The sequence below is a fragment of the Lepeophtheirus salmonis genome, chromosome 14, assembly GCF_016086655.4.
Source record: "Lepeophtheirus salmonis chromosome 14, UVic_Lsal_1.4, whole genome shotgun sequence".
Classification (NCBI taxonomy): Eukaryota; Metazoa; Arthropoda; class Copepoda; order Siphonostomatoida; family Caligidae; genus Lepeophtheirus; species Lepeophtheirus salmonis.
The window spans coordinates 33,328,877-33,473,055 of NC_052144.2; the positions used below are offsets into that span (position 1 = coordinate 33,328,877).

The 144,179-nt window shown below is 31.7% G+C and overlaps 3 protein-coding genes and 4 long non-coding RNA genes across 9 annotated transcripts; 3 read left to right on the plus strand and 4 right to left on the minus strand.

Annotated features, from left to right (window-relative positions):
- Window positions 1–17,989: 17,989 nt before the first annotated feature.
- Window positions 17,990–20,284, minus strand: LOC139907160 (uncharacterized). The gene is made up of 2 exons (XR_011783575.1): window positions 18,518–20,284; window positions 17,990–18,459 (listed from the first exon to the last, which is right to left on the minus strand). It is a non-coding gene; the product is annotated as an uncharacterized lncRNA (long non-coding RNA).
- Window positions 20,285–21,989: 1,705 nt separating this feature from the next.
- LOC121129290 (uncharacterized) lies at window positions 21,990–27,324 on the minus strand. Its single transcript, XM_040724996.2, has 4 exons — window positions 26,983–27,324; window positions 26,354–26,489; window positions 26,135–26,279; window positions 21,990–22,609 (listed from the first exon to the last, which is right to left on the minus strand). Exons 1-4 carry the CDS (start codon window positions 27,135–27,137, stop codon window positions 22,206–22,208), a joined length of 840 nt encoding a protein of 279 aa, XP_040580930.1. The 5' UTR covers window positions 27,138–27,324; the 3' UTR covers window positions 21,990–22,205.
- Window positions 27,325–42,614: 15,290 nt separating this feature from the next.
- fusl (transmembrane protein fuseless) lies at window positions 42,615–67,136 on the plus strand. 3 transcript variants are annotated; one of them, XM_040725041.2, is made up of 9 exons: window positions 42,615–42,740; window positions 42,896–43,191; window positions 64,291–64,356; window positions 65,383–65,552; window positions 65,616–65,757; window positions 65,817–65,975; window positions 66,029–66,221; window positions 66,286–66,446; window positions 66,514–67,136. In XM_040725041.2, the coding sequence occupies exons 2-9, from the start codon at window positions 42,949–42,951 to the stop codon at window positions 66,571–66,573; spliced, it is 1,194 nt and encodes a 397-aa protein (XP_040580975.1). In that variant the 5' UTR covers window positions 42,615–42,740; window positions 42,896–42,948; the 3' UTR covers window positions 66,574–67,136. The 3 variants fall into 3 exon arrangements, with proteins under 3 accessions (XP_040580975.1, XP_040580976.1, XP_071749476.1); XM_040725042.1 differs by lacking the exon at window positions 42,615–42,740 and adding an exon at window positions 54,362–54,559 and having other exon boundaries at window positions 43,057–43,191; XM_071893375.1 differs by lacking the exons at window positions 42,615–42,740; window positions 42,896–43,191 and adding an exon at window positions 63,387–63,616.
- Window positions 67,137–81,418: 14,282 nt separating this feature from the next.
- LOC121129076 (uncharacterized) lies at window positions 81,419–82,082 on the minus strand. The gene is made up of 2 exons (XR_011783650.1): window positions 81,968–82,082; window positions 81,419–81,902 (listed from the first exon to the last, which is right to left on the minus strand). It is a non-coding gene; the product is annotated as an uncharacterized lncRNA (long non-coding RNA).
- A 4,061-nt stretch (window positions 82,083–86,143) lies between these two features.
- On the plus strand, window positions 86,144–86,908 carry LOC139907273 (uncharacterized). Its single transcript, XR_011783744.1, has 3 exons — window positions 86,144–86,234; window positions 86,289–86,428; window positions 86,491–86,908. It is a non-coding gene; the product is annotated as an uncharacterized lncRNA (long non-coding RNA).
- Window positions 86,909–105,215: 18,307 nt separating this feature from the next.
- Window positions 105,216–105,856, minus strand: LOC121129634 (uncharacterized). The gene is made up of 2 exons (XR_011783621.1): window positions 105,781–105,856; window positions 105,216–105,715 (listed from the first exon to the last, which is right to left on the minus strand). It is a non-coding gene; the product is annotated as an uncharacterized lncRNA (long non-coding RNA).
- A 27,125-nt stretch (window positions 105,857–132,981) lies between these two features.
- LOC121129184 (lactosylceramide 4-alpha-galactosyltransferase) lies at window positions 132,982–134,309 on the plus strand. Its single transcript, XM_040724862.2, has 3 exons — window positions 132,982–133,100; window positions 133,176–133,728; window positions 133,794–134,309. Exons 1-3 carry the CDS (start codon window positions 133,014–133,016, stop codon window positions 134,195–134,197), a joined length of 1,044 nt encoding a protein of 347 aa, XP_040580796.1. The 5' UTR covers window positions 132,982–133,013; the 3' UTR covers window positions 134,198–134,309.
- The last annotated feature ends 9,870 nt before the right edge of the window (window positions 134,310–144,179 follow it).

The following is a 144,179-nucleotide window of genomic DNA, read 5'->3' on the forward strand; positions in this document are numbered from 1 at the left end:
ACCAACAAAACATTTCTTTGGTCTTATAAGATTGGGAGATATTTATGATGGAAAAGGGTTTTTAGCCACACATTTTCTTACTTAATTGCTTTTTCAGCCAAGAGGGGTAACGAATGAGCTTTGTATAACACCAAGAAACTTTTTAGCTTTCACAAATTGGATAGGTATTGGCATGTATATTTTGTATCAGACCATTTTAAAAGATAATAAATTCGAAAGTCAAATTATGATAAAAAATGGGTTTTGAAACAATTTTTTACCAATATATCTGGATTTAAATAAAGATATGTTACCGGTAATATGTATAATCAGGCATTATATAGAATATCTAGGTGATATATATAATGCCTGAGTGTGTCAAGTAAACTATATAATAAATGAAATTTTTTTAATACTTTTCCTAGGGGATTCTATGTAACACCTAGGTATTATAATTAATGACCAGTAACTGTTTAGGCAAAGTATTAAATGTTGACAAGATGGGGTTAGAAAACTTTTTTATGAATTAGGCATTTGAAATAATAAACCTTAAAAATAGATATTATTTTCAGAAAAAAATGATTGCAAAACTGAGACTGAAAATGGAAAAGATGGAATGGAACTATTAGAATTAGTATTCGTAAAAAACTATACTGACACTCTGATCTTACTAACAATACATATTTCGATTAAAACAACTTGTTACAATCGGAGAAACTGGCTTATCCATTTATGTTACTTATTGCAGCATGAAAGAATAATAGATTTAATAACGTTCATTTTGAGCTGCACTAAACTTTCTTTTTTTACGCAAGGGCACCTATTATTTTGGCATTTTGTATTGCACATACATTTGGCAAATCCTTGCCCGCTTCCTGTAGATTGAGAAATAGCTACTGATTGAAGAGGTATTTCAAGGCCAGGGACATTTTTCATTTTCATCAAAAAAAAAATTGTGATTGGGCATATAGTTATTTTAAGATTCCTTCTGTAGTTCCAAGCATCTAAAATCCATCTGCTAATGATAATGATAAAATCTGATAATCTGCTAATGATAAAACTGTCCCCATAAAGTCCGGGAACATTATATTAAACTCCCTTTTTCATATTGTATTGGTATATTATACATATCAGGATGCACTAGTATAAATATGTATGCAATGCACCCGGTGACTTCTTTTCATACATGCAGACAATTTTTTTACTTGTTACTTTTTAAATACTTTTTCACAACAAATAACAATATTTTTTGCAGAAGAAAAGATGTTTGACTCAATTCAATCAAATTGTATCAACTCACTGAGTACTCAAATTTTATCTCATGGTCTCATAAAAAAATGACATCATTCCCTTAATGGAACATCCTTTTAGATTGAAGGATGCGAGAGTTGATGTTAGTATAAATACCCAGGCGTAAAACTTTGTTTTATTAATAAAGAGAAGATTAGTCCATAATTTAATATTTGTATGTATGTGAATAGGGATATAAATTATAAATTACTCAACATAATTTTGCCCATTTCTTCCGTATTTCACCATTAAGTTACTCACTATTAATATCAACTATGGGTTTTTGAATACCAAAATTATGTTGAATAACCTTTCAAAAGGAATAATAATTATCCGAGTACTTTAATTAAATTATTCGAACTATAAGACTTTATATGTAGAAGTCAAATAAAGTCATATACTACTTTTGAAGAATCAATAACAGAAAAAAGATGCCAAGCCGCTATTAAAATTTGTCTTCTTTTGTCAATATGTCGGTACAGACCGCAATATCAGACACAAGATCGAAATTTAATTAGTTTATTAATTTTTTCCGGCTCAATCTATGAACCAATTCTCTCCCCTTTCCTGATGTGTGAGTTGAAAAAATATGATTTATGTAACACATTTAAATTCATATGACATTACGGTGCTGATATTTACAATTTTTAAACACAAATGACGTCATCAACAATATAGAATCAGTATAGACTAAATTTTAAATATGGTTGTTTTTTTATAAGACCGATCCAGACTGAATTTTTCTTTGAGACCAGTTCTGAGTGAACTTCTTTGAAGTTCCAAATTATTTCGGTATACTAAAAACCATAGCGGTCTCAGGTCATTCTAGTATTTTCAAACCAAAATATTCAGTACATGTATGTGTTATGAACAAGTCCTTACTTGTATAAGCAAATTGTACAAGTTGTAACCACCAAATGAATCCATTTGAGTTAAAAATACTTTTATTCTTGATTAATGAGTAATTTCTAAGTTTAGTCTGTTGAGGAGTATATCATTTAAATATCATTTACTAAATTTTTAAATATTCGTTAATTGAGGTTCGATTGTATTCGAAGTTGATGTAACTTTTTTTCCTATTGCTTTTGGAAAATTTGTCTATGTTAAATATCCTTTGGAGAATTTTTGATTAGATAAAATATTTGTTTGTTTTTCGGTTGAAAAAAATTATTTACGATTAAAGAATTAAAGTTTTGTCTATGATTGGATGATCACATATAAAATTAGATTAAAATTTTGCAAAAAATGAATTAATTTTTATATGTGGATTATTGAGTTTTTTTTTTTTTTAATGTTTAAAAGTTAGCTTAAACCTATAAAAGAGTAAAAATTACTTACAAAATTCAAATGAAAATTCTCATAAACCAGATTTTATACGAAAAAAATAATTACAGATTTGTGATGCACTCGTCAATTACTACTAGTATTTAAAAGATTTTTTAGATCATTAGTGTTATCTACTTGGATGTTTTTTGATGAGGTGTGATTTAGGCAACGACTAATGCTAAATGTCATCCAAATATGGAATTTTTCAGCACAACATAAAATATGCCATCATTGAAGCTTATTCCAGGTTTAGAGCCAGAGTCGAGAGAATTTATCTTTAATAAACGTGCTTAAAATATATTCATTTCATTGTCTTTCAAATAAAATTGTAATACACTAAGTAAAAAAATAGTTATAAGTTATTAGTTTAGGTTAATTATCAGAGAAGACATTTTTGCATACAGATTCTGAACATACAATATGCCTGAGATTTGAGGGCACTCCGTTAGTTCCCCATCGTAAAAAGTGTTTGATCACTATAAATTTAGAAAAATTATCTAACACCGATGTTATTTGTAATAAAAGTGATTATTTGAAGAATTTTAAAATTTTGAATCAGAACAAGAAAAAATTATCAACATATTTAAAAAGTCAAGTTTCACAATATGAATTAATTATTCCATTATACATTCCACACACTGGTCCATTAATAATTTCAGTACTCTGTGCACTGGAATATCTATCTATATTAACATTACACTACAATTTTAATAATCTTAACACATATTTGGACCTCAGTCTTACTCCACATATTCTTTTCTTCTAAATTATTTTCCTTCTCTGCGTCCACGATGTACCTATATAATCCAGACCGATATGTATCGTTACAAAGTAAATTCTATAAATTTTTGCAAATTAATATTATAAATGATTGTATATACAGGAGGTATAACGCAATTTTAAACACTGCATACTTCCCATAACGAGTTATTCTAACTCCCCGTATAGTAGTGTATATTCTCCTGATATTGTGTTTTTTATATTGTGATAATAAATTATAAAAACAATATATTGAGATAAGCAAGATTTTTTGTAGTGCATAGGAGGGAATGTCTTGCAAGTATCGGATTTGATAACTAAACTTAAAAAATTTGGTTAACTTATTTATTCTACAAACTTGCAATTAAATAGGTTGCTGAATAAATATTGGTTAAGTTCCGATTATTATAATTCAACAGTATTGAAATGAACGGATTAAAAATCAAGTAAATACCCGATTAATATTAAATTATACTATTATTTTAAAAGTATTTCCTCTGACATATATTATTTTAAATAATTTATGATGAATAAAATCTTTTTATTGTCCTAACCATACTAAAAAAAGGAAAAATAGTAAAAAGTAGACTTTGAAAAATAATTTTCTCCATTTTAACGGGTTTTAGTAATAAAAAAAAAGTCCTCGTACAACGCAAATTTTATATAAGACGGATTTTCCTTGTCCCCAAAAACTGCAATATTTATTTTGAAGACATAAAAGCCCTACTCTAAAAAATTTAAATTATATAAATGATAATGGTATGCATATGGTAGAAAGATTTTAATCCAACCTACAAAATATGAAACGATATACATTGAAAAAAGAGTCTAATTGAAAACTTGCCAAAAAAATGCATTTGATGTAAATTATGTTTCTTCGATACTAACAATTCCCTTTGTTTCTCAAGTATATTATTGCTCTTGAGATTTTTGAGGGTTCTGAATGAAAAAAATAAGAAATAAATAGTAAATACCTCACAAACCAATTTAACTTATATAGAGCTCTCCACTTGAAGATGGAAAAAAAAACATTTAATTTATTACTTCTCTCCAATGGTTATAGTAAGAATTTGTAATGTGCAGAAAGTGACTTACTCTAACTAAATTCCTTTACATATCATAAATAATATTATCGACAAAAGAAACTATACAGAATTAAGTAAGAACTATGAAATATTGTAATCATCAACAAAGGAACACTATTAAACTACAGTGAATACTTTTTTTGACCAACTAAAGGCTATATTATTTAAAGTGGAATATTTATGAAATGAAAGAAGAAATTCCATTGAAACAATCACATTATGAATGTTTCAACAGATAAATAATTTTTTGGGGTTGATCAACTTAAAATATATTAAATTATCAGAATAATAATTAATATAAAAAAAATTTTATTGCATAAGAGTTCATTATATAATTTTTTAAACTTAATTATGCATTGCATTTGATAAATTTAAACGGATATTTAATAGTTTTGGTAGGAAGAGCAACCTATCACTTTTTTGCAAAAATGTACTCTTTTTTGTTTTGTGCCAAGGTAAGTTCACGAGATTTCCAGGCAGGCCATAAGCTATAAAGACCCGAAAAAATTATTAATAAATTATCATTCGGAAATTAATTTATCGATATTTTGTTCATAAATTGATTAATATTTTATTTTCTTTCTCCCCCTTTATTTTGTTCCTCTCACGGACCTTATCCCCCCCGGATATTTAAATACACAGAGGGTGCCCCAGCTTATTGATAAAAGACATTCGTCTTAATAGTATTTGTATGAAAATTACTGTCTGTTTAAGTAAAACTTAAGTTTGATCTTGTAGAAGAGCCTCACATTTGAGAAACTTGTTACTGTGACAGCGTTCATCTAATAAACAATCTTTTAATTTGCATGTGTGACCCGTCAAAACAAAAGCAAGCGAGAAGGATTTTTCTCAAAATTGAGTGTAAATTACAACTGTATTCTTAAACAAATCATTGTCTATTTATATTTCCGAATTATTCTGACTACCCTTTCTTACCTTTAAAGTAGCTAAAATCCCTCTTCACAACAAAAGAATGAGAAATCAGTAGATTTTATTCAAAAATGCACAATTGGGATCAAAATAAGTATTTTAAATCAAATAAAGGTTCTAAACTATAGCTATACTTATTAGGTATTTTAATCCATCCCTCAAATTTGAATACAAAGCCAATCATTGACTAAAATGTCTATGAAATTATTGAGCAGTATACATCTATGAAGCAATAAATGTACTTGGATTTTCTCCTTTTGTTAATTTTTGTTCAAGACTGTTTTTATGTTGAGGCAGCTCATGTATCAAATCAATAAGGACAATACAAAAACGACGTTCAATGAAATTTTCCGTTGTTTATTATTCTTGTTTCCAGTTCTGGCCCTTAAAAATCAACAGAAATCATGAAAAGTGGTCATTGTCTGCACAAACTCCATTTTTTGTAAGAGCGCGAGAGAAAGGTGGGAGCGACACATATGGTACTACTGAATAAAGGACCGTGTTGATATCAGCTTCGTGTTATGGGATTTTTGGGGAGATGATTAATTACTGTTACAAAAAAGAGAACATTCTACGTTTAAAATAGCAATAGTGTAGGAAAAATATATATAAATAATTTTTTTCCGCAAATATATATATTCTATTTTTTTTTTTTTTTCTAATTTTACAGCAAAGATAGTTAAGAATGCTTACTTCAGAGGGCGCAAGCGCAATAACCATTTTTCCTTTTCTAATCAATGCACTTAGTTTTTTCTTCCCTTCCTTAGTTATAATAAGTGTGAGTTTTTGTTGGACTCAGAATAGAATCATCAGAGTAATTTCTATCTATATATATAGTGATGAAAATCCTGTCTATTTTGGTCGTATTTTAAAAAAACCGAAAATGAACCTGGTAACCCTGACAATTTGAAGAATGTTCTTGCTTGTGGAGGAAAGCATCTTAGCCATTGCAAATATAAAAGGTGAGTTAACTTATGAATGCGGGAATATGAGATACTTATTAATACCTATCGTTTATTAGTTATCAGTAATAACTAAAATGTTAAAATATCACATGGATGGTCAATATTATGCAATTTCGTCAGATGATAGATGAAACATTTTACATTTCAAACAAGCGCTAAAAGTACTGTTTCGAGAATGAATACGGTTATTCGAGAATTGAATAATACATACTTAATGTTATTTATTTTTGTATTTCAAAACATACGTAGAAAAACAAAATTAAAAAATAGAAATTGTAGCATATACATAAAACTACAACTAAAAATAAACAAAAATATTTTTATCCAGTCCTAGACAAAAATTTATGATTTTTTTAATAAAAAAGATGCTATTATTATGTCCATAGAAATAATGGATTAAAAATTGCAAAGATGGTTAATGCAATTTCGTCAAATGATAGATGAAATATTTTTGATTTAGTCATTTATCTTTAAAAATAAAATATTTAAAAAAATAAAGTGAATTTTATACTTAATAGTAACCTTAAAAAATATCACCGTTATTTTGGGGAAACCCCCAAAAGCAGCACACCTATGAGCCATTTTGGACACCAATTTGAATTATTGAATTCTATTACAGATGGACTTCTTTTATAATATCTGGGCAATACAAAGTTAAATAAGTGAACAGATAATAGTAGTAAACATAAATGATAATTGCCACCACGATTTCTTCATTTAAAATTATACTACGTCATCATAACTCATATATACCTCATACATAAGGCTATTGTATTATTATAAAAGTATAAAGTATTGTATGCGCACTTCATGTTTTCTTTCCTTATAATAATAAATTTAATTGATTTACTCAGCCCAGAAATAGCGCATAGGAAATGCGGTGACGACAGTGTCCTTAAGCAATCTATGATCTTAGCTGCCATGACGTTTCATTGAATCAACTAAAATCAGGAGTGAGAAGGGAAGAGGGGATAAGAAAATATATTAGAAAATTGGTAATAATTACTACGATTTCGATTCCCGATTCTACTCTTAGTCCAACAAAGGCTAACAATTATAACTCCCCAACGAATCTTCAAGGTTACTCTCTGTCTTTTATATGCCTACATGAATGTTCAATCATTTTTTTGAATAGAATTGAATCTATCAAATAAAATAAATATCGTGAGAGTATAGCTCTTCTCCTCCAAATATTATTCAAATTGTCGGGTTTACCATGTTAATTTTTGGGTTTTTGTAATTTATTTTGACCGGTCCTAGAATTTACACTTAAATTTATTATTTGTATCAAAGCCATTATCAATTATTTATTTGCGTACTAATAAGTTTAAGAAAAGTATTATTTAAACTCAGCAAAAATTACAACTCCTGATACTTAGATTCAAATCAAATGAGTACTTTTTACGTCGTAGTCATTATATACAATGGAAGAGACCTTAATTCAGAGTGTTATATTGGAATCTATGAGAATTAGTTAAACATTTTATATCAACATAAAATGTAAGTATTATTTCTTTTATTACTTTGAAACATATAAAAGCTTTTAGAAGGTAAATAGGCTCTAATAAAAGTGGTTTTATTTTTTTGTATTTGTGGTCCTATTTTCAACCAGTTTTATTCCAACTTCTCGCTAGTTTTATTCCAATTTCCATATATTTAATTACTTGTCGAATATAAATTAATATTTACTTTTAATGAGTTAAAATAAATAAAGGTTCACATAAATACTGTAAAGTACTCAACATCCAAGGTTTGAAAATCGATAAAATATACATTTTGTTTTTACCTAGTAGAGTTGGATTCGATTACAAACTACTACTATAAGATACCGTTATTTTCATTCTATTCACAAATTTATTTTTGTATTATCTTAGTACTCATGTTCACTAGGAATGGTACGGTACGGGGTTGTACCGTGGTTCGGTTTGGTAAGTTTAAAATATCGAAAAAACTTGAAAAACTACGTCAAGTCTATTAAAAAATATTTAACAAAATATCCTACCGAACCACGTACCTTGAAGTGTCTACCGCTGTTCGTACTGAACCCTGGGTTTAGCGTGCAGTCCCAGCCTTAACGTCAACTACATATTTTGATGACAACAGTCATTTTACTGTTTTAGTTTGTTTTTGACAAATAAAAAGGTTAAACCTCTTTTAATGTTCTCTGTTATTATGTATTATTGAAAAAAAAAATGAAAGAAAAAATCAATTTACTTTGAAAACTTTTGAAAGATTGTTAATCCTTATAAAATAGTTATTTCTTACGAAAAGCTAAATTTTAAAGAATTAACAATCTTTCAAATGTTTTTAAAAAGTTTTCCCCTAAATTGATTTTGCCTCTCCATTTTCTTAAATAGTAGAAAATTAGGGAGCACAGCAAGAGGTGTTTAACTTTTTTATCTATAAAAAACAAACTTACAATGAGGACCCACATAATAAAAAATAAATTTGAGAATCAAATGAAAATTGAATTCGAAATTGGAAAAATAGGTGTTTTTTAACAGATCTCCTATATAAGATCTGATAAGGGATAGATAACAAAAAAGTTTTATAAAAAATAAGTAGATCAGCTGCTCTTTGACTTTTGTTTGATAAAAGTATATAATAATACTAACATAAGATATGGATGTCTATCCTCTAATAATAATAAAAATTGATATTGTTAATTCATTACTAGGCTCGGAATGCTACAAATTTACTATCTATTATATCCCAATTGAGATCAAAGCTTTGAAATAAAATCGCCAAACGCATATGTTAGCATGAGCAAATTAAGATGTGTCTGTATTAAATCTTTTTTCACTTTTTTATGATACCACAGATGATTTTACTATGTATATACATTGTCTGTCACTTTCTGTCATACTCTATGCAATTTGTGTATTGTCTTTGCAGAATTTACATTTTTAATTCAGTTATATGGGCGAATTCATTAGTTATAGAGGAATATTCAACGCTCCTAGCAGACAAAAAAAAGGGTTTCTAAGAACTTACTTTCTACATAATAACGCGGTGTTTATTTCCCCACTTGCTTATAGATTTGGGATAGTCTAAAGTTTTAAAACAAAGAAGCAAAACCTGCGTCTGTTTGTGTAAGTAGATTCATGATCCTTGTAATAAAAAAATCCCAAGCAAAGTGTCCCTTTTTATCATACTTCAGATGACGTCACTATATCATACAATATTTATGATAACTTTAGTCGAATTAGTGTATAACGATGAAGAAAATGTTCTAAAATGTTTATAAGGCCCATTATCATATTTAAGAGAAAATTAGAATCAATAGGTTTTTGTTTTAACACTTCAATTTGTGGGAACATTACCTAGGTAGAAATACATTTGTAAGTGGTTTCCAGCCATGACATTATAATATTCTTAAGAAGGTACAAGTACACTGGGGAGGTCAAATTGAGACTGTTGTCAAAAATGTGAGCCGGTAAGACATTCGCATCACTGGCAACCAAGGCAAACAAATTTATCTTGGACGGGAACTTGTTCATCATTACAGGAGGAACATCACCTCTGTCATTTACCAGACAGTGGTCATTCTTTGAGTTGTAGGTAGTGGTAAGTTTGACTCATTCCTGAATAGCTTTTTGATGCCTGGATTTGATTTACAAATTTGGCGGAGGTTCTTTCATCATTTTAACTTTATTTCCTTCATCTTCGTGGTAAGAAGGTGACGTCTTCCCCTGATGTAGGACTTGATGGCCCTGGCCACCGACTTCCTACTGAAAGACCTCCTCCGAGCATGTGCAGTCATTGAGATGCCAGGAATTTCATTGATGGATTTATTGATGCTAGCCAGGAAGTGTCCAGTTTGCTTTTTGGCTTTGTGTGAACCACATGAGGAATTACCCACTTTCAGTAGCTTGTAGACGTCATATTTGGTGCTCCTGGCGTATTGTGTGCCTTTTATGATTGCCTCAGCACCGTTGCTGGCCTCAAACAATTATCCAATGACTTTATGTGTGTCCTCTTGCTGTTTCATTCTGGAACTGAACAGATTAATTAGAAAAAAAGTTGTTGTCTATGGGCAGTTCTTTCAGGTGAAGTTAGAGCTTATTATAAATGAATATTACTGAATAACTATAGTTTATAAACATTTAGAAAATAACTATACGGATACTCAATATAAGCCTTAGATTATAAATAAGTTTCGTTCCCATCAATTATAATAATTTTTGTAGGCAGAGTCGGTACAAATTTTCCGACTACAACTCCACCAAAAATGGCACCGACTCCAACCCTGCTTTTAACATGTTTATAGACTCCATCACCCCTTTGCCACTGACTACATCCTTGGATTATGGCCAATATTCCTTCATATTTTTTTTTATAAGAAAAACCTCATGAACTGGGGATATAAAATTAATTTTGGAAAAACAACTCAGTTAAATATAGGTTTATAGAAATTTTATAATTATAATTCCTAGGTGTAATGACAAAGTTTTCATAGTTCCATAGATTGATTATATTGTGTGAATATTTTATCTCAAAAAATAATATGTTCATACCACAAACAAACATATTTATCTTTTTTCATTGATAAAAATATATTAAATAACTGCGTAAAGCATTTTTTTTTTAAATTTATTCTAACTTTTAATCAACTTTTTTTAGATAAACTATTGAATATCGATAATATATGTTATGTATATATATATGTATGTATGAACATGTGGAATAAACCAGTGGTACTAACAACGGATTATTTCATTTGATTAGTATTATAAGGAATCAAGAGCCATTTTCCTTTTGTACATATTTTAACTCAATTTATCTAATAAGTCATTTCTAGAATTATATCCAATTGAATAAATATTATAACTATTGGATAGTATTACACAACTTCAAATCCACCTTCTCTAAATATTTATAATTTAATTGATTTTTTTAAATTTTCTTCCAAAAAATATAATTTTTCTGAACAGTTGTGATTTTTTGAAATTTTTAGTCAACAGCTGGACATGCTGAAATATTTTTAATTTTCTGTGAATAGTTGTGATTTTTTTTTAAATTAATTTTTTTTGAGAACAACTATAGATTTTTGAATTTTTTACAAAAAATTTTTTCCTTCAAATATTTAATTTTTCTGAACGGTTGTGGATTTTTGAGATTTTTTGTCAATAGCTGGAGATGTTGGAAGTTTTTTTCCAAAAGTTTTAATATTATTAATTTTTTATGAAGAGATATAGAATTATGAAATTTTTTCCAAAAAATTCAATATTTGAAAAAAAAAATCCAAAAATTTAATTTTTCAATTTTTTTTTTAATTAATATTTTTCTGAACAGATGCGATTTTTAGAAACATTTCCCTGTGACCTAACACGACGTTACCTACATATATTTAAGTTTGCACTGTATTTCGTTGCCAACTGTCGATTTTTTTGCTTCTTTTCTCTTTTTCAGCATTTAGAAGGATCCTCGTTATAGCTATTGTTACCAGATTAGGATTAAATAATATGCATATCAAACCATTACCTTTATCTTATTAAACAACACACCACACTACATTTTTTTTCTATTCTTACCCCTGGAGCATATGCGACGACATAGCTGCCCCAAGGTCACGGAAACTCCAATTTAATACAGCAAACCGTGCGTGTAGCATTTATCCCCAGAAGTTGTGGTACATTTCATATGAAAGTGCAATCATCACAATGTTACAAATGAAATAAAATCCCGAAGGCAACACTTATGTAAAATACTTAAAACAAACATCCCCTCCAAACTGAAAATAAATGAAACATAAATATAGACACAGTACAATGAAAATAAGACTCTTAAAATAAAACTCAACTTTAAATAATGTCATTTCACAATAGTTTGGGATTACTCTCAAAATCACAAACTTCTATAAAAATATCTCAAAATCGACCAATGCTAATAATTAAATCAATAAAACTTAAAATGTATTTTTTATTCGATTGCAGATCTCAACTAAACCCCCATGTACTTCTTCTTACGCTTTGAAGGGCATCAGTTTTCCTTATTAGATGTACAGGAGATTCTGGTTCTTCTTCACACAACCTGCATGAGTCATCCTCCATCAAGAATCCCGTCCTCTTTAGATGTTTCTTTAAGGGGGGAATATGACCAGTCACAAAACTCAAAACCTTTTTAATTCATGTTTTTCTTCCCCTCTTTATATATTTTCCATCCCTCACAAAGACGAGGAAAAAAGTACTTTGTTTTCCGGCAACTTGGATCACGACGCCACTCGTTCAACTATACATAATTAATTTTTTTTCTTATTTCAGTTTTTACTGTGTCCAGTGGGACTTCCAATTTAGATTTTTCAACCATTTTACATCCCATTTTAGCTAGTCCTAAAATGGGAGATATTTGTTGTTCTATTGAAGATGATGCAGATAAATCTTTCCTTTTAGAAGGATTAAAACACATTGATGTTTAGGATATGGATATGCCCTTTGGATTCAAAGAGCACTAAATTGCCGTAGCAAATCCGAAATTTGGTATAAATCAAGCTGGATTTTATACAAAGTTTCCTATTGGTATAAGATGGTGGCTTGAAGATCTTAAAAAAAAGGGCACTCCTTTTAAAAACAAGGAGGGGATCTATGTAAATATCAAATAAAAAGGAATTGACAAAATTAATAACATTTTTCAAAAGAAGGGTCATCATCACAATGTTTAACACCTTTAAAAACCTTTATGGAGTTAAAGCAGTTGAATGGTTCAAAAAACTTGAGAAGTAGTTGGGTATTACCCAAAGAAGAATCCAGCCAATGAAGAGGCTGAGCTCAAATTCAAAGAATATAAAGATGTATGGAGAGACCTTGATTACGTTGTAGAAATTATTACTGACCCTGCCACCATACCACAGATAGTTTCATTGCAAGGATGCCTCATTAAGTTGAAATTTAAAGGAGCTAAATTGCATTGTTAATTTTTTTTTGGCCTTGGACATACAAAGCATGGTTAATCGTGCAAGAGTATGCTAATGTGCTAAAACAAACTATTGCATGAAATGATGCAAATCACTACCTATAAATCTCACCACCTATTCCTTAGGAAGAAGTTGCCTAAGAGGAGATTATTTCTGAGGCAACAGTTGGATTAGAATCAAGAGATGACTCGTCATGTCTCAAAAATCTAGTACAAATGGTTATTGAAAACTCTGATAAGTTCCCAGAAATGACATGCGAGGAAGATATTACTCCTTTACTTGAGGAAAATAACATTGTTCTCTCTGAGGTACCAAAAATGATATGCAAGGAAGATAATGGTGGAGAAACCAAGGAGGGGCCCAAAAAAGGATTAACTTATGAAGAAAATGGTTCCTTATTTGGTGAAAATAAAATGGTGCCCTCTGAGATAATGGTAGAGAATATTGCTTCCATTGATTCCTCCTCAGCGAAACCAATAGAAGAAATTATGGTACCTTCTTGTGTTCAAAAGGAAACGAAAGGAAAAATTCAAATAAAAATAATAAGGACTCATCAATCATTGCATGCAAGCCAAAAAAACCACAACTAAATCCTGATCTCAATTTACTACCTAGGACAAGGTCTGGTTCGGTTTTAAAAAGATCTTCTTAAACTTTTGGTCTCTCCTCACAGAAAGAACAAACTCCAAATAAGATTCCAAAAACTTAATAAATTATTTTCAAATAAATTGATAATGTGTTTTAAGAAGCAGACCAAAATTGATAATTTCTTCAGGCCGCCTATTTCTATGGATTAAAATATTAATATGGGAATCTGTAAAATACTGTCACTGAATACGAAGGGAGGAAGAATTCGAATTTCTTGACATTCTCTTATGAAAAGTCTACTCTATGGAAACCCGAATATTATCTACCTCCAAGATGTGAGGTCCCCTACTTCCAAGTCTTGCTCACTTTTGTATTCCAAAAAAACTATAATCGCTTTTTCACAGGAGATGGGACACAACTGGGAATACTTTCTTTGACCTCAAAGACTATCAGTAACCCCAAGTGAGAAAATGAATTATCTAGGAGGGGGCGACTGGCATAAGATATTTATTTCAACAGTAAGAGGTGGTTTCTATTTAGTCAACGTATATGGTCCGAATATTAAGTGCCTTGTCTTCTTTCAGGCAATCATTAACGTCTACAAGAATGATTTTTATCCTCTCTTGTCATTTAGTTATCTTAATATTGATTTATATAAGGGCCAAACTATCACTGACCCACTTGGAAATTTGAAGCTCTTCAATAGGCGCTTCCAAGAGCTTGTTGGGAATGAAAGAGCGAATTTTTCTCGTTCTAAGTAAGGAAAACATTCCATCTTGACGAAAAATGTTATATCAAAATACATTAAAAAGCATTTTAAGGACGGAAAAGCTTCTGGTCCAGATGGTATTATGGGAAGATTTTCACCCAATGCGTAGATGGAGAAGTCTATGGAAATTTGTGGGAAGCTTCCGCAGAAATGTAAGTCTACTGTTGAGATTGTACATAAAAAGGGAACTTTTGGTACAATTATAGCTGTGGACTTGAGGAAAGCATTTGATTCTGTCCTACACAGTCATATTTTAAAAGCAGTTCAAAGACTTCTTCCAAAAGAATACTTTAATCCCATTAAAGCTCTTCTCTTTAATGGTACGTCAACTAACCCGATGGGGGATGGAGAAAGCGACCCAATTACTTTAATAAGGAGTTTCCCTAAGGCTGTCCTTCAGCCCCCTATTTTTCGTGGCTACACTAAAAGATCTTGGAGATTCTATTATAAAGGAATTCAAGGGGTTTGAAGTGGCTTTTGAACCTTGAGACATAAAAATAGATATGTATACCAACGACGTCAAATTGATGTTAGAAGCTAAGTCTGAGTCTCAATTAACTAAAAGAATTGAAGTGATTCTAAATTACTTTAAGAGGTATGAAATGAGGTCCAGTTTGAAAATAAACAATAAAAAACCGTTGTTCTTCCTATTGTTAACGGATCCAAGTAAACATATTCAAATTACTAGTTGTTCCATTAAAGACACAGTAGAAATATTGGGAATTGTATGGGATACAAAAGGTGCCTCTTATTCAGATAGGACATTCCTAATAAAAGTGTGTTTGTTGTTCCATTTACCAATGGAGAAGTTTCAATCTTCAAAATAGGGTTGACCTCTATAATTTCCTAATTATTCCTAATGTACTATATAAGGCAACAGCTATTCCCTAGCTCGCTGAGAGGGCAATTGAAGAAGAAGAGTACTGGCTTAATAAGTTACTTCGTAGGTTCTATTTACCCTTAATCAAACGACTTATATCTCTTGCTGGAGGAGGATTATCTCTGCTCTCAAGAATAATGCCCAAAGTCTATCAAAAAAGTACTAATTGACGTTTCAAGACATTCAGAGACTCACATGACGCCCCTTCCATGGTATTTGAGAATGTATTTTGCATTAAATTATAAGGAGGAAGCTGACAAGATCTGCGATAAGTTCCTAAAAATATTGGACCTGACCATATCGTAGAAGAAGAGAATAATGGGTTCAATTTCTAAAGTAAAGGATGGAAAGCGATTTACTCATTTATTCAGTATGTATATTCTTCAATTTCAAAATGGAAAATTTAACACTGTTATTAAGTGCTCCTAAAAACTTGCACTCTGATTGCTATTCATTTAGTTAGCTTCCTCGAGTTGTAGCTTTCTCGAGTTGTAAGAGTTGGATAGCAGATAAGCGGACAGAGGGCAACCCTATCCGAAATGAAGAGTTAAGAGCTATTCTTATTTCGACAGCTGCGAGATACTCTATCTTTACCCTGTTTACAGAACATTTCAATCTGCAAATCTAAGCCAATATCCATTCTTGCTGTCTACTAAAAGTTCCTCTTTTCTTTATTTTTTTGACTGACAATTTATGGCAGCAACACTATCAGTATGAAAAACCACCGGACAACCTGATTGCTTTTCCATCTCAACAAGAGCTCGTAATACTTGAAAATTGCTTCCAACTTCGCCTGAATCACAGTGTTATACCAGTTTAAATTTCCATAGCTGTTAACAATAGATTCGTCCCCACACGAAATACACCAGCCATACCCAACCTTATCTTCATTTTTTGATACATCAGTGAACACATTTACATATCGAGGATTTGCAGATGTCCCTTCCATCATAGTCCTAAAAGAAGGACAGCTATAATGCTTATGAACTATTTTAGCTAAATGTGCATCAAATTTGTGGAGTATTTTATCTAAATCTAGTTGGAGAAGAGTTTGTCCTCTTTTTGTTCATGACTGTGCAATCCATGTAATTGAAACATCATCCATAATTCTTAATTTAGTTGTCATTACATGTCTTTTAATACTAAGATGTAAAGTTCATCTCGCTTACTCGCTTTTGAATTATATCAGCCATTGAAGTCAGATTTTCTCAGAGGAAATGTTTGATAGGTACAATAAAAGTAACAACATATTATATAAATGGAATATATGTCTAAAGTACTGTTTGATTTGTAATTTCAACATAGTTAAGGAATGACATTATAATGTTGCATATGAAAATAGCGAGAGTAAAAATCGAATAAAATCGTTCTCCAAGTATATTCTGCATGCACGAAAAAATATATATATATTAGTATGTGTGTTTAGTGTGTCTCTTGGAAATATTAGAGGCAGTCAGATACACAGTTTCAGAATTGTAATCAAGTCGAGTGAATGGCTCGTTTTTAAAGGCCCTAAGCGACTTGTACATTCATTTCTTCTCTAAAAGTTGATCAAAAGACTAGATTTTTCCAATTGTGTATATTGAATTACAAAGATAATTTTCATATATAAAATGATAGTTTATGCAAGATTTATGTCCTACAAGCAAATTTATCTATCCCAAAATGTGTTTTAAAGCATGCTACGTCTAAAATTCGACAAGATAAAGTTTTTAGATTGTGTATCTACTCATTATATAATATGAGATGTAGATAATACCGTATCGAGAGTTTAAAAGAAGTCTTGTAAAAGTCTTATAAATTGGGCTTCCTTACCTTGTTTATGAAGCAAATTATTATTTTTTTTTTTGTCAGAATATGTCTAGACAGGCTGTTTCAAAGGTAAAAAAATCCAGCCTAAATTAAAATCAAATTTTGACTCATACTGTCTGCAAGTACCAAAAAGGGCCCTGAGGCGAGTTGTGATCGATTTTGACTGAAGGGTGCTAAAATTGTGGTCAAATAGCAATCCAATATATATGTGGACAGACGTTCTAGAACACTATTGCTTATCTACATGACAACTCAAAAGGAGTTTTCCTCCTGATCATGCACTGCACAACTTTAAAAATATATATATACTTGTTTCTAGAGTTTATCTCAACATATACATCCATAGATCACCATCTCTACGCCCCAACTTCGCTCATATAAGAGAAATATATCACACAGAATAAACACTTATGTTAAACTGGCTCACAACCTTTCACATCATGGGGTTATATCCTACGACGATTGAGAATAAAAATGACAAACTCGCTACCATTAACCTTAAAACTCAAACCTTAACTTAACCTTTTTCTCCAATGTCCCACTTTTTAGTAAGCCAACTCTCCATTTCCCACTGCATCATCGGTCTTTGACAAAATGGAGTTTAATCCATTTTGTGGATTAAATGGATCCACAAAATCCATTTAATCAATGGATAAATAAGTAAGTGTTTAGTAAGTAAACATACACTTTGTCTTTTTCTGCCGTTTTACGTCCTTAATTTTTGATTACATATATTATATTTTTTAATACAGTTATCACATGGAATTAAAATACATTTTATAAATTTATGTGTAATATAAAAAACATAGAAGAACTACAATACTAGAGGCATAAAGGCATTTGTTTTGCCTTGACAAATGCCTCAATGTTCGGTGTTAAAATTGCATGGCACAAATCAAATTCAAGGTCAATCAGGCAGTTTCGCGATTTGCTTTTGATCTCAATCATGTTCGAAAACTCTGACACGCACAGGTACGTAGATGGCAATGCAACTAGTATTGTGAAAGCTTGCAACGTAAGGATATGTAAAAAACCATTCATAGTAGCCCCAAATGTGTTCAGGCTTTTCTCCGCAAAAATAGCCCTTGCCGCGGAGACATGTACCAAATCAAAAAACTGGTCTTGAAGGGATCCCTCATGAACTCCATCATCGGGTTATCGCTCTTGAATGTAATGTATTTGTATAAGTGATCTTTACACTATTCGTAATATAGGGGTTACCTGTGCATGATCCTTTTTCCTTTTAATTCCTCTTATGTCTCCCTTCGTGCTATTAAAACGGCTAATAAAATATTATAACGATCATCATGGTGTATCTCCTATAATAATTCCAATCCCTTGTTCCTCTATGCCGTGGGTAGTTGACGACAACTCTGAATATAATATTAATTACCTCTTCTTACCCATGTGCGTGTGTGCTATTGTTATAATTCACAACAATGAAGTCCAGAAAATAGTGCTGAAATTCGTCCGGTAGCCTGCAGTCTCGCTGATTCGCAAATCTTAACCATTTACTTACAATATAATCACAACATACACACACACACTAAATAAAATAACCATAAAAATATGTATGTTGCAGTTTAAGTAAGAAATCCATTAATAATATTCATAATAACTGAACTAGACTGTTAATCTGCATAATAACAATGTCAATAATAACTGAAAAAGATACTTAATGTGCAAAATTATTGCAATCATAAATTTCACATTATCTTCCAATCCCCTTTTCAGAGACACAAATAGGCTCATGGGATATACAGCATGTCCACAGGTTTAATTAAGAGTAAGCACAATTCGTCAATTCATTTATAACAATCAGGGACGCCATCCACTGTAACCCCATTTGATATCTCGGCCCACGGGTTGTGTTGCGTGCCAACACGGCTAACAAACGAGTTGTAATCCACCACCAATTCATGTAATATCTTCAGAGATGCAATCCACTAAGGACACGTTTGATATCCCGGCCCACGATTTGTTTTGTGTGCCAAGACAAATAACAAACGGGTTGTAACCCACTGCAAACTCATGTTATATCATCAGAAACGGCATCCACTATGGATGTAGCTGATATCTCGGCCCACGAGTTGTCTTGTGTGCCAACACGACTAACAAACGTGTTGTTATCCAAAGCCAATTCATGTAATTTCATCAGAGACTCCTTCCACTATAGACACGGTTGATATCCCAGCCCACGAATTGTGTTGTGTGCCAATGCAACTAACAAACGGGTTGTAACCCACTACAAACTCATATAATATCATCAGAAACTCCATCCATTGTAACCTCGGTTGCTATAACAGCCCACGGGTTGTCTTGCTTGCCAGCACGACTAACAGACGGGTTGTAAGTCCCTCTGACTTTTTCATTTTTGGGTGGATACACTCTGCCCTTTTGCGTGACTCTCCTGGTTACACAAAGGTTGATGTTGATATCTACCCTATTCAGTTACCAAACCTCGACACACTCCTTCGTATTAGTTCATCTTTCCCATTTGGATATCCAACCCACAGGCCTTCTGATTCTTTCTTCAACTTCATGTTCAGAGGATCTCGCCTTCGTTTACTTCACTCGACTAATCTTATCTCTTTAATTGGAAAGATTATTCATTGTGCTGATGCCCTTTACATCAAGGATTGGCATAGTGTCTTTTGACCTTCTTAATCAATACTTCTATTCCCAAGAATATGTAAATTGCCGGAGTTCTTTTTCGGAATCATAATCTGCTATAGTTCTAGAAGAACTAAGGAGCTCCATAAAAAGAAAGAATAATCAATGGAAATACTTAGTAAGGAACAGAGAGAGTTTTCATTCCTCATCCACATATCCTTGATTGAAATCGTTGAGTCCGTTCCTCCTTCAGTCAGCTCTGCCTCGTCTCCCACTCTGATAAATCTGTTTCATTGATAAGAATCCTTCTTGTCCCTTCATATATATAATGCAGATATCACCAACTCAATGGGATTTATATCATTTCCTTTATGTGGTGGATGTTGTGATGTACACTTTACAGTCTACATGGATAATTATATAACCTTAACGCTTCAGGCTTATAAATAAATTACGTGTGAGTCTTTTTTGTCATTAAAAAACAAGTGAAGACGATTTTACACTATTTAAAGATAATGTCACTCTTTTCTTGATATTATTGTCTACAAGCCACATTCTATTCTACTATTATATAATATCGTTACAGCAAATGTTAAATTATTGTGTCAAAAAATATATTCAAACGACTTCTTAACTTCTGTTCATTTCTATTGGAATTTCTGAATACCATTATAATTTCCAAATTAAAAATAATGTTCGAATCTTAGTCTGACGAAGATCTAGGATCTCAACTGAAATAAATTTTCTATCTTTCTGGTCATTCCCCACGAGTGCGGAATTCTCCACAGGTTAAGAACCACTTCTTAGTCTCATCTATTTTTCTAAAGCATTAAAATAAACATTAGATGTGCATATAGTTCCAAGGGGACTGAATATATTGAAAAATAAATCAAGATCCAGAAAAAAGTTATTGTATCTTTTTTAGGTCGGGAATTATTCAGACTACTCTTTTACCAATTAATCCCATTTCAAATGTAAATATGGTATCTCTGGGCTGGGTTCCTAAAATAATTTGCGATATTTTTAGAAAAATGGGGGAAGTGGATTAAGAGGTCTTAGAGAAGAAAAATTTCTAGTAACAAAGCTGTTGTTTATTCATCAATCATCATATTACTTATCCCCACTAAGTATATACATAGCAAAAACTAAAATTGTTGGCAGAAGCAGATTTGTCTGAATTCCTCCTGGAAATGAGAGAATTTAAATATGTTCTACCAGCTATGTTTCAATCGGATTTACTAGAAAAAAGATTCGTCTGGTATAGGCAATTGAGTGATGTAAACTATTTCATATGTATAAAATAAATTCTCGAGGACGTAAAAATATAGGTCTTATCACTGGTGAAATTTTCAAATATTTTATAAGCATGGATTTTACTCAAATTAAGGAGCTCCTTGATGACGAACATATCTCCAATTCTGCAATTATACTTACTGACTAGAAGCCTTACGAATTGGAGAAAAATAGATATTACAATTATACATCGTTATATAATGAAATATAACTGTTATATTAATTTGATCTTGTTATATGCATAATATTTTATTAGTTAGAATTATTCATTCCAAAAATAAGTAATTTTGGAATTGTAGGTACAATGAGTCTTTGAATAAATACACTTAAAAAAATTAAATTACCTATAATATATGCATTATACAAAAATAAAATAATTTCTTATTTTATCATTAAATACTGAGACAGACTAACATACAATCAATAAAATTAATAAATTTAGATTTTTAAATTGGACATAATTTTATTTTAATTTTTATCAAACTTCGGTAATATCCATCACAATTATTCATTCAAACAGTTTTGGTTGTCTTGTTTGGGCTCTTAATGATGACGATGAAAATGTTTTTTAACGTCCTACATAATATAGAATCCGATTCTAATCATGTCTACTGTAGTCCTAGTCTAATTATATGACTAATAGGTTTAGTAACTATCAATTTTAATGATCCGTGTTTTATATTTTTAATATTATTATTAATAATCTCCAATTCAGAGTTATTTTCCTATAAAATAAAGGAAATACCAAAACTATATCCTCCTTCATTACATAATTAACATTCTGTAATACTTTTTTTATCATTTTATTCTATGACAAACATTGAAGTAAAAAGACTTAATTAATAAACATTTCATTAAAAAATACTAGCAAAATATCATACATATAACAGATTACGAAAAATGTGCTCTAAGAAATATTTTTCAAAAAACAAAGAGTATTATGAAAAATCATTCATGTGCAATAACAAATATGAAAAATGCATTTACTAGAAGTATAAAGCCTTTACGTAGGAAGGCACTCTAAATTCACATGAGCACAATTAAAATTCTTATCAAGTACTTTCAACTTTGTACAAAATTGATGGTACCATCGATTACAATCGCAGCCTATCCATTCAGTCGTTGATTGATCGGCATTTGCTATATTTGGATCATATTCTTCACATATTGCACATATCCAAGTTTCTACATTCATCATATCATGGAATCCTGTTGGCTTTGTCGCTTCACTTTCACTAGAATTCGCCATCACCGAGGTACGAGTAAGTCCGCCAGTTCTTGTTGGGCGTCCTCTAGTGCGAGCTTGACCACGAATAATAACTTTAGTAGGTGGTAAACTATGTGTAGATGTATTATCTAAAGAGATCCTCCTTTTACAACTGATTCGAGGGGATGAAACAGATGTATCTAAAAATTTAAAAGAAACATTAGTTATTTCTAGTTCATAAGTACAAATATATGTTGACTACACTTAATGGACATAAAATTAGTTAATATTTTTCACTTTGTTAATAATGTACTTTAAAAAAGGTAAAACATCCCCTAAAAAATAAGTACTGATACTTATATTTAACAAATATATATTCTATTTCTATACATACAAGGTAGTTACGGGAAAATTCGGACCACCTTTAACTGAATCCTGATCAATAAGAGAAAAGAGTAGAGGTTTGAAATTTTATTTACAAGTTTCAATAATACCAAAGAAAAACTTCAATCTATGAGTGGCATCTTCGCTGATCATTCGCTCGATATCAGGTCTACAGGTCGCTCGATATCAGGTCTACAGGATTTACAGGACTTGACCACATCAGTGCGGATAATTTGTCCCACTACTTGATAATGGAGGCCTTCAAGGAGTCGATGCTGTTTTTGTGAATTGGCTGAGACCTTCTTCTCTAACTTAACCTAAAAGAAGTATTTCATGGGATTCATATCGGGGGAGTTAGAGGGCCAGGTCAGGGGTCAAAATGGCACCTTCTCTTCTTTCAACAAGTTTTGGGTCTTGCAAGCCTTGTGAGAAGGTGCAGAGTCTTGTTGAAACAGGAACTCAACACCATTGGCCTGAGTTTTCATCCAAGGAATCACTTTTGTCAGACATGAGTTCACACTACCTGTCGGTACCCATCCTCTTTTTTGGCTCAAAGAAGACGGACCTTTGCTCCCAATGACCCCAAGGGGCATGATGCTGGCCGAAAACTTGATTTTAAGCACGTTGTTCTGGATGTTGTGTGATCTATCGACAGTCCATTGTTTCTTATCCCAATAAAAGATAATTTGGTCACCATGGCAATTCAAATCGTTCAGATATTTTCTTCCGTGGGCAGCCCAGGTGGCCTTCATTTTGTCTGCAAGGATATGTATTTTGTAGAGGCAGTATGACTCAGGTATTCTCAGGTCAGTGTTAATGGCCCTGGAGACTGTTACACGGATTACTTGGCGCTTTTAGGGGAGAACGTTGATCACGTACAGTTTAAGGTCTACTAGGAATCTAAGTGTTTTTTTTTTATTAATCCGGGACTTGTGGATTTTTCTCTTATATACCCTTCCTCCTTCCAGCGGTTGTAGGCATATCTTTGGATACCCAAGCATCTTCTTGATGTGCACTGGGCTGTGTCCGCGCAAGCCGATTCGATGATGGTGTATCTCCAGGTCTCCTCTATCGGAAGTACCTTTTATAATTAAAAGTTGCGCAACATAAAGCTAGCGCTCAAACTCTCACTTTAGAATTGAAATAACCTATTTAAATATTTTTCTTATTGTTCAGGATGAAGTTAAAGAAGTTCCATATTTACCTGAACCACCCTCTATTACAAAATGAAAATGAGATCCCTTAACAAAAAAAAATTAATCAAAGAATTCTCTAACAAATTTGTTAAACTCATAGAAAAGATATTACTAAAATACTAATATATTTTTAAGGTCCTAACACATACGTATCTTTACAGCCCCTAAGAAAAACGCTGGAGTATGTGAAGTAAAAGTCTTTATCAGACCCCCACGACGTTGAATATGCATTAATGTTCAGCGATTTTCCTAGTTCTTTACCCATATACAAATATCTAAGGATTTTTTTTTAAATACATATTTTTAAGGATCCATGTCCATTATTTTCGAAGAACTACTTTTCTAAAAATCATTAAAATAATTGTAAGGGGATAGATCCAATTTCAAAATGACTTCGCGGAGCAGACTAACAAAGGAAATTTTGTTTTTTTTTTTTAAAGGTAACTTTTAATTTCCTGGATCGATTAAATAAATACAGACTATTTTAAAGCTTATTCTACCTAATTTTATTTATAAATTATTACTTAACTACTTAAAATAGGTAAAGTATTATTTTAGCTTCACTTATAATAATGTATGTGTATAATCAAGAACTTGCTTGGTTAATTCAAGAGGATAGTTTATAATACCAACAATCGGTGGAAAGGAGGACAAGGATATAAGGAAAGTCCATGATCCAAGGTGTGACAAGAAGTGGACCCCCCCTCCCCATATTTTTTATTGACCTAAAAAATTCACCAGGTCAAATCCTAGAATCATATCAGTATCTTGGCAAAAAAAAACGCAATCAGAGCAATTTAACTGTCTCCAAACCTATTAATTTCAAGAAAAAGAATAATTCTTACAATCGAGCATATCTTTACCAAAAATATAAAAGTCGCCAGTCACAAATGGTAAAGCATAATTCAACAAATGAAGTTCAATTGAGAAATAATAATTTTCTTCGGCAATTAGATAAACAAGACCGTTGACAGATATTGCAAATTATTGCTAGGTAGCTGAAGCAGGGTTGTAGACTTACAAGTTTACCCTGTTTTCTTAGGACTCATGACTAGTCTTAATTTAGAGAGAGTCCCGAGTCTATTTTTTTTCTTTTTTGACTCAAACTTTTGAATGTGGACCACTTTGCAGAGTATGAGAGTGTATTTCATCATTTTTCGTAGTGTTAATCAAGATTGATAGACAGATTGCAATATACATATACATATATATGAATTGCCAGATTCGGGACTCGGACTTGAAATTCCCGTTAGACTAGGGAATTGATCTTGAATTTCATGTCGAACCCAGCACTAGGTCATGAAGATCAAGTGAGACTTGGAGTTACCCTGAAATTTCAGGGAGTCCACACCTCTAAGCTCAAGTCGAAGATAATGGCTCTCACATGTTCAAAACAAAGTATCCAGCCTTCATCATGATCTTGGGAGAAGTGGCAGTGGTATAGCCTTTCATCTTTCCCACAAATATAATTGACCTGTAAATCTTTTTTTGCCTCGTATTGCGTGAATGATTGCTTCTGAAAGTGATGAAATTAAATAAATGTATAATTTTAGCCGTAATTCATTATTTCATTTTATAGTACTATTTGCTCTACACATTGTTTTAAATCAGTGTTTAAAATAGTGTACATTTAGTTGCTTTGATCTTGAAAAAATATATTGAGATGTCGAGACTGAGACAACACCAAGAATAATCTCGAGAATTGCATTAATATTATGTGTAGGAATATATAAAAATATGATTATATATCACAGCACCATACGTTTCGTCGCACAATAATAGGAGAAAAAACTCATTAATATATCCTATCTGGTATGCAAACCAACGCTGAATGTATATACATGGTACAAGACCATTAAGAGCTGTAATTGATAACATTTTAATATGAAGACTTTATGGACAATTAAAAATGAGAGCCTTTCAAACTACAAATTGAGCACTTTGGTCTACGATATAGGGCTTCAGAATATTTATATTTAATAAATTATCAATGAGAAATTAAATTATACAATATTGAATTTATATTGATATTAACAGCTAATAACTATATAGCTTACACGAATCTTGTTATGTATGAACAAAGTAATAAGTCATTAGGCCTTAATGAATAGTGAAATGATATGTCATTAAATACTACTAGGTTACCTTTTTTGGAGGGTCCTAAAGGGTTTTGTGGTTTCTGCAATGCATCTTCATTTAAATAAATCTTTACATTTTCAGGATCAATATGTAAAATATGAACCAATTGCTGAAGGTCCCATGTATTACTTTTAGATAACATCATCTCACCCTAAAAAAGAATTACATGTTTGAGCACATATAGGTTCACATACAAGTGACATGGAATGATGAAAGAATACAAACCGTATATATGAAATTCAATAGGATTTCCACAATTTCCTTTCGTATATTGGGTATAATTATCATATATTCACTCAGACCTTGAGGAAGACTCAGAAATAATTGGCTCATGAAGGAACTACAAGAGGCCAGGACCAGTCTGGAATAAAAAAATAATGAGTTAAAGGTGTCAAATGATTAGGAGTAGTTACTTATTATGGGTATGTTAACAACATAAAGAGGGCTTCAAATTTTTTGTCCTCTTGAAGGAGAGGGAAGTGTTTCTATAAATTTCAAGATTCAAATAATATTAGGTATAAATTTCCATCATTCTCATAATTATTTTACTTTTTTTTAAATTTTCTCACATACTTGAAGGATTTCAGTATCATTTCATGAAATTTCATGAAGCTGACATGAAGTATCTATGTGATATTGACTGTATGTCAAAAAATCATACTATAGAATTAAAGAAGAGGAGGAAATGAAGTAGTTACATCTGTTCAAAAATTCAAATTACTCCGTCGCTGTCGAATAAATATAGGAAATATTTGCATCACTGTAATAAGAAGAAAAGGCTAAATTTCCTCTTAAATTTCAGTTTTTGGAATCGTTGAACATACTTAGTTAGTTACTTTATACTTAGTAGTTACCTATGTGCAAAAACCTTTCCATTGGAGCATTGGAAGATGACATCCGTGAATTTTTCTTCATTGCGACAGGACCTTGCGATCTCAATGATGTGAGCATGGTGTCCAGAAAAATTAATGGATCGGTATTTAGTTGAGGAACGTCCTGGATTTGACATTTCCAATAGCAGATATTCTTTGTTGTCAAGTGAATTTTTTGACAGGGATTAAGTGCAACAGTTTATTCTTCACTAATAAGTAGTACCACTTCTACAGCTGTAACTCTTAATAAATATAAACATGAGATCTGTCGTTCAATCATGAGCGGTGTACGTCTAGCATCATGAAAAGTCTCTCTCTTACTCTTCTCCACTTACAAGCTGTGTGACGTCACAGTATAGAAAATACAAATAGGCTGTAGGGAAGACAGTACTAGATTGTATTTTTACAAAATCAGTGGGATATTTTAATGTCAAGTTTAATGAAATAATGGATCCATTATGTTTTAGAAGAGTCCAACGGCACTGAGATGCATTTACAAGTAGGGGGTGGGGAGGCAAATTATATAATGGTTTTGTCATCAGGGGCATCTGCAGTTTGGGGAAGTTTTTTTTTGACAATTTTGACAAAATGCTTACAAACTTTTTTGTTGAAATTTTTTTGAAGGGATACAATTAGAACAAATAACCTGATTATAACTTTTAGATGTTTATTTTTACTCTTTTGATGTTTACATGTTTTTAGCAATCGTTTGTAAAAATTGTTTTTGAATGTTATTGTTTTATGTATTATAGGAACACAAATGGAATGGTGGGCTCTAATTGAGGCGGGGGAAATTTAAAATAGAATGTTTATTATGGTATTTATTTTCCACTTTCTCTTTTTTTTTTATTATTTCATGATTTTAAGTATGTTTTGCAAATTATATTTTTGCTAATTATAGAGACCCACAAAAAAATAAAAAAGTTTATTTTTTTAAAAATGATAAATTTTTTTTTTTTTAAATGATAAATTTATTTTTTTGTTTCAAATTTCGACATTTTAAATTTTTTTAAGGGAATTTTTATTTCTTTTATAATCATAATAAAAAATTCTGCAAAAGTGGGCCAGGAGCCTATGGCCCTTGAAGTATAATTTTGAGGACCATGTCCTCAAGAGACAGTACAAATGTCTGTGTAATTCGTTAGGATTTGTCTCTTTCCAAAAAGTGATGTCCCCCTCAAAGAAAAAATCATAGTACCAGCCCTGCGTACTTCTCCGAAAACATCCTGCAAACGCACCTGATGACGGTACCATTATATATTTGCACCCCACTCTTGCAAAAACATTCCCATAACTTGCAAACTTCATAGTTTAATGGTCAATCATGTTATTGTTGTAAAACATATAACATAGGACGAGTACAATACTTTTAGCAATTCTATTCTCAATAGTGTTTTTATTTATATTCCAAAGCAGTTTCCATTATAATCTTATTCTCGAAGAGAGAGCATCAAAGTATAAAGTAATCACTAGTGCATGAAAGTAATAATGCTTATTTGTTGCAGAGTCGTATCCGTAAGTCTTTGTTGGACTCGGAGTATAATTAAGGATCGAGACCGTAGTCACTCTTACCTATATAAATGCTAGATATGGAGTGGTAAAAACTAAAAAGATTAGTTCAAGTCTCTTTACAGAGTGAGATTTGTGCCTATTTCTTGAATCTCATAGATGCTCGCAGATAATTTAATCAAATGTAATGACAGATAAACTGTTCTTTTACCAAACATTCTTCTAATAGAGCATTTTCACTGACGTCATAAATTATATCCTAATTGAAGGAGATGCCATTTTGGAGCCCAAAGTTTTTACTACATAAAATGGACAAATTTCTAATAAGTCTTCATGAAACTTCATCAAATACCTTAAAGAATAAAATATGACATTACATTTGAATTGAATACTACTTGATGAAAATGCTAAACACTGATATTTGAATTAAATCAAATTAATATGAACTAAAAATATGTTTTTTATTGATTGATTAGTGACGAAATTCGACAAAAGTATCTTATTCTTTCCATTGGAATACTTAATTTGTATGTAAAATATGGAAATAAGATTATATAACGATGTAATAACAAATTCTTAATACATTTTTAATGTCAAATATATAGTAAAACTAGGCAATGGACTGATAAAATACATTGAGATCTTGATCTTTTTATTCGTTTGTACCATTTTTGCATCTATTAGTTAACATATTCCTCAAAAATTATATAGAAAAGGTTTTCATCTTTATTATTACAAATTATTTGTTTCTTTGGGCTCCCAAAATGGTTTTACTTGAATAATGCTAACGGGGGACCACGTTAATTTAGTTTTTTTAAAACCAACTGGCAAGTTTTATTGTTTGAATGTATTTGAATCTATTCTATTTAAGGTATCTATGCTCATTGTTCACGGAAAACTCTAAACTTATTCTTCTAAAGTAAACTAAAAATAATGAATTATGGTTATATAATATATTATATCATCTGTTAGAATACGTTATTATTATTTAATTTCTATTCTAACTTTTTCATAGTATTTCTTCCTATTTTTTTTCTTCATTCGTATAGATCGGATTTAACTGTCTGTAACAATCATGTAAGTACCCTTGAAACATTTTATTTAAATGAAGGTGTGAGTTGTGACCAACTTGTTAGGAAATATTCCTTAATAAAGTACTAATAAACGGAGCTGTAGTAATCGAGTACGAACTTGAGTCTTTTATCCATGGGTACAGTAGCATATAAACTTAGAACTAACTTGGACTCGAAAACATAGAATTCAAAATTGCAGGCCACAGAATTACTTTTGAATAGCTCTCGTTTTAACAATTGTATTTTGTGTGAAATTTACAGTTGCTGGATTACAGTAGTTTTCCCATACATATATGCAAGGTTAGTGGTGGCAGAATCCAAGGGTTCATTAGTTTCTCTACTTTTGCGAAATTTTTATACTTAAATATAATTATAGTCTTATCTAAAAGAATTAAAATGTCAAAATAAATGTTATTTTCCTCTTACATTCTAGAAAAAGATACTTTCCAAAAAAAAAACAAAGAAAACCCCGGGTCACAACATTGCCCCCCTCCCCTACATTCCAGCCCCTTTGGACGCCCCTGTGTTGTGACATATTAGTTTGATTAGTACAAATTGGCACTATAAATAATAATTGCTGGAACGTTAAGGATATTCGCCATATTTAAGATTAGTTACTTTCTCGAATAACATAACTTATTATTAGTCTTAAGATTTGTAAGCTCACCTTGACCTTTTGAGAAAGTTTGCTCATTTTACTCTTTATTTTACTCTTTATAATGTCAAAATTGTTCATTTATCTAAACTGGTATCAAAAAAATAGAAAAAAAGGGATTCTAGTTAGACTACACAAATGCTTTTGATGATTCTTTAATAATATTTTTCGAGGGGTAATCCACCTGCAAATGCTTTTCTTCATTAAGTTCTCTTTTTGGAGGTAGAACTATGTATATGATACAATCAGGGTTATGATTACATGATCGGATACATAAGGGAGCTAGATTCTGACAACAAAGGATACATTTGGTGCAAAATTGACTGTTGAATATTCTCCTTTGAATCTTGCTACTAGGAGAAATACTTAAGCGCCAAATTTTGAAATCCTGATTTTCGGTTTATGTAAAAGTTTGGACGTATACTCAGTGATGGTGATAATAAGATGGCTCCATCTAACAAAACTCGTGAAAATATCGCCAACTTCAAATTTGCTCCAACTACTAATGAGGTCGTTGAACGGTGTTTTAGTACTTTAACGGTATAACGGAAGAAAATATTTCTAAAATCTTACTTTGTCGATATAATTTAGGAAAATGTATCAATAAATTATGATAAATATAAAGCAACACTAATTACTTTAAATTTTTCTTATAAAACTGTATCTTTCTTTGAATACAAATTGCTCAATTTTGATATTTTGGGCACTCATTTTTAAAAAATTTAGCGTTCTTTTTTTACTCATTTTGACCAAAAAATTAGATAAGAGTTCTTACGTTGTATTCAACGACATTAATTATTTAGAAAAATGAAATATTGTGATAACTTATTCCGGTCTCCCCTACCTACATTCCATAATTATATATTTTTTGTAAATATAATATATCGTATAAACTGGGATTTTTTGCCCTAATGTGTTTACCTCTTTTAATTGTTTGGAGAGTATTTTCCCCTATTTTATAATGATATTTGATGTGTTGAGACTTAAGTTTATCAAATTACTTAAACATTTAATAAAATGTATAAATCAAATGATGTAGTTTATATTCGTTATTTTAACTTTTAACGAATGGAAATAAGTATATTAATTTACTTTCGGGTATTATAAAATAAATTAACTGTTTTAATATAATGTGAACATTAAGTAAAATTGTCTATTAAATATTTTAAATTTTTCAATACATACTTACTTCTACAAAATCCAGTATAGTCCTGTTTTGAGTAATGAAAAGTCGATATGTTCCATATGTAAGCTTTCTGTGAAAGTAGGTCATTTCTCAAACGGAAATCGATTTAACATAATATATCTTTAGTGGAGAAAACACTGGTTTCATATAAGTAGTGTTTTTTACTGACTTGAAGGGAGAGAGTCTCAATTATTAAACGAAAATACATATAGTATTTTATAAAAAAATAACATTAATCATGGAACAAAGTATTCAATACATTTAAATATTACCATTCCTTGAGAATTGGTCTAAGACCAATATTTTCCCTAGTTCGCTTTTCTAGATGGATGGTCGAGACCGGACTCTCAGACCCTCATTTAATCGTTTTCTAATTGTCATAAATATTTATATTTAATTCTCAAAATGTTCGCTCCCAGCAGCGAGCATGCGTTCAAGGTGGGAGAATCTCCTGGGCCGAGTAAGCAACAAATCTGTCATTTTGTATGCTCCTGGAGATGTCAACAACAATAAACCTTTCATCACTGAGGACGTACATAATGCATGGATTCTTCTTCTGCCATGACAAGATTTTGTTCCTTTTCTTGATCATGGAATGCTTGGATACTGCAGAAAGTATTTACGTCCTTGTACAGTAAAATGATTGTAGTAAAAAAGTTGCAAACAAAATTTTTGGGGTAATATAGTTCATTGGTAAAATCGTGTTGAACATTATCATTGTGAGACAAAATTCTTCTGGGTAATATCATTGTAAAGCAAAATCTTTGAAAATAATATGATTGTGAGTAATTTCATTGCGAAACAATATTATCGTGTGCAATTTCATTGAAAATTATATTAGATTCGGGCAATCAAAATATTGAATGATTAAAAAAAAATCCACCGCAGCCGCTTCCCTGAATATTATGGACCCCTTCTAATAAATATTTTCCCTTAGCCATCAAGAATGTGATTCGTGTCAAGAACGATCTCTGATCTTGATAAAAGCTAATGCTAGAAGAGAAGAGAAAGAACCAAAACATTAATCTGGATCGAGTAGGGGATCCTAATATCATTCATAGATTGATATATATTTTACTTTTTATCCTGGAGTCGAATATATTCACTATCTTGCTAAAAAAATCTTGTATTACGAAAACATCATAATCTAATATATTTAAGAGATCCATCAATACATTGAGGCAGAATTTTAAACAATTTATGAAATACATTTTTTTAGCATGGAAGTTGAAAGAAGAATTATTGTTTTCCATTATTTTACCTAAAAACACATGTATGGGAATAACAATAAAATAATTTCTATTATTTTTAATTTTTCATAAAATATGGGTTATACTAAATCATATTCGTTCCCGGATCTCTATTAATAATCCATAGCCCACATACCTAGATGACTCAAGAGTGTGGTTTTCATCTCTACTGATGAAAATCTTGTGTATAATAGGTAAGTTAAAAAAAGAAACCAAAAATCAACATGGTAACCCTTACAATTTGAAGAATGATTGGGAGGAGATCAGCTACAATCAGCTGTGACAAGGTGGAAGAAGGAAATAAACAAGGAAATTGGCAAGAATTACTCCGATGGCGATCTCCAATTATATTCTGAGTCCAACTAGATTACTTTTCGTGTTTATGTATATACACGAATGTCAATCAGGTTTTGAATCTAATTAGAAAAGGAAGTTTACTTCACAGGAATGAAACAATAATGATAAATGCTAAGGATTCTTCAGATCACATGATATACATCGCTATTCATCTCCCTTCTTTACTCTGCTTAATCACTTTAACCATATAATACTAGAAACTAGATTAAGCAGAGTGGAGAATGGAGATGAATAGTGATTAGTGATGTAAATCGTCTGAAATGTTCTTTTCTTAGCAGTTCTCATTATTTCTTCATTCCTGAGAAGTGAACTTCCTTTCCTAAATAGATTTAATTTATATGTTCTTACCATGCGTATCTGGAGAATTCGCTTTGAATATGTTTATCTTGAACGTGACGCCTTGTACGTATTCGCATTCTCCCATTTTTGCCTTACACTGTTTTGACTTAGGACTTTTTTGTCAATATAAGTTATACCAACTCCTCCAGAAATTTATATAGCTAATAGAATAAAATAAGAGTCTGATGTGACATACATAAATATAATAATGTAAAACATTAAGTAATATCAGAACATGGATATTATACATGAACTCTATTCATCAAATTTAAATGTATTAAAAGTAACACCCTAAAACCTTTGAATTTAGTCAATTTGCTTAGCTTTAGCTTCATTTATTAAAGAAGGAAATAATTCTTTGTTCCTTAAGAATTTGTACAAGAGAAGAGTTCTGAGATACTTTATCATCAACAAGAGATGCTCGATTTTTGATATATATGGGGATGGTGATGGGATGAAAAAAATAATCTGTACAAGAGAAGAGTTCTAAGATACTTTATCATCAACAAGAGATGCTTGATTTTATATATATATGGGGATGGTGATGGGATGAAAAAAATTCCTAAGAAGAGAATCATACCAATCTATGCTTCATACGAGATTACAGTGGAGTTCTTCCTTGGGAAGGAATTTATCCATCTATATATGTATAACAATGAATATATTCTAGGGTTGAAACTATGACAGGATAAATTCACTTCCCTGGGAATTAGATATGAGCATCGAAACAATGAAGAGATCCATTCACAATGAGTAGAGAATTTTAATACTTCCAATATAATTATTCGATATTTTATTTGAATTTGTACAATGGATGGTATTACATATTATGATATTACTTATTTATTACAGGACGTGATGATATAAAATTGACATTAAAATCGTTAACAATAATGTTGCCTATAAAAATGAAATCACTTGAAAAATACAAATCGAACGAAAGTCTTTGGAGAAGCATATTTTTTGAATATATCTTTTTTTCAAATTTAACTTTGAATATTTTTTTATAATATAAGAATGGGTTTTAATATCAAATTTTGCTATAATTTCCTCTCTGTTTTTTTCGACATGTATTTGTCGTGTTGATGATAAATTTGATATATTCCATAAATCAAGGAGTAACTTGTACAGCAAGGTTCATGCCACTGCTACAGTGTTTGATTTAACAGAAAAAAGCAGCCATCACTCTAAATATTAATATTGTTGAATTATGTTTTTGTATACATTTAATACAAATATGTTTATATATTTTGTTGTTCAGGCATAAAAAAACAGTTTAATGAAGAGTAATATTATTTTTTTATAACTTAATTTCCAAGTATATTATAATTTAAATATATATATAATTATAATCGAGTTAAAGTTTGAAGGCTATTTAGAGCTTCGTTCACAATTTTAAATAAAATTATGTCTATAAATTAGTTAAAAGTAACTATTTTACAAAAAAAAAAATCGTAAGAAAAACATGCAACCACTCATCTATTATGATATCAATATAAAAAGCGAGATGGAAGTCAAACATCAGTCGTACATGTGTTATGGTATAAAATTTTATTTCTATTAACCTTGATAGCCCAGATGTCTTTGGATATTTGAATAGTAAATGATCATACCTCACCGAACGAAATTCAGAAATGGGTTTCTGATAGACTACTTGTGTACACCTTCAACAATACTTGTTTTATTCGACTTGGTGGTCAGTACAGCGTTTGTGATCCTTAATGTATTCAAAGTAGTTCGTTCGTCAAGAAATTATTTTTCTTCAAAATGGAAATCAAGGATTTTATTCTTCTATATCACTGTAGGAAATGAAATTTAATGAAACTTTTAAAATTCAGCATTATACCTGTAAAATTAAAACATCTCAATTTTTTACAAATGGATAAATTCAATTGAAAAAGTGTCATTTTCAAATGTCTAGATATGTCAGAAAAACGGTCTTTGAAGATTAATTTTTTTCAAATATATTTTTTTCCTCATTACTCAACAGAAAAATTTAGAATTATGGGTGTCCGACAACCATGTAAGTGATGTTTTAAATTTGATCACACAAAACTAAAGAATCTCGAAGAAAAAAAAATATTATATCCACAAGATCAAGTCTGGATCTAATCTGAAAAGAACTCAGTTAGAAACTCACCAGATGCAAAATAAAGTGGTTCAACCTAAAAAAAAATTAAGTAAAACTTAGTCTCGATATTCTTTTTAAATGCAAACTCTCTACAAAGTCTCAAACGAAAATTTGATCTGTTCCAACTATTGAAGTTCCTAGATATCCCTGATTGTATTCTGCGATGCTCGATGTAACTTAGAAAATAATTTTCTTTGACTGAATTGCTATTCATCTTCAATAAAATTTCCTAAAGTGTAGAATTTCGGTGCAAAGACAACAATAAGCAAATTTGTGTACACTCATATTCACATTGTAGGTCAATATTTATGTTCCTGAATATTTTTAGTTCAAAAATATTTTCCATAATATCAAGTAGTTCTACTGTAATAGAAGGAGATTTTAATGTCGAGTTTGGAGTCAATAGGGATTCAACTACGCGTACGCACAACTTGCACTTATTTATTCAATGCTTACCTTATGCAGATGACATGACTTTAATTTTTACTGGTACTCCACTAATAAGTTTAAAATCTATTAAAAATGAGCCACAAATCTTGAAAACATACTTTTTAAATTAATGTTGAAAAGACAGAAGTATTAAATCCATACAAAGAACTTTTTCAAAAATAATGCCCCATTTTTAAGATCACTAGAAAAATATAACTCCTTGGCTCATAGAAATGAATCAAAATGACATCTTATCTAAACTGTAAGTTTTTTTAATTAGTTTACTTTAAATATGTGGAATAAGGCAACAGTAGGGAATACCTATGGTATATTGTACGAAAAGCAATACGTCTTTTACGTATTATTCCTTTTCAAGCTGATATTTACGATCATTTATGGAGCATTCATCTCAATAGGTTTCTTATGAGACAAGTAATTCCTGCAATGTAGTGTCTAAAAATTTTGAAGACGCTCTCCACTTAATCTATAAAACTAGATGGATTTTGCAAAGGTTCAAAAGAAATTATCAAGTGTTATTAACAATCTTAAGAATGGGAGAGACCGATGAAGGAAGGGGATATATCCAATAGCGGTTAGATATATTGTATATCATTGCTGACGCTCCTTTATACCCATCTTTAGTGAACAAAATAGCATAACGACACTATTATTCTATATTTCTCAAGAAAATTGAAGTCCGACTACCTATTGTGCCATTCAGATTAGGGTTAGCTACGATTTCAGTATCATTGTTGAAAAAGTGTTCTGATTTCCAACACTGAACCTGAAACGAAGAAACATCAAAAGAAGCATACATGAAATTATCGGAGCTTGTAGTAGTAAACTTCTAACTTCGTCCTAAAAATGGTTTACTTACTGTAAATTATTCGATAAACTGAAAGTTGCAAATAAATTTTATAAAGACAAAAGTGGAGAATCTTCCTTTTTGCTAACTAATGTAGAATTGTAATAATTTCTTGTTGGAATGTCCTCTTTTAAATATAATATATATAGACATTCTTTCGGTTTTACATAACTCTTTTGGATGCAAGCTCCAAAATAATGACTTTATGACTTCTTTTTTTGACAGGACAGACAATCAAAAAGATAATGCTGTAAAAACAAAGTTACAGCATGTTTTGTAGTTTGTTCACCCTAAGGGCAATGAAAGAAAAAGACAGTGGAGAAGTTTTAAACATTATAAAGCTGCACGCGAATGTTTTAAAATATTTATTAATATCTAGTGCTTTTTCATATGGTTTTTATTATGACATAGGAGATAATGTATCTGCTTATTATTACATTAGTTTCATTAGTTGGTATTTCTGTTTTTTGTTTTTTATTAAAATACGGAAAATATATTAATGTCAAATTGAGGCCCAGAAATCAAACTAATAGATCATCCAAAATATGAAATACCCTAGTACACATGTTCAGATAATTATATAAAATCATGACTTTATTCTATTTTTATAGTATGTATTCACAAAAACAAAAATTAATAATTCAATTCGCTCTTTCAGAAGGAAGTTCATGTTTAATGAAACCAAAAATTAACTTGGTAATCCTGACAATTTGAAAAATGTTTTTGAGAAGAGCAGCTTAGCTGTTGCGACTTTTATTAGATTAGCTGTGGGTAGTCCTGACAGGGTTGGAATGGAAGTAAATACAAATCATTTTACGTATCTAGTAAAAAATTGGGTAGAATTACTTCGAAGTCAATCCAAAACTCTAGTCTTAGTCAAACAAGGACTTTTTATCTGAACCAAAATCGTAAACTACCCCAAAAATTGTTTTAAAGCCAAAAATGATGACAATATTAATCCATTATCTTATTCAGTTCTTATCAAGTTTGAATCAAGGACAAAAGTTTGAATAGGTTAACCTTTATTCTTTGTAAATATGGGAACTTCTATTGCTTTACTTATTCTATAACAGAATTATTGTTTTATAAATAAGTGTAGCTTTTAATGTGTCCATTAGGCCCATTGTCTATGTTTTTGTGCTTATAGATATGTATATTATAATATTAGCCTAAAGAAATGAAAAACCTACATTGCATTCAATATCTAATTTTAAAAAAATGTCTAACAGACTCAGTTGTTATATTAAGTGTTAAATCTGATATCTTATAAAGCTTCATTTTCGATAAACAGCAAAGGTATAAGTCCTTTAATTTGTCATTCCCATTTTGACATCCAAACACACGATAGGAGTGATTCACTATTTTCTTCATTTTAATAAAAAAAAGATATATTTACTACAGAAAATGTAAAATTCCCTATAAATCTTAATTAAACTTCATTTAATGGCAGTTAGAATAAAAAAGGCTTAACATATACATCGAGTACTCTAAATGCAAAAAATAAAGACTGATATTTGAATTCAATTTAAGTAATATGGGCTAAAAATCCTTAAAAATAGCAAAATGTCTTAATTTTTTGTATGTGATCTACTAAATATAATTCCTTATAGTGAGAAAAGGTTTTCCTTAACGTTCAGCTGAATTATTATTCCTTTATTCTGAAATATTCAGCTTCTCCATCGTTTAATATCTTTCTACATATGTAAATATAATTGATCTTTTCGAGAATGATAATATTAAGTCCTCTTCTTTTTATTTTCTACATAGATATTAACAACAACCCCATTTATTATGTATTAATATATACATATATTGATGTTGATGAAAAAAGCAAACAAATTATTCCGCTATTTAATGCTCATTGACAACTTGATATCATAAACAACATGAAAAACTAATACTTACAAAAAAAAAATGATATTCATACTTTTATTCATTTTTTTTATGTCATGGTTTCGTCAAGCTTATACAAATTTTTAGTAAGAGGCCAAAAGTTTGATTCTTTTTACTTTTTTGGATATCCTAGCCACACACCTATAGCCTTGAACTTGATGTTCAGGGATATCGTTCTTTTATGAAGACATGCCTTACTCGAGGGATCTCGCCTCCAATTATGGAAGGTAAGTTCATTTTATCATCATGGTATGTGACAATGACTTCTAACTTCGTGGAACATCGCTCAGTGCTCCATAAGAATTATGAATAACATAAGTCGGAGTCCAACCTCCATCCACAGTTCCTTAATTATATCTCAGAGTGATTCCTCCAACAGTCAATTTCACTTTGTTTCCTACTGTAATTAATATTTTATAGATTCGAGTCCTTTAGTGTCATTGACAAGCAAATTTATCATCTCCAGCACACTCATCTAATTGCGATTCCATTTATGATAATGAATTTGTCCTGTACACTCCGTACGAACTAATAGTTACTATACATCCTAGACTCTTCAAGCCTTACTCTCGAGTTCCTTATTACTTGTGAGTCGTTCATGCTACTGAACAATATGAATGTCATTCAAATTTTAATACTTAGTGAGACTGGATTACTAAACTGTTTATCACCTTATTGAAATGTTACCTTTGTCAACACCATGGATCTCCACACATATACATTTATTACAGATCTTAATAAATGTTTCCATGATATTTTTTTTTTAATTTTATTATTATATCCTATATCGTTCTAGTATTTCTTAACAAAAAAATTAACAATTAAGAAAATTCAAGATATTTTACCCTTTGAACATAAATTGTTTATTTCCAATTTATTCCCCATTAATTTTTTTTATTCTATGTGTTTGATTTTTTGATTTAATTTTACTGTTGCACTCTTCTTATTTTTATGTATATTATTATTAACCTCTGAATTTGCCCATGCAATTAAAAATTTTACTTCTAATAAGAGGTATGTACTAGAAAAGGTGATGATCATCATCAAATTATGATTCCAGAATGTCAAAAGACTAAAATCCGGGAGAAGATTACACGCAAGAAGACTGGAAAGGATAGTCGATTCCTCTTTCTTAATTTTACCTAGAAATGAGGATAGGATTCTTCTTCAGATTCCTCACACAAAAGAGGGATTTAAGGCTAGGAACAACAACACAAGAGTTTCCAAGGTCCAAAAAACATACACAATTCTATAACTAAAATATAATTTCACAGGAACAAAACATGAAACTTTATTTTCTTGGCTCTAGTCCTTTTCTTCTTGTGGCCCTTGTATATTGTTACTTGTATTTTGTCTCTTTGAGTCATTGAGGGATAAGAGGTTACGAGAGCCTCCCTATTCTTAGTTGTTTAGATATTATTGCGCTGTCATTAAATATTGGTTATTGAAACTGTAATTTTTAAATAGATTCAAACATTAGCATACATATAAAGGTATGTTGTGTTGAAATTGGACGCGTCTAAGTCAATCCAACTTGGAGTAATTGAGCCAATGACAAAAAGTGGTTCGTGAAAGTGTTTTTTTGCAGAGAAAAACACCGAGTACTATTTGGACGAGTAACAATGAGACTATGTTGGAAAATAAAAGTAAAATTTAGAAAAATGTCTTAAGTCCTTATTAGATCAAAAAACCTCGTATATACATATATGTACACTTATACGTGTGTAGGAACGATAAATGTCTTTTATAATAGTATTTTTTTTTTTTTTTTTTGCATCCCTGCCTAAAAGCATTTTTCCAAGCTTGAAAAGCCAGTGACCCGAACCTCATTTATTTCTAATTTAAAATATCCCCTATACAACTAATTGATGACGTCATTTTCGATTTGACAACTTATGAAAATTAAGCTGAAGCATGTACAAATATATTTCATAGATCGTATTTGTACGATTGATTTACATCCATTAAACATTTTAAATGTCAACCAAACTCCAAACCAAATTGAAAAATAGGCTTAAAAAGTCATAAAAACATTGAAATAAGTTTATCAATGTATAAACTTCAAGATAAATGACTTTTTATAAATGGTCGTCCGGAGGGAGGGGGCTAGAGCCCTCCATAAAATATATATATAATCCTGCGGATGCCCCTCTCGTGTCATACTTGACTTCATCCATTAGTTATTACATTCTGATGCTTTAAATATATTTAACTCTCATGAGTATATATTAGAATACTTTTATAGATTCTCATATTTTGGCCCGAAAGCCCAACAGTTGACCCGAAACCTCGTACCCCGACTTAGCCCAACCCCCTATAATTTCTAGCTCGATCCACCTCTACCTAGAACCCTAACCTATGGATTTAATTGATCAAATATTTACAAAATGAATCCCTACAGTAAATTATTTAGAGATATATAGGAACATAATTGGTGGGGATTACCCAACAGATAAAAAGAGGGCAATGATGATTGATGAACATGAAATGTCAACACATTTTTTGTCGACATTACACTCAATTAATCAATTTTTTTAAATACTGTATTAATTACACAATGTTACTAAAAAATATTGAATGTGTTAAATTTGTTTTTACGCACACTCAAAATTGATTAAGATTTGTATTGATTGATTTGAATGACATAGCGTTCAAACATAATTGACAGTATTTTTATAACAATTTTAATTATTAAATAACAAAGTTATAAAATCGCAAAGTACAAATCAAAATTGCATCCTAAAATATTTAAAAAGTATAATTACAGTTGAATAAGAAAAGTTTTTATTTTCGATTACTAATATTGACCTATTATTAGGGATGGGTCTCAATATCAAGTTCAATTTTAGTCATAGTTTTCTAATACAAGAGCATACTCACAGTACCCTGATTAAAATAAGAAAATTTGGAAGTATGGTCCCTCACGTCATTGCAATTTATAAAATATCGTCAATCTATCGGAAAAAGGGCGGGTACAGATTGCACTATTAAGGCGAGGGACTCATTTAATATTGTACAACCTATGCAATAAGCAGCATAAAGCTAATCACATCACGCATTCCTTTCCCAAAAGCATATTTCATTTATAATTATAATACTGTGAATAAAAGTCCAGAAAGGGGGAGATCATTGACAAGATCGAAATTGCTCTTCTGGAAATTCATAGGTTAAGATGAAGAGCAGTACTGACACATCTCACTAATACTGTGCAATATATTGCAGTTATGAATTTGGCACTAAAGGGTCGTATAGAAAAATTGTTCTCACCATCGAATGACAATTTTCTCTGCAGATAAGGAGCTGACAGGACAATATGTTACCCTTAGTACTACATTGCACTTTAAGGGACAATCTGATTTGGATGGTTGAACAAGATCTTAATAATTTGCCTTCAAATATCATGTCCTTGTTTGAGATTTTGTCATTTTTCTCAGAAGGGAAGCTCTCTAAATTGTTCCAAAATGTGTTGACTACTCTCAGAATCTTTCAGGTTACTGTTTCTGTGAGATTTAGCTTTGAAAAGCTAAATCTCACAGATACTTACATAAGGTCAATCATGTCACGATAACGACTGACTGTCAGTCACAGTTTACTAAGCAGGTTTCAAACGTAATCAATTACTTTGCATTCAGGAAGGCAAGGAGGGTCAGGCTATATATGGCAGTTATGTAATAAAATCAGTTGATGTACTTCTTGTTATAAGTTATTTAATGTATGCTATGGAGTGTTGGATCAGTCCTGAGACTGATTCTCAAATGACCCCCTCTTCATTCTTTTTATTTAAATCAGTCCGATCTTTTTTATCATTCAAAAAATTAATCACAATTGTAATGTAATAGTTATTCAAAGAATTATTTATCCACATATATAATGACTATAATTAAAATGATCATTTTATAAATTTTTTCATGAATCATAGTTTAGTCTACTGAGGCAAAGCAATAAACAAGTTTGAAATAATTATGTATTTGTGTTGCAAAAGTTAACGATGAGTTGTATTGTAAACAGAGGCTGCCCAAGGTCTAACCTATTCCATGAACGCTGTATAAGCGAGTGAGTCTATCTCTCTATATTTTTTATTTTCTATAGAAGAAGCGACTTGTACTCTTTAAACTATTAAAAACTCAAATCTATACTTTGAACACAACTTCTTCACACAATATAAATATATGTATATATACACTAAAAAGCATTAAACCTCGTTTTAGTTTTTTTTTACCAGTGAAGAGAGCAGAATTGTGTTTTTGTGAGTCTCGTAAAAATGAAATTTTTTGTGGACATAATCATTAAGGATGTCCTTTTTTCTCATGGGTTGGACTTAACACACTATTTGGAACAAGATGGTGTCAAGAGCAATAAAAGTTTACCTTACTGGTCCATTTTCTGGAGATATTTCATTGCGGATTTCTTGTTCAGTTACCTTATTGTGACAACAGCGGTTGTTGGAGTTTGGAGAGGAACTTGGGACTACAGCACATATTACTTGGATCAATTGGTATTTCAGGTAAGTCAGAAGGTGTTTATTTTTCATGATTTATCCAATCATTGGACTTGATTTACAAACCAAAGCTTCTCTTATGAAAGTCGTTATTTTGTTTGAAAAATTATAGTAATAGATGTATGCTATTGATTTCATGGCAATTTTTTGTATGTCCGAAATGAATGCTTACAACAAAATAGTAACTTCCTACAATGCCAATCTAAGGAAGAGATGTGGGCACATGCCCACTCTTCGATGATGGCCAATGCCGAAATATAGTTTCTAAAGTTATAAGGAAGAAGACATGTTTATAAAAGTGGAAAGAAAAAAAACATCCTTTAAAGAAGGAAATAAAATAATTACATTTTAAAAAAGAAACGAAAAAAAGTGCTAGAACATTTATCTTTAATCCAAGCTTGCTCACGGCTTTGTTTACCTGTTAGATTTAGATAAATAACCTGTGAAGGAAATCTTGTATAGTTTGGACATGTTAAACCCTAACAATTTGGAATAATGTTTAGGAGGAGAGAAATAGTAATGTTCATGACGTTTGATTAAATCAGCCATGAGGAGGGAGAAAAGGAAATATACAATAGCATTGACAAAAATTACTCCTTTCGATCCTCAATTATTCTTTGAGTCCAACCAAGGCTAAGAAGGTTAACTCTGCAACAAATCCTCAAGGTTGCTAATCTCCGTCTTTTATGAGCACGCACAAATGTTAAATCAGGCTTTAGATAAAATTGAATACAATAGGAAAGGAAGCTCACTACTCAGAAATTAAATTATAATGACAACTGCTCAGGAAAAGAAAATTTATTTTTCAGATTATAAAAAATTAAAAAAAAAAGAACCAGCTAAAAAATGGAAATGATTTACATCACTAAAAATAACAATAACATCATGATATCCATGTGACTTTAGATTGGTTTGGAAGATATTTAAATCAGTGGTCCTTGCCTATATTTGTGTCATGGACCTGTTTAAAATCATAAAATGTTTCCACTGACCGACCTTTAAGTTTTGCTAACTAAATACAATCTCCCCTTTGTTCCAGGATGTTCTAATTGATCATTTTCCTACATCATATAGTAAAAAAATTAGTTGACAAGTAACCATTTTGAACTTTGAGCTTGTGTTGTGTCAACTCAAGAAATTAGCAACTTGGTTAAACACGACTTGAGTCTGGACTAAAATTGTGAGTCATTTTTCAAATTTAAAAAACTCATTTTGTTTCAATACAAGTTTAAGTACTTAATATTTTGCTGAAAAATCCTAAAATCTTTAAGAATATTATTTTATACTGTTTCCAGCATTAAAATCTATTTAAAACATATTTTAAGCAATTTTATAAAATTTGGGGTGCAAAAAATCCCATTTCAATTACAAAGGGTTAGATTGAACTTCAATTATTGTTTTTAAATTGGAATATTTTACTTTTAATATATATACATATTTATCAAAAGTTCTATTGACCAAAATTCCTACACTATGGAAATGATTAAAGTTTGTAATACGAATGAAGTAAAATAATATACAGAGTGTCACCGACGAAAAAGGTTTCCCCCCAAAAAAAATTCGCAAATTCAATTGAAACTAAACGTAATACCTATTTAAAATACTTAAATAGTATTGTATCTGAAACCCTTGTCAAGCGTTGCTATTCATTTGCATATTATTACCGAAGGGTTCTATACATTAAGAAAAAAAGCATTGATAGTTGCCAATGTGATTTTCCGCTCCCTCCTTGCCCCAAGCAACACCGGGTAACCCTTTGCTACTACAGTATATTAATTATATATAAGTTAGCAAAATAACTTGTATAAACTAATTTTAATTGTTATTACATTGATATTGTGAAATTCCCCTTCTAATAGATACTTTTTTCACATAAATACATCAAGATTAATATAAATTGCATTTAAACATTACTGTGATGCGGATTGGAACTTTTTTTATTTTTTTATTAATCATAGCTTGCGTATCTGATATCCTCTTTCTACTCTGAATAGAACTCTCACTCAATTTGACTATAATATTCTCGCTCATAATATTGAAAAGCGTTGGGTGATTTAGATGAGGAGTAAGGGCAATTTTGTAATTTCGATCATACGCTAACTTCATAGTTACCAGGGGTCCATTAAAATCTGAACAATTACTAATTCAATAAATAATGAAGGTGGAGTAATTGAAATTGATTCATATTTTGATTTATTGAATCATAAACAATTAGTTACGAAACAAAACATACCTGAGCTCTCCAGCTTAATACTAGTTGAGAAAATTATATTTGAGTGTGATCTATGAATTTCTATTCGCGCACTCCAAACTGTTGGGTGTCTCCAGGACCACCTTCTACCCCGTCAGCATGTCCAAAAAGTGGTAGAAAAAGAAGGCTCAGTCAAAAAGGCCAACCGTCTGCAAGCTAAAATCGTTCGAGAGGAAGATCCTTCAAAAAGGCCAAACTGGATCCAGAGGAGTTAAAGAAAACCCCCCCAGGCCAATCCTCTCAAGTCTATGATGGTCCATGCAAGAGATCTTGGGATTTCACAACAGACTCTCGCCAGAGCTATCAAAAAAGTGGGTGGAAAAAGCCTTGTCAGGAGGGAGAGGCCACTTTTGACACCAATAACGAAAAAACTCATCTCCTACGTTGCAAGACTCTTTTGAGTCCTTTTTTGACACTTTTGCCCCCCCCCCTTACAGCCCTGATCCCAACCGCCTCGACTACACCTTTTGGGTGCATGTCGAGGAGAAGACTTGCAGTGTCCCTCATCCAAACGCCTAGGTCCTCAAAGCCACACTGTCAGCAACACTTGGACCTTATGACAAAGGACTACATCTGAAGTGTGTGCCAGGCCTTCCTCCGCCTGGTAAATGTTCATTGCGCTAAGGAAGGAAACAATAATGATTCAGAGAGCTCAGACTCCCATCTACTTATAGTATTAATTTTGTTGAAATTTTATTGTTAATTAATGAATTATATCTTATTGAATTTCAAAATTGACCCCTCTGTGCCTCTAAAACTATCTCTATAGCTCTCGTCCATTCTTTCAGTAAAAGTTATAACAAACAATACTCTTGGATTGAAAGAATTCATTAGATTGTCATTTCCTTCCTCACGATAAAATATAAAATCGGTTAACGAGGAGGCATAAACACATGTAAGAAATAGGACGATAACTCAGCTCTACTCATGATTTCAATTAACCTTCCCACTTCAATTTCCTCTTTGCCTGATTCCGCCTCAAACTTGATTATATTATCTGGAGGAGTATTTTTTAAGGCAAGATATCTTCTATAAGATGTACACCAGACCTTTTTCTGTAGAGAAAATGTAGTATATCCAGAAGAAAAGTATAGGACGCTGCTCTCTTCAGTATATGTAATTTTCAACAATTAGTAAGGCTTCCAACCACTAAATATGCTTTCAGAATTACACATGTTGTCGTCGCCAAGGAGTTTCCAAAAGGTATTCTGACAAATCTGCAACTCCAGATAATTTTTGCTTCTTTTCTATAAATGTTTCTTCTGTACGACCTCTTAATCCAATTTTCCCCATTCTTTTACAAATAACAAGCATAACAACCTTTGAAAAAGACTTCCTCCGGAATTTCCATCCTTTTATGTCCAAAATTCAGCGTCTTTATATTGAAGATATTCATATATTTTTTATTATTATTATTAAAGCATGCAACAGTACATATTTACCCACATTTATTATAGTTATTAAGGGCGTAGAACACAAAACTGACCATTAAAACCTTCAATTTCTACAGGTTTGGAATTTGAAGCTTTAAAAAAAAATCAAGTTTTTAAGGTATAGCTACGATGCAGTGCTATTTTTTGACATGAAAGAACTATATAGATAAAAATCAAAGTAAATAACAAATTGATATAAACATTCAGCATTTTAAAATTGAATTATTTATTGCTTTATCTTGATTACAATTAATAAAAAATGTATATAACCTCTAAAAAATGGAGTAAAATGAAGGACTTTACTTAGAAACGATTTTTTTTTCTTCAAGTGTTTTATATGTTAGCTGAAGTTATAGAATAGACCTTACATTTCATTTTTTTTAAATACCTTTAAATAAGGTTTGATTTTGATTGATTTTTGTTAATTTAGTTTTTAATTTTTATTAAGGAATTTTCAAAAAATAAGTTGGTTAAGTTGCATTGAATATAGATTACGATAATATTCCGGGGGAAAAAAATTGAACTCTTCATGAGTTTTTAATTAATAATATGTTCAACTGATTCAACAAATAGTATATTTTAAGACAAGAGATTTATGTGTTTAAATAGTTGCTGAAAAGGGGGGAGGGGTCCTCAATTATTATATTCATTTTAGTGATAGGACGATTCCAAAAAAAAAAAATGCCGATTCCGATGCAATTTTATTAAAAATTATCGATGGCGATTTCGATTCTTTAGCATTTTAAATAAAAATTTACGATTTGAGATTTAATTTTTTTTTCAAAAATCATCAACTATTTTGAAAAAAAAATTCAAAAACACATGGCTATTCTCAAAAAAATTAAATTTTTATTATAAAATTCTTTGAAATAAATTCAAATATGCATTCACAGAATTTTTTTTTTTTTTTTTTTTTTTTTTTTTTTTTTTTTTTTTTTTAAAAAAAAAAATTAATGAAATAAAATTTCAAATATTAAATTTTCTAGTAAAAAGCAAATATTCCTTAATTTGGGACTCAACACTACTAATAATTAAGTGTTTTGTAATTTGTCAAATTTATGCCGAATGTTATAAGTAATCAAATGATTAGGGAGTCTTACTAAGATATTAATTGTAACTAAAGATTCAAATATCACTGGTTTTTATTTCGGATCATTGAATATTGTCTTTCTTTCTTTATTTTTTTAAAAGATATTTGATGAAGTTACTTCAAGATCTTATTGCCAATTTGTCCATTTTATTTTATATATGTATCAATTTTATACCCATAAAAAATGTTGCTTCGGTTTAAAATGTGATATGAGACACTTGAACGCTCTATTAACACTTGAATCAATTTTATTTAATTAAATTGCAAATTTGCTAAGATACATTAAAAATTGATTAATGATGAGACTATTACGATTAAATAATTACGATTTAAGTAATTTAAAATACATTTTAATTCATAGATTTATGTTTGAAATATTTTTGAAAACCTCTATTAAGATATGATATTTATCTTTTCTTGAACTATAGCATAATTTGCAAATGTTGATACAAGATGTGTATGTAGATAAAATATATGTATTTATATATAAAAAGAGAGACAGATTGAACTTTACTCTATTTTTTCAATTACATTTGATTTTTCCTATAAATCAAATCTATATTTCTAGGAAATCTAGAAAAAATCGCCAAAAATGTTCTAATTTACTTCTGAGATTATAAAGTCTCCAACACCAGTTTACTGTATTAGTGATATTAATAAATATACTCGTATATGGAGAAAAAAAATAAGATCATGGAAGAGGGTGTTACTTTTTGTAGTAGCCACCTAAAGAGTTTTATTTTTCAAAGCTATTATCATAAGTATGTTATTCGTGAAGAGAGAACAAATAAGTATAAAGTAATCACTAGTACACAGATTTGAGGATTTTGCAGAGTTACTGGGGGGTCCATTGAAATCTGAACACCACTTACTAATTCAATAATTAATTAAGGTTCAGTGATTGAAATTAATTCGATATATTCAAGAATACACAATTAGTTGCAAACCAAAACAAAACTGAGCTCTCTAACATATGTACAAGTCAAGAAAATTGCACTTGAACGTGATCTACGAATTTCCATTCGCACACTCCAAGCAGTTGGGCGTCTCCAGGACCACCGTCTACCCTATCAGCAAGTCTAAAATGTTGGAGAGAAAGAAGGGCTCCGTCAAAAAAGGCCAAAATTGGATCCGAAGGAGTTAAAGAAAACAACTCAAGGCCATGAGTGTAGATGCAAGAGATCTAGGAATTTCTTACCAGACTGTCACCAGAGTTATCAAAAAGTGGGAGTTGAGAGTCCACTTTTGATACCAGTAACGAAGGAAACCCATCTCCTGCTTGGCAAAACTATTTCGCTTTCTTTTGAACTCTTTCCTGACACTTTTGGCTCCCTACAACCCTAATTCCCAACCCCTTCACTGTTTGAGTGTATTTCAACGGAAGACCTGCTGTGTTTGTCATCCCAACACCGAGGCCCTGAAAGCCGCTGTCAGCTACCACTGATACGCCATGACCAGAGGACTACATCTGAAGTGGGAGCCTGGCCTTCCACCATCGTCTGGAAGCCATCAATGCCACTATGAGGGTCTACATTAATGATTAAGATAGCTCAGACATACATATATTTAAAGTATTAATTGAAACTCTATTGTTAATTAATGAGTTATATCTTATTAAAATTCAAAGTGTTCAGATTTTTATAGACCACTCGAATACCCCCAATCTGTAGTCCCAGTTTCAGTATAACTCAATGCCGAATCCTGAGTACATATTCTCCGCTCTAGTTTTTCATCAATGAAAAGCAATCCATTATATTACAAATTTTCTATAACACTTTTTCCTAATTTCTTTAGAAAATATTGATTTTCATAAACATTAATGTGCATTTCTATAAATTTTTGTTGTTAACCCAAATAATACAGTTACAATATACAAAAGTGCTGTCTGTAGAGCATTCCAAGGAACTCATCTTTGCTCCCTTCGAATAAGAATCATCTCCCATATTGTAATTGGTGAGTGACATAAAGAATGAAAGATGACATCAACTAACAAATGATTTATTTGATGAGTTTCATGTCATGATATTTGAGGATCAGACTCGTCTCATTAAGTCAGCATTGTTTATGAAACTTTAACATTTTTTTAAATTAATTAACGAAAACTCGACTGAATTTGTAATCCAAATCATCTATTAATATGAATCTAATATTTATAACTAATCTACACATTTGATTAAAACAAGTAATAATTTTCTCAAAATGATGTATACGGTGTTTAGATCGTCTACAGAATGAAGATAGTGTCGTTTGAATCTCAATATAAAGATCACAAGTACGTTGATCATTTTATTAACATTTATTTTAATAAACATGATAATGGCACGATCGCTATGTTGACTGGAATATCAATGAGAGTTATCCAAAACATCAGGAAGGCCCTTTTAGACACTAATGACCGTCAAGGGGGGGGGAGTGATTGAGAGAAAGGAGAAGAACAAAGAGGAAGTCCCAGAGATCAGGTAGGCAGAGTTCTTAATACATTATTTTGTGAGGGTAACTTTTTTAAACTGCTTGGTTTTCTTGCCATAGCCTTAATCATCCCATGGTCCCGGGCTTCATTTTGAAGCATTTAAAGGGGCTTAATGCTTTTTGAATTGTTGGCTGTAGTTTTCAACCTACTTGGTGTGCCTGAAATAGTTTTTAACAAGGGCTCGGGGTTCCTTTTGAAGTATTCGGAGGGAGCCTAAATACTTTGTGAAGTGCCGGATGTGGTTTTTAAACTGGTTGGTAGCCCCAACCCAATAGCCCAGTATATTATTGTAAAATGGCGTGTTGGAATCGGACTCAAGGAGTCGATGACATTCAAAATGCTGGAGTCGGAGCCAGACATTTTATATTCTGACTCAGCAGCCCTGCTCGTAACTGAAGAACAACAGTACAAACAACCTTTCACTGCATGCAATAAATATTTACTTAGAAAACAAATAAGTAAATTTTTTTTTATGTTGTCAAAAGCTTATTAAAGCAATGTAATATTGAAATCAAACTTTATATACGTTTATATATTTTCTTATAGCTTTATTTGACACATATAAAATGTTTATTAGCAAAAACTTCCCTATCGCCTCCACTTCTAATAAGCAATGGCATATAAATAATTTTAAACCTGCAGTCACCAACTAATTCAATTCTATTTATAGGCCTTATCTTTAATAGTCCGTGAGTGAACAATCATTTACCTCAGGTATTTGAAAATGTTTCGTTAGGAATGAAAGAACCAAATAACTTAGAAACTAAATATAATTGAAAAAAGTCTAAATTCTTTGATTCAATGTGAAGTGTTTTTATCTAGTCATTCCGTAAGTTGTTCGAAGTAGATGAACTATTTTGATGTATATGAAATACGTTAATTTAATGTACATTCATGTACTGATTGCTGAAAATGTTTTTGTTTATACACAGGGATATCCTTCAAATGTTTTATTTTTTCCATTATATTCACTCTATATATGAGTATACTAGTCTAGATACAAACATGTGAATTTTGTATTATACAGTATACATTGCATTAAAATGAGGTTATTTTGACGCTAAGATATTTATATCTGTCTATGAAGTTCTATAAAAATGATTAATTATACATAAAACTGTATCATCGTTGAACTTTATTTAAAATGAATTCTACTATATTAACTGCTGTGATTGTGAAGAAGAGAGGAAGACAAATAATTGAGCGGATTATATTTTTGTCAAATTATCCTAATTTTGTCCATATACTTAATAAATAAAATAGAGTACATAAATATAGAGTAAAGCTCGGTTCACTGATGGGCGCAAAGAAGTTTGAGCTTCTCTTCCTTTGTTGCCTACGATTTTTCCTGTACCGATTTTTATATATATTTAACGCAACTTTTCAGCTGTTATTTAGTAAAATGAAGGAGGAAAAGAAAAATTGAAAAAATTAAAAATCCTTCTTAAGAAGAAGTGAAGGCGCGACTCTTACTTCTTCGGAAGGTTGCACTCCACTTCTAATTCTTAAAGATTTCTTGGTATTGTTCCGGTAATATGGGAAGAGTCATTCGAACTTATACCAATAAGAATCCAGGCATTATATGGTTACATTCAAGGTTAATAGAAATACAAGGGTATACTATAATTAAAGTTGATAATCCTGTAAAAAGAAAAACACGTACAAGGAGAAGGAAGGGGGGAAGAAAGACTTATGGTGTCACTGTTTAAATTACTGATGTGATTATCAGCTGCCTGCTTTATTATGGTTTTTGAGGGTATAACGAAAGTATTTATTAGCAAAATGGCTAATAAAGATATATTACGTATAATTGACTTCGACGTTTTTTATACGTTACAGTTGATTTGAAAAAGTCACACTCCATGAAGTTGTAATTCATTATGAACCATATTCGCAGAATAATAACTAATGAAATGAAAGTAGAGAATTTAAAAATATATTTGAAATCCCAAGTTTAAAAAAAGGCTTAAATTAAATATAATCTACATACTAAAAAATTAACTATCATACATTTATGTTAAATATACAAAATTAAACAATTAGAATCACATAACTAATAATAACAATAAATTATAAATAGAGAACATTGAAATAATAGATTGATCCAAATAATATTTTCTTGTTTTAACATCGGAATTCAGTTAAATATGTCATAGCTTTAGGTTGCAAAACACAAGCCAGAAGTGGAGTTTAATCCAAAAGATCATCACCCCTTTTTCCTCATGTGGAAGTTGCTATATACAATTGTGCACAGGATAGATACATCTCTACCGATGAGATCTAAATAATTGTTAATTATAAAGTAAATGTCAAAATTATAAAATTAAACAATAAATATACTAATAAAATAATAATGTTAGATTTAAATCCATATCTTCGTCCAATCTTAGTACGAACAGCTTTTAGAATCCTACTTTCATTTATTTCATGTTTATCTAAAAAAAAGTTAATCCATGCAGTTTAAACCTTAATTACTTATCTTAGATATAAAAATAAGAGCCTTTTATAACTGATAAGACAATTCAGGCAACCATTCTTGACTTAATGTAGTTTTCTATCATAACAATGTAAATATTTAGAGGCAAAGCTAATTATGTAGTAATGTCCGGCGATATTACTCCTTATTAAGAGCATCAAAAAAGATTTTTTCCCCGTTATTTATGCTTGCATAACAACATACAATTATCATGAAGGACACTATTGTTACTTATAATGATACACCCAATGCAACTACCCCCGTTGTTGTGACTATTTAAGCAGTTTTTTTTTTGCCATTTAATGAGTTGTGATATTTTTAGCTGAAATAGAATCATGTTTTATGATTAGATTTAAAAAAAAATTAATACTTACTGTTAGAGGGTACAAAATTCAGCGTTCCATTACAACAAAATTTATGATGTTCTTGGCATCAGCACTTTTAATGTCTATCACTTTGATGAGGTATGGACGACCCAAGAAATAGCCGTCCAAAGGACTAATCAATAAAACAGTTATTGATCGCTCCTGATTACCTTTTGTCTCATCGACAGCAACAAAAATATCCTTCCCTTCGACTTTTTCTTTGATTTTGGAGATGACATCCAACATTCTCAATTAATTTAATGATGGTTCCTCGGGAAGGGACGGATTTACTCGTGTGTTTCTCCATAAGTTTTTTTAACGTAGGATGATCAGTAATGGATAAGGGTATATTACAAGTAATAAGCACTTCTGTGAGATAAGAGTTAAAGTCTGACTTGATGTATTCATCATTAACTTCATTTTTTAGATGAATATCCATACTCTTGATATGAGATGAGGATAATGAGTGGCTTCTAATTCTAGACGGGGGGACTAAACGCACATTTATATCGACAAATCCGACAAGTCATCTGTTTCTCGTCCGGTAAGTATTTCCAAATTCCTGGGCCTCCATTTCCAGAAATCCAGACAGAAGGCGACGTTATTTATAATGCGTGAACGACTGATGTTTAACTTCCACCACACTTTTAATATTGACGTCATAGTAGATGAGTAGTTGCGTGTATTCTCAAATCTATTTTTCTTGAACCAGACTATGAATGGTTGCGTGTTTTGTCAAAATCTGTCTATTTTGCCCAGCAGTCGCGGTACGATATATCAAATTAAAATTTTTAGCAAGTCCGATTACATAATTGGTCTAACTTCGTATTTCTTTTAACCTTGGTTACATTAAAATAAGTAATAACCACATGAAATCACGAATTCAAATAATATAAACATTCAGTCATTCTATTTCACTTGAAAGAATGGAGAATCATTACATTTTTCTCTCAACAAGGATGTTACCTAAGAGGTATCTTCCCTTATTTAGGGAAGTTTGGGATTCATCCATAACATGTGTACGTTCATAATATCCTGGATGTGTGTTTGCTTTAGAATTCCTAATCTATTTATGTGTCTCGTATTTTTAGATTGTTTTAGCCTGTGGAAAATGAATAAAAGTGACATAAGATCCTTGTATGACAGTCCAATGATTGAAAACAGCTCGAAACTGAGGTGAAAGGGATAAACAGAGCTCAATGAAAAGTTCAGATCCAATTCTGTTTTCATTGAGGAGTTATGAAGATTCTTCAGTAAACGTCACTTATTCTACAATATATAGAATAAAGGTAACCTACATATTAAAACATTCCCTCAATACAATTTATAAAAACCTTCTAAAAAAATTGTAAATTACAATAATAATCTCTTGAGCAGTAGAATTGAATCTAAATCATTTATGTTTTTGGTAGTATATTTTCAATCATCTATAAACGAGTGATGCCTCACTTGTCGTACTCAATATTACATTAAAAAGATATAAATTTATATAGTTATAATTAAATATTAATATTCATAACTGAATTGCATGCCAATAACCTTCACTGTTGATATCTTCATTATATTCATTATTAATGAGAGATACGTGAAATTTGAGGAAGTACTACAAGTAAAATAAGATAGGTTAAGTATGGTTCAGTTAATCGTTAATTACCTTCTATGCACTATTTGCCTTCTTCAAAAGCTAAGGAAATTGAAGTACATACTAGTACTTAAATGAGGTTTTCTTGTTTATCCGGATTAAATGACTTAATATTATGGTAATGTGAAAGTTATTATTAGGGGTGTACGGTAACTTAGTATGAAAATTATTTGTATAAGGACCCGAAAACACCCCCTAACATTTGGGGTATAAAATGAAAATTACAAAATTATATGCCCCGTTTCCTCATTATTTTATACAAAATGTCCTTATACGAAGTTACTTATTACCATTATTAGGTCGATTTTTGGTGGACAATTCTACTTGATCTCTTTGCCTGATACTCTACCAAAAATCGACCCAAAACGTAAGAATAAGCAACACGTACAATTGGGAAGGTTCCATAGAGCAATAAAGCATATTTTTACTTTCTCTGTTGCTATTACAGTTTGTAAATATAAAATATAAGAAAATGAATGTTATCAATTTTAGTAATATTTTGAAATACTTTATATATAATATATTTAGTTGTTATAAAAGAAAGTAATTTAAACAAAATATATTAGAAAATCTATTTGATTTATTTAGGGGAAAGAGTTTATGAATCCCAAGTCCCTAGCTTAGAGAAGGTTATACTTTTGAATAATGAAGATGCGAACGGTGTTGGAACACCTATCCTCTCAAAACTTTATTTCTAGTTATAACTATTTAAATAGTAATTTAGACTTAAAAACCACAAGGCCCCCTATAAAAGAAACAGAGGCTCCAATATCTCTTCTCTCTGTGCCTTAATATGAAATGTTTTTTTTACACTACTGAAAATAATCTCACTCTCTCAAATGATTAACTATTAAACGCAATGAGTAACTCATACTGAAGAATGAAAATACCTATAAATGGTTAAACACTTTGAATATTCAATAACAAATTAAGAAATTAGGCAAAACCGGTTTCTGATACATATTATTTATATAACTCAATTTTTGTTATAACGAAATCCTACAATATTCTTATGAAAATCCAAGTAATAGGGAAATATGTCATTTCCACAATATTAGAATAATGTTGTCATATAGTTAATCTGAATTTTGTCAAAAATGACCAAAAATTATTTATACCTTCAATCATTTTTCTTGAGGCTAAATAGAACTGAAGGTGAATCTTGGGGGATCTTGTAACTGAAGGTATTCTATTTAAAGTTAATATACAAGCTTACATTCATGTCATTGCATAAGATATTAGTGTTCAATTTTTTTTTTTTAAATGTAGAACATTTCTATAAATGATAGGAAGGAAATGTTTTGAAAGATGTTGACGTTGCGTATGTAATGTATAATAATTAATATCAAATAGCAATTAGGAGTGGGAAAGTATCCTGAATGGTCTTCAGCACTCTTCAGTGAAAGTGATATTGGATCTTGACTTTTCATTGAACTCTGTTTATCACTTTCCTTGGAGCTTCGAGCTGTTCTCAATCATTGGACTGTCATGCAAGGACCTTATGTCGCTTTTATTCATTTCCCACATGCTAAAATAATCTAAAAATAGGAGAGACAAAAACAGATGAGTAATTCTAAAGATAATAAAAAATCACAATTAATTTTTTACTTTAATTTACGGTAATTTTTGATAACGTAATTATACTTTCTTCGCGAGTCGATGCTAGGATTCAATAATGAAGAGAACGTTTGAGCCGCTAATTTTCAATAAATCACCAATTTGGAAATCTTTACTCAACTTTTTTATATCATTTTCTGTTCGTAGTCGATATTAATGATGGAATCCCTTCACTTCAACTTCTCCTTAAGTAGTTGGATTACTATTGAGAGGAATATCGAATATGAGTTAAGATCTATGCCTCAAATTGTTTTTCGGAGGATGAGGAGGACAGTGATTCCTTAATTTTATGCATATAATAAGGGTTCATTGAAGCATCCGAAAGGATGTTTTTCTATTCATAATTCCTCAATGTCCTCAATTTTGGATCATTCATTATATTAGATTTTTATTTCTGACGGAAGGTGTGGGTTTTTTTTCACATCTGTAAGATATGAATTACTCATACTTGTCAACATTAAGGACGGAATTATCCCTTTGATGTGATGCGTTCTTTACTATAAACTCAATTAAATTAATATTACTTATGAGTCATCGATCTTTGCTTAATCAAAGAAGAAAATACAAAGTGTTCAAAGTGATTCAATGAACCTGTCCAATAAGATAAATTGTTCGGAATTTTGGTTTTGTCTCCATAACTTTTATCTGAATGTGTTGTACAAAAGTTTTAATTTTTAAACATTTAATACAGTTTTTTAAATAAAAAAAAACATTAAGATCGAGATAACAGTGATTCAACTATTTATTAATATTTTTGCTTATAAATTTTTTACATGAATGTTTTAAATGGTTGTTTATGGAAAACTTACACCATCTATATTTTCGTGCTTTTTTATTCACATATCATTTATGTAAGGAATGGCCAATACAATTTAAGCACCTTTCTTTAACTCTTGATGAAGATGAGATAGGACGAGGACTTGAGGAAGGACGCTGATTTAATATAGGAAGGCTTGAGGTATAAACCGAGTTGAAAATAAGAAATGGGCTTGAGGTAAGAACGGTTTTAAGGTTGAAAGAGGGTTCGAGGTAAAAAATGGATTTATGCAGTCAGAAACCCCCTTCCATAGTAGAATACAATGAATTTTGACTTATTCAGCCTATACTTTTATATTAAAAGAAGCCATATTTCTAATTGGAAGTAAATCGTTCTATATTAATCATTTGATGAAATATAATACTTTTGGGCATGATTCAATATGATTGGTTCCAGATTATTTATATTCAACTTTGGATGTCCAGTAGAAAGGTAATAGTATTAAAAAAAGTTGCCATTTTATTATTGTTAAAACTTCGTATCAGGATCACCATCAAAGACATTTTTAATTGTATTTAATGATGGCATTATTTCATCTAAGAAATCATACAATACATTTATGAACTTATTTTGGTTAGATATGATCAATCTTCAGATCATATCAAAATCTTCAAATCCTAAGACATATGCCCTCTGTCGATGAAATCATTTGGTTAGTTTAAGAAGAGCAGTTACTTTTACTATTATTTTTGAATTAATTAAAAGGCGAGAAGCTGGGAAATGTCTAGGATATCTCAAGGATTTATATTTTCAAATCAAGATAAAGTTCTTCCATTTTAGCTATTTCATTGATTGTATCAACGTTTGTGGATACTGCTGATCGTAGGAAAAATTATATTAAATAGGTCTCTAATACTACTACTTGATTAATTAAGAGATAATCGAATCCCTCATATGACAATACAAGTAAAACTTATTGGGTTACGCCTATATATATTTTGAGTAAAATATAAAGATGAAGGTACATAATCATGGCACAAGGGTAAACCCCAATACTAAATTATGTTCAAATTCATATAAATTCATTCATGATTTGTAGTTAAAAGCAGGACTAAAATATTGGTGATACAATAGTCAAAATGTTTTTGTCTGCTATAGTGTTGACTCATGGTGGTCGTCAGGAACGCGATATATATATATATATTTGAGCCTATGTCTACAGGGTGCCCCCGATAAATTGGAACTATCTTAAAATTCAACCTGCTTGATAAAAATGGAATTTGGAGTGTATTTGTTAATATGAAAAAGTTAGACATGATATTAAACAATAAATTTATTCAACATGTCCTCCCTCAGCAGCCACCATCTTCTCCATCCTCCCTCTAAAGGATTTGCATGCCCTGATGACTTCCGCGGAATCGACAGCATTCCATTCCCTCGTAATGGAGCCCTTCAGGGCTGCGATGCTCTTGTGACTGACCTTGCACACCTCCCTCTCCAACTTCCCCTACCAGTAGTAATCACACGGATTGAGGTCGGGTGAGTTGGAGGGCCAGGTGTTGCGATTCCAGAAAGTGATGTCGTGGGAGTTGAAGAGGTTAGTGGTCCTCATGGCGATATGTGCGGGCGCTGAGTCTTGTTTGAATATGAACTCCCTCCCAGCGGCCGTATCCTTAATCCAGGGGATGACAAACTCCTCCATAACTTCGCAGTACCTTATCGCGTTAACCCTTTCCTTGGGATTGAAGAAGAAAGGAGGCATCACTCACCGGTGCTGCAGATGACACCCAGGGTCATCACGGAGGCCGGGAACTTTGTAGTGAAGACCGCAGGGACCTTTTCTCTCTCCTTAGCAAGCCACCTGTCATTCTGGACGTTGTAGCTTCTGTCGACAGTCCAGTTCTTCTCGTCGGAGAAGAAGATGATTCTTCTTTATGGCTCTTCAGGTCATTGAGGAGACGCTTACTGTTGGTGAGCCTGGTGGCCTTCATGGATGCCGTGAGGATGTGTTGTTTGGCCATTCGGTATGACCTGTACCCGAGGTCCTCATTCACAGCCTTGGAGACCAGCTGCTTCCTCATTCCACGGTTCTTGGACAACCTGGACAAGGAAGTCCCTGGTGAAGCCTTGATGGACTTCCGGAGGCCTTCAAGGAAGCGGGGAGTGCGGATTCTGTCACTTTTCATGTTGTAAGCCTTGCAGCAGACCTTCCCCTCAACCTCCCAGGCATTGAAGACCCGGTACACCGTGGTCTTGGGGCAGTTAAGAAGCTTGTAGATAACAGAGGGCTTGTGTCGCGTGCGAGCCAATTCGAAGATGGTGTCTCTCCTTGCTTGTTCCATGATGACTATTGTTTGTTGTCAAAACAATTGTGGTGGAAGTTATAGTGTATTGTATATTAGTATGATTTAACCCTGAATATCCACATTATGGATCTGGATGAAGTTTAAAGTAGTTCCAATTTATCGTGGACACCCTGTAAGCCAAAAAATAATTTAGTTATAACAATTAACTATTTCAAAACGTTGTCGTTTAAAATATAAATTAAAAACAAGTGAGGTTTCATATCCCCTATGGGCCTGGCGGTGGTGTGGACCCTTTACTATAAATTGTATCTCGATTCATCCAACATATAAAAACTTGAAGAAAAAAAAATACAAAAATACAGTAAAATTGGATTAAATGAGTATTTATAAGAAAATTTTTTATTTTTGGGAAGGGGAGGGGGCTTGGCCGGAAATTAAAATTATTTTTCTGAAGTACTAAAAATATACTTTTCCATCCAATAAGTAGGGCTAAAATTGAATTTGATTTTACCAGGCACCTGTTTGAAGAACTGTTTGAATCCTCATTATCACTTTCCTGATGCGCTTCATCTTTCTAAATTATTTAATTGTATGAATAGTTTGGTAACTACAAATTATCTCAAATTTTTATATTAAAATAATATTCAAACAAGTATTCGAATAAACATATATCATCTAATTTAAAATTAGTCAATACCCATATATTATAAGATAAATAATTGCAATCCTACCCTTACCTCAATAAAAACAATTATATGCTAAATAAATAAATTTCATGTATGTACTAAATATTAACACTCTATTATTAAAAATTAAGAAAAATTGATAATTATGACTCAAGGGTGTCTAATTCAGAAATGCTTGGAAATTTACAACAAAACATCAATATTTCCCTACATTGCAGAAAAGATTAGAGGGCACTGATTAACTTAGTACATATATTTTTATAGAATGTTTGCAAATAAATTGTTGATAGATGTTATCGTTGCCTTTATTTAGGTGGTAGAACATAATTATTCCCAAAAGAAATAATTTTGTCTTTCCTCCAATCCAATCTTAATTCAAAACGATAAAAACTCTTCACTTTCTTCATTAATCGTTCTTTAGTCACAAAGAAAACCTATTCCAAGCTTTGCACTTCTTTTACATTAGAATCTAATTGAAGATGATGAGAGTCACTCGAACCCCATCTCGGAACTTTTTCCTAAGAAATAGGAAAACTGAGACTAGGAGACGAATAGAGAGATTATTCTTGCAGAAACGAACTTTCCTCATGAATACATGAGAAAGATTCCCAAATATGATGTCTTTTGGTCGAATAATATGTCAAATTAATACACATGGCTATAATCTGATAAAATCAAAGGGGTTTTTTAGCCACGTAGAAATATTAAATAGGATTGTTAATATCAATCTACGTGTTTCCAGAAAATGCGGGAACTCTCCTTGTACATAGTACATACTGGATGGATGTAACGAAGAGCAACAAAAATCTTCCTTTAAGTACCGGCAAATAATCATAATTAAATTTCCATCGTTCGGAGCATAGAGAAGCATCGGAGTAATCTGTAATATATTTGTTTTTCTATGACGTAACGGTGGTAATAGCCATATAAAGATATGGTTCGAACTTGTAAGTAAATCACACTGATTCAAACATTAAACTGATGAAACTTTTCCAATGTTATCCGTATCTTCTCTTTTATCTAATTTCTTTACGTTTTTCTTCTTTTTTTTTCTCGAAGGGGAAGAAATTGTGAGGAAATATTTGAATTTACAAGAAAAAATCATAAGATTATACTTGAATTTGTTGAAAAGCAGAGCTTTTGTCAAAAGGTCCTAAAAAAATAGATAGGAGCTATTGCGGGAAAAATGGACTTAGAAAAATTCAAAAACTCACTTAATTTTGAGTATGCACTTCAGTGAACGCATCTTAATAATGGTGTCTAATCGTATAATATGGGATAATGCAGTTATAAAGAACATTGCACGAGATAATATTGTTCCTCGTCAACTATTGCTAGATCTGATCAACTTGTTTGTTTTATTTTAATGATAACTTCGTTTTAATAAATATTAACAAATATCTGAGCCTATGATGCTTTTTCTTTCTTTCAATTATATGAACAAGGCCCAAGTATGACGTGTCAACTAGCAGTATAATTTTTTTTTATTAGCTTTCTTGCATCCTATTATATACAAAAGTTAATAACGGGCCCAATTAATTAATGGAAGGCTTTAAAGCCCTAGTATATGAAATTATAGCTAATATTCTGGAGTATCTCATACCATCCCTCAAATTTGAACATAAATCCCATAATATAAAAAAATATATATCTATTAACTATTTGCCCAGTAATATTTATTAATACAAAATAAAAGGGAAATTTCTCAATAACTTAATTTTTAATCAAGAGTCATTTCTAGTTGACTCACCACGAATGTAATGAATATTATTTTAAAACAAATATAACATTATCTATTGAATATTTCTTTAAAATTCCCCTTTTGTCGGGTGAATTCAGTAGATCAGATGTCTTGCTAAATCCTTATCTTCTCTCGTAAAGAAAATATTTCTTTTTTTTGTCTTTCAACCTTTTCTCAAAAATAAAAACAGATCCAAAATTATTTAGTACAGCGGTTCTGAAATGGGGGACGCGTACCCCTTAGGGTACTTCAGATTTTGAAAGAATATTTTACCAGTGGTACATAACTCAGGGGCAGAGCCGGAGAGGCTGTAGCCTCTCCGAATTGAGGAATTTTGGTTTTTAACTCCAAAATTAGATGTTCCATTATTTTTTTTTTGGAAAAAATTTAATTTAATTTATTCTACATAGCTGTGGATTTTTAAATTTTTCTCCAAAAATTTTTATAATTTAAATTGTTTTGTTAACAGTTCTGGATTTTGAATTTTTTCCCCAAATAAACTTCATTTTTTGAGAATATAAATTAATGTTGGAAGTTTTTTATGAATAGATATGGATGTTTGAAATTTTTTGAGAATAGATATTGATTTTTGAATTTTTTTCCCAAAATAATTATTTTTTTGTGAATAGCTGTGGATTTTCGATTTTTATCGAAAAAATTTAATATTTTGAATTCCAGAAACCAAGACCCCCTCCAAAATAAAAAACAGAATTCTGCGGGTGCTCCTGTCACTGAAGCTAAAAATACTTTTTGCTGGTAAGGGGGTACTTAGTTTAAATAAATATTTTACAAGTGGTACATCACTAAAAAAAAAAAAGGTTGAGAATCCCTGATATAGTAGACTCTAAGAGTTCGAATATTCACTTTTTTAATAATGCACAGATTATGTATATGTACTAGGCAGTAGTACCCAGCATTGCCCCAAGTAATTAGGTGTCGTCTAAGAGACCAGTTTTGATTTAATAATAAAAAAGATAACTCCACAAGAAATCCTGAGCGTTCCAATGTGTTTTTTGGCTGGCCCATTTATTTGTAATTGGTAGAATATAGAAGAAATTTAATCTTCTTAGCAGTTGTTATTATTATTTAATTCCTTTGTAGTAAACATCCTTTACTAAATAAATTCAATTATATTCATAATCTAATTGAACATTCATGTTTGATCATAAAAGACGGAGCATAACCCTGAATATTTCTGGCGGAGATTTAATTGTAAGTCTTTATTGGACTCAGAGTAGAATTGGGGATCGACATCTGAGTAATTCTAGGAAATGTAATTGTTTATCTCCTTTTTTCTTTCCTTTCTTATTACAGCTGATTGTAGCTGATCTAATAAAAACGTTATAAGCACTATTCGTTATCTCCTCCAAAACAATCTTCAAATTGTTATGGATACCATGTTGATTTTTGGTTTCTTTTTTTTAACATGTCCATTCCACACAGGATTGTCACCTTTGTCCATATTTCTACCCTTTCCTTGTTTCACACCCTCGATTATAGAATACAAGAAGAGGAGTTAGAAGAATCCCTTGTTGCTTCATCTTCTGGTGGTCTAATTGGCAGGAGCCCGGCCATCTTTAAAATGCATGCTCTCCGAGTAAACTATGACTAGAGTTGTTTGGAATATTAAATATATTTAATATTTTTTCTCCAAAAATTTAATATTTGAAATTTCATTAATTAATTTTTTTTTTTTTCTAAAAAGTATATTTTTTGGAGAATAACTGTAGATTTTGGAGAATTTATTCCCAAAAATTTAATTTTTTGTGAACAGTTGTATATTTTTTAAATTCTTTTTACGACAAATTTAATTTTTTATTTTTAATAGTTGTGTACTTAATTTTTTGCAAAATAATTCCAAAAACCAAGTACCCCTCCCTAAAATATAACCTGTGGACGCCCTTGATATTTTTTAACTGTTATTTAAGTTATTAAAGATCGAGAATTTTAATTAGAATCGCATTATCATCGGGATTTTTTTTATCGTCCATTTATGTTATGTTACAAACAATTTATTTGTAAAATCGGTCTAGACCCAATTTTCCTTTGGACCGATCTATACTAAATTTTTATATCAGTCCGGTCCAGACCGAGCTTTTTGTTGGACCAAATTTGTTCGGTCCAATAAAAAATATAACGGTTTCAAACCGAAACCCAACACTAGATAATATACACTCCTTAAATAAATAAGGTTTTGTGCATAAACTTATGATATTTCAATAATATGTAGTTTGTTTAGTTTTAATATATATCTTAAATCTATTTGAATAGGGTGAAAAATATAAGAGCCTCATCTTTGTATTCGTAATTGGTTTCGTCGGAATTCAATTTGTACAGGTAAAGTACGATATTTCTTTTAAAAAAAATAGGTCAATAAATTATGGAATTATTTCTTCATAAACTTTGAAATTAATAATTATATATTTTGTTAAATTGAATAAACGCTGTTATAAAAATCTAATTTGTTGATTTCAATGTAATGTACTATTACCGTCGTACCAAATGAACATTTCTTAATAATACCAAAATGAAAAAACTATTTTTTATGTTTTAATAGGTTTTAAAATGTGTCCATTTCAGGAGCTCAAACTTTAATTTTCCTTCCATCGTAATATGTAGTCAAAATAGTTTGTCCTAATCAAACCGGTGTTTTTTTTTCTTCATGTCAGCAAACATTTCATTGACAAACTCATATACCGATCATACTCGATAAAGATCAATGATTGTATTTTTTATGAGGTTTTATTCAAGGTTGAATAACCCTTGATTTTATTTTGTTTAAGAGCTAAATGAACTCTCAAAAATTTATTAGAGTTATATGGAACCTAATAGATTTACAAAAAAGTAAAATTTGTTGATTAGTGATTTTAATTAGACAAAAACTACAATAATAGTCTTCTATGAGGAAAAAATAGTTATATATGTTATTCAAATTTAGTGTAGTTAATTAATTATCGTAATATTTATGATAGACTAAATTAAATTAGTCATTTTTACTTAGAGTAACTTCGTTACTTAGCATTTTTAATTACTAATATTACTAGAAACAATATTATAGTAGTCTATTCCGATTTTGAGACTTACCAGACACCAAGATATAGATATTTTATTGCCACTTACTGTGTTGATAAGATGATACACTCTTTTAAAATAGGATTATAGAATGCGAGTAATAAGGGTAGTGACGATAGTCAGTATAATCTTTAAAACCTATAAAGATAAAATTAAAAATATGCATGTTACAATTTGAATGTTTATATATTAGTTAGCCACTCATTTTTTTTTTTTTTTTTTTTTTTTTTTTTTTTTTTTTTTTTTTAGAATTGAAAGTGTTAGTACATGTTTTGTTTTTTTCAATTTTAGACAAGTCATTTCATTTTCAAAAAATATACACTCAAACAGAAGTCAAAACTAAACTATCGATTCAATTCCAAACTATTTAGTCTATTTTGGGGTGTTATGGATATATATTTTTGGAGAGGAGTTTGGGAGACTATCGACTATGTATTTTTACCCTATACGATCAAGCCAATGTAATTATCAGTATAATTAACTAAAATTAAAAGAATATAAATATATATTTTTATCTTTATCAGTTTAGGATCTTTTACATTGCTCATTGGAGTCTTTGCTCTAACAATGACCAAGAGTTTTCGTTCATCCCTCTCTCTTCCAACAGGGATTACTTTAGATGATGAGTCCAATCGTGTATATGCTTACACCTATTACGAAACCAATGTGAGTTTTATTAGTCTTAAATTTAGTTGTGAATACATTCCTTGCTATAATTTCAATAGGCAGAGTCAAGTGTATTCTTAATTATAAAGGATTCTCTTGTGAGTACTATTTTAGAAGGATTTGTTGTGGCATCATGGCATGGTATTTGGGTCTTGACAGATGTTTTTAGCTACGATTACTTGGGATTATCCAATATAACAGTGGCATTGTCCTCCTACGTAATGTTTATGTCTATAATATATAAGTATTGTTGTTATTTTATTTCTTATAGAGCATGGGGCTAGGAATTGGAATAGTTTGCTTGTATGCTCAATTTCCATTCTACCATACAATTTGGGCCAACGATCAAAAATCGGCATTCAGCAAATATTTTACCAATTTCTTATTTACGCTCATCTCACTAGTCAGCACGGTCTGGACCTTCCGTGGAGTATGGTATTCCTATGATGCCTTCTTTCTAACAAGTATTGATTTAAACTTGTAGTTACAAACACAAAATCAAAATGTTAAATGACATTATTTCAATAGTTGATCGTAATTCAAGTCTCGTTTTGGCACAGCTCATCGGATTGCTTACATTGTTCAGTATCAATTGCGGGAGTTGTCTTCACGCAGGGATCATTAGGGATCTCGATGAAAAGGATGGACTTATAATCCCGTATCATTACTTTTCGTACTACTTCTTTAGAGTAATTATTATACAGTATATATTCTTAAAAGGATTTTGAAACTTACAGATTCAATGCTTTATTTTAGGAACTGACGGAAAAGGATGCAGAGAATGAACATTTGAATGATTCAAAATTTGTAAGTTGAAAGATAAAAGAAGGAATCATCCCAAAGATTAAAGAGAGGTATTGCTCAGCCCAAAGTGGAAAAAGCAAGAATACACATAATAATATGTACAATCAGTAATTAAATTTCTCTTGAATATTGGAATATTATAGATCTGAGTACCTATGTGAATACAAGAGTATTCATATCAATAATTCATTCATTTTTTTAAACATAAAAATAACTTAATCATTAATGAAGTACCATACAAATTGTAAATATACCTATTCCAATAGTTATATTATGTAATACATATAAGTAAATCCCTATAAATCAATTTAAGACATGACTTTGAAACGTGAAATGGATTACATATATTTTGATAAATATGAATCACTATTGATATTAGTTCATTTAATTGAGAGGACTTTTGAACTAGGAAAAATAAAATATAAAAGTTTTACTAATGAATAAGATAATTTCTTACTTTACATTATGGTGATGACATAAAATGATGTACATATTCAAAAATGACATAGTTTATAGATGTATCAATGATTATTCTTTAACGAATTTTGATATTAAACAAAAAAATAAACCAAAAACTTATTGCTTATTTCATTTAATTGAGTACCTGCGTGTTTTTATATTTAGGGTTTTTTTTTTTCAAAATAACTGCATTAATAAATACAGTTATTTTTTGTCGGTATAATAGGTAATATCAATAACATTGTTTATAAATAAGACTGGGAGATTGATCAGAAAATGAGAGTTGTTCATGATTTTCGTTCATTTTTGAGCATTTGAGCTCCGTAACAGAGAATTGGACGATTCACGAAAAAAATCTTTAAATGGCGTTCATATAGTCACAATTCTTTGCTCCTTTTAATTCTTCCCCAAATAAATTACCACAGGACCAATGCCAAAACAAGTGTTGAATCGATGACTACCTGATAAATTTGTGTCTAAATTTAATTGGCTACAAGAATGCTTTTTGGTCACTAGGAGTACTGAGGGTATTACGAATTACTCTGTAACTACAAACGCAACGTCCAAAGATAAACTGCCTATAATATTGCACGAGATCCAAGAACGATTTGACATCGGTAGACGATGTTAGAGTTGTGAAAAGAGGCACGGGATGGATCAGCTCCGTCTCTAGACAGATACCTATAGAATATTTTTTTAAACCAAGATAATTTAGTTGTCCCTCTAGCAAGAGACAATTCTTCTTCTTAAGGCGTGCGCCAGAAAAGATTCCAGTCATTTCTAATATCTTGAGAGTGGTTCTCTGCAGATTCGACTGCTCTTCCTGCCTGAATCACATCATCTATTTTGAGCATTCCCTTCTCGATTACCAGTTGGTGTAGTGTAGTCTACGATGTATTTTTAAGAATTGTGACAACAATCATTTTGTCCTCATACGAACGACCATACCCCTGACAATTAAATTTGCTCAACCCTTACTTGTGACTTAAGACGTGTCACGAAATCATCCGTGGGCTCTCCACGATTTTGAACGAGTTCCGATGGCCTATATCGCTAGAAAAGTACTGTCTCTGACCAAAAAAAAAAATCAATTTGTCAGGGTTGTTAAGTTGATTTCTGGTTTTTTTTAACATCCTTAAAGTACTAACAATTTTCACCACTGCTTATTAATATTTGAAACACTATAAAAATGGAAATAAGGTGGAGCAAATAAGTATTTGATGCCTCACCAATTTTACAATTTTGAAAACTGCTAAAGATTTTGTTGTGTTTGACGAAGTCACTTGACGCAAACTATCCAAAGAGGATCCAAAAACGACTGAGATAATAAAAAAAAGTTGCAGAGGAATGAGAATCTAATTCACAATTTTACATACATACAGGAATATCACACTACTCTACTAGTCTGAGAGCCTGCCATGGAAGATTTCACTTCATAAGTTACAGAAGGATTGACCCCCTGAAATTACTTATGTCACCTAGAACATTAATTTTTTTTGTTACCCCCCACACACACAAGGTACACCGAAAAACCGTAAAATTTACATTTCTTTTATACCACAAAAGTACATGGACAAAACTTTGTTCACTGTATAGTATAGAACATCATAAAAAAATCAAGACTGACAAAAAGAGGTCAAGCCCCCCCAAATTCACCTCAATGAACGTTAAATTTACGGTTTAACCCCATAAAGTACTAAGACAAAACTTGCATCAATCTATTGTACTATCTCAATGCCTCGTAAAACCAAGACTGACAACAAATTTCCGTTCTGGAAAATTAAGTCAGGTTGCAATAATTGAGGGTGGAGGATTTGTTGAGACTTGAGATACATCATATGTACTACTTTGGTTATTTTTTTTTTTTTTTGCATTAATTAGAGTCTTGGCTATTATTTAAAGTTGACTAAATTCAAAATTATCTTGAATCATGAGATGTGTGTAGGTGTTGGTAATGACCTACTAAATTTTTTTTATCTGTGCCATCAAAATTTGTTAGTCTACATCCGATCAAAGTTCCAGCGTTCTGGAAGTGAGGTCAAATTAAAAAAATAAAAAAATCTTATTACAATTAAGGCAAAAGAAAAGAAAAACTTATCCGATAATTTTTTTGAATCTGTTTGTGATTTTTTTTACTATAATCTCTAGTCGGTTTTGTAAGTGAAAACTCATGAACTCGAACGCAAACAAACATAGTTAAGTAATTATGGATTTCCTATTTATTCAGCTATTTATTTATTTCCATTTTTTCAAGAACAATATTCAAATGGCATACACATATATATCTTTTAGTTCTTTGAACAATCAGTAAATTAATTCATGAAATAGACCTTAAGCATGTGCTCGAGACTGCAGTTAAAATTATTACTAAATATTACAATTTTTGGAAAAAAAAATTATAAAGCCCCTAGCTATTTCTAAAAATTAAATTTTCTGGAAAAAAAATTTCTAAAATTTGTAGTTATTCACAAAAAAAAAAATCAAATTTCAGATATTAAATTTTTTGGAGAAAAATTTCAAAAAATTAATAGTTATTCAGAGAAAATTAATTTTTTGGAAAAAAAATGAAAAATGAAATTAAACTTCAATTATCAAAATTTTTGAATAATAAATTTTTTAGTAAAAAGCCAAAATTTCTATTATTATTTTTTTTTTCGGGGTGGGGGCTACAGCCCTCCAGTCCACCTGTGGAAATGCCCATCGATGTTCTTTACTCATACATTGTTTGCGTTTTGCAATTTCAATATCAATCAAGTCGATAAGGTATTTGACCTTCAATGATGATATCTTATCTCGTCAAATGGAACAAAAATATCCTTTTCTTTCAGTTCTTCTTTTATTCTATTTAAAACTCCTTGACATACTTCTCCAACAAAGATCTTAACGATACATCGACCTGAAGTAGTGTTTCCAGTATATTTTTCAGTCAACTTAGAGAAATTGATATGATCCCGAATATTTATAGGGATATTACAAGACACAAATAAATCCCAAAAATTTAATTTCAAATATAAAATTTTTCGGGGAAAAATTTCAAAAATCCATAATTACTCACAGATAATAAAATTATTTTTTTTTAAATCAAAAATTAGCAACTATTCAAAAAAAAAAATTTTATTTTGAAAAAAAATTTCCAAAATTAAATTTCAAATCTTACATTTTTTGGAAAAAATTTTTTAATAATCCACAACTGTTCCCAAAAAAATATTTTTTTTGGAAAAATAATTCCAAAACCCCTAGTTATTCCTAAAAAATTGAATTTTTAGAAAAAAAAAATTCAAAAATTTGTAGCTACTCACAAAAATTAAATTTTTTGGAAAAAAAAAAGAATTCAAATATTTCATTTCTAGCTATTCATATATAATTAAATTTTTATGGAAAAAAATTATAAAAATTAAATTAAATTTGAAATATCATCAAAAGTTGTTGAACGCTCATAATATAAAAAAAAATATTTGACAGTATATCTTATTTTCTGAGAATCTAACAAGCAAGTGTTAGTGAACCCTTTTTTCCAAAAAGTGTATAATTACAAACTGCTTCCCTGAGCATCAAGGCACACGTCACTCACGATTTGTGCGAAACACCTGCAGGTTCAAGAGGTGGATCATTACCCAACGTCACAGCTTCCTTGAGTATCAAAGAACCCTTTCAATATCCTATTATTCACCCCAGTTGGGTTGTACAAGTAAACCGTGGGTTGAAAAGGTGGATAATTGGCCACTGCTTCATTGAACATTAAGCACCTTTTCTAAATGTTAAATAATTGACCTCGGCCCACGAGTTGTGCAAGTCAACTTGTACATGGAAATCCCCATCCCTCACAATCACTGGAATCATATGAGAGAGCAAATTGATACATTCAAAAGATTCTTATGACTTGGCAACGTGACAACAAGACAAGTAATTTGGGTGATGTATAGAGGTTATTCAGTATGCCAAGAATCGCCGCTTTCATTCTGGTTTTGGGTGAACTTTATACCAAGCAATGTATGACCATCCGATAAAAGTCGGACTTGAGTACTTTCATTTATCCAAAGAGTGTGATATAATCAGGGAGTAACATCTATTAGAGATGAGCGGAAATATAGACCATTAAGGACTCGAAGTGGAGGACATAGAAAGGCCCCCAGATGATCACAAGAAATGGGTATTCTGTCAACAATCTTTATCTGGAAAACAAAATTGTTCCATCTGCGGTCTTAAATGCTACATTTCATAAACATTCCACGTTCCCATGGGGGAAAATGAAGATAATTGGACATATCTAAAGTGCTCACATTGACAATCTCCTCAGGACGGCAAGTGCAACAGAGAGGAGTTAATCACGAGCAAGAAGAACAAGCAAAGAGGATTATGCAACTCTTCTCAAGGCAATTTAAGGAAACTGATGTAGGACAGTGCGTCAAAGTTACAGTTATAGACCGTGGAAAAACATATCCCCAACGTTTTAAGTGAAAATATATAGGTAAAAATAAGGTATGTTTAAAAACATGATATTTTGAAATGATTACATTTGATGCTGAAAAGTATATTTAAATAATTTTTTTGATGTTTATATTGAAGAAACTAATAAAATTTATATGAAATATACAACTGTGTAGTTCAAATGTTATTAAATATAATCTAAATGGCTCTTTCAGGGATAGACAAGGCAACAAAGTGGTTGGAAGTTTATCCTTTACCAAATGCAAGTACTGAAAAAATTATTAACTAGCTTAAAAAGAACTGGTTTTGTGGATGTGGCTACCCTAAAATCCTTACAACTGACTGAGAAGGTCAGTTTGAGGTATTAGTTTGGGAGAAACTGATGAAATATTTTAATATCAAAAACCTAAAGATAACCCCATATCATCCCTAAGCCATTGATATAACATTGATGTCATGGCAGTAACAAAGAGGACCGTCAACTGAAAAGAACAGAGTTCTGATTTTTCTTTAGACAGACACTAGTCCCTAACAAGATCGTCCAACTATCCTTGGCTGATGAATTTAGGTTCTAAAGTTTTAACTTAAAACTTTAACTTTTCAAATTACTCCAAATCATTTTACCTGAAAATGACCATTGACCACTCTATTGGAAACTTTATAAATTGCTCTGGCATTTTGCACAAATGCCTGCTCTGCCTAATCTTTGAAAAATGCCCATTTTCCCACAATGCCCGTAACATATATATATTTATCAATAATGTCTTTTTCCCCAGGACATGAAAGAAACATTCAAGTGCGTGTATTTATTTATCAAATATTATTATTTTTTATTACAACGTGATGTTTCCTATGTTTGAACTTTTCTTTCATGTCCTGGAGTAGAAGATGTCTTTTTTTAAATATATATATCTATATAATAGATGTCGATGTTTGTGTCCTTTATAATGGGTGCTTATAACATTGGGAGTAGGAAGTTGAAATTTTAATGGGGGATCTTTTTTTTTTGGGGGGGGGGGAGAAGGGAATTACTCTATAACCGAAACACACAAATTATGGGCAAAAAAAAAATTAATCCGTAAAAATATCAGTTTGGATTTTTTTTAGATACAAAAAAAAGGATTTCTAATGGAATATTAGATTTTAGAGTAAATAAAATTTGTAGAAATTTGTCTGGAGAGTGTCTGAAGGGGATCTACAGCCCCTCCACCCCACTCCCTGAGGATGCCCCTAAATCCTCTTATGAACACTGAGTAGTTCATTATCAAAGGTCAATTCTGTTACGTATTGACAAAGGTTGCCAAGTTACGAATTATTTATCGAAAGGAGGGATCCATGACGAACGGGAGAAATGATGAGAAGGAAAGGCGTGGAGGAATAAGGGAAGGCTTGTTTATAGGAACATCTATATTCTTAGTAAAACAAAAACCTACTCTGGTATATACATAGATTACAAAACTATTTATACTAATAAAAAGGTAAAAACAGACACAAATACATTACAAATTAAACTGTATGTTGAGTGTTTAAGGTCCACTATGTTATCGTGGGTGAAAAGTCCCTGAGCATAAAAAGCAGAAAACATTGAATGGGATCTGTTGAAATCACCTTTATTCAGGACTCTAACTGAAAAAGATCATAATCCCATAATAGTTCATCCCCCTTTTTATTTAAAAACCCTGTATTTCCAGTGTTATTTTTCCTTTCTGCCTGAACCAAATTTCTGAAAAGTCCGTTTTTAAATATTACTGCAGATCAGAAAATTGACTCATCAAATTACCCCAGCAGACGGATTTCTCATGAATAAGACTTCCTAATCTCGATATCGGACCAATTTCATCAGCATTTAGTCAACAACAATAATATTTATGTTTTCTGCAGAGGACTCTAAACTATAAAATTATCCAGGGATTTTTGTTTTTTTAGTAGAAGAGCAAGATTGAGGAGATGTATTTTTGGTCGGTGGGCCCAATCCTGTCATCTTTGGGAGCCAACTGGGTGACCCGAAACTTACCAAGGCGGGAGCCAATTGGGAAGGCATCCAGACCAGAACCAGTAGTTGGAGACTGATCGGGAAACTGTCCCTATTTTGAGAGATCATCCTCTACAGCCCAAGTTACAAACATTCCTCAGATAGATGACAAATACTCCAGAGACTTTCAATATGATTGGTTCTTAGTAAGTTACGTGGCTAGAATATGACATGAGGAAAGGTACCCAAAAAGTCAGCCAAGTGTTTCGCCTGTTCCAAATTTTCCATTTCCAACCTTGGGAAATTTGAGTTCAAAAAATTGGAAAAACAGTTCCTCGTTGAAAGTTCATTCTAACAACAAAAACACAAACTGTCGATGGAAAAGTGGATCAGTTTCCTCACATCAAAGAGAAAGAATACCTCGGTTCTCGGCCATGTTCAGACTCAACATGCTGAGGAAGTTGTGAAGTGGTGAGCTTATTTGAGGTATCTTTTCCAAACTGTTGGGTTCCTCGCAAAGCAAGGATTTTTTTAGGGGCGATTCCGAAACAAGAGAAAAGTTGACGGAATCTAATGAAAACAATCGAGGAAACTTCTTGGAGCTTTTGTCCCTGCGTTCAAACGACAATCATATTCTCAAAGATAAACTGGAGGCTGAAGTCAAAAAATTTATTCAGCTGGGGAAAAGCATTTTGCCAAATGGACTTTGTTCTATGACATCCAAAATGAGCTGATAGAGATTATAGCCGGCGATGATGACTACTGGTTCTCTGTGATTGTTGATGAGACATCAGATATGTCAAACACGGAGCAGTTCAGTCTGTCACTGGGATATCTGATAAGTGAAGGCATCAAAAAGAGAGTTTATTTTTCCTCAAGTTTGTAGAAGACTTACCAGACTGACAGCAAATATTTGTTTGAGAAGCTTCACGAGGCTGTCAAGGATCTCGGCCTTAACCCCACCCGCACTGTCTCCCTGGCCGCGGACGGTGCCTCCAACATATCTGGCATAAAGAAGGGTCTTGCCGCCAGGTGGAAGGAAGCAGCCCCACTGTGTGTCTACATTCATTGCTACGCCCATGTCCTCAATCTTGTAGTCAAGGATATTCTCTCAGATATAACCCTGTTGAGAAATACAATGGGGACAGTACAAGTTTTATACAACTTCATTGAAGGGTCACCAAAGAGGTCAGCAATCTACAAGTCGGTGAAGATAACAAGTAAAGATGAGGAGCATGCCAAGGTGATGACCCTGAAGAACCAGTCTGCTACCCCCAGAGTCTCCACTACGATGCTGTACGCTGTATTTCTAGGGATGGTCAGAATCATGAAGATCCTCATAATAATGAGAAAAGATAAAGATACATTGTCGAATTCAACAACAACTTCTCTGCTCAACAGCATCTTTAGTCAGTCCGAATTTGTTTTCGGCATTGAACTGTTGAAGACACTTCAGACACACATCTAGCTTGGAAAAACAGTTCAGATGTTCAAGGCAGAAAGGTTGACCTAACAAAAACGGAAACACGTCAACCTAGTGATTGGACTCTTGAAGATCTTAAGAATGAGAAAATCAGTTTGAATCAATCTGGAAACTTGCTGAGTTGAAGTCGCTTCTGAGATGAAATCAGTATTTGACCAGAAGGACTCAATTGATTTGGAATTCAAACAAAGAATCCAAGGAAATAAAGTGGAAAGGAACAACTTAGCTTTCCTACTTCCGTGAAACACATTCTCAAAGATGTTGCAATCAATAAGATTGTATTAGAGCTTGAGAGTAGATTTGCCAACGACGATACTAACATCACAATGGATCTCATTGCAATCGTCAATGACAGTGAAGTGGAGACCTGTGTCATTGAGCGTGTCGCCAAGCACTACAGACTTAAACTCGAGCAGCTCCAGTCAGACCATGCAATCTTCCAGTAATTCAAGGTTAATATTACAATGTTTCATTTTGCATTATATGTTTAAAATTTATGTTTCTCTAGGCAGATATTGACACAGAAGACATGGTTTCGTCACAAATTGCTGCAAGAGTTAATAAGCTCAGGTGGAGTGTTCCGCCTGATGCCGGAGCTATACAAGGTGATCGTTATCCTGGCCTCAATGCCCCTCAGGTTGTACTAGTAAAGTGCTGGACCCCAAAGCCGTTTAAACTCCATCGCCGCCGCATTTCTAAGCACAAATGAACCTTTCTAAGAAAACTATAATACGCTCTGGCCCACAGGCTGTGCAAGTAAACTGCTGGCTCCAAAAACAAGTTAAATTTATCTACCTCTCCTTACATAAGCATCAAGGAACCCCTATAATATCCCGAAATACACCCCGGGGGGTGAAACGCTGGGCCTCAAGGCAGTTTAAACTCAACCGCCTCCTTGTTTCTCAGCACCAAGGAACCCTTCTAATATGCTATTATAAGCCCCATCCCACGAGTTATCCAAGACCAAATCTGTTTGATATCTTCATGCTTAAAGTTTTAATAAAAACCAAGGAAAACTTTGTAAGCTCGTTAGTAGTCCTACATAAAAACAAGATAAGTTAAATTATTTTCAAAACGGGAGTAAGCACAGAGCCTTAAATTGGAATACTTGGGATTTTAAAAAATAATGTAAATATTATTACAGTATGGGGCCAGTGTGTATTTGGGATACTACAAGGGTTCCTTGATGCTCAAAGAAGCAGCGGCAGATAAATGTAAATTGTTTGGGGGTCTAGTAGTTAATCTACGTAGCTCGTAGGCGAGTGTGACTTTTAGCATATAGTAAGGGTTCTATCCTGGCATGTTTCTTCATCATTCAATAGTTTTATCGTCCAAATATAATATAAATTGCAACGAAATTGCATTCGATAATATTGTCTTGTAATGAAATTACTCATAATCATATTGCTTCACGATGATATAACCTACCACAATTTTGTCTAACAATGATAATGTAAACAACTATGTATATTACTCCAACATTTTGTCCACAACCTTTTAACCACTATCATTTTACCGCACACCGTTTTTAATGGCACTCATGCTTAATAATATGAATGCATATTATGATTATATGTAAAAAAAATTAAAGTTTTGAGTCGGATAAGAAATTCCAACCGATGTTAAGTACTCCCACTAGACTTAAAAAATCAAAATCAGTTTATTTTTAAACGGACTGGGATTTAGAGTACACATTGCGGAAAAGTCAGTCTAGGAAGATTTACATGTTGTAATGGCCTCAAAAAAGAAAAACAAAGAATCCCAAATTTTTGACGAGTTCCGAGGTTTTGACAGGTTACAAGATTCTGCCCAATTCCAAACTTTTAACAAGTTACAAGTAACACTCAACTTTTTATGCCCACGAGCCGAGTTTTTTGTTCCTTTTTTATTCACTTCATAAAACTCGAGTACTTATTTATGAGTTTTGTTCGTGGCACATAATATCTACTACAATCAAATAAGTTATGTCTTATTCCTCTAATACCTCTCAATTAGGAACCAAAAAAATAAAAATACAGAATTTTGATTTATAGTGTGTTTGGACAATTCCTTTCTGGTATTATTTTCAATATTATGTACCTCAAATCTTTAAATGTGTACTATTATTATTAAACAAAAAATAAAGCTAGTCTGATTTATAAAATTTGTTTGATTGCATTTTAGAATAATAAAGTATGTTACCCCAACCTGAACTCATCACAAGTACTCATTTAAATTATATTATTTTGTGGGTCCTGTATATGTTGCTTATACTAATTACAAGTAGGGATGTACAGCCACTCCAGCCCATGGGTGGTAAAATACTAGTCAAGTTAGTGCAGGTTGGCGTTCATCTAGCCCGCTTGGCTATGTTAAGATACGTCTAATAGACATTGAAAACAAATATTATGGATGAATTACTCATAAAATGTACTTTTATAAGACAAATTTCTTATTATTTCACTTACTGTGTAGTTTCGAAATGTTTCTGGTTTTTCTTTTTAAACAGACATATCTAAGGGCTGAAGACACAATAAAATTCAATTCTAGTTCCAACCGATCTATTTTACATGTAAGTCGATTTTTTTGGATATCTATTAGCTTTGTATTTTCAATATATAATCTAAATTAACAGTAAATATAAACATGAGATATTAGAAAAACATTTATCAAACTTTTCACAATTCTCATTATTATTTTAAATAGTCACAATAAAAAAATCACAATATCGTCTTCTCTGAATTGACGGAGGATGACTAGCAAGCTGTTAAATGCTCTCAATACACAAAATTTGTATACTTAAGTGAAGAAATCTTAAAATTTGAAGAATATGAGTGATCTTCATTTCTCATAGTTTTTTCTCCCCTCTATGATATGTAAAGAAATAATGTACTACCTTAAGCCTCCTTCTACCTAACAAAGTGCATCAATTTCATGAATTCCCATAGATAAAGTAACAAATGGTTGTCTCTAAATTATACACAGTTACGTTAATATTCAAATAAAATTGAGAGTAACTTGAGAAAAATCCTTCAAATCAATTCCAGTTGTTAGTTTGTTTTGTTTGAAATTGGTTTATTAAAATAGGTAGGAATTATTTAGGGGGGGGGGAATTTCCGGGAATGGGACAAAACGAAGGGTTGTCCTTCAATTCTAAACTAATAAAACAATCTTTGTATATATATATGAAGTAAATAGGTAGCTTTTATTTATATTTGTATGAATACGGTTGTACTTTATATAGTTAGATATGAATAAAATCGTGATAAATTACAAGGCCCTCAAAAAACTTAACTTTACTGCATAACAAAAGCAATCCTATAATTCCTGTACTAGTCTAAAAATGAAACAATATTTGTAGTTTTCTGGGGTTGTAAAAAAATATACAAATTATGAGTAGAAATAAAATCCGTCTTTTTCCTATCATACTTCAAATTCCATGTACATATAATCCTCATTTTTCGTCATCTAAGTAATTTGTGTAGTTAAGAAAAGAAAATTAATATGTTCAATTTTTATAACGACCAATAACTTATCTTAAATAAATTGTACTTCAACATGTTGGAATCCATGGATCATACCCAATTCTTAGCCCAAAGAAACTGATGTTCGACTAACTATTCGCACGCCATTTGGAGGTAAGACTGCATTTGACACCATTTATACTGTTGTTCTTAACCATATTACTGTAGTTCTCTAACACCTTATCTCGGAGATAATGAATATATGCTAATCCTAAATTTGAAGAAGTATTTGTTTAATTAATTTTAGAATATTTAAATACATACATAATAACTTTCCCCAAGTCTTTACACGAAGAAACTGATGTTAGTCAAACTATTTGCACGTCATTTGGAGCTAAGAGTTCTTTTAGACCATTCATACAGTTGTTCATGACCATATTATTGTATTTATGAATAAATGTAATTTATTCTTACAAAGTTATTTAATAATAATTACTCGAACTAGTATAATATTTCAATATTCCATTTTATAATTAGCTAGTTCTTGACACTTTTTATTGATAAACAGGATCATATGTTACTATGAATGGCTCTCAATATGCTGAAAATCCTTTATAAATCACAATTTACAATAGATGTGTTTCTGTAAATTTTCTTCTCAGAATTTGCTAGGTCTTGCAAATCGTTGTACGCTGGATTTTTATCGAAAAATGTATTAAATTTTATAATATCGACGCGTAAATGTTCCAAATTCATTTTCTCCAATAATTTCATTCTAGGAGTAGGAAGACTTTTTTTTTCGGCATTTCACTTGTACAAACTCGAAGGTACTTGGCGAACAACAGATTCTATGAAGAGATGTTAGCAAAACAATAACTTATGAAAGTAGTAATTTCGGAAGGGTGGAGTTGTCCAGGGAATAAGTTCCCTAGAAACAAGGCTAGACGAAATCAGGGGCAATTATGTAGATTGTGGAGGGGGGCTAATGCCTACTACAGACGCCTCTTATATGAATAATCATTTACATGCAAATTAATCACTCGATAGAGTACACAATTATTATTTATGTCCTTTTCTCGCACTAATCAATTAATTTCTCTTGTACTCAATGAAACTCATTCTCACGCTCTTAATTGTTTTAAAAGTACTCTAAAAACTAAAATAAAAACAAAGACGCACACAACATTTTACGTATGGATTTAAAGTACTTCACTTCGAGTTATATGTATTATGTTTTGTGTTACTGGCTAGCTACGTATTTTTTCAATGTCGCCTACTTGTCATCGTTTAGTTCAAAATAATAATTATTTTTATGTACATAATCAAATAATAGAAGCAAAACTTGTTTTGTTAAGAGAAAATACGATACTAGCTTTAAATCTCTTAATATACATTGGCCAATATTATTATTAAACTATTTTGTCAACACTAATGAGTTGTGGCACTATTTACTACCAGGTAATATTTTTATCAATCTAAAACTTTTTCATCAATATGTATTCTAAATAAACTACTAATCTACATTTTTCGACTGCAGTATATCAGTGGAAGGTAGGGGGTTATTAGGTTTTAATCATCCGCCGTCTTTCGACTGCAGTATATAAGACGACACTTAATTACTCCATCTAATGCTGGGTGCTGCCAATAGTCTATTTTACTATGTGGGTTCAAGCAAAATCGGCTATATAGACTTCTAAATCCACTAATTTCAACATCAAAAGGCTAAAAAAATGGTACAATATATGTAATGGTCTATAGTAAGAGGAGTTTCATTTTTAGGACTACTTAATTTATCATTTTCAAAGCTTCAGTTGTATAATTGAGGCTGCTCACTTGAATATCATTCAATAAAAATTAAAAACTGACCCCCTTCATCAATAATGAAACTTAAAAAAATTGTTGTACCACACCTGATGTTGCCTACCCATTGTTGGGGATCAACTTTAAAAGCTTAAGTAATTAATGTATGATTAAATTGGTTCTACTACTGTAACATCCTCCTACGAATCATTTAAATATGGATTAGCATTTTACAAGCAAAAGAAAGATTGCTTACATCATGATTTACCAAAATGATATTTTTATTTTTCTATCACACCCGGTACATTTTTTTTTGTCTAAAATATTAGCTAAAATTTCATCCAGAAAGCACATTACAATATTATAAAAGCAACCATAATTTACACGATGACGATGAGTTGAATACTAAAATTATCCATTATAGAAGGGGTCCATCAATTGAAGCTGAATAACCTCTCAATCGAAGAGATAACTGAACATTATAGAAATCTTTATGTCATTAACAGATATGAATTCAATGGAACTAGAGTAGACTGATGTTCATATTCCGTCTACTCCACGAAAGAAGTCCATTAGATATGACGAATCTGACAAAACTTTGGAACAAATTTATTTCACTTACAAGTGTTATTATTTATTTTTATCACCTATGATGCTGTTTAAATCCAAAAAGTTTAGTGGTGGAACCAATCTCTCTTGCTAAGTAGTACAATTGTTGTTCCAATTAACTTTTTCGATATATATACTACATGTATAGTTAAACATCCTAGATTAGCTGTGTTAAGGGTGCACAGACTTCAAAGTATATGGTCATTTATAATTTTGACACAATGACCTTATTAACTTGGAAGCAAAGACAAGCTAAATTAAACTATCAGATTTCTAGATTATTTTACTTCCTACTGCCGAGCCATAGATCGGTCATATCTCAGTGTGGAATGAAGGCTTAAATCACGGGTTAGATGGGTCACGGGGTAGTGCTTCTAATTATGTTGGGGATCAACTTTAAAAGCTTTTAAAGTAATTAATGCATGACTAAATTACTACTGTAACATCCTCTCAACATAATTAGAAGCACTACCCCGTGACCCATCTAACCCGTGATTTAAGCCTTCATTCCACACTGAGATATGACGTGAACTATGGCTTGGCAGTAGGAAGTAAAATAATCAATGTAATAGCTAAGGCTAATTTGACTTAACAATTTAATAAAATACTGAAGTATGTTAATTCATGTGTAATAAAGAGAAAAAATAATTCAATTTCACCATATCTATTTATCAATGAAATTATAAGTAACATTTAGTAAATAAAGGAAATAAATGGCGTGAGCTAACAAATGAGTGTTAAATTGATTACAACATTTAGTGGATAGCATTCCTGGCGAGCTTGTCAGCTTCTTGCAACGAAAAATCGGTTCGACTAATCCTGTGTATCCGAACATTCATACCACTCTTGGCAGCATTGTACTCATTCCACCATCTATGGTTACCAGCGTTAGTCCTATTCTCACTTAAGACATCAGAGTCCGTAAATAAATTTACATTAGTTTCATGATGACGCTTTAATACTTTGATGGCTTTAGTGGCAGCTTGCACTTCGGCACAGTGGGAGGATTCGACTGGTTCTTGAGCTCTCTCACTCACATTGTTTATATTACGTTGACCAAAGAAAACTCCGATTCCACCAGAACGAGGGGGTTTGTGGGACCCATCCGTATATACTTTCACGTAGTTGTCTGCTGATCGTAAGAAACCTAATCAAAGAATCGAAAATGTTAGACAACCATTACTGAGATATAAAATTTCGAAAATACTTAACCCATTATGTTGATAGAATGAAAGTAAATGAGGTTTGAATTGAACTCGTATAAGTCTAATTTCACTTTTACTACAACTTTAGTTTATATACCCGAAGGTGCTTTGACGATACGCTAAGCGTACGCGCATTCACACAAAAGTACATCAACGATGTATTGATATCATACTTCATAGATAGAGGAGTAATGTTTCTAATGAAAAAACTACGAGTGAGTTCTACTATCTGGAAGGTTTAGTAAGTCAACCATGTGTAGGGGGAAGTGCAGTTTTATGATGATAATCCAATGGCATAGTATAATTTTTATTGTTATTTCATCAGCATCACAAAAATCTATGTAAAATCACGTGCTACAATTTATATCCCTTCCATAAAGACAACAGTTTTGAACTGAAATAAAAAGTTTTTACTAAAAAAAACTTTTGTATATTCTTAGATTTATAAAATAATATAAAACGGTTTGGTATATTTTTCCATTCCAGACACAATTCTTGTCGATAAATGATTTTTAATATCCATTTAACGTACTTTAGAACAATACTACTATTAAACCGGAATTTTTGATCACTAGTGAGTAGTGATGTCCAATGAATGCATAAAAATGGAACTAATTATGCATATAAATTACTTATAAAAAACTCAAAATGCAGAAAAAGGCCTAAATGCAAATAAATCTGGGAAAACAAATATATATTAAAATTTATCAATCAAGCAGGTCTTTTTTCTGATTATTTATCACCTACAGTGGCTAGGCATCGTCGACTTCTTAGAGTACTTCTTCATTATAGGACTCTTACATCAAATGAAGGTTCTTAACTACAGCTAAAATTCTTGGATATCTTAACTCGTCTCACAAGTTTGAATACAATTTTCCTAGTTAACTCAAATGATTGAATATAGGGGTAAATGAATATAATATATATGAAGTTAAAAAATTAATAAGGATTTCTTTCTTTTTCTAGTTTTTGTTATAAATTTGGGCTTTATCTCGGGATTAATTATTTTAACAAATTATTTTTCCCTTTACAACTCTCATAATTATTTTATTCATTTTTGAGGACCGAACAGATACTTTATACAGGTTTTATGCTCATGAAAAACAGTGATTAATCCTGAAATTTTTTTGGGAATCTATCTTCTATATTATTAAGGCAATGATTCTTTGGCAAGGGTCAACTATTTTTAGGATGTCCGGTAAAATGATTTTGATAAAAAGGTACCCGACAAAATGTCGGGGTAAAATTGTATTGTACATTATCATTATAAGACAAAATTGATGTGGGTAATATCAACGTGAAGCAATTTCATTGTTAGCTATATCATTGTGAGTAATTGCATTGCAAGACAATATTATCGTGTGCAATTTTATTGTTAGCAATATCATTGTGAGTAATTTCATTGCAAGATAATATTATGTTGGGGAATTTCATTGCAATTACGTATATTATACTATGATTTGTTGTAATCATATAGAATATTAGTAGGTTAAACTTCTCACAAAAAATTGGCGAAATTTATTGTGAAGACACTTTTTATATTTTGCAATAATGCTTTCACAACATTTTTTGCACATATGCCATTTTTATAAAATATGAATTGAACCTCATACTTTTAAAAGAGAAAAAAATGAAATCGGCTTATTTTAAATGGAGTAATGGCTTACTCAAGTTCGAAAGTTTTTCGAAGAGGGTCAAAATTTGAGGGTCTTCCGAACAGGCTCTCGGCCCTCCACAAGACTCGAATTTTATCAATATTGTTTCTTTGACGAGATAGGGATGATGGGAATAGCAGCAGGGTGTGTAAACTTGACATAGAATGTCCCAGATCAACTTTAACATTGACAATAAAATCGATCGTAATACAGTCTGCAAATGTTTTTTATAGGCAGTAAAACTGATTTTTTCATCACTTTTTTTATTCAGAGAAGTTATATATAAAAATATCTATATATAAATAAACATTCTATTTTAAAATTAATTCCCTAAACCATAGTCAACCATCTAAAAAAATTGCTATATATGATGTCAATTATCAATCCATTTCCAACAAAACGTTCCTCCTATAATATTTGACAATAAATAAACAAACAAAACAAAGCCACAAAATAGCTAAAAATCAATGGCAATATGCCTCAGGCCTTCAATACGAAAGGGTTTACTGTCTTCAAATAAAATAACGAATGTTTTCCTTTTAAATCTTTTATCCCAATCAATAAACTTTCCTTCATTTACAATTTTACCATGGATGTCTTGAGTACCTGGACAACAGAATAGAAAACGCGCGCTCCAAGGGGTGGCTTAGAAGAAGTTCACGAATATGTTATTTTTTTAATTATATTAATTAATACAATTTTTCAATAGAGATTATATGAGTTAAAATATAGAAATATTTATTAATAATAGGACAATTAGTAAGAATTCAACACTAAATAAGCTGCAATATATCACCAATATAATTTACACTAATTATTTCAAAAATAGATGCACACACCAGAAAAATTAATGTTCATAACTAAAAACATTGAAGTTTGGCAACTTTTCTAAATTTGAGATTGTTTTCAGATGATCTTCTTCTATCTTCCTCTGGGATGTTGTCATTGAGTTGAGAAACCAAATTTTTGCCCATCACGTTGAAGAGGATTTGTGAAATTTTGACAAGAATGCTTGCTCATTTGTGACCTTGATCACACACAGTATCAAATATTGCTTCTATTGTAGTTGCTTAGCTCTTTCTTGACTATGGTGGATTTCTTTGATATGATCAAAGTTTGGGTGTAATGATGATTTAACTCCTAGACGGTTCAGCGAAATGCTAAAGTATTCTTGCTTTTGGAATCAGTTATAAATACTTTTAAAATTGTTAACAGGGTCGAAGATGAGATGAACTTTTCTATTGATGTTGTGAGCTCACCACTACAAAGAAAATGAGTGTATTACTTCCTGTTGTCTGGGTGATTATCATCTAATACATCCACAACGATTAATCTGATTTGATTGAGGGTTTTGATAATTAGAGTATATTTACTGAAGAGGGATTCAGTGTTTAATTTGGCAACCAGTATAAGTGCTACCACATCCATGTAGTTTCCTCCAATGGATTTGGTCATAAATGTAAGATCTGTTGTAGTTGTTTGGATGTGCCCACATCCTAAGAACTTGCCACTAAAAACTAGACTATTTCTGCAGAGTATACTTCATCAATTATAAGATTGACATTACCCTCTCTGCTTTTAAGGTGTTTGATCCTTGTTCCAAGGTATTTAACTATAAATGAGGGTATTCCAGTCTCTACGGTAGCTAAGGTAGACAAAATTCTACGAAACTTAGGTCTAATAAGAGGCGGAGGAGAAGAAAGGTAGAGCGAAAGGTATGTCCACACTTCCCAGTCTTCTCCAACATGGATTCAAGTTCCAGAGGAACATTGAAACCAGAAAACTATCGTATATGATACTAGGATTCTTGGGCGTACCGTCGTTATCTTGACAACATTCGGGAGCACAGCACTTCCATCCCATCACCTTTTACTTAACAGTCACGATCAGAATCCTGAAGCTATAAGTATCTTTCACTACTGGAAACCATGACTAAGTGTGATAATTTTGGTAAGAATAGAAAAGCGTGCGAGGAGAAGAGAAGAAATACTTATGGCATCATTGATTATATAATATACATCTTCTTCTATCAATCATGAACGTTATCATTCCCGCCTTTATTATTCAATATTAATATAATAATATTAGATGGGGATAGTCGATAGAGAACTGAATAAAATGCAAAAAAAAACGTCGCCTTCTGTCTGGATTTCTGAAAATGGAGCCCCAGGAATTTGGGAAATGCTTACTGGATGAGAAACAGATGGTTTGTCGGATTTGTCGATATAAATGTGCCTTTAGTCCCTGTCTAGAATTACACGCCACTCATTATCCTCATCTCATAACTAGAGTATGGATATTCATCTATAAAATCAATTTAACGATGAATACATCAAGTCAAACTTTAACTCTGATCTCACAAGGATGCTTATTGTATGTAATATAACCTTATCCATTGCTAATCATCTACGTTCCAAAAATTTATGGAGAAATACAAGGATAAACATATCCCTTCCCGAGGAACCATGATTAAATTAATGGAGGTTGTTGTTACTGATGTCATTTATAGAAATACATATAAAAATGTTTTGAGGCATCCACACCAAATGACGATCAGGTTATCAGTAAAAAGTATTTACAAATATAGAAATGGAACTCTGAATTTTGTACTATCTCACAGTAAGTATTCAATTTTTTTTAAAAATCTAACGGTAAAATATGATTTTATTTTAGCTAAACATATCAAGAATTATGATACACAACTCAGTAAAGGGCAAAAACAACTGCTTAAATGGTCACAACAACGGGGGTAGTAGCTTTGGATGGTTTGCAACTAGTTTGTCTGAGACTACTTACTTCGCTTTAAGACTTGGGTATGATAATTAGGTTTTCCAATATTACATAGTCAATAAATATTACTTTTTTATCACTTAAGGCTTAGCTATGGTTGATGGGCTCCAAGAAATGGTGTTCAGAAAACTCATAAAAGGCAAACACAACTGTTTAAATGGTCACAACAACGAGGGTAGTTACATTTGGTGTTGCATTATAATTAACAATTGTGTATATCCTTAATGATAATAGTATGTTGTTATATAAGCATTCCTAAATAACGGGGGAAAATCTTTTTTTGATGCTCTTAATAGTGAGTAATATCGCCGGACATTACTACATAATTAGCTTTTGCACTAAATCTTTACGATGAATTTATTTCTAACATTTTTTTATTAATATATTTATTGTCTAATTTTATGATTTTGACATTTACTTTATTTTTAATAATTAGTTAGATCTCATCGGTAGAGATATATCTATCCTGTGCACAATTGTATATAGCAACTTCCACATGAAGAAGAGGTTTTTTTTTTTTAAACTCCACGTCTCGCTTGTGTATTGCAACCTAAAGTTATGACATATTTAACTGAATTCCGATGTTAGAACAAGAAAAAATTATCTGGATCAATCTATTATTTCAATATTCTGTATTTATAATTTATTATTATTAATAGTTATATGATTTTAATAGTTTAATTTTGTATATTTAACTTAAATGTTTAATGGTTTATTTTTTAAAATGTAGATTATATTTAATTAAAGCCTTCTTTTTTAAACTTTGAGCTTCAAATATATTTCAAATACTCTACTTTGTCGTTTCATTAGTTATTATTCTGAGAATAAGGTTCATAATGAATTACAATTTCATGGAGTGTGACGTTTTCAAATCTACTGTAACGGATAAAAAACGTCAAAGTCAATTATACGTAGTATAACTTCATTAAACATTTTGCTAATAAATACATTCGTTATACCCTCAAAAATCATAATAAAGCAGGCAGATGATAATCACATCAGTATTTTAAACAATGATACCATATGTCTTTTTTCCCCCCTTCTCCTTGCACGCGTTTTTCTCTACAAAATTATCAACTATAACAATGACTAATCAATTTAAAAAAATAGCCGTGTCTTGGAACCGGTGTGCTTTTTATTCTTTTGCCTGTAGTCCAGATAGCTCGAGATGTACATACACATACATAAAAATTGGGGTATTTTTAGTAGGTCTGTTAATTTGTAATTGGTAGTCTAAAGAAAAAAATTTAATTTTCTCGCAGTTGTGATTATTATTTAATTCCTTAGTAGTAATCATCCTTTACTAAATAAATTCAATTATATTCATAATCTAATTGAACATTCATGTGTGCACATAAAAGACGGAGCATAACCCGTAATATTTCTGGCGGAGATTTAATTGTAAGTCTTTATTGGACTCAGAGTAGAATTGGGGATCGACATCTGAGTAGTTCTAGGAAATGGTATTGTTTATCTCCTTTTTACTTCCCTTTCTTATTACAGCTGATTGTAGCTGATCTAATAAAAACGTCATAAGCACGATTCTTTATCTCCTCCAAAACAATCTTCAAATTGTTATGGATACCATGTTGATTTTTGGTTTCTTTTTTTAACATGCCCATTCCACACAGGATTGTCACCTTTGTCCATATTTCTACCCTTTCCTTGTTTCACACCCTCGATTATATAAAAAAAAAAGGAATAAAACACGTTGGTAACCTTTCATCTTCTAAACAACTTTTCCTCAGTATTGTACTGAATGTACTTTTTTTCCATGGGTTTCTAACAACGGAGGTACTGATGTGTGAAATTATGATTTGGACAATAAAAGTATATCTTGCTGTTTTTGCGTTTTCTCGTGCCCATCTCGTTCTTTATGGCAAGTAATCCGCCACTCCATAACCTCCCATCACATCAACAACAAAGTGTTCAATAAACACAAGATTCAAGGAGACGAAAGAGAATAAAATGGTTCATCATTCAATTTGGACGTAGAATAGTTATTTGTGTCGTGTAACATCCCTTTAAATGTTCTAGATCATCCCAATTTCTCCAAGTTTATTGAAAAATATACTGGAAAAACTTCTCCAGGTCTATGGGTCATTAACTGCTTGGTTATGCTCATGGATTACATAGAGTTGCAGATATGGTTCAATAAAAGTTTCCTCTAACGAACGAACTTATTTCCAATGTGAAGAGGATGTTTTTGAATTCTGGAAGAAGAAAGAGAGTATTTACTGCTTCGCACGAAATTCCCCTCTCTCCATCACCAATTATAACAAGATAGGGAACTTGGATAAAAGTAGTGGAGTACTACTACCGTTAATTTGACGTCTTTAGAGAATATTTAAACAGCCTTGATGAAGATTTGTGAGCAACCAGAAGATCACAAGAAGTAATTAATAATGAATCCTTAAGAGAAGAAGTCGTATGTATACAGGAAATTTTTTGTCAAATACCTTTGGCAATAACTGCGCTTGAGAAAAGATTGCCTCTTCTTACCAGCCTGACCATAGTAGAAAATCTGACTCAAGATTTGAAGGAAGAGCCATTCAAGACCAAGTTTAAAGAAATGCTTCAAAAGAATCCTGGCTACACAAAACTAAAGGAACTCTCAAGAAGAGAAAACCTCGTATACAAAAATATTGTCAATTGTGACGCTGATAGAGTCTCTAGTATGATGAATATCATGTATACGAAAAGGAGATCCAAACTAAGTACTAAGAAAGTGAGGGAATTATTGATCACCAAATGGAATGAATGTTTTGTTATCATTTCATTGTCAATGCGTAAATATTAACAATATTTTTTAACTAATTTTTTTACTTTATTGCCTCATTTCTATTCTTAAGATTTCGTGCCAAAGTTATCTATTCATCCTTTGGTGGTCACTAAGAAGTTATAAGTACACTTCCTGTAATGATGGGTTTGATGTTCTCTAACTAATAATATTATATTTTGTCTTGCATAAATTTACAGAATATAATATACATTGATAAAGTATTTATAGGGAAGTTATATATTAATAATATACAATAATCTCTCTTCCTTCATGTGTAAATAAATAAATAATTTAAGTTAAAGATATATTAAAGATTGAAGATAAGCAGTGGCCAATTACCCACCTTTTCAACCCACGGTTCACTTGTACAACCAAACTGGGGTGAATAATAGGATATTGAAAGGGGTCTTTGATGCTCAAGGATACTGTCAAATATTTTTCAATGTTTGTATATATTATGAGCGTTCAACGCGTTTTGACCCCACCTTAACATTCGACCGGCTGCAATGTTGCCTGCAATCCACAAGTTGGACATTCCTACACTAGATCGCCAAATTGTTTGTCATGAAATTGTATCTTAATCAAATCATTAATGAATTGTTTAATAATAAATTTATTACAATGAATAGTTTAGTAATCAAATTACTCCAAATCATTTTACCTGACAATGACCATTGACCATTTTGCACAAGTACCCGCTCTGCCTAATCTTTGAAAAATGCCCATTTTCCCACATGCCTGTAACATATATATATATATCAATAATGTCTTTTCCCCCAGGACATGAAAGAAACATTCAAGTGCGTGTATTTATTTATCAAATATTATTATTTTTTATTACAACATGATGTTTCCTATGTTTGAATTTTTCTTTCATGTCCTGGGGTAGAAGATGTCGTTTTTTAACTATATATATCTATATAATAGATGTCGATGTGTGTGTCCCTTATGATGGGTTCTTATAACATTGGGAGTAGGAAGTTGACATTTTACATGGGGGATCTTTTTTTTTTTTTGGGGGGGGAGAAGGGCATTACTCTATAACCGAAACACACAAATTATGGGCAAAAAAAAATTAATCTGTAAAAATATCAGTTTGGATTTTTTTAGGTACAAAAAAAGGATTTCTAATGGAATATTAGATTTTAGAGTAAATAAAATTTGTAGAAATTTGTCTGGAGAGTGTCTGAAGGGGGTCTACAGCCCCTCCACCCCACTTCCTGAGGATGCCCCTAAATCCTCTTATGTACACTGAGTAGTTCATTATGAAAGGCCAATTCTGTTGCGTATTGACAAAGGTTGCCAAGTTACGAATTATTTATCGAAAGGAGGGATCCATGACGAACGGGAGAAATGATGAGAAGGAAAGGCGTGGAGGAATAAGGGAAGGCTTGTTTATAGGAACATCTATATTCTTAGTAAAACAAAAACCTACTCTGGTATATACATAGATTACAAAACTATTTATACTAATAAAAAGGTAAAAACAGACACAAATACATTACAAATTCTACTGTGTATGTTGAGTGTTTAAGGTCCACTATGTTTCCGTGGGTGAAAGCAAAAGTCCCTGAGCCCAACGCGGGGTATTGTGCAAAAAGTTAGTATGGGATCTCGTTGAAATCACCTTTATTCAGGACTCTAACTGAAAAAGATCATAATCGCCATAATAGTTCATCCCCACTTTTTATTTAAAAACATATGTATTTCGGTGTTATTTTTCCTTTCTATCCTTTCTAACTTTTAAATATTCATGATCTTGTCATATGTGTATTTGTATCATATTCATATTTCATCATATTTATCAAAATATAATATTTTATGTTTTCAAATGATTAAAATATAAGTTTTGCTAAATGTATAAAATTATGTAAAGCGGATTTTTGTTTTTTTTAGTAGTACTCATTCCACTCTCGACTCGGCTACGTCTCTGTATTTTTGGTCTGTGGGTTGAATCCCATTATGGGACCCAGCGGTATCCGAAAACACCCCCAACATTTGGGGTACAATTGGGGGCTGTAAGGGGCTCTTAGTAGTTTCTTCAAGTATCGGGGGTGGGTTCAATCCCATTTTGGGACCCAGTGGTACCCGAAAACACACTCAACATTCGGGGTACAATTGTGAGGCTCTAAGGGGCTCTTAGTAGTTACTTAAATATCGCTGGTACCCAAAAATACCCCCAATATTCGGTGTATTAAATGATAATTCATAAAATATATGCTCTGTTTCCTCATAAATTTATACAAATTGTTTTTATACGAAATGTCCTTAGACGAAAATTTTTAAAACGAATTGTCCTTACGGAGTTACCGTACACCGTATTTTTGAACACTAAAAGATGCATCCAAGGTTTTGTCCGGTTCAGGTTCAGCAGTTCTATCGGTACCATTTCTTCTTTCAGCGGTTTTTGGCCTTGGTTTCGGTTCAGCTTATCGGTCTCGGTTCAATTTTTGGTCTTTGTTCCTTTTTATACCGGCTCAGTTTAGTAACAGGCACTTAAAACAAAGGGCGTCACTACAAAAGTCAGGCACAGAAAATAATATTAGATACAAAAAAGACCACAGCTACCTTATACGTCGAGTGAGTAGTGCTCCAAGTTCCAGAAAGGTCCCTGAAAACTAAGGTTTCGTAAGACAATGTTTTTCCAAGTGGCCGTAAGGGGAGGCTAGGGAGGGAAATCCTTTTTAATAAATATTATAGTTATCATATTTTAGGTGCCCATCAAACTTAGTAGTGGACCTGGATCCAGAATCTACCCCAGCCATTTTTCTGTTTCGTTTTGGAGGAAAGGTTGCGTGTATCATTTAACCATAATTTTGTACTTGCAATATTAAAAGGTTATAAAATAATCAAAAAAATACAACAAACGAAAATAAGCACAGGAACTGAAACTGAAGAGATATAAATTTTTCGGTTCCGGTTCTAGCAGTTCAAGAACCGAGACTGCTTGAACCGCTATAACTGCTACACCAATAAGAGCACAACCTTGAAAAATGCAAATATAAAAGACGGCCGGCACCCGGCTTTTTACAGATGTTACATGAATCAGGAAGAGTGCTCCCTGCCTGAATATATATTTTTGTTTACCAAAGCTGCAGGTAGAGCCCCAGACATTACTTATTTTCCCATTTACCCGGAGCATGAAAACTTGTATTCAGACCCAGAAAAACCTAGAGCTTGACTTGGACTTGATCTGAACACTGAAAAGGTGGACTCATATACAGCTTTGAATATTGTATCTCATGGATCTTTACTCTTTTCTTTAATTATATTTATAATTCAGATGTAAGTGATTATTAATGAAATATGAAGAGGATCTATAATGAAGATGAAAAATAATTAAGAAAAATTATGAATATATGTAGGTAGATACGAGTATGATATTTAAATTGTATCTTAATATTTGGTTTCTTATATTGATTTTATTATGTAGGTTTTATTGATGATAAACCTTGACAAAAATGTGCAGCGGCCTCATTCATCCGTGCACATTTAAGTTGTACATACAAATTTCCCTGTAACAAAGGTCTAATATGCTATGAATGAATAACGTTATCGCTGTTGATTTAAGGTTGTATCACTGTTTTAACCCTCAGATACAATTGAAGTACTCATCGTAGTAATCAATATATTTTTCGATCAATAGATTTAAGAAACAAAAATTTTATTTGGAAGATAATAGTGTTGGTATTTTTGAAGCAATTAGGACAGAGTGATGCTATTCTGTTCAGACCATGAGCCAGACAACTGACATGGAACATTATTGGAAAATGTTGCTTCAGATTTTTGATTACTTTTATACAATAAGCTCCACCATCGATAATAAACACCTTTAGTCTCTTGCAAAAGAAATCTAAGCCCAAAAGGTTGTTAAGACTTTTGACTTAAATACTTCAAATTGTTCTATTGTTAGCCTTCTTGCACCCTTCTAAATTTGTTAAATAATGGTAACCTATCAACAATACAGTCATGGATCGTAGTTTCGTCTAAAACGAGAAGATTATTATTTACTATTAGGTCTTTCTTAATCTTTGACAAGACTACTTTACTTTGGGACTTTATAGATTTAGTCAATGAGTAGCGATAAGAAATGGCTTTGCCAGTATGAAGTTCCATTAATGTTATAAGATGACTATCAACATGGAGTTCGACATTACAGGAGACATGCCCCTTGTTCATAAATGATATAAAATTAATATTTATTTATAACAATTTTACAATGAAATATAATAGCTATATTTATTTGATCTTGTTACATGCATAATATTTTATTTAAGACAAGTGAGAATTATTCATAAGAAAAATACGTAATATTGGAATTGTAGGTACAATGAGTCTTATAAGAAATACTTTATAAAAAAAAACTATCTTTAATATATTTTTTACAAATGGACATATTTTTTTACTTTATCTTAAAGTAAGAAAAACTACATCCAATAAAATTAATTAAGTTTTTATTTTTAAATTAGACATAATTTTATTTAATTTTTAATCAAACTTCAGTAACATTTATTTGGCAGTTTAATTTGCAGTATCAAGATCCAACTCTATCAAACAGTATCAGCTCTTCATATGCCTTTATTAAGATCATTACCATTTTTGGACACGAATAATCCAGAATTGGATCCTTTTCCTTAAATTTGAGCATTGGTAAGTCATTGAACCTTAGTAAAAATTGAGTAACATAAAGGATCAATATTGTAACTATGCAACATTGTTTGAGAAGTTATTATTCGTATAGTTATAACAAAAAGTCCTTGTTGGACTAAGACTAGAGGTTAGGATCGACGTCGAAATGGTTCTTGCCAAGGTTTTTACTATATATGGAGTAGGACTTGTGTTTATTTCCTTTCCAACCCTCTCAGAGCTGCTCACATCAAAAAAGAACGTTAAGACAGCTGAGCTAATCTTCTCCAAAATATTCTTCAAATTGTCAGTGTTACCATGTTAATTTTTGGTTTCTTTTTTTTTAGCATACCGGTGAATAGCATTATTTTCATCCCTGTTTAATACTATAAAAATATAAATTTATTTCGGATAATTTGATTAATTGAATTCACTCAACCTTCTAAGAGTACCATTTCATCATCAAAATGTTTTCTGACCCTTTTAAGTGACAGAATATAGGTATTGTGAAAGAGACACAAAATCTATTTACTCTCCCCTTTGATTGCTAAAACTGTCAATAACGGTAGAGCCGATGTCTTATATAGGTATAAATCATTGTGTTATAAAAGTCAATATGCGTCTGGAGATTCAAACCTTGACGAAAAGATATTGTTTTATATATTAAAGCCCTATGTGTAACCCAATTTGAAACAAATTCCCCTTGACTTTCATACTCATTGCCGAATATATTAGTTTTCTTTTGATAGTGCAACCCACATATCGTCATCAAAATGGCAAAACCATTTTCGGCCAGATTCCATAAAAGTATCAAACTCTGCAGCCATTTTGCAACATAAATCTTGTCTCTCATGCGTTATGCCATAATTTTTGTAGAGATGAGATGACCATTCGTTTTAGTTTCTAAATCCCTGTCCTTTTTGTCCGTAAAGAACCAAATGTGTTGACGAGCGAGAGTGAACCATGTTTGGAGTATCAAAGGAATCCGTGTCTCATGGAACTGATAGGAAGTTTTAACAGATATATAAATATCTTTCAGGTAGTATTTAGAATAAGGGGAGGAAGATAACTCCTCTCTTTTGAGAGATAATAATGACTCCAATTGTTCATCATCGTAGTATCGTCCAGCTCTCCCCATCACTAATGACAAAGTTAGTATTAGTGTCTAATATCATTTCTTGAGCCCAAATTTTCTATTGATCACCCCTGGTTTTAAATCCCTGTTAAAAAAATGAGCATGTATAGAACTGAGACCAGAACCGAGGCAGAAGGCCGGAACCAAGACCGAAGACCGGACCTGAGACCCATAAAGCTTAACCGAGATCGAACCCGTCGATATGAAAGAACCGAGATAAGGACTGATAGAATCGCAAAAACATGAACCGGGAACAACCTTGTCAATATTGGGTAAATCTGATTGGCAATTACTCCAGATATGTCTTATTTAGTATTGTTATCGGCTCTAGTAACCAATATTAGTTCCATCATCCTCTTTTAGAATTAATACTATTCTTCCCTCTGTGATTGATCTAGGAAGCTTTCCGTATCTTTCCATAGATTTACCAAAACATAGTCAATAGGGAACAATCTCATCTTTCAATAGAGAATAAATTTTTCCTCCTGTTCCATCAGTAACAGGAGCTTTTATGTTATTAAATGTATTAGTATTATTTAAATTATATATAAATTCTATAACTTGGGGGGGGGGCTACAGTCCATCCAGCCCACTCCCGAATCCTTCTTACTTCCCTTCATCCTGCAATAATCGATTATTTTTTATTACCCGGGAGTAATCAATGGGAAAGTATTATATCATTTATCTTGTTATATATTTTATAGTTATTTAGTAATAAAATAAACTGTAATACAAAATAAGTATATATTAAGCTTAATGAAGCACTCGCTTCGCATTTGTGCTTCGTCTTGTCAATGTAAAAATTGACTTAACTTTATTCCTAAGGTCATTCATTCTTCGTCCCCTCTTGAGCTACCAAATTAAGAGAGTGGACAGAGCAGCTGACATGCTTGATGCTGGTATTTTTAACAGCCCAAATCATAATATGTGCATTGTCGGTTGTAATCAGGGCCGTACGTCAGCGGACAAAAAAAAAACCTTACTCAACCGTCCACCAATCATATAGGTATGTAAATATAGATTAATTAAGTCATAATTAATTATTAAAATTTATTATAATAGTACTGAGTCATTATAATAAAATTACATATTTGTAGCACGTCCACCCAAAAGGAAGCTAGATAATTTTTCTCAAAATTGAACATGGAATACATTTTCCAACAAATTATAGTTCATTTAAATGAAAAAATGATTCTGATTAATCCTTTGGAGGCACCACAAATTGTACTTAAAGTAGCCAAAATTCACCGGCACATTTATAGAATTAGTAAATTAATCAATTATATCTCTAAGACAATATTGGGGCCCAATTAAGTCAGATAGATAAAACGGAGGTTTTAAACTACAGTTAACACTCTCGGGTATCTCAATTTATCGCAGAAATTTGAATTCAAATCCGGTAATTTACCATAATATCTCTTTCAAATATTGCCTCCCATTTTATAAATATAAATGATTGAACCTTTGAATATAAAACGCGTTTTCCGCTTCCCGTGATACATTTATGATAATTAATAAATTACTGCAATTAGATAGATTAGATTAGAGTTACATAGTACGTTTAACGTTACTGGTTGCAAATGTGAAGTACTTTACAGCCAAATAAAAAAATAAAGACGCACACAACATTTTTCATTTGGAGTACTCTTGAAATATTTAAGAGCGTGAGAATTTGTTTCATTGAATACAAGATAAATTAAATTATTACTGCTTAAAAGGGACATAAATAATAGTTATGTACTTTTTAGAGTGGATTGTTGCTGTAATCTATTAATTATCAGAAATGTATCACGGGAAGCGGAAAACGCATTTTAACAGAGAGTTGGTGATTTGTTCTATCGGTCAGAAGGAAATACAGAAGGACAACTTCAATGATCACAAAGTTAAACTCCATAAGAATGACCCCAGCTGCAAGTATCAAGTGAAAATTGATCATAAAAAGCAGAAAACATTGAACTTTGCTGTTAAGAAAACTTCCTCTGCTACATCCTCATCCTCAGTCACTGCCTCCTCCTGTCCTGATGACCCTGCTCCAGTTGAGGCCTTACTGCCTGAACCAAGATCTGAAAAGTCCGTTTCTGCTGAAGAGAAAGTTACTGCAGACACAGAAAATAATGGCGACTCATTAAATTACCCCAGCAGACGGATTTCTCATGGAATAAGACTTCCTAATCTCGATATCGGACCAATCTTCTCTCCCGAGCAGCTCTCTGTAGTCAACAACAACAATATTCCCTCTGCAGAGGACTCTGAAACTAGCGACAACGTCCAGGGAGGTGAGAAGAGCAAGATTGAGGAGATGGAGTTTGTGGACGGAGGCCCAGAGTACCCTGTCATCTTTACGAGCCAGCTGGGTGACCCGATACTTACCGGGCGGGAGCCAAACGGGAAGGACATCCAGACCAGAACCAGAGTGGAGACTGAGCGGGAAACTAAAGTCGAGAGAGATCATCCTCTACAGTCCAAGTTACAAACATACAGTCCTCAGATAGATGACAAATACTCCAGAGACTTTCAATATGATTGGTTCTGTAAGTTCCCGTGGCTAGAATATGACAAGGTTGAAAAGTCAGCCAAGTGTTTCGCCTGTTCCAAATTTTCCATTTCCAACCTTGGGAAATTTGAGTTCAAAACATGGAAAAACAGTTCCTCGTTGAAAGTTCATTCTAACAACAAAAAACACAAACTGTCGATGGAAAAGTGGATCAGTTTCCTCACATCAAAGAGAAAGAATACCTCGGTTCTCGGCCATGTTCAGACTCAACATGCTGAGGAAGTTGTGAAGTGGCGAGCTTATTTGAGGTATCTTTTCCAAACTGTTGGGTTCCTCGCAAAGCAAGGATTGGCTTTTAGGGGCGATTCCGAAACAAGAAAAAAGTTGACGGAATCTAATGAAAACAATCGAGGAAACTTCTTGGAGCTTTTGTCCCTGCGTTCACACGACAATCATATTCTCAAAGATAAACTGGAGGCTGAAGTCAAAAAATTTGGTTCAGCTGGGGCAAGTTTTGCCAAATGGACTTCACCTGACATCCAAAATGAGCTGATAGAGATTATAGCCGGCGATGATGACTACTGGTTCTCTGTGATTGTTGATGAGACATCAGATATGTCAAACACGGAGCAGTTCAGTCTGTCACTGGGATATCTGACAAGTGAAGGCATCAAGAAAGAGAGGGTTCCTCAAGTTTGTAGAAGTTACCAGACTGACAGCAAATATTTGTTTGAGAAGCTTCACGAGGCTGTCAAGGATCTCGGCCTTAACCCCACCCGCACTGTCTCCCTGGCCGCGGACGGTGCCTCCAACATATCTGGCATAAAGAAGGGTCTTGCCGCCAGGTGGAAGGAAGCAGCCCCACTGTGTGTCTACATTCATTGCTACGCCCATGTCCTCAATCTTGTAGTCAAGGATATTCTCTCAGATATAACCCTGTTGAGAAATACAATGGGGACAGTACAAGTTTTATACAACTTCATTGAAGGGTCACCAAAGAGGTCAGCAATCTACAAGTCGGTGAAGATAACAAGTAAAGATGAGGAGCATGCCAAGGTGATGACCCTGAAGAACCAGTCTGCTACCCCCTGGAGTCTCCACTACGATGCTGTACGCGCTGTATTTCTAGGGATGGTCAGAATCATGAAGATCCTCATAATAATGAGAAAAGATAAAGATACATTGTCGAATTCAACAACAACTTCTCTGCTCAACAGCATCTTTAGTCACGAATTTGTTTTCGGCATTGAACTGTTGAAGACACTCCTCAGACACACATCTAGCTTGTCAGATGAACTTCAAGGCAGAAAGGTTGACCTAACAAAGGCCCGGAAACACGTCAACCTAGTGATTAGGACTCTTGAAGATCTTAAGAATGAGAAAATCTTTGAATCAATCTGGAAACTTGCTGAGTTGAAGTCGTCTGAGATGAAATCAGTATTTGACCAGAAGGACTCAATTGATTTGGAATTCAAGGAGGCGAAGAATCCAAGGAGAATAAAGTGGAAAGGAACAACTTAATCCTACTTCCGTGAAACACATTTCGATGTTGCAATCAATAAGATTGTATTAGAGCTTGAGAGTAGATTTGCCAACGACGATACTAACATCACAATGGATCTCATTGCAATCGTCAATGACAGTGAAGTGGAGACCTGTGTCATTGAGCGTGTCGCCAAGCACTACAGACTTAAACTCGAGCAGCTCCAGTCAGACCATGCAATCTTCCAGTAATTCAAGGTTAATATTACAATGTTTCATTTTGCATTATATGTTTAAAATTTATGTTTCTCTAGGCAGATATTGACACAGAAGACATGGTTTCGTCACAAATTGCTGCGGAGTTAATAAGCTCGGGAGTGTTCCGCCTGATGCCGGAGCTATACAAGGTGATTGTTGTCCTGGTCTCAATGCCCCTCAGGTTGTACTAGTAAAGTGCTGGACCCCAAAGCCGTTTAAACTCCATCGCCGCCGCATTTCTAAGCACAAATGAACCTTTCTAAGAAAACTATAATACGCTCTGGCCCACAGGCTGTGCAAGTAAACTGCTGGCTCCAAAAACAAGTTAAATTTATCTACCTCTCCTTACATAAGCATCAAGGAACCCCTATAATATCCCGAAATACACCCCGGGGGTGAAACGCTGGGCCTCAAGGCAGTTTAAACTCAACCGCCTCCTTGTTTCTCAGCACCAAGGAACCCTTCTAATATGCTATTATAAGCCCCATCCCACGAGTTATCCAAGACCAAATCTGTTTGATATCTTCATGCTTAAAGTTTTAATAAAAACAAAGGAAATCTTTGTAAGCTCGTTAGTAGTCCTACATAAAAACAAGATAAGTTAAATTATTTTCAAAACGGGAGTAAGCACAGAGCCTTAAATTGGAATACTTGGGATTTTAAAAAATAATGTAAATATTATTACAGTATGGGGCCAGGGTGTATTTGGGATACTACAAGGGTTCCTTGATGCTCAAAGAAGCAGCGGCAGATAAATGTAAATTGTTTGGGGGTCTAGTAGTTAATCTACATAGCTCGTAGGCGAGTGTGACTTTTAGCATATAGTAAGGGTTCTATCCTGCATGTTTCTTCATCATTCAATAGTTTTATCGTCCAAATATAATATAAATTGCAACGAAATTGCATTCGATAATATTGTCTTGTAATGAAATTACTCATAATCATATTGCTTCACGATGATATAACCTACCACAATTTTGTCTAACAATGATAATGTAAACAACTATGTATATTACTCCAACATTTTGTCCACAACCTTTTAACCACTATCATTTTACCGGACACCGTTTTTAATGGCACTCATGCTTAATAATATGAATGCATATTATGATTATATGTAAAAAAAATTAAAGTTTTGAGTCGGATAAGAAATTCCAACCGATGTTAAGTACTCCCACTAGACTTAAAAAATCAAAATCAGTTTATTTTTAAACGGACTGGGATTTAGAGTACACATTGCGGAAAAGTCAGTCTAGGAAGATTTACATGTTGTAATGGCCTCAAAAAAGAAAAACAAAGAATCCCAAATTTTTGACGAGTTCCGAGGTTTTGACAGGTTACAAGATTCTGCCCAATTCCAAACTTTTAACAAGTTACAAGTAACACTCAACTTTTTATGCCCACGAGCCGAGTTTTTGTTCCTTTTTATTCACTTCATAAAACTCGAGTACTTATTTATGAGTTTTGTTCGTGGCACATAATATCTACTACAATCAAATAAGTTATGTCTTATTCCTCTAATACCTCTCAATTAGGAACCAAAAAATAAAAATACAGAATTTTGATTTATAGTGTGTTTGGACAATTCCTTTCTGGTATTATTTTCAATATTATGTACCTCAAATCTTTAAATGTGTACTATTATTATTAAACAAAAAATAAAGCTAGTCTGATTTATAAAATTTGTTTGATTGCATTTTAGAATAATAAAGTATGTTACCCCAACCTGAACTCATCACAAGTACTCATTTAAATTATATTATTTTGTGGGTCCTGTATATGTTGCTTATACTAATTACAAGTAGGGATGTACAGCCACTCCAGCCCATGGGTGGTAAAATACTAGTCAAGTTAGTGCAGGTTGGCGTTCATCTAGCCCGCTTGGCTATGTTAAGATACGTCTAATAGACATTGAAAACAAATATTATGGATGAATTACTCATAAAATGTACTTTTATAAGACAAATTTCTTATTATTTCACTTACTGTGTAGTTTCGAAATGTTTCTGGTTTTTCTTTTTTAAACAGACATATCTAAGGGCTGAAGACACAATAAAATTCAATTCTAGTTCCAACCGATCTATTTTACATGTAAGTCGATTTTTTGGATATCTATTAGCTTTGTATTTTCAATATATAATCTAAATTAACAGTAAATATAAACATGAGATATTAGAAAAACATTTATCAAACTTTTCACAATTCTCATTATTATTTTAAATAGTCACAATAAAAAAATCACAATATCGTCTTCTCTGAATTGACGGAGGATGACTAGCAAGCTGTTAAATGCTCTCAATACACAAAATTTGTATACTTAAGTGAAGAAATCTTAAAATTTGAAGAATATGAGTGATCTTCATTTCTCATAGTTTTTTCTCCCCTCTATGATATGTAAAGAAATAATGTACTACCTTAAGCCTCCTTCTACCTAACAAAGTGCATCAATTTCATGAATTCCCATAGATAAAGTAACAAATGGTTGTCTCTAAATTATACACAGTTACGTTAATATTCAAATAAAATTGAGAGTAACTTGATAAAAATCCTTCAAATCAATTCCAGTTGTTAGTTTGTTTTGTTTGAAATTGGTTTATTAAAATAGGTAGGAATTATTTAGGGGGGGGGGGAATTTCCGGGAATGGGACCAAACGAAGGGTTGTCCTTCAATTCTAAACTAATAAAACAATCTTTGTATATATATATGAAGTAAATAGGTAGCTTTTATTTATATTTGTATGAATACGGTTGTACTTTATATAGTTAGATATGAATAAAATCGTGATAAATTACAAGGCCCTCAAAAACTTAACTTTACTGCATAACAAAAGCAATCCTATAATTCCTGTACTAGTCTAAAAATGAAACAATATTTGTAGTTTTCTGGGGTTGTAAAAAAATATACAAATTATGAGTAGAAATAAAATCCGTCTTTTTCCTATCATACTTCAAATTCCATGTACATATAATCCTCATTTTTCGTCATCTAAGTAATTTGTGTAGTTAAGAAAAGAAAATTAATATGTTCAATTTTTATAACGACCAATAACTTATCTTAAATAAATTGTACTTCAACATGTTGGAATCCATGGATCATACCCAATTCTTAGCCCAAAGAAACTGATGTTCGACTAACTATTCGCACGCCATTTGGAGGTAAGACTGCATTTGACACCATTTATACTGTTGTTCTTAACCATATTACTGTAGTTCTCTAACACCTTATCTCGGAGATAATGAATATATGCTAATCCTAAATTTGAAGAAGTATTTGTTTAATTAATTTTAGAATATTTAAATACATACATAATAACTTTCCCCAAGTCTTTACACGAAGAAACTGATGTTAGTCAAACTATTTGCACGTCATTTGGAGCTAAGAGTTCTTTTAGACCATTCATACAGTTGTTCATGACCATATTATTGTATTTATGAATAAATGTAATTTATTCTTACAAAGTTATTTAATAATGATTACTCGAACTAGTATAATATTTCAATATTCCATTTTATAATTAGCTAGTTCTTGACACTTTTTATTGATAAACAGGATCATATGTTACTATGAATGGCTCTCAATATGCTGAAAATCCTTTATAAATCACAATTTACAATAGATGTGTTTCTGTAAATTTTCTTCTCAGAATTTGCTAGGTCTTGCAAATCGTTGTACGCTGGATTTTTATCGAAAAATGTATTAAATTTTATAATATCGACGCGTAAATGTTCCAAATTCATTTTCTCCAATAATTTCATTCTAGGAGTAGGAAGACTTTTTTTCGGCATTTCACTTGTACAAACTCGAAGGTACTTGGCGAACAACAGATTCTATGAAGAGATGTTAGCAAAACAATAACTTATGAAAGTAGTAATTTCGGAAGGGTGGAGTTGTCCAGGGAATAAGTTCCCTAGAAACAAGGCTAGACGAAATCAGGGGCAATTATGTAGATTGTGGAGGGGGCTAATGCCTACTACAGATGCCTCTTATATGAATAATCATTTACATGCAAATTAATCACTCGATAGAGTACACAATTATTATTTATGTCCTTTTCTCGCACTAATCAATTAATTTCTCTTGTACTCAATGAAACTCATTCTCACGCTCTTAATTGTTTTAAAAGTACTCTAAAAACTAAAATAAAAACAAAGACTCACATAACATTTTACGTATGGATTTAAAGTACTTCACTTCGAGTTATATGTATTATGTTTTGTGTTACTCGCTGGCTACGTATTTTTTCAATGTCGCCTACTTGTCATCGTTTAGTTCAAAATAATAATTATTTTTATGTACATAATCAAATAATAGAAGCAAAACTTGTTTTGTTAAGAGAAAATACGATACTAGCTTTAAATCTCTTAATATAAATTGGCCAATATTATTATTAAACTATTTTGTCAACACTAATGAGTTGTGGCACTATTTACTACCAGGTAATATTTTTATCAATCTAAAACTTTTTCATCAATATGTATTCTAAATAAACTACTAATCTAAATTTTTCGAATGCAGTATATCAGTGGAAGGTAGGGGGGTTATTAGGTTTTAATCATCCGCCGTCTTTCGACTGCAGTATATAAGACGACAATTAATTACTCCATCTAATGCTGGGTGCTGCCAATAGTCATTGTTACTATGTGGGTTCAAGCAAAATCGGCTATATAGACTTCTAAATCCACTAATTTCAACATCAAAAGGCTAAAAAAATGGTACAATATATGTAATGGTCTATAGTAAGAGGAGTTTCATTTTTAGGACTACTTAATTTATCATTTTCAAAGCTTCAGTTGTATAATTGAGGCTGCTCACTTGAATATCATTCAATAAAAATTAAAAACTAACACCCTTCATCAATAATGAAACTTAAAAAAATTGTTGTACCACACCTGATGTTGCCTACCCATTGTTGGGGATCAACTTTAAAAGCTTAAGTAATTAATGTATGATTAAATTGGTTCTACTACTGTAACATCCTCCTACGAATCATTTAAATATGGATTAGCATTTTACAAGCAAAAGAAAGATTGCTTACATTATGATTTACCAAAATGATATTTTTATTTTTCTATCACACCCGGTACATTTTTTTTGTCTAAAATATTAGCTAAAATTTCATCCAGAAAGCACATTACAATATTATAAAAGCAACCATATTTTTTTTGAGGGCATCCATTACACGATGAATTGAATACTAAAATTATCCATTATAGAAGGGGTCCATCAATGGAAGCTGAATAACCTCTCAATAGAAGAGATAACTGAACATTATAGAAATCTTATCATAAACAGATATGAATTCAATGGAACTAGAGTAGACTGATGGTCATATTCCGTCTACTCCACGAAAGAAGTCCATTGGATATGACGAATCTGACAAAAATTTTAAACAAATTTATTTCACTTACAAGTGTTATTATTTATTTTTATTACCACTCTCGCCCTATGATGCTGTTTAAATCCAAAAAGTTTAGTGGTGGAACCAATCTCTCTTGCTAAGTAGTATGATTGATGTTTTAATTAACATAATGTTTTTCGATATATATACTGCATGTATAGTTAAACATCCTAGATTAGCTGTGCACAGACTTCTAAGTATATGGTCATTTATAATTTTGAGACAATGACCTTATTAACTTGGAAGCATAGACAAGCTAAATTAAACAGATTTCTAAATTAATTTACTTCCTACTGCCAAGCCATAGTTCAGTCATATCTCAGTGTGGAATGAAGGCTTAAATCACGGGTTAGATGGGTGACGGGGTAGTGCTTCTAATTATTTTGGGGATCAACTTTAAAAGCTTAAGTAATTAATGTATGATTAAATTGTTTCTACTACTGTAACATCCTCCCAACATAATTAGAAGCACTACCCCGTGACCCGTCTAATCCGTGATTTAAGCCGTCACTCCACACTGAGATATGACTGAACTATATGGCTTGGCAGTAGGAAGTAAAATAATCAATGAAATAGCTAAACTTAATAAAATACTGAAGTATGTGAATTCATGTGTAATAAAGAGAAAAAATAATTAAACTTCAGCAATATCTATTTATCAATGAAATTATAAGTAACATTTAGTAAATAAAGGAAATAAATGGCGTGAGCTAACAAATGAGTGTTAAATTAATTACAACATTTAGTGGATAGCATTCCTGGCGAGCTTGTCAGCTTCTTGCAACGAAAAATCGGTTCGACTAATCCTGTGTATCCGAACATTCATACCACTCTTGGCAGCATTGTACTCATTCCACCATCTATGGTTACCAGCGTTAGTCCTATTCTCATTTAAGACATCAGAGTCCGTAAATAAATTTACATTAGTTTCATGATGACGCTTTAATACTTTGATGGCTTTAGTGGCAGCTTGCACTTCGGCACAGTGGGAGGATTCGACTGGTTCTTGAGCTCTCTCACTCACATTGTTTATATTACGTTGACCAAAGAAAACTCCGATTCCACCAGAACGAGGGGGTTTGTGGGACCCATCCGTATATACTTTCACGTAGTTGTCTGCTGATCGTAAGAAACCTAATCAAAGAATCGAAAATGTTAGATAACCATTACTGAGATATAAAATTTCGAAAATACTTAACCCATTATGTTGATAGAATGAAAGTAAATGAGGTTTGAATTGAACTCGTATAAGTCTAATTTCACTTTTACTACAACTTTGTTTATATACCCGAAGGTGCTTTGACGATACGCTAAGCGTACGCGCATTCACACAAAAGTACATCAACGATGTATTGATATCATACTTCATAGATAGAGGAGTAATGTTTCTAATGAAAAAACTACGAGTGAGTTCTACTATCTGGAAGGTTTAGTAAGTCAACCATGTGTAGGGGGAAGTGCAGTTTTATGATGATAATCCAATGGCATAGTATAATTTTTATTGTTATTTCATCAGCATCACAAAAATCTATGTAAAATCACGTGCTACAATTTATATCCCTTCCATAAAGACAACAGTTTTGAACTGAAATAAAAAGTTTTTACTAAAAAAAACTTTTGTATATTCTTAGATTTATAAAATAATATAAAACGGTTTGGTATATTTTTCCATTCCAGACACAATTCTTGTCGATAAATGATTTTTAATATCCATTTAACGTACTTTAGAACAATACTACTATTAAACCGGAATTTTTGATCACTAGTGAGTAGTGATGTCCAATGAATGCATAAAAATGGAACTAATTATGCATATAAATTACTTATAAAAAACTCAAAATGCAGAAAAAGGCCTAAATGCAAATAAATCTGGGAAAACAAATATATATTAAAATTTATCAATCAAGCAGGTCTTTTTTCTGATTATTTATCACCTACAGTGGCTAGGCATCGTCGACTTCTTAGAGTACTTCTTCATTATAAGACTCTTACATCAAATGAAGGTTCTTAACTACAGCTAAAATTCTTGGATATCTTAACTCGTCTCACAAGTTTGAATACAATTTTCCTAGTTAATTCAAATGATTGAATATAGGGGTAAATGAATATAATATATATGAAGTTAAAAAATTAATAAGGATTTCTTTCTTTTTCTAGTTTTTGTTATAAATTTGGGCTTTATCTCGGGATTAATTATTTTAACAAATTATTTTTCCCTTTACAACTCTCATAATTATTTTATTCATTTTTGAGGACCGAACAGATACTTTATACAGGTTTTATGCTCATGAAAAACAGTGATTAATCCTGAAATTTTTTTGGGAATCTATCTTCTATATTATTAAGGCAATGATTCTTTGGCAAGGGTCAACTATTTTTAGGATGTCCGGTAAAATGATTTTGATAAAAAGGTACCCGACAAAATGTCGAGGTAAAATTGCATTGTACATTATCATTATAAGACAAAATTGATGTGGGTAATATCAACGTGAAGCAATTTCATTGTTAGCTATATCATTGTGAGTAATTGCATTGCAAGACAATATTATCGTGTGCAATTTTATTGTTAGCAATATCATTGTGAGTAATTTCATTGCAAGAGAATATTATGTTGGGGAATTTCATTGCAATTACGTATATTATACTATGATTTGTTGTAATCATATAGAATATTAGTAGGTTAAACTTCTCACAAAAAATTGGCGAAATTTATTGTGAAGACACTTTTTATATTTTGCAATAATGCTTTCACAACATTTTTTGCACATATGCCATTTTTATAAAATATGAATTGAACCTCATACTTTTAAAAAGAAAAAAATGAAATCGGCTTATTTTAAATGGAGTAATGGCTTACTCAAGTTCGAAAGTTTTTTGAAGAGGGTCAAAATTTGAGGGTCTTCCGAACAGGCTCTCGGCCCTCCACAAGACTCGAATTTTATCAATATTGTTTCTTTGACGAGATAGGGATGATGGGAATAGCAGCAGGGTGTGTAAACTTGACATAGAATGTCCCAGATCAACTTTAACATTGACAATAAAATCGATCGTAATACAGTCTGCAAATGTTTTTTATAGGCAGTAAAACTGATTTTTTCATCACTTTTTTTATTCAGAGAAGTTATATATAAAAATATCTATATATAAATAAACATTCTATTTTAAAATTAATTCCCTAAACCATAGTCAACCATCTAAAAAAATTGCTATATATGATGTCAATTATCAATCCATTTCCAACAAAACGTTCCTCCTATAATATTTGACTTTAAATAAACAAACAAAACAAAGCCACAAAATAGCTAAAAATCAATGTCAATATGCCTCAGGCCTTCAATACGAAAGGGTTTTCCATTACTGTCTTCAAATAAAATAACGAATGTTTTCCTTTTAAATCTTTTATCCCAATCAATAAACTTTCCTTCATTTACAATTTTACTATGGATGTCTTGAGTACCTGGACAACAGAATAGAAAACGCGCACTCCAAGGGGTGGCTTAGAAGAAGTTCACGAATATGTTATTTTTTTAATTATATTAATTAATACAATTTTTCAATAGAGATTATATGAGTTAAAATATAGAAATATTTATTAATAATAGGACAATTAGTAAGAATTCAACACTAAATAAGCTGCAATATATCACCAATATAATTTACACTAATTATTTCAAAAATAGATGCACACACCAGAAAAATTAATGTTCATAACTAAAAACATTGAAGTTTGGCAACTTTTCTAAATTTGAGATTGTTTTCAGATGATCTTCTTCTATCTTCCACTGGGATGTTGTCATTGAGTTGAGAAACCAAATTTTTGCCCATCACGTTGAAGAGGATTTGTGAAATTTTGACAAGAATGCTTGCTCATTTGTGACCTTGATCACACACAGTATCAAATATTGCTTCTATTGTAGTTGCTTAGCTCTTTCTTGACTCTTTATGGTGGATTTCTTTGATATGATCAAAGTTTGGGTGTAATGATGATTTAACTCCTAGACGGTTCAGCGAAATGCTAAAGTATTCTTGCTTTTGGAATCAGTTATAAATACTTTTAAAATTGTTAACAGGGTCGAAGATGAGATGAACTTTTCTATTGATGTTGTGAGCTCACCACTACAAAGAAAATGAGTGTATTACTTCCTGTTGTCTGGGTGGTTATCATCTAATACATCCACAACGATTAATCTGATTTGATTGAGGGTTTTGATAATTAGAGTATATTTACTGAAGAGGGATTCAGTGTTTAATTTGGCAACCAGTATAAGTGCTACCACATCCATGTAGTTTCCTCCAATGGATTTGGTCATAAATGTAAGATCTGTTGTAGTTGTTTGGATGTGCCCACATCCTAAGAACTTGCCACTAAAAACTAGACTATTTCTGCAGAGTATACTTCATCAATTATAAGATTGACATTACCCTCTCTGCTTTTAAGGTGTTTGATCCTTGTTCCAAGGTATTTAACTATAAATGAGGGTATTCCAGTCTCTACGGTAGCTAAGGTAGACAAAATTCTACGAAACTTAGGTCTAATAAGAGGCGGAGGAGAAGAAAGGTAGAGCGAAAGGTATGTCCACACTTCCCAGTCTTCTCCAACATGGATTCAAGTTCCAGAGGAACATTGAAACCAGAAAACTATCGTATATGATACTAGGATTCTTGGGTGTACCGTCATAATCTTGACAACATTCGGGAGCACAGCACTTCCATCCCATCACCTTTAACTTAACAGTCACGATCAGAATCCTGAAGCTATAAGTATCTTTCACTACTGGAAACAATGACTAATCAATTTTTAAAAAATAGCTGTGTCTTGGAACCGGCGTGCTTTTTATTCTTTTGCCTGTAGTCCAGATAGCTCGAGATGTACATACTCATACATAAAAATTGGGGTATTTTTAGTAGGTCCGTTAATTTGTAATTGGTAGTATAAAGAAAAAATTTAATTTCCTTCGCAGTTGTGATTATTATTTAATTCCTTAGAAGTAAACATCCTTAACTAAGTAGATTCAATTATATTCATAATCTAATTGAACATTCATGTGTGCTCATAAAAGACGGAGCATAACCTTGAAGATTTCTGGCGGAGATTTAATTGTAAGTCTTTATTGGACTCAGAGTAGAATTGGAGATCGACATCGGAGTAATTCTAGGAAATGTAATTGTTTATCTCCTTTTTTCTTTCCTTTCTTATTACAGCTGATTGTAGCTGATCTAATAAAAACGTCATAAGCACTATTCTTTATCTCCTCCAAAACAATCTTCAAATTGTTATGGATACCATGTTGATTTTTGGTTTCTTTTTTTTAATATGTCCATTCCACACAGGATTGTCACCTTTGTCCATATTTCTACCCTTTCCTTGTTTCACACCCTCGATTATACAATACGAGGAGAGGAGTTAGAAGAATCCTTTGTTCATCTTCTGGTGGTCTAATTGGCAGGAGCCCGGCCATCTTTAAAATGCATGCTCTCCGAGTAAACTATGATTAGAGTTGTTGGAAGGGTTAAAAAAGAACGAATTTGATTGGTCGAAAGAGATTATATAAAAAAAGGAATAAAACACGTTGGTAACCTTGCATCTTCTAAACAACTTTTCCTCAGTATTGGATTAAACGTACTTTTTTCATGGGTTTCTAACAACGGAGGTACTGATGTGTGGAGTTATGATTTGGAAAATAAAAGTATATCTTGCTGTTTTTGCGTTTACTCGTTTCCATCTCGTTCTTTATGGCAAGTAATCCGCCACTCCAAAACCTCCCATCACATCAACAACAAAGTGTTCAATAAACACAAGATTCAAGGAGACGAAAGAGAATAAAATGGTTCATCATTCAATTTGGCCGTAGAATAGTTATTTGTGTCGTGTAACATCCCTTTAAATGTTCTAGATCATCCCAATTTCTCCAAGTTTATTGAAAAATATACTGGAAAAACTTCTTCAGGTCGATGGGTCATTAACTGCTTGGTTATGCTCATGGATTACATAGAGTTGCAGATATGGTTCAACAAAAGTTTTTTCTAATGAACGAACTTATTTCCAATGTGAAGAGGATGTTTTTGAATTCTGGAAGAAGAAAGAGAGTATTTACTGCTTCGCACGAAATTCCCCTCTCTCCATCACCAATTATAACAAGATAGGGAACTTGGTTAAAAGTAGTGGAGTACTACTACCGTTAATTTGACGTCTTTAGAGAATATTTAAACAGCCTTGATGAAGATTTGTCAGCAACCAGAAGATCACAAGAAGTAATTAATAATGATTCCTTAAGAGAAGAAGTCGTATGTATACAGGAAATTTTTTGTCAAATACCTTTGGCAATAACTGCGCTTGAGAAAAGATTGCCTCTTCTTACCAGCCTGACCATAGTAGAAAATCTGACTCAAGATTTGAAGGAAGAGCCATTCAAGACCAAGTGTAAAGAAATGCTTCAAAAGAATCCTGGCTACACAAAACTAAAGGAACTCTCAAGAAGAGAAAACCTCGTATACAAAAAATATTGTCAATTGTGATGCTGATAGAGTCTTTAGTATGATGAATATCATGTATACGAAAAGGAGGTCCAAACTAAGTACTAAGAAAGTGAGGGAATTGTTGATCACCAAATGGAATGAATGTTTTGTTATCATTTCATTGTCAATGCGTAAATATTAACAATATTTTTTAACTAATTTTTTTACTTTATTGCCTCATTTCTATTCTTAAGATTTCGTGCCAAAGTTATCTATTCATCCTTTGGTGGTCACTAAGAAGTTATAAATACACTTCCTGTAATGATGGGTTTGATGTTCTCTAACTAATAATATTATATTTTGTCTTGCATAAATTTACAGAATATAATATACATTTATAAAGTCATTTATAGGGAAGTTATATATTAATAATATGCAACAATCTCTCTTCCTTCATGTGTAAATTAATTAAATAATTTAAGTTAAAGATATATTCTAACCGATACTCTTTTAATTGGGTTGGAATCGATATTTACTTTGAACTATTGATCCAGCGACAGATACAATTGCACCACTCTCATAGGCAGCTATTATATTTTGAAGTAATTTCCATGGACATTCAATGCATCGATTGGTAATTTATTCAGTTCATACTTTTGAATAGAGTTGATGATCAAAATAGAGTTTTCTTTTAGACACCTGCATACTCTTGCATAGTGGCCTCTCTTATCACATCTTATGCATTCGATGCTTTTTGCAAGCAAACTTTCCCTTTCGTATGAGGATATGGGAAACCACACTGTCTACACAATCTTTCTTAGCTCTTGTTCCACGATCTCCCACAGCTTTGACTTCTTCGATATATATTGAATCCACATGACTGTATTTGCGTTATCAACTTTTGATAATAAATCATTTAGACTGTTTTGATTATTCTTTGCCGTTTCTACAGAGTAATACAGAGTCCAGTATATACATCACATATTTTATTTGCATCATCAAATAATCTTAATTGTGCTTCTCTATACTTCCGGACTCCGGTCAATTTGTTAGATTTCATCCTTGAATGTTCTTTTGCAAGGAGAAGGGGGGAAAAAGACAAATAGAAGTTATATACTTGTATCTCAGGTCTAACTATGATTAGATCCACCTTGTATGTTGATATTTGTAAACAAAGTTTTATATTATCACAATTAATATTTAATACTATTTGTATCATACAATAAATTATAACTAACATTAAGACATTTTCTTGATTATACTATTTTGATTAAATAGTACCAAGTAAAGCTCTATTTTGCTAAAGCTTCTATATGTAGTAACCATTCAGATAAGTTGTAATAAAAAAATTGAATACTTACAGTGAGATAGTACAAAATTCAGAGTTCCATTTCGATATTCGTAAATACTTTTACTGATAACTTGATCGTCATTTGGTGTGGATGACTTAAAACATTTTTTATGTATTTCTATATATGACATCAGTAACAACATCTTCCATTAATTTAATGATGGTTTCTCGGGAAGGGATATGTTTACCCTTGTATTTCTCCATAAATTTTTGAACGTAAATGATGTAGCTGTTATATTACATATGAATGTATTCATCGTGTTAAATTGATTTTTGTGAGATCATGAGTCTTGATGTACGCTTCGTAAATGATTATATGTATGTTCGAAATTACCCATAGACCATCAAGTATGACATTTATTATGATTTATGAATAAAGGTTTGAACCAGATAGTTGTAGTTGTATTTGCGGGCGCGCTTGCGCAAAACACGATTCCCACAACCCTAACTAGGATATACCCTTTAGCTTTTTATGAAGAAAATTATTAAATATGTTGTTAGAGAACCAATTTCAACGAAAAACACACTTTCATCCAGGTCTTCGAATAAAATCGTTTAAATAGAACTCACGTTATGATCTGAAAAAAATGCTAGATTACTTAGTCAGAGGTGTGGAGTTGGATTTGAATATTTTTGATCAAAGAAATTTAACTCCACCTAGTCGGAGTAATTAAATTATCAATAGCCGGAGATACAGAGCTTAAAATTGTTGCTGTACGATTCTTAATGAATAAGATGGATACTTCTGTTAAAATCGTAATAAGCCTTGTTGTCATTTTCATTGCTTTACAATTATAAAGATAATACGTATGTAGGTGTAGTTATTATCTTTTCATTCATCAACTAATACTAAAGTTTTTTCAGATGAATTTTTGGAGTATTTTTACTTGCTTATTGTATAACTGACGCTTACGCCTGATCTTATTAAGATTTTTTTAAAAATCTGCAATCAAAGCATTGCTATTCTTTACTTTGATATTTTCAGTAGTAATGGATTCAGCTATTTGGGGATCCTCTTCCACTGTCTAGTGAATTATTTAATTGGTATAATAAAATTATAACTGCATTAAGTACTTCAATTTCATGTATTGGTTTCAGAGCTCACAAAGTCAATCCTTGCTATGTATTGTCATTGACTATATGTTAGATTTATGTTGTACAGGAACCATCCTAAAGTGGAGTACTTTACAAATACATTATTAATGATAACCAAACAATCTGGTTAGTTCAGGCTTACAAGTGGAGTAAGACATATAGTATACCTTATAAAAACGAGAAGAGGTCGTCTAAAGCTTGTGGATGACTGCAACCACATCTATAGAGTACCTTATAAAACATCTCACAAGACTTATTGCAAATGCGAGTGAGATGGTTGTAGAGGTCGAGTTCATATGATTATGGAAAATGAAACTCCATTATAGTAAAGATGCATAGTGAATTTATAGAATATATATCAATGTATTATTTATACATTTATTCTATTATTTGTGTTCAACGCAACAATAATATACCCAATATTGGATAATATACGTAGCAATAAAAACTCAAGAACATGTAAAATTAAAGTCATCCGTGTATCAACAGTAATTCAATGAAAACATTGCTTTAATAACAATAACTATCCTGAGGGAGATTGGTATACTGAAATATGGTTTCCATGATCCCCTTCTTTCGATCCGGTACTGATAGTTCATTTTCAAAGATTATGCAAAAAAAACAACAACATAAAATATGCAATTTTATATTTATATTATATTCTTATATTCGTCCCAGTACAAAATCTTAGTCTTAGTTGTGAATAGAATGAATAATTATGGTTAATATCGTAAAAACCCTTTCCTTCCTCTCCTTGACAGGTTTATGTAGTTTTTTCCACGCCCGACCATATATTATTATATAAAGTCCCTTACTTTATACTCAAAAACGTCTCAGTTACGTTATTCAATGGCCACTGGAAGCTTAGGCCTATGGTCGGCCCGGATTTTAATCCGTCTTGAGATATGATGACTATAAAGGCTGAAAAAAGGTACCTTGATTTAACTGCAAAATATTAGAAATTGAATATTTTTTATTTCTTACCAGGGATAAGTCAAAGGGATTCTGATGATGATCGTTGCAAGTCTCATCTTATTTAATTTAAACATTTCAAGCCAAAAAGCTAATAACAAACAATAAAGTATAACAAATACTCACAGTATATGTTAAGAAGTGTAACAACTTCTTGAGTAAAAAACTAAGAACATGTAAAATTAAAGTCCTCCGGTAGCAACACTTACTATGTCTCTGTACATTCAAAATTATTTATTTTTGTTCCTTCTTCCTCTTTTCCCTCAGCTTAAGTAAACCGGTAAAAAAACGGTTTGAATTCATTGTAATAAGAAACAACAATTATTTCATATTAATTACTCAAATGCCATAACTTCATAATTAATTACAACGGCCTTCCAGTTAAAGTAAAGGAATACCTTAAATTATATGTGGAAAATACATTTATACTATAACATAGTTATATGAGGGCGAAACTGCACAGGGCGAAACTCCGAGTCACAAGTTTAATTGGAGCATCCAAAATAAATTATATATGTAGAACATATACACATCTCCCCCGAATAAGATTGAGCTACTCTATTTATAATTTTTCACAGTAATTAGATAGTTAAAATGTCAAAATACTTGCAGTAGTCCCTGCAACAATTAGTACTTACATTGAAGAATTCAAATAGCCCTTATAAGAAGATGTGTATTCGACCTTGATTTCTTCTCCTTCACAGCCTTGCACTCCCCATTGTGTTTGGGAAGTAACGATGCTTTCTGGATTCCTTGTGGTGTAGGACTGACTTATATTTTATTTATGATACTAAGCGAAGGAACAAGTTAATGCAAGTACTCTAGCTATGCCAGAAGAAAAGAAGAAGTAGATTAGAGTTTGTTAACCTGTCATCATACTAATGTATAGTAAAATGAGAACACTGTAGTAGGTATAAGAGTTGTCTGTACAGTACGGTCGCTAGAAATTATGGTTCGGTTCAGTAAAATTAGTTGGTTTAACTAATAGTGATGTCAGTTTTTTATAATAAACTGCTGCTTCACTTGGCGGAGGTTCACATCCATCCAAACAACGGCATATCGATCGTTTAACATAGTTCATTTTTGTACCAATTAGCGACATTGTTTTGTTTTTCCTTGTCAACTAGTGTATTATTTCTTCGTTTTCAAATGTAGGCAAGAAAAAATAGTCATTCCATTCAAGGTTAATAGAAATACAAGGTTAGACCATCATCTAATTGGGATTGCTAGAATTTTCGATCTGATGTATTGTACCGACTGCTGGGCAATACTGGCCTATTTTGACAAACCACGCAACCACTCATAGTCTATGACGTCACTATCGCTAGAATTTTCAATTTAATGTATCGTACCAACTGCTGGGAAAGGAAAACAGATTTTGACAAAGCTTACAACCACTCATCTACCGGTAGTTGCATAAATACGCGGAGTAATTTTTAAACCCTTATATTTCGAGGTTTCTTGACCGAAAATAAAAACATTCAGCACAAGTAACTCGGTAAATCTTTTGGCTTTCTTTTTGTTTTTCTTACTCGTATCAAACAAAGTCGTTTACGATGAATGACGAGGCCAAACGTCATATGGTTACCATTCTCTTCCGCGCCGGTAGGTCTGTCAAGGAGATAATCAAGGACACTAGAATATCCAGGACTACTGTGTTCAAGGTCCAGAAGCTTGCCAAGGTGGAAAAAGATCTGAAGGAGGGTACCCATACCTCTGGAATGACTCAGGATTGGCTCACTGCCAACATGCCACTTTGGAACAAAAACATTTGGCCACCTCAATCACCTGATTTGAATCCCCTTGACTACAGTGTGTGGTGGCAAATTGAGAAAAAGGCCTGTGCTACCCGCCACCCGAGTTTGGACTCATTGAAGACCAGCGTCAATGAGCAGCCATGGAAGACCATTACATCATCAATGTGTGCAAGGCCTTCCGCAGGGGCTTGGAGGGTGTCATAGCAGCTGATGGCGGTTATATTCAGTAATTATATTAAACTTCATACCAGAATAAATTCTCTATTATATAATTCTCAAAAAAAAATACGTCATACGAATTTTATTACACATTTAATTATTCAACTACCGTACCGGTGACGTCAATATTAAAAAATGTGGTGGAAGTCAAACATCAGTCATACACACCTTATGGTATAAACTTGTATTTCTATTAACCTTGATCCCAAAAATGTTTTGTTTAACATTTCATTAGAAAATCAGATAACACTATTTCATTCTAAAGAATTGGGACAGATATCCAATAGCCAGTTTAACTTTTGCTCATAATACAATAATGAATCGACAATTCCCATAATAGAACATAAAATCATGATCCTTATTTGTAGGGCTTTCTAAAAATAATTTCAGGTCAAAATATTGGATTTTGTCATGTTTTTATCCTAAGACCACGAATTGCTGCAATCTTTAATCCAATTAATACTAGAATAGAAGTTTTAAAATATAAAAAAACCATCATCAAATGAATGATTTAGAAAAATATACATTTAGAATGGTGCGAATGACATTTTGACATTACAGTAAATGAATTTGCAGACCATCTTGCGAAGAGAGGTACTGAGAGCCAAAACCGGTTTGCTATTAGGACGCCTCCAAGCTACATAAAGAAGGTAATTATTGACTTATTCTATCAATATTGGTATGACCGTTATAAAAAAGATCAAAGTATGAACCATATACATACTATGCTTAATAAGCCGAAGTCGAAGCGTATCAAGCTCGGAAGAGAAAAATCGAGACTCGTTGTACAGGCCTACACTGGACATGGCCCCTTTCTAGCCCACCTAAGCAAGTAGAAGAACATAAGCTCAACATACAATGTCTGTATGGAAGAATTGCAATGTGCAGACCATCTCATCAATAGATGCCCCTCCCTATCATACAAGAGACATCATGAATGAGGAAAACGAAGACATTCGTATTTCAAAATTTATGAAAAGTAAAAAATAAAAAATGTTATTGAACTGAATTTTAATGTAAACTAAGTTTTAGAATCTGCTGCAGTAGCACAAATACCGTGTTGTGTGGTCGTGTTCGTTGCCTTATATTTGTAAAATTTTATTTTATTTATGTATGGTCAGCTGTAATAAATATTTAACTAATCACTTAACAGTTCCAAATAACTTTATTATCTGTAAATAATTTATTTGTGTGATAATCCTAGTTCTTCGTTTGAGTAATATTCCAATAAGGTGACAAACTAGTTTAGAAAAGGATTTCCAACTCAATAAGAGTATTGGCCTTTAAAGCCTGTTATAAATTAACTATTACATTTATCATAGACAAATGTATTTTTTCCAATATATTGCTAATTATCCTATTATTATTTAAAGTAAAATCAATTAATAATACTCAGTGATGAAATGAAAATGGCAAGAACAGAATACTGTCTAATATAATATAAATATTATTGATCAATTAATCATCATTTATGACTTCGATCTTTCTTAATTTTGTATTGAAGATTTACATTATAAATATATATTGTACATCCTTTGCCAAAAAAGATGGTCCCTAACTTTAATGGATGAAATGTTCGATCAAAACTTAATTTTTGGTAATTTTTTTATAATTAAAATATTAAAAATTGTTAAAGGTAATATCTGCAGGTTGAAACACTTAATTAACCTAAGTTTTTATATTCAAAAACTATTTTATTTTAGTTCAAAGTGTTGTTTTCGTGGAAAATATATTAGTTGTAGCACGTGACTTCACATAGAGTCTTTAATGCTGATGAAATAAAAAAGGGATTCATATTGTACAAAGTCATTTAGGGTTTGTCATTTAATTTTTAACCAATAAACAATACAATTTCCCCTACATGAGGTTACGTGATTGATCCTTGGTATACTCCAAAGATTACTAGAACCCTTTTTCTATAAATACATGGACTTAAACCAAAATATAACCTCTACATTAGGGGGGGGGGGCACTACTAAAGCCCCGTATTAATATAAATACGTGCAAATATCACTCATTTTTTCTACATTTTAAAAATACATATAAAATTTAAATTAGTTACAAGTATAAAAATACTCGATATATGAGCCCCAAGCTACGGACTAAAATTCACCATTTATTAAGAAATAATACAATCAGTTATGATTACATAAATCATTCATTGGTTTAAATTATAATTTCATTTCTAAATAACGGAATAATCTTCAGATAACTAATTCTCACAACCTTCAAATTACATTTACCAATCATATCTAAGCAACGGTAAGTATTCAATCATTTACATTGAACATCATTTGTGTTAATATATATAGTTTATTGAACGAAAACTTTTTTGCCAAGTGACAGTTTACTGAAGGGACATTTCTATGTCACATTACCCAATTAATTTCTGGATAAAAAGAATAACAACGAAATCTTATAGAATAGCATCATATTTTACACATTATAAAATTAAATATGAGCTTAAAGCACAATGCGAGAATGATTCCATTTACTATCATTGGAAAATGCTATGTTGTAATTGAAAAACAAAATAAAACAATCATTTTTTTTAGTTCCAAATAATATAATTCATATAGTACAAATGTAAAGCCCTTTTAATTTATTTTCTAGAAAGTGTTATATTGATGTACCATGTACCAATGACTTCTAGAAGTAGTCCTTGTATATACATATATAAATATTATTTTATGGGTTACTTATTATGGAATGTCATGAAGTAATCGTCCTCTATATTCATGCATAGAAAGACATTGGACTTGCTAACTATGTATTATTTTTTAATAATCTTTTATAAACGTGTGAAGTTGTATCGTGATGAAGTTTTAGGTAAGACCTCCCTAGTTACAAGTGATCTACTCCAAAACATTGATATAAATATATATCAATTGACAGCCAGGATATTGGAATCCCCTTAATCAAATTGCTGTCTAAATTGCACACACCTTTGCAAAATAGGATTTATGAATTAATAGACAACTTTATTGATTTCACCTTCACATCAGTATCTTTTAATTATTAATTTTTTATTAATCTTATTAAGTATTATTTCAAGGTTCTTAAATTTATATTGATTATCGACGTATATATCCTTCCTATATCTTTATTTCTTTTAAAAATTACCTATTAAATAAACATATTTTGCAGTGTTTTTGAATTTATTTTATTTTCGTCAATATTCACTTAGTTAAATATTCACATAGTTGATTTAAGCTAGGATACTATAATAACACAGAGTTATTGCGCACTTTCAAAAAAGAGAGCAAAAAATTATAGACTGGTGTTTCAATAAAAGGCAGGGTTAATAGAAATGTAGTTAATATTTCTATTAACCTTGATAAAAGGAAGAATTAAATAATAACACTAGCGACAATGTTAACGAACGTGTTAAATGACACTTCAATGTTAACTTCTTCTACTGCTACTTATGAGTTGTGATATAAAATTATATATGATTGATGCCAACGATATTTATGCATTTCAGTAGATCAAACATACTTTAACTTTTTTGTTTTTAAATAAATCTTTATTTGTCATTATTAAAAATTACTGATTTATTTGTAAATATTTTTAAAGGGAGAGAATAGAGAATTCAAGTATTATTATGAATACATAATATTATAAAACTACATGTAACAATGAATCCTTACCAATGATGGTAAGCATTTTTCATCGCGATATAATTTAGAACTCCCCCATTGAAATGAACTTAACTTGAAGAAGTTGTTGTTTTTGTGGCCTTTGGTGCTTGAAGGTTTGATAATAGGCTTCAAGGTACGTCTGGGAATAATGAAAGAACACAATTTGGACTTAAATAACGTCGAAGAAGAACGGAGTCCTTTTTTCCGTACGGTTTGCTATCGTTTTTTGAAGTCTTATAATCCTCATGAAGGAAATGCCTGCTACAAATTCTTGGATGCTCTGTTGGCTTCTAGTTCTTTCTGTAATGATGTGAATATGGAGAGAATCTTGAGAATTTAAATTACTTCTTAAATACCTAGGAATGACCCTTTTCCATTTTTTCATGAGTTCATCATTTTTAAGAGGAAATCTATGGGACACTGTTCTTTCATCCTTGTCCTTTTTTCTATTTGAATTAAGTCCACTAGAGCACTTTGATGCAGAGGACTGAGTACCATCTCTAATTTCCCAAGATCTTACTTGAGGACACCACCAAGATCTGCTTGACTATTAAGATTAATTATGAGTTATTGAGAAGAACTCAACTAAGAAACTGAAACTCCCGCTCTCTTCCCTTCTTAAGAACTAGCTGTGGGACCAAAAATATGGTGGTGCACTATCCCTCTGTATTATATCAAAGGTTTACGTAACAAAGTCGCTGTAATATCAAAAATTAATTTTGAATTTCCCGCCCACTTTTTTTAATTTTAAGTATATCTTGTTCATTGTTGGTTACATCGGATCATAGGATGTGGTGTTGTAAAGGTGTGAGTGTATACTTTAAACCCTTTTTAGACAGTATTGTTCACCGGTTTAGTCGTGAATGATCGTTTGTCGAGTATGGAGGTCTCAATATTCGCTATATTTTACATTTTTTACTACTTGAAAGGTAAATACGCGTCGAAAGCAACCAAAAAAAAGTTACAATGTATTCGATGCCGATATTCTTTCGGTTCGTTTTGTACAACAATGTTTCGAGGGATTCTCCCCCCACCTCCTCAATTCTTCCTTCTACTATTTGAAGCTAGCAATCGAACAGTAGCGGCCTGCATTGGTGAAAAGGAGACAACAAGACATCAAAAAGACACGCCAGTCCGCACAAATCTTTGATGACGTGCCATAAGCTCAAGGAGCTTGGATGGGATTTTCTTATTCCTCCACTCTAAAGTACAGACCTGGCACTAAGTGAATACTACCTGTTCTTATCAATAACCAACGTGCTTAAGGGTACATACTAGGCCTCAATGGAGACATGTGAAAATTGTTGTTCGAGTTTTTTGCGAATAGGGACAAGGACTTCTACGAAAAGGGCATTATGAAGTTGGATTCTCGTTGGCAACAAGTTATCAAACAGAACGGGGCATATTTGGCTTAAATTGGATGATTCTAACACTTCTTATAAAGCATTGAAATAAAGTGGAAAATAAAAAAATTACTTTTTTTCCCAAACTATTATAATGGCGAGAACAGAACAATATCAGTGATGTCGAAGGACCTACAAAATTATATTTTTAATTTTGTCGACGGTTTTATCCATCTTCGTCTCCATCTAGTACTTGTCTTGGGAGTTAAGAAATTGATATTTCAAATAATAAAGCAAAGGACATTCGTCTCCATGCAAGAACTCCGAAAAAATGTCAACGTATCTATTTCAAGGAATTATGGTCGTCTGACTCATGGGCGTATGGAAGTTTGCGCTCTCCGCTTTTTCTTGTATATAGTTTTTCTTTGACCGTTTTTGTTTATACTTAACGCAACCTTTCAATTTTTATATAGTAAAATGAAGGAGGAAGAAAAAAGGAAAAATACTTCATAAGAACAAGTGAGGGCGCAACTCTCACTTCTTCTGAGAGTTGCGCCCCACTTCTAATTCTTCGAGTTTCTTATTACTAAAGTGAAGAGTAATTCGAACCTATTCCAATATTAATCCTGTTAATTTATGGTTAAAATGAAATAAGTAAAAAATATAATTTTCGTATCACAAATTCAAGTGATATAAACATTGAGTCATTCTATTGACTATTGCATATCCCACTTGGAAGAATGGATAATCATCACATTTTCCTCTCAACAAGTAGGTTACCTCATAGGAATCTTCCCTCTTTGGAGTAGTTGGGACGTGTCCTTAACATGTGTAGGTTTTTAGGCTGTTAGGAAATGAATAAAAGCGACATGAGATCCTTGCATGACAAATTAATGATTCCTCACAGCTTGGAGCTATGAGGAAAGTGACAAACAGAGCCCCACGGAAAGTCAAAATCCAATATTTTTTTTATTGAGGAATTATGAAGATTCTTCAGTATACTTTATCAGTAATCTTTATGAGTAATATTATTACAATATAGGAAGAGAGGGGGGGGGGATAAATAGCTTAGGGCCTCTTAAAATATGGTTGAATACTCTCCACCTTCGGATTGACCAGTGTCCTGGGGTAGTGTGGGATTGTTAAAACCACTGCCAATACATCTAAGGAACTCCTCTAACACCACAAGCTCAAAGCCCTCGGGTTGGCTAAGGACCGGGAGGGGGGTAGTGTGGTGTATATAAAAACCCCCATTAAACCCTCACATACATCCAAGGGACCCCTCTAATATCAAAAATTGGTTCTAAGCCTTTGAGATGCTAGGGTACTTGAGGGTACCTCTGGATCCTTAAGAACTATGGCTAATGCATCACATACAACCACGGAACCCCTCTAATACAAAAAAATAGTTTCAAGCCCTGCAATGACTTCCATATTTTAAAAGGCCCTAAGCTATTTATCCCCCCCCCCTTCTCCTCCTATATTGCAATAATATTACTGGGGGATGGAATAAACAAATATGTTTAGATATTTACCATAAATAATGGAAAGATAATTTATAATGAAGTGTTATAATTATTCATGAAGTTTGAACAAAAACAGGCAATTTTCCTCCAGGGCAATCCTCCATGAGTAATTTTCCACAAGCCAGTTACGGTAGTACCATATATTATTAACAAAATGTTAGCATCTTTCAAAACATTCCCTTCCTATGATTTATAGAAATCTTTGACATTTTAAAAAAAATTTGATCAGTAATCACTTGTGCAATTGCATGAATGAAAGTTTACATGTTAACTTCAGATAAGATACTTTCTTGACATCAATTACAAGATCAACTCAACATTTGCCTCCTTTACTTTCCAAAAAAAGATTGGATGTTCAATTTAACACAATTCAGACAAACTATTAACATGTTGAAAACATTGTTCTAATATTGTGAAAATGGCATAATACCTTAGTTACTTAGATTTTTATAAGAATTGTTTAGGATGAGTATTTCACGATAACCAAAATTAGATTGCAATGGCTACAAATAGCTATGTATCAGAAACCGACTTTGATAAACTTATTATTGAATATTCAAAACGTTTAAGCATTTATATCTGCATTCTTCAGAATGAGTTACTGATTAGGTTTTATAGTTAATCCTTTTAGAGAGTGAGATATCTAAATAAAAAATAATGTTGTTCGAAATTCAAGTATTTAAGGTCATTTATTAACATATATACGCTGTGTGAATGATTTGACTAATTTATTGCATAATTACTAAACAGATTTAAAAAAAATTTCAGTGGTGTAAAAATCTTTTTGGAATAATAATATTTCTTTAAAATATAATGTTAATTATATTTTTAGTGAATTGGAAATTACAAACACAACGTTCACTTCTGACTTGAGACTGACAAAACACACCATCATAGAAGCGAAAAAGGAAAAATGAATACATTTTAAACAGAAACATTAGAAAAATATTTAAAGAGGAAATTAGATCAAATAAATAGTAGTTTATTTCAATTAAATATGAAACATAAATTACAAAATTAGAAATGGTTCTATGATAAAAGTATATATAAATACAGGGTATGTTCATGGGCATTGGGGACAGCGTTCTTGTTTCAAATACTTGTACCGTACCACCTGATGGTCAAGCCAAGCCGTAGGTGACGCCAGAGAGATGATAGAGTAGTGATGGGTATGGTCTCTGAAAATTCTAGACCGGTCCAATATCGATATTATTTTGTTTGGGCCGGTTCAAATCTATAGTCTGGATCTTATCAATATCGGTATCCAGTCTGGATAAAAATCGATCTAAAGCAATATAAATACTTGAGAATTGGTCCAAAACGAAATCAACAATAATAAAAATATTGTATTGTCTTTCTCAATAAGTTATTTTTTCATTAATCTACATTTTTATTCATCTAACTATGTTAAAAAAAGATATTAAATAGTGATTACTATAGTAAGTTATTAAATTTATTTATTATTATTTTTCAATAATTCAAGTTTTAAGTTATGGAATTAAAAAGTAATAGGACTATCTGTGCTCTCGCTTTTTGTAATTTACCCAGTAACGTCGTCGTGAAATGTCAGTAGAAGGATGTCAGTTCTGACGTTCGTGTAAAAAGAAAAAGAAAGCGGTGGTGGATCCAAACATCTGACAAAACAACGTTATGAAAATACTTTGGGTTATGCTAATGGACTCGTTGGAAAGAGGAGACACTCAATAGAAGAAGTGCAGCTTTTTTCCTTCTCTTCACTGATTGGCTTAAAATTTTCGGATGCCATAAGGTCTATTTTAAAGGTATTGAAGGTAATTTTTGTACTACTTTGTGGGTTTAATTTATTAGTTGTCATAATCGACAATAGTTAGAACTTCATCGTTTGCCAATAGTCATTACTCCTCTAAACGTCGGCGACAAAACTTATCATCATCAAAGTGAGCCTCAATCATGAAGTAAATATTGAATTTAACAGGAATTCTCACATTGTAATGTCTTGAATGATCTATGATATAAAAAACAAAGTTCAAGTTATCGCCAATTATGTATATATTATAAGTATTAAATAGATGAACTTGTTATTAAACCAGTAGATAGTTTATCACATATAATGCCAGTTTCTCAGTGATTGTATACTCCACTCCACGTGTAAAATTAAGTTAAATAAAGCCTCACGTAAGGCTTTAATCTTTTCACTAGACTGTTAAGTTTCATTTCAATCCGTAGGAACAAGGTAACTACAAATACAAGATATGTCAATAATACACATTGGTCCAATCATCCTTTTCAAATTTTTGTACCGTACTGACCGCTAGTCAACCTAAATAGAAAGATTGTTTTTGTGACGTCAGAGTTGATGTGAAGAATTCATAATTTAATATTGTTTAGTCATCGTTTAATATTTATTATTAATCAATTACTATTATATTAAATTTTCCTAGTACGCCTCTATTTATATAGGGATTTTACATTTATATTATTTCGGTGAAATAAAATTGTGGGATATATCAACATTTCCTAAAGTAGCATTTTATGTTTCAATTATTCCATTTGACATATCACTGGTAAGAAATAATGCATTCCAAAATATTTTGCAGCTAAATCTAGTCATATATTTTCAGCTTTTTTAGTCATCATATATCAAGACGATTAACATCAGGATATTTCATTCGGTATATTAATATATTTACTTCAAAATTATTTCATATCTTAGCAAAATGTATGTGGAACTCTTCATATCGGAACACAAATTGAGCTAACAAATTCAGCATTTTTAATAATTGAGCACAAAAACTTGTTAGTTTTGTGATTATTTTTACATTTTTCTGTCGTGTACACTCAACCCTAAAATACTAAAGTTGTCCATGACTTAACATATCGTAATTTACAATATAAAGGGTTTTTCATTAACAGCACTTACATTTTTTAAATAAAACAAAAACGGTTTGAGATATCAACAATTTCTTTAGTTGCCGTTCAAATACATTCAAGTTAATTCATGAATAAAATTTGATGTTGTTTGAATGACCACCACGTGCTTGTTGTACGAGGTTCAATCGTTGAACCCAATTTTCGAATACTTTTCTGCATAAATTGGCTGAAACCCGCAGCAATTTCGCGTTGAATATTTGTTCTGAGCTCTTAAAACGTCAACAGATTATTGTTGTAGACCAGAGCTTTCACATGATCCCAAGAGAAATAGTCTAGAGGCGTTAAATAGCACGAGCAAGGCGGCCCATTGACTTGCCATTTCTGGAGATAATACACTCACCAAACTTACTCTTAAATAAATTGATTGAAACATTTACTGTTTGTGAAGTGACGCCGTCTTGTTGAAACCACATATCGTCCAATTCAGGCCAAAAAAAATCGGTTATCATGGTGCAGTAACGATTTCCATTCATAGTAACGTGGCGATTGTCATAGTCGACAAAACAGTACGGCCCAATGACACCCCAAGCATGCAATGCACACCAAACAGTAATTTTTTGGGATATAATCATGAATCACGTGTGGATTTTTTTCCGGCCCGATTACGCATATTTTGCTTGTTAACAAAACCATTGAGCCAAAAATGTGCCTCATCGCTGAAGATGATTTTATGTTGAAAATCAGGATCATTTTCGAATTTTCTTTCAGCCTATTTTACGAATTCCCGACGCTTGAAGTGGTCAAGTGGCTTCAGTTGTTGTGTCAACTTGATCTTATACGGGTGTAAGCCAAGAGCTTTTCACAAAATTCGTCACAACAATGTCACAAAGATTGCCAACGATTGAGAACGGCGGGTAAGAGACAAATTTGGGTCATGTTGAATTGATGCACTTGCGGCAGAATATTTTTTACACTTCTTGCATTTCTTTGTCTCACTGGCACAGGAACGTTATGTAGCGTGTATATCGATTCAAATTTTTTCACCAAAGCAGGTCGATTACGTTGACCATAAATTGGCGTTAACGCTCTTAAAGTTTGGATCAAAGACTCAACAGTTTTGTAATAAATTTTTTATAATTTGCAAGCGTTGCTCGAGTGTGTACTCCTCTATGATAAAACTGCAATTATTTCTAAGTACAGCTGTCAAAGAAACAATAATAAATATGACGTCCTTTTTTAAACCTATCAACCTAAAATGGGAGCGTCCCTATTGAAAAACCCTTGCTATGTTAATCTTTGTTTTTACAGATTTGCTATAATGACATTCAATGACAATTAATGAATAAAAATTGTAGTGTGGTAGTATAATATATTTGCTGCCATAACGACCATTCAAAAAACAAAATTCAATCGTTTATTCTATGGAAAAAAAATCGATGATTTTTCCAAATATCATGAAAATTTATATCGATACTATTTCGATACAATATTAATTTTTTTGCAAATAAATACTACTACTCTTATTTTATGTCTCGAATTCAAATAACAAAAAAGCTACTTTTCAATGTTATTTTATAATTGGAAAGAAATGGGATTTGTATTATTGGAATGGTTTCAAAAATATCTACCTTTGGAGAGAATTAGGATTATCTACTGATAAATCATACTTTTCCAAATCCATTAAACAAAACCTAAATTAAATTAAAACCTATATATGCGTTATCCGATGTCCCTCACTTGCTGAAGTATCTGAGACATCATTTCATTGATCAGGGCTTTCAATTACAGAGAGGATGGAGCTCTCATTTTAATCAAGACAATTAGAAAAATATTACATGATGATAACGAGGAGCTTCGAATATGTCACACATTAAGCTCTGATTATTTAAACGTAGATAAAAATGCCAGACAACGGTTTCGATCAGCTGCTGAATTACTTAGTCATACAACAGCTAGTGCCATTCTATTTTTAAAAGAAGAGGATTAAACATTTTTTTTATAGAATTAAATATATTTGACGAACTAACTTTCATTCTAATGTTTTTAGAATCAATAGACCCATTTTGTATTATTGTAATTAGTGGCTCTGGAAAGATTATTGTTGACAATGCTCTAGTTAATTTTTAAAATGACAATCACTCTCATTCCATGATTCAACAAGTCATATCCGATGGGAAAAAAAAATTAAGAGAAAATCATGAATCTATACCAAAGTAAATGATTTTTTTTTTTTTTTTAAAGTATAAGAAGAACATAAGATCCAGAATCTGGTAGTGAAGATGAAAATGGAAACTACAATGTATGAGATTTTGCAATTACTCCCAACAAAACCAATTGTTAGGACGAGGGATTTATATTCGTTTTGGGATATGTGGCCAAAAATTTCCTATCCGTACCTTATAGTCATATCTTCATGTTCCGCCTAGTTCATGGCACCAACTCCATCAAAAGGAGGATTAATTCAACCATCTACAGAATTTATAAGCTTTTCAAAGATAATGGAAGACAAATTTAATACATTCCCTACAACTAACTAGAAACTAAACCACTTGTTATGGATGGACTGATAAAAATTATTCAAAGTAAAAACCCGAACAATCCTACTGAAGTTATGCAAAAGATTATACGTTCTCGAACATTTATTTGACTAAAATATGTATATTAATAAAATAAATAAGTGCTGTATAAAAAATAAATTAGTTAGGAAAATAAGAAAGATGACACATTTTGTTTGTCGATTTTTAAAGTAATGAAATATCAAATTTTTATCCTGCTCTATTATATTTTCATTGCAAGTTTTGAAGTAATTTATGTATTTTTTATGTTTTTGAAATATAGATCCTTCCCTCTATAATATTTTATTTTTAAGGTATATTTAGTTTTAAAAACACAAAAGCTTTTTAGTCTTAATTATTAAGAGCAATCACTTCATAATTATGTGTGAATTCAATCAATGAATTTAATAGTATATCGACTAAGGTGGAAGACACACATTTGTCCAAGTATGTGTGGTTGGCATACCTTGCAGTTCTAGTCACTTTGCGTAAGAGTATATTTGGGACGTCTAGCAGCGTTAATCCACCGAAATTTTGCCCTTTAGAAAGAAAAAAATTATTCGAGGAGTAGAGCCTGAACTTTATTTGTAGGTTTGACACTCATTCACGTAATTAAAAGGTAAATAGATCACCATTATAATAAGATAAATTGAACTGAAAAAGTAACTAATGCAAAAAAAAAAATATATATCATTATAAGAAGTTTCATCTTCTATTGTTGATGAAATTAGGTTAATGTCCACCAAGTGTATTTCTCTTTTTTTTGGAAGTAGGAGGTTCCAAATAAGGAGTAAAGTATGTATGATCCTGAAATTATAGAATATTTTTTTACCTAAAATTCGAAATAAAAAAGTTGCTTCAGATTTCCTTAATTATTTAATTTTCTTAGCATAAGCATTGTTCTCCCGAATGAAAATGGGTTTGTTGGAGATTTTGGTGAGCCTTGGAACTTTAGGTTTTAGATGTTTAAACAATGTTGGAATGGCTTTAGAGTTGGAATTCCATATTTCTTCAAAATGTTTAGAACAGAATCGAGAATTAAATTATGGTTTCCAAAGATTCCCTTTCATTTTTATGACCCATTACCTTCCAAGGAATTTGTCCCTTGGAAATGAAAAAAAGCGTCACCCTCAAATCAAGAACGATTCCTGTAATCCATGGCGCACAACAAGATGGCATACTTGGGGTATTTTTACAAAATTGCCTTTGCAGATTTCTTCAAAAAAAATATAGTGTTAAATTATGAATGTTTTGGGCCATGACTCAAACACCTGAGAAAGTCAGTTATCGTGAAAGCAGATGGCCCAGTGATGGAACTCTACTTATAGGGCTCCCAGAAAAGGAAAACGGGTTTGCGTTTCCTTCTTCTTCTTTTTTTCTTTCTTGATTATTTATTAATTCTGGGATCTAATAAAGGGAGATGAAGCATGGCTCTCACTCAAAAATTGCTGTGGGAAAAGAATATATTATTTTGTTCTTTGATTGTTCCTTTTTTGAATATCCCTCCGAAGAAAAGCGGAGTTTTCACTTTTCAATTTTACATTTATGTTTTATTTATTGCTGTTTATATTATTATAATATATGTGTCATTTAAGATAAGATGGTCAATAATCGCCAGAGGTTGGAACTTGGACTCTAGACTTGCAACTTATTGTCCTTATTGTGAAGACAATCTTCACAATACTTCACAGGACTTGGAATTGACATGAGATTAGACGTGGACTTACAGTATTAGGACGTTTTCCCTACTAAAATCAATGCTGTGTCGTAAGCTTCAGGGAAGTGACACCCCGAAATCTTTGAAGATTATGGATATAAGATATATGTAGAAAGGAGTAGAACTTACTACAATTCAAGTGTGAACCCATTACATTTTTGAATTAGGACTTTCAAGGCGACAAATGGGATAACTAAACCTGCCGTTCTACATGTCATGTCCTATTAAAAAGAAGCAAACTAAAAAAAAATAATGTTTCATCAATCTTTGTACCCGAAACACACTCCTTAATCTTGTGAAAGGTAAAATACGAATTGGGTATGTTCTAAAGCAAGACGCAGTAAATAATTGGAGTTATTAAATGAACAAATAAACGCGTTTCACACTTCCAACAACTCGTAAGTTTGTCAAACATCCAATTAAGGTTGTTTTTAGAGTAAGAGCTTACTTTTTATCCTTATCAAAATCATAAGAAGCTTCATGTCCAAAGTTTGTGTATATTGTGAGGTCTAATAAAGTCAAGATTGTTGATGCAATTCATAATGTCACAGCTTATTTGAAAGTTATTCTTTGGTAGGAAGATTATAATGTTGTAACAAAATAGATGAACACTAAAATTTAGAAATGGATTTCTTCTAATGTCTCGTAAACCAAAAGTTAAAATTTGAGAACTTTGCTCTCTTCATCATAAATAAGGATAGAAGAAGACTAACCTATACAATGGACCTGTTTATTTGTACCATATTTTAAATTGATTGAATTCATAGCTTAGTATCTTAAATTCATGCTTTGTCCAAATCCAAAAATTATTGTATTTAATATTATACTTGTATCTATAATATTTTAGCAAGTAAATTTGCATTTTATTTCTGTATTCAGGCTGAAATTTTATTTATAATCCACTAATTTTTTTTATGAGAACATTTAAAAAACTCAATTGTATATTTTTATTTAAACTGAAGTCCTGAATATATTATTATTGGTTTTCAATGGTTTAGATAATGCTAATAAATTATTTTCTACATTATAAATGTTGTTTTATTGAAGTTTTATAATTTTTCTAAGAACATAATCATAATCATAATCTGCTCTGTTGAGATGGATGATCATGCTATAAGTATCTTTCTTCGATTTTCTCCATTTGGGTTTGTTCCTATCTCTTGGAGAACAAATATGAAGATTTTCGGTATTTTCGTATCATCAAAAATGTAGGCCCTGATTTTGAAAGTGAAGTTGTATCAGGATTTACGAACAACGGAGAAAAGCTGCCTAAATTTCAGAGGGGGTCAAACCTTATGTGGTAAAATCTTCTGTGACAGGCTCTGTGTATGGAAGTACTTTGTGAAAAAAATTAATCAACAATTGGCTTATAGAAGATATTCAAAAATAGGGATCTGGGAGAATTCTTTCCAAATCAACGATAAACGATTTTAAGGAATATTTTTTTTCGTTAATCGTGTATCATTCAATTTCTTTTCATTCGTTTATCCTTCATGAACGGTTTTTTAAGAGATGAACGATTATCACTTTTGAAAGATTATAACAAGCCCCTACAAATAATAATGAACAATGAAGTCAAAAGAAATATCAGACTGAAACAACATCGTACTGTAGTATTTTTCTCTAATATACCTTAAGTAAATTACATTGAGCAGGGGTATACGCAGGATTTTATCTTGGGGGGGAATACTTTTTTTCATAGAATAGACAATAAAAAAAATGTATATTTTTCCCAAGCTAGTACATTTAAATTTTTTTTCTAAAAAGCAAAAATTTTATGATATAATGTTGTTTAATGTCTAATCATACAGAAAGAGTCTACATTAAATATTTTTGTTTCCTCCATTTGATATTAATTAGCGATGCTCTAGTTATTTTCGTCCAATAGGCCTTTTAGTAGTTGAGTTTTGCCAATGTTGTCATCATTTTTTTTTAGATCCTTGAAAAACAAAAAAAAAAGAATAAGGAACTATAAATCATGCATAAATCTGTGTAGGTAAATAAAGTATGAAAAAAAAATTAGAGCTCTTTTTATAATTACAACATGAAAAATATGTTTTAATATTATTTTATTCTTGAAAAGATAACATAAATATGGAATACTAGAACTGAGGATCTACATGGTTGTAATTCCTGTGTGGGATTTGTTATTTATATCGTTTCATAGTTGCTTACTAATTGAACTTCAGGACAACTAATCTGCTCTCCTTCCACTACTTTTTTCAGATTGTTAGGGAGACCAATTTCATTTCCATTTCTTTAAAACATGCTGAGTAAAAGTGTGTAAAAATTTAAAATCATTTTTTTATATATCATTAATAAGCCATGTGTTAAGCTATGGTAGTTTTAAGAAACCACTTGGACTATTCAGAGTATAATCGTTTGAAACTATAATAGCTATTTTTACATTTTTTTTCTTCCTGTTTCCTTTATTAAAACTCATGTAATAAGATAATCAAGTCCAATTTGTGTTTCTTAACTAATTTATACATTTTTGAAAGAATATGTAGTTTGTTTGACGAGTTGTCCTTGGATCAAATAATCAATCGTAGAGGCTCTTATCTTTGTGAAAAAAGTACACAACAATGATTCCTACTCTTTACAAGAATCAACTTCAAGCTAAACTACAAGAACAGCTCAACATGTCATGGTCCCATCGTCCAAAGATGGGAGCCCTATGTTTCCAGGAGTATTGAGAAATATATTTTTAAAAAATAATTTTTTTTTTTATTAGATACTAATTCCAAAAAAACGGGCCAGCTAAAACACACTCACAATTTACATACCCCGATATTATCTCTTGTTTATATCCCTGCAGTATAGTCGCGAATTTAATTATGTTCATCTAATATTCAAACAGATGTCATTTAATATCTTTTCTTACTTAAAAAAAATATAAATGATAGACTCCATTTATTCCATAAATAACCTTTCCAGAGAAGGTGCAAACATGATTCAATTGTTAAAAGTTATTTTTATTGGTGTAATTGTCGGTATTTTATTGTTAACCACTTGGAACATATTCGTCATCCACAATGTAAGTTTACATTTGAAAATAAATAAAAAATTTACTATCGTTCATATAATACCATACTTTATTTTATTTGTACAGTTCTACCTATTTAACAATCTAAAATCCTATTCCAATACTTTCCACAAAGATATCTCCTCAAATGATTCTCAAATCCCATTATTTGTTAAAACCGTCAAAAATCATACCATGTTCTTCAAAGAAAATATTCCAAAAGACACAAGTTTCTTCTTTTTGGAGACCTCGGGGAAATCCCAATTGACATTGAAGGAATTTTGCGCCATTGAGAGCGCAGCTAAGTTACATCCAAAACGAAAAGCCTTTTTTTTAATGACGAATAAAACGTATGAAAGAAGTGCAGTTGTTGAAAAAATGATGGAAACATATTCCAATATTCAATTCCTTAGCATTGATTTAACCTACGTTTTTAAAGGAACGGTCATTGAGAATCTTTGGCTTGAAAACAAAATTCAAAATAGTGCTCACTACAACTCTCACATGAGTGATATTTTGCGATCTTGGTTTGTCTATAATTATGGGGGCACTTATTTGGACACGGATATTATTGTTCTCAAGGAATTGCCTCTTGACTATAATTATGCTGGAGTTGAGAACACAGAGTCATTTTTAGTCAGTAAGACAACCCCTACTATAACTCGTAAGATATTAATTTTACTATTTCTATTTTCTTGACTTCAGCGGGTAGTATCATACATTTCACTCACCATCACAAACTCTTAAAAATGATTCTGGAGGATATTTCTAAAAAATTTGATGGAAGCGATTGGATCAATAATGGACCTGCAATGTTTACTAACAACATCATCAAACTTTGTAAAGGCAAAACCATGAAAACAATCAATGAGGCTAAATGCCATAATATTCAACTATTTCCTCCAAATGCATTTTTCTCCGTTTTTTATCCATCCTGGCAATTGTTTTTTAATAATGACTCCAGGGAAGACGTCAAAAACAGACTTAAAGATAGTTTAATAGCGCACTATTGGGGAAAGCTATCATCAAAAACAAAAATCAAACCAGGAATGCCCATTCATGATCTGGCTCTTGAAAAATGCCCCCTCACCGCCAAGTACTTCCAATAGATGATATAAATATTAATTATATTTACAGACAAAAGTAAGAAAATGTTATTATTTGTACAAAATCACAACAATTATAATTGATTAAAAAAAATAGACATCTATTAAAATAAAATATGCACTTCTGAAGATTATCTAAACATAAATATGATACATAAGTTATAATTATATAATTTATACATAACACTCATAAACATTTGAGTAAAGGGAGAGACAAATTTTAAATTTATACGTCCTTTTCATTTGCTTTGATCCATCTTTATTCATTCAGGACGGTGAGCCTATCATTTTCTTTAAGAATTTAAACAAAATCATTCTTAACAAAAAATGCTCGACATCTACAGGGTATAATAGGATGAATATATAACCAACCCCAGGTTTTATAAGCTTCATAAGAGATTAGAGTCGACTCTTTTTATAAGTGAGAACCTATAAATCCATATATAACAATGAATTGGTTCAAGGGTAGAAACTTTTAGCTAAGAAGAGATCCATTCAGATTCACATAAAAGATAATAAGTGATACAACTACAATATGAAGTCAAATCCATAACCCAAAAATGTATAAAAAAGAACATATTTGAACAATTTAGATAGTCTGACTAAGAAAAATTTGAATTTAGATTTCGTTTAATTTGACAATTTCTAAGGCCTAAGATCATATGCTCCACTTGAAGGAGGAGCTACAGGGCTGAGGAAGACTTAGATACATGTACATTTAATCTTATCCCCGAACACAATTTATCCTCTAGTTACTATATTTTTAATCGTTTGACTTTATAAGTGAGCTGCTCTTTTAGACGAACTACTCCAAAATTTTTTGTTTCTCAAACACCTATTATTATTCATGGAGGGAACGCGTCATATGAATTGATATGACTAAGGAGACTGTTATTCATCTGAAGAAATCCTGAGCGCACTCCCGCTCAACAAAAAGTGATTGGCGCTCATTTTTTTAAATTTCCTTTATTATCTGTTTTATCTAATTATAATGTTATAAAATACATTTTGATACAAAAATCCTCTCTCCAGCTTCAATACGAAGGAAGTTATGAAAAATGTATCATGATACTTTGAAATAACTGCAATTGAATTGTATAATATGAAATGCGAGTATTTAAATATCTTCCCATGCTCTCCAATCAATTAATGATAGATATAAAAAAAAAGAGAGTTTAAAAATGTAGACAAATTACTTTCTGTTGTGAGGTGAGCGATGGAAAGGCGTGGAGGAGACTTAGTATGTATAAGACTTTGTTACAAACGTCATACAACACTGGAGTATCTAGCCTGTCAGTGTATTTATAGATAAATACAACTATCTCAGTACTTACATAATGTTATGATACATTATAAAACTACTTAATACAGTCAGAAGATTGAGGGGAGGGGGGAGAGAAACTGACTTAGTGATTTTAGAAATTTGTATTTCAGTGGGAAACTGATGTTTGAGTCTTTATAGAGTGACCAGCTAGAAGAGACTGTAGTGTTAGGCCGGTCAATTAACTGTCACGTGATCGACTCCCTCGGTTTGTCCAAAAAAATGAACCAATACTAAAACACGCGTTGTCGTGTGACTCCGCCCTGCATCTGTCTGCTGTCTGAAGAGGTAGACCACAGAAGAAATAAGCTTTTAAAACTGTACAAGTGGCTTGAGGAGACTCATAAGATGCAGAAAACGGAAAAAGTAATAAAATTTATATAAATCAGCGAAAATTGGAGCGATTTTTTCGCTCTTCTAAAATGGCTCTCACTCGTTGTTCAATCCAATGAGCGCCCAACTTATAAATAAAGATTTACCAAAATGTCCATTTAAAATATATGTATACAAATATTTACCATCAAGTAAAAGGTTAATTGTTTCATCTCCAGCAATGTTGAAACGCTGGGAAAGGGCTTAAGAACAATTAAATAGAGGCATTGTATGTTCCCTCATAATTATATAATGTGTCAAAGTTTAAAATATCAACTCAATGTGCATGATACTACTGACTTTTTTATATTTTTTTTCCATGAACGTCTCATTAAATACGACACTCATGCCCTGAAAAGTACAGGGCTTAACAAAGAGAACACGTTTTAAATTTTTATCGGAATGGATTTTATTATTAATAAAAATGGGAGAGCCAACAATTAACAAATATAATTGTTGTGTTAGTTCTTATGTAAGAGTGAAGAGTCCCGTCCATTTCATGCTCGAACCGGTCCAGTTCAGTCCTGTATATAAGTCCTAAAAACTTGTAATACTCGGTCTTTTATGACTTCCATGAAGGGTATTTCTTCTTTTTTAATTAGTTCTAGTACTGAGAGTCCAAAGGACCGACGGTCTTCCGGATCGGGCTCAAGGACTGATAAGACCGATCCTAAGACTGGCTAGTATCGAATGAATAAGAACTGACACAACACTAACAAATATCAAAGACATATATACTAAATTTAAATATTTCAGTAGATTGACTGAATACATTTTCCTAAATCCATTAAGACGTTAATAAAATATATGTTTCATAATATTAAAAGTAATCCTTTCACTTCTTGGCACAACTGAGGCTTAAACTTATCATTTGTTAGAAAAACTCTACGCCTCATTCTTTTTTTTTTCATCCTTATTTTAGTTCTGATGATAACAACGTGAAAATTTTAGAAAATTATAAAATGTTGTATTTAGTTGTTAATAATAATAGACCAAATATTCATTTTTCTTTATTCCCAAATTGGAATGAAAATAATGCGAGAATATTTTATCTATATAGAGATGTTAATAAGTAAATATACTGTGTAGTTTACTCTAATCCAATTTAGTTCTTTACAAAAAGAGTAGGGGAAATTTGAACTAAGAATGCTTACTTGATACCAAAGATGTGTGGAGAAAAAAATCCCCTTCTGAACCAACAAATTTGCTCATAGACGATGTTTATACCTGATTAGTACCCCGTTATTGAAGTTAAAAAGCAATTCATCAAACATTACAAAATTATATTTCCAACAATCTAATCTCAGAATGCTAAATTTATATTTGAGAGGTGGAGAATGGCTGTACAAAAATACACATTTTAAATTATAATTGTTGTTGTAGATTGAATTGAATTAACTTTGAATTTTAAGTAAAAATACTTTGATTTATGGGGATACCGTGATGACTACAAACTTTATCAGAGATTAAATAAGATATAATAGAATCTCGTCAACTTGGAATAGAAGATAAATGCGAATCACATAATTAGACATTTGCTACTTAGTTTACAGGATATTATTTCAAGTCAAAATTATGGGATACTGTTTTAATCATTTTGGATACTTGAAAACTAATGGTCGAGTTGATACTCCTTGAATCCTTATCGAAAGATGGATATTATTCAACGGAAGTGGGAAAAAGTAATTATAAGGTAAGTTCAAGTCGATTATCAATTCTTTGCCCCAAGTTGAAGTCCTTGATTGTGTTTATGTTTTCAGATGTCTTCTTCTAATAATAATAATATTGGGTATAGAGTGTAGAGCAGGCTTTTGTTTTTGTCAGTATATACAAGGTATCGAGTCCAAGACACAGGAGCGTCCGCAGGGAGTGGTTGTAGCCCCCGCCCCCCAATTAAGGATTTCTTGCTTTTTATATTTAAAAAAAAAATCACCATTCGGCAAATTATACACCAGAGCAAAAAATGTATATTTGAAATTTAAAAAATAATTTTTGTGTGAATAGGAATGGATATTTTAAATTTTTTATTCAAAAATTGAAGATTGATTTTTTGTTTTTCTAAAAAATTTAACTTTTTGTGATTAGCCATGAGAAAAATTTTAATGTTTGGATTTCTTTTCCAAGAACAATTTTTTGCTGGGGGGGGGGGCCGCAAAAAAAAAAAAAAAATCTACATATATAATCCTGCAGACATACAGCCTTGAGTCTTGAGTCTTTAATTGTGAGATCAAGTCCAGTCTTCAAAATATGGAGTTTAGTCCAACTCCTAAACTCTGGTATTCAATTAAAAACGACATGAAAACACACAAATTCATAAAATTGAATACTAGATTTGAGTTTCGGTGGAGGTAGACTTCTTAAACTGCAATTTCACTACACTCAGGTATTAAATAATAAATGGCTTGTTATTATTCCTCGAGCTTCCTATTAAATATAGGGGTACCAACTACCGTGGCCTAATTTTTATTTTGTTGGATATTTTCATAATAATTAAACTTAATTACATGGTCTTAGAGAGAGAAATTTGAAATATTTATCTAATTGAAATTGTAGAACAATAATCCCCAAACCCATACCCCCCCCACCATCAATATTAAACTATTGTTGACTCATTTTTAGGAAAAACAATAGTGTATTCACCTCATATATGTATATAACTGAGGATATATATAAATATTAAGGTTTCCCATAAAATTAAAAGTAATTTTTCAAAATGCACCCAATTTTTTTTTATTTGATCTCAGCTACTCAAAAAAATTTCTGTAAGATAACGATAATCGGTGCCGACGAGAGCTTAAAGTCAAAAGGGGATAATCAAACTAAAAAACATACATTGTCCGCCAGGGGTGTTACTCACTGTCGCTTGGGTTAATCGCTGAATTGCTAAAGACTGCTAGTATCTTTTAAGATTACGTCAACTTTTGTCTGACGCCATATTTTGTCTTTACGAGTTGTAATAATGAGGGTATTTGTAAGCTGTAAGATAGTTATTAATTATTATTATAATTTATACCAATGAATTCTTAGAAAAGGAAGGGAAGACTCTCACAACCATTCAAAACAAGTCTACCAAAGTAGGATTCATTTTCACTTCACGGAGGAAATTTGAGTACACTATTTAAGTATGTATAAGTTCATCCAAGTAATGAGAAAACTTTGTATCGCACCTGGATGCCTTAGTGGCTATACAGGCTAACTAAGTCTGAGAAGAAGGGTCCTCCTCCCACCAAAAGACGTTTCCATATTTTTCCAAAGGATAAGGAATGACGTAGTCTTTGGATCAAAACTCCCTCTTTCAACAATTAGCCATTAGGAGTCTTCAAAAAGTTATGCTACATGTGACTCGCATTTTTTATCTTCCGACCATAAAATTCAATCTGAGAATACAAACAACTATCGGCGTAAGGATATCTCTATAAAAATATTATACAAGGATGCTACACAAATACACATTGCAAACATGCCCTCTCATTTTTCCAAGCAGCAAAGCATTTCTCTCTTCGACTCGGATCTTAAAAGAAAAATAAAATATTATGCATAAAATTCATGTATTCCAAATGGCCGATACTATTTCTTCGATATCAAAACTAAATTTAAAACTGGACAGAGCTCGCTTACCCGATAGGGTTTATGAGCGCTTTGAATCCATTGATGAGGCACTGATATTTTATAATCTTAAATTTTCGGATTCAGATGTATTTTTTATAGGATTTTGTGGCAAAGTTAATCAATTAGAATGTGGTAAGTATTTTAGGCTGTTAAAATGTACATGCATTAATGATCATATATGTTTCAATTTTTCAGATACAGGAATAAGGAACTTTCATTTCAACTACTGAAAAACATCATTGACAATAATCATATTAATGAGTGTGATATTTTATTGAATATACTGGACTATTTGAATTCTTGTACTACTTGCTATTTTATTTCTGAAAATGGAACTGAAACCAATGTTGAAGATGAAATAGAATCAGTTATTAAGCGTATCAAAAACATCAATCCTCATTTCACAACTATCCCTCCTTCTAAAAGATTCTTCACAGAGGAGGTACACCACATGGATGTATGCTTTGTCTATATTATGGAAAAGTTTTTCAACGGCTTTATACAGAGAGCTCCATAAAGAAGCCCTTACTTTGATTCATAAGTCAACAATCGCTGCACTTAGACATTATGGAAAAAGAAGTGATAAAATAGATTGGCTTGTCACGACGGACTTATTGGAAGTATTTTGGACGTGATGGATGATTGTAAATACACGATCTCCACAAATTGGAAGTAACCAAGAGAAATGAATGGAAAAAACCAATTATCATGGACTGCTCTCAGCTTCACTTTTTAAACGATTTCTCATGTTGGCCTGATGAATGGGAAAGGCTCAGAGACAAAGTAACAAGTCTCACCAATGATATGTTTTTAGCAGCTAAACATACATCAACTAGACTATATATGATGTCTCAAAATTTACTGGATGAGGTCGATATCAACCATTTTTGATGGACTTAACCTTACTCACTTGCTGTTATGTTTTTCAAACTTTTTCAAATTTACAAATAAACGGGCAATATTTAATCAAATAAAGGATTTTTTAACATGATCTTATCCTTCAAGCATTGCCAAAGTAGAATGTGAGGAGAACCATACTTGTAAGCATGTAAAATTTTCAATTATATGGCAAAAATACTTCCCTGAGGTAAATAATAAAATTCATGAAAACAAGAAAAGAATTGGATATCAATATAATAAATCAAAATAGTTAAAAAAATCTTAACAGCCTTTATTATCATAATATCTTCAATGCTTCAAATAATTTGTATTGTTTGTTAATGTTTAAACGCAATAAAAAAATAGTTTGTTCTAATAAAAAATGTATTTCGAATCTGAAGCAAAAAAGGGTATTTATTTTATTAAGTAAATATCATCTACATCAGGGGAAGGCAACTCTTCATCAAATAGGACGAATAATTTTGTTGTTGAGTATAGGATGAGTTCTAATAAAATCAAGTCCAAGTGGAGTCCTCATGGTACTAACTCAAAGATAAGTTCTCGTAGCACATAATTTAGGGAGAGTTATTGAAGTATGGAGCCCAAAATAACAAGTTTTCGTTGCACACAATTGAGGAAAAGTTATCGTAGTATCGAAATTCACAAATACGAGAATGATCTTGGATCTTATCGATTTCTAATCAAATATTTAAAAGAAATGTCGTAATCCTCATCATCAATCCTTGATGCCCTTCATCTTCCTAAATTATCAAATTTACTATAATATTCAAACAGGCGATGAAATAAACTTAAATCACATAATTTGGTATTAGCCACAACCAATGGATAAATAATTGCATTTAAACTCCTAACTTAGTAATAACAATTATAAGGTAAATATTATGTAAAAATTAATTAAAATGTATTTCAGAATACAAAAACATATTTAAAATGACCCTATGGATATCATCATGTATGTTTTGAATATTAACATAAAAAAGAAAAATCAAAGTGATAAGCATCAGTCCTGAGTATTTAATTCAAAAATGATAGAAAATTTACAAAAAAATATTAAAAAATAGTTATTTCTTTCTATTGCATAAGAGATCAGAGGGCTCCAATAAACATACGAGTATATAGATTTATTTAAATTGTATCCAGATAAATTATATATAGATGTTGACTATAATTGTCTTTATTTAAAGGAACAGGAGTGTAATCATTCCTCAATAAAAATTATTTTACTTTCATGAGACGAAATGTTGGCCCCTTTCCTCAACTTCATGGGAATGAGTAATTCATGAATGGACTATATTCATATTATCTTGAAAGATCCTGATTCAAAAGGATGATAGCTCTTCGTTATCTTGGTGAGTCAGTCCTTGCTCACTAAAGAAACAGATTCCAGTGATTGAATTTATTTGATATTAGCATACAAATGAGGAGAGGCAGTCCATACTCATCTAGAAACTCTTTCCGAAGAAAAACAACAACATTTTCTTGTTGCCTAACCTTGTAATAGTAACATTGACTAATAGATGGATTAGTTGCAATTGATTTAAATCCAAAATGTAATTCAAGGACTACTAGTGAGAACTGAGAAGGACTTCATATGTTTTTTATTTCTTGAAAAGAGTAGATTCTTGAAATTAACTTCCGGGGCTGTCCAGCTCATCTTTGGAAGAACCACTTTGAGTCAAGAATACTTTTTGTTTAATCATCAGTTAATAGAATCACTTTCAAAAAATCCCATGTAATAACAACAAAGGGATTTTGTCAAAAGATGACTTAAGTTCATCTGAAGTCTTTCTCTAGCTAGTAGCTAGTATTCTTTGGCCGAATAATCATTATTATGATACAATGAGTTTATTATTTTTCCACAGACTGGCGCTACTCACAGGTGATGTGTTTACAAAAGAGTATAATTAAACAACGCACTATTGGATTACTTTAATGTAGGGTGGACTAGAAAATTTGCATTCAAATAAAGATTACACAAAAAGTATTTAGGTATCATAATTGTATTTTAACTCGTTTCACTATTAGTAAATAGATGTATGTATGTTGTGTAAAACTTAGGTTTCTCTCATTTGAAGTATCTCTAAGTAATTCAATAAAACGGGTTTCAACTTTTCCCGGTTCACCCTACTCTATATAAAGTGATAATGTTAAGTTTATCTTTTAGAATTGATAAATAATAGGACTCTATTTCATAGATTAAGATTACTTTTACTCAATAACACAATAAATTAATATTTTGGATATATTTTCTTTTAATTGTTTTATTTTACATTCAGGATATATCTTCTTGTGCTCATGAACGCAACGTAGTAGAAAATTGCTTTGTTTTTCTCATCCGCTGACATTAAAACAAGAAAGGTTTTCGTAAACTTTTGAAGTATATCTCAGCCGTATCATAAATTGCTCTAAGCATTGTCAATTTTTTTCGGGCTTCAATCTAAGTAAAATTACCATACCATAAAGATGGAGCTTCACGAAGAAAATCATCTTCACTTTTGAAACGGAAAAACAGCCTCACATTTTTGACAGATATGAAGTAACTTATTTTTATATATCTGAAATCAAATATCATGTAATGATAGACGAGCTGTTAATGAAACAATACATAAAGTTATCACTAGATTTAAAAACATTCCCACACTAAACCAAGAACTATCCAATGCTCCTTTCGATGCAATCCAAATCATTTGTCATGCCCCAAGAAATTTTCATTATACAAATTTACGCCCATTTTTCCTTTAGCTTCTTGATCGATGATGACTAAATTTTTTTCATATTTGATATTGTTTCGTCTATTTTTCGTAAGCTTTCAATGATTTTAACAACCATAAATAATTATATGGTGCTTTGACTTCTAAATTATATTGAAGGTAAGGCTTAACATATATTGTTACAAGCAATAAACATATATCTAATAATGCTATTTTGTCGTCTTTATGTATTTTAAGTTGATAACTTAATAAGGATATTTTCAGAGAGTATAATGGGTCTCGCCATCCAACGAGCTTAGTATATGGCACCGGGATGTCTACCAGATATGTCCCTATGAAATTATACTTAAAAAAAAATTGAACGTTTATTGTGAAAACATGGTTACTAATTTAATTTTTAAAGTATGCTCCTTCGTTAGCCACACATTTTCCCCATCCTTCAGGCAATTTATGGATGACTTTCCAAATAAAAAAAAAACTTGACTTTGGCTCCAAATCCACCATCGATCCATTTTCTGGCTTCAGCAGAAGAATCGAAACGTAAATCATTGAGTGATTGGCTCATCGATGCAAACAAGTGATAATCGGAAGGCGCCAGGTCTGGCGAGTAAGCCACATGAGCAAGAGGCTCCCAGTCGTACGATTCAACAAGCTGACGTGTGGCTATAGAGCGATACGGTGGTGCGTTGTCCTCAAGGAAAATTACCTTGTGCTGCCTGGCTTCATATTTTGGGCGTTTTTGGCGTATAGTACGGTTCAAATTGGCCAACTGTTGTTGGTAACAATCACCATTAACGGGTTGACCGGGTTGTAAAAGGTCATATAATATGAAACCACACTGGTCCTAGAACACACACAGAATTGCCTTCTTTCTGAAGCGATCAGGCCTTGTGTTCGGTTTGGCCTTGCCACCACGCCCAACATGATGACAACAATGGCAAAACTCAACTACTAAAGGCCTATTGGACGAAAATAACTAGAGCATCGCTAATTAATATCAAATGGAGGAAACAAAAATATTTAATGTAGACTCTTTCTGTATGATTAGACATTAAACAACATTATATCATAA

Bases quoted from the DNA above. Each gene is read 5' to 3' on its own strand.
- LOC121129290 (XM_040724996.2), bottom strand. From the start codon at position 27,137: ATGTCAAATCCAGGACGTTCCTCAACTAAATACCGATCCATTAATTTT. The intron at 26,490-26,982 runs GTAACTACTAAG...TTTTTATTCCAG, and splicing joins GGAAAGGTTTTTGCACATAG to ACTGGTCCTGGCCTCTTGTA. The intron at 22,610-26,134 runs GTAACCTAGTAG...TTAAATTTTTAG, and splicing joins TTTAGGACCCTCCAAAAAAG to ATACATCTGTTTCATCCCCT.
- fusl (XM_040725041.2), top strand. From the start codon at position 42,949: ATGAAATTTTTTGTGGACATAATCATTAAGGATGTCCTTTTTTCTCAT. The intron at 64,357-65,382 runs GTAAAGTACGAT...TTTCAATTTTAG, and splicing joins TCGGAATTCAATTTGTACAG to ACAAGTCATTTCATTTTCAA. The intron at 65,553-65,615 runs GTAATTATCAGT...TATCTTTATCAG, and splicing joins CCCTATACGATCAAGCCAAT to TTTAGGATCTTTTACATTGC.
- LOC121129184 (XM_040724862.2), top strand. From the start codon at position 133,014: ATGATTCAATTGTTAAAAGTTATTTTTATTGGTGTAATTGTCGGTATT. The intron at 133,101-133,175 runs GTAAGTTTACAT...TTATTTGTACAG, and splicing joins ACATATTCGTCATCCACAAT to TTCTACCTATTTAACAATCT. The intron at 133,729-133,793 runs GTAAGACAACCC...TCTTGACTTCAG, and splicing joins CACAGAGTCATTTTTAGTCA to CGGGTAGTATCATACATTTC.